The 143,430-nt window shown below is 46.9% G+C and overlaps 1 protein-coding gene across 5 annotated transcripts; it reads left to right on the top strand.

The window, feature by feature from the left end:
- The first annotated feature begins 47,139 nt into the window (after nt 1–47,139).
- COL6A3 (collagen type VI alpha 3 chain) lies at nt 47,140–125,105 on the top strand. Of its 5 annotated transcripts, XM_044241910.1 has the most exons (44): nt 47,140–47,348; nt 60,208–60,328; nt 61,847–62,464; nt 67,701–68,303; nt 71,445–72,032; nt 73,763–74,362; nt 75,850–76,422; nt 77,784–78,392; nt 80,072–80,677; nt 82,043–82,657; nt 83,552–84,151; nt 84,797–85,134; nt 86,271–86,349; nt 87,801–87,946; nt 89,352–89,444; nt 89,913–89,966; nt 90,721–90,792; nt 91,507–91,533; nt 91,642–91,686; nt 91,799–91,852; nt 92,354–92,416; nt 93,010–93,075; nt 93,448–93,501; nt 95,635–95,670; nt 96,262–96,324; nt 97,293–97,355; nt 98,596–98,658; nt 99,536–99,598; nt 101,070–101,120; nt 101,315–101,350; nt 101,896–101,958; nt 102,657–102,719; nt 103,907–103,939; nt 104,023–104,059; nt 104,163–104,174; nt 104,271–104,764; nt 106,315–106,411; nt 107,333–108,031; nt 109,646–109,751; nt 111,802–112,220; nt 113,251–113,514; nt 114,558–114,653; nt 123,505–123,669; nt 124,313–125,105. In XM_044241910.1, exons 2-44 carry the CDS (start codon nt 60,238–60,240, stop codon nt 124,351–124,353), a joined length of 9,558 nt encoding a protein of 3,185 aa, XP_044097845.1. In that variant the 5' UTR covers nt 47,140–47,348; nt 60,208–60,237; the 3' UTR covers nt 124,354–125,105. The 5 variants fall into 5 exon arrangements, with proteins under 5 accessions (XP_044097845.1, XP_044097848.1, XP_044097847.1 ...); XM_044241913.1 differs by lacking the exon at nt 61,847–62,464; XM_044241912.1 differs by lacking the exon at nt 73,763–74,362.
- The last annotated feature ends 18,325 nt before the right edge of the window (nt 125,106–143,430 follow it).

Below are 143,430 nucleotides of genomic sequence, written 5' to 3'. Positions count from 1 at the left end.
CATCAACAGCAAGAACACCACCCACATTTACTGAGAGCTCACCATGAGCCCAGCTCACACATGGTTTAATTTAATGGTCACAAGAACACTGTGAGGGAGCTACTATGACTTTGGCTACTTTACAGATGAGGAACGTGACATTCAGAGAGGTTAAGTAACATGACTAATGCCCCACAGCTGGTAAACGATGGAGCCAGTGATCCAAGCCAGGTCCATTCGACACCCATGTCCACACTCTTGCCTTGCTGCTCACAGGCATTTGATGCTGAGTCATTTCCTGTTCATTTGGTGAGTTAATCCCAGTCCCTTCTACTTTCACTTATAGGTCAAGTGGACTTGTTGTTCTTGGATTTCTCTCTGGTTTCCCCACCTTTGTGTTAATATGGCACCATGAATTGGACACAGTATGTGAAAAGGCTGTACAAATCAACTTGCCCTACATGGCCAATTCTGCCTCCCACAATGATACTGTGTGTTCTCCTTAACTAGGTGGGAACCAACAGGGTCACACTAGTGGCCTCCACCCTCAAGAGGAATGAGTTCCTCTCTATTCTGGCCAACACCACAAAATACTCTGGAAAGAGGACAGGAGGTTGGTGTCCTGATGTTCCTCAGCCCTCGTCTTCTGTGGCTTAGTCATGTCCACTGAGTCCTAGAGCCCAGAGCAAGCAGGAAGCTGGGCAGGTCGCACTGCCCTTCAGCAGAGGCTGTCCTGGTTTACATACCCACCCGCAGTGAATGGGAATCTGCTTGTGCTCACCAACATAGGGGCCATCCTTAGAGGAGGTAGATGATGGGGCAGAGGCCACTGGGGCTGGTTAAATTGTCCCCCACTCCTCTCCATTCCTGAACTTTCCTTGCAGTCATGTTGGGGTTGTAGGGCTAGCTCTGGCCAATGAACAGAAGCATTCAGAAGTCTCTGTACTTTCTCTAGCTCTCTCTCTTTCTCTCGCTTCCTCTGCCATGCTGACTTTGGAGACCACAAATTGCAAATGATGTTAGCTAGACCTGCTAAGGACTGTGGTCTGAATGAATGTGGTTGCTAATCTTTGAAGATGGCTCCAGGGAGCAACATTGCCTAGTGTCCACAGCTGCTTTAGTCTGTTTGAGCTGCCATAACAAAATACCCCAGTCTGGGTGGCTTATAAATGACAAACATTTATTTCTTACAGTCCTGGAGGCTGGAAAGTCCAATATCAAGGTGTTGACAGATTGAGTGTTTGATGAGAGCTTCCTGCTTTCTAGACAGCTGTCTTGTCTACATGTGTCTCCACCCTGCTCCCTCCGATAGAAGGGGTGAGGAAGCTCTATGAATCCCTGAGAGGAGGTCCCTGGACTCAAACCAGAGGCAATGGTGAGGAAAAGAAAGAATGGTTTTGATCTTCATACATTCATTAATTGGTCCATCCCTCTGTCTGTCATCTGTCCAGCTATCCACACATCTACTCATCCATCCACCTACCTATCCACTTATCCACCTACCTATTCATCCATCCATCAGTCCATCCATCCACCATTCTATCATTCCATCCATCTATCCATCCACCCATCCATATGTCCATTTGTCCATTCATCCATCGGTCCATCCATCCATCCATCCATCCATCCATCCATCCAAACTTTGTTTGATCTTGCCATGGGCCAGGCCTGGGGATTATTTTAGGGTAAAACAGATATAGTCCTGCCCTTTGTTGGAAACACTTAGTGAATTCCCTCAAACCCTGAAATGCTCAGATTTCATAATCAAGTTCTCTTTTGCACATGAAGGTAACAGTGCAACTTCTCCCCCAGGCTCTTGTTTAGGGCCAAATCCTGTAACTTGTGCTCTGCCTCCTTGGGGCTACCTCAGTGTCCGAGCAGCAACAATGTAAGGTGGGAACTGTTCAGAGGTAAGGTGATGGGGACTGGGGCTGAACGAGGGGTGCTAGTATTCGCACCAGAACCAAAGGCCACCAGATCTCCCTGCCCCTGCCTACACCCCACTGGTCCTTCCCCAGTATGGTCCTACCTGACCTGTTCTGGACATCAGAGTTTATCTTCTCATGGAGGCAAGGCAGAGATGATGCTGCAGAGAAGTGGAGATGAGAGGGCGGTAATGTACTTCCATCACTTTCAGAGGAAGGGATGGCTGTGGGCTAGATTTATGACCAATGGACATAGTTTCTATGGGAAAGCACATGTCAAACCCCAAATGACTGACTTAGAAACACAGTCCTGGAACTTGGCCTGTATTTAAACCAGGGACTGTCTGTAATGGTAAAGATTGTTTATTTTGAACACAGACCTAACTGGACTTTCCCTTCCTCATTCTCCTTTGTTTTGTTATGTTGTGCAAAGACCCTGTTCTAGCTAATTGGTGAAAAACACACTGTCCCTTAGCAGAGAGTATACATTCTTGTAAATATCCCCTAGAGATTTATTTCTTCATTATGGAAAATGTAATTCTGTTTTTCTAAGTGACGGGCTATGTTTACACAGGGACTCCGAGTGGGCTCCAGGCTTGGCCAGATGGTTCTGGCTGTGCTCTGTGTAACATGAACCCTAAGGCCTTCCTCGAGCCATGTGACTCTTGGGGGAGTGGGGTCTGGGTCACTATGAGGCTGCATGACCTGTACACACAGAGCCGTACCTCCAGGATGTACGGTTCTGCTCCCTGGACTCCTTTGGTGGCATTTAGGGTGGGGAAGGGCTTGCTGGAACTGTGGCTTGGCACTCCCGGCCAAGGGTGAGTCATGCCTATTTTCAGCCGAACCACTCACCCAGGTGGGTGCTAACTGCTTTCTGCACTCAGCATCTCTGTTTCCTTTGTCGAATAGCAAGACAGGCTGAGCCCTAGGCTTTTTCCAGCAGATACTTACGCACATAGGACTGTTAGCAAGGCTGACAATGTTAGGGGAGGGAGGAGGAAAATCAGCCATTTTGGAAACTGGCGACAAGATGACAGTGACATTTATTGAGTGGCTTTATGGGCTCTGTGAGCCAATTGGCTGGAGCAGGGATGGCAAACAGCAAGGTACCTGCTGTGTCCCTACTTACCCTACCAGTGCCAGACATGACTAAGAGATCATGATGCTCTCTCTTACTGAGCTTGGACAGCCTTCTAAAGGGGCCTCCCTCGATTAGCAATGTCTCCCTTCTGGGTTGAAGGGCATTGTTATATAATTTAGTTATTTTATAGAATTTTCTTGTATCTGCTTTATCGACAATAGCTTATCAATATGTACAGAGCGTCTTATTGGAGTTTCCATCAGACAGAACTTGAGTTGACAATTTGGCTGCAAGTCATTTATTTGCGGGGGTGGCCTGGGAGGCAGGGCAGCGGGGCTGGGGGAGATAGGTATGTGATCGCTCTTGTTCTCCCTGTAGGCCACTGGGCCTCCTAGGGACCATGCAGAATTATCCCTCTCCAGAGGTGAGGAGGTGAGGACTTCTTTCTGCTGCTTTGGCAGGTCATGGATTGAGGGCTGCTCAGGGACCCCTGGCACTGGCTGGGGGCTGTGCATGCTCTTGTGTCCAGAGAGGGAGCCCTGAGGTTGGGAGCGGGGGCCCTGGTGGGAAGTCAGTGTGTGGGTGGGCACAGTGTCTGCTGGGGAGCAGTCTGATGGTGTTGTGGAACAGAGCCACGGTGCGGCCTCCATTGGGCCTGCCTGTACCCCGGGGGGGCAGGGGGAACAGGGAATTGGATGAGGTAATGTCTGTGGGAATGCTTGTCAATGTCAGAGATCACTGTGATCCTCTGTGCGGAGATGGATTTTGATGGCTGCCTCCTTTCCATGGGGTCCTATCCTCCATGGAACTCTGGGAACTTCCCTTTCTGATGCCCCACTTTCCATCCAGCTGGACCAGTGGACTGTCCCTTCCTCCTGGCTGTAGTGCATGACCTGAAGAGGGCCAATCCAAGTCTTCCTTGGGCTTGATATGCAACCCTGGGAGACAGAGGACCTCTGTTCCTAATGCAGGTGGTTACTCTCCCTGGCGGGTGGGTGGCTGGGAGGAGCTGGGAAGGGCCCTGATGACCTTTTTTGAGTCCTGGACCCAGTTGTTGCCAAGACCAGTGTTATTCTTGAACTTTTCCGCTTAGGGGGTAAGGAGGGTATCTTTGCTTGAGTTCATTGGAATGGAGGTTTCTGTGATTGGGAAGTGATGTTGAGTTGGCCGCAGTGTATTTGCTGCCACTGAAGACCTCAGAGCAGTCCAGCCCAACCAGCATCTGGTGTCAGGATGGGGAAGGGTCTCGTGTTAGTTAGACTCACCCCAGGTACAGTGGGGGAGACTTTACAAGGTGTCTGCAGGAACAACTCCTCCCCACCGCCCCCTGCGCCTGGTGACTTTGCACGTGGCTTCTCTGAGGAGCACTTTCACAGCTTCTTAGTAAAATCCAGAATTCTCATCCATTCCCTCTTCAAATGCCTAGGTTGGGGAGGACAGAGAATGAGCAGTCCAGATGTCAGAGGTCTGGGCTTGGGGGGCTGGCTGAATGTCCTCTGATGCCTGGTCCTTCCGCCTGAGCGTGCAGGTCAAATCTGCTGTCTGTTCTGTGACCTGTTGCTGTCCTGTTTATCACAAGATTTTCTCGGCGACCTTAGTCTGCTTGGCGGCATCTTTTTTTTTTTTCAAATTTATTTATTTTCAGAAAAACAGTATTCATTATTTTTTCACCACACCCAGTGCTCCATGCAAGCCGTGCCCTCTATAATACCCACCACCTGGTACCCCAACCTCCCACCCCCCTGCCACTTCAAACCCCTCAGATTGTTTTTCAGAGTCCATAGTCTCTCATGGTTCACCTCCCCTTCCAATTTACCCAAATTCCCTTCTCCTCTCTAACGCCCCTTGTCCTCCATGCTATTTGTTATGCTCCATAAATAAGTGAAACCATATGATAATTGACTCTCTCTGCTTGACTTATTTCAATCAGCATAATCTCTTCCAGTCCCCTCCATGTTGCTACAAAAGTTGGGTATTCATCCTTTCTGATGGAGGCATAATACTCCATAGTGTATATGGACCACATCTTCCTTATCCATTCATCCGTTGAAGGGCATCTTGGTTCTTTCCATAGTTTGGCGACTGTGGCCATTGCTGCTATAAACATTGGGGTACAGATGGCCCTTCTTTTCACGACATCTGTGTCTTTGGGGTAAATACCCAGGAGTGCAATTGCAGGGTCATAGGGAAGCTCTATTTTTAATTTCTTGAGGAATCTCCACACTGTTCTCCAAAGAGGCTGCACCAACTTGCATTCCCACCAACAGTGTAAGAGGGTTCCCCTTTCTCCACATCCTCTCCAACACATGTTGTTTCCTGTTCTGTTAATTTTGGCCATTCTAACTGGTGTAAGGTGATATCTCAATGTGGTTTTAATTTGAATCTCCCTGAGGGCTAATGATGATAAACATTTTTTCATGTGTCTGATAGCCATTTGTATGTCTTGATTGGAGAAGTGTCTGTTCATATCTTCTGCCCATTTTTTGATGTGTTTGCCTGTTTCGTGTGGGTTGAGTTCATTATAGATCATTATAGATCCTGGATATCAACCTTTTGTCTGTACTGTCATTTGCAAATATCTTCTCCCTCTTTGTTTTGTTGACTGTTTCCTTTGCTGTGCAGAAGCTTTTGATTTTGATGAAGTCCCAAAAGTTTATTTTTGCTTTTGTTTCCTTTGCCTTTAGAGACATATCTTGAAAGAAGTTGCTGTGGCTGATATCAAAGAGATTACTGCCTATGTTCTCCTTTAGGATTCTGATGGATTCCTGTCTCATGTTGAGGTCTTTTATCCATTTTGAGTTTATCTTTGTGTACGGTGTAAGAGAATGGTCGAGTTTCATTCTTCTACATATAGCTGTCCAGTTTTCCCAGCACCATTTATTGAAGAGACTGTCTTTTTTCCACTGTATATTTTTTCCTGTTTTGTCGAAGATTAATTGACCATAGAGTTGAGGGTCCATATCTGGGCTCTCTACTCTGTTCCACTGGTCTATGTGTCTGTTTTTATGCCAGTACCATGCTGTCTTGGTGATCACAGCTTTGTAATAAAGCTTGAAATCAGGTAAAGTGATGCCGCCAGCTTTATTTTTGTTTTTCAACATTTCCTTAGTGATTCGGGGTCTCTTCTGATTCCATACAAATTTTAGGATTATTTGCTCCAGCTCTTTCAAGAATGCCGGTGGAATTTTGATCAGAATGGCATTAAAAGTATAGATTGCTCTAGGCAGTATAGACATTTTAACAATGTTTATTCTTCCGATCCAGGAGCATGGAACGGTCTTCCATCTATTTGTGTCTTCTTCAATTTCTTTCATGAGTGTTCTGTAGTTCCTCGAGTACAGATCCTTTACCTCTTTGGTTAGGTTTATTCCCAGGTATTTTATGGTTCTTGGTGCTATAGTAAATGGAATCGATTCTCTAATTTCCCTTTCTGTATTTTCATTGTTAGTATATAAGAAAGCCACTGATTTCTGCACATTGACTTTGTATCCTGCCACGTTGCTGAATTGCTGTATGAGTTCTAGTAGTTTGGGGGTGGAGTCTTTTGAGTTTTCCATATAAAGAATCATGTCATCTGCGAAGAGAGAGAGTTTGGCTTCTTCATTACCAATTTGGATACCTTTTATTTCTCTCTGTTGTCTGATTGCTGTTGCTAGGACTTCTAATACTATGTTGAACAAGAGTGGTGAAAGTGGGCATCCTTGTCTTGTTCCTGATCTCAATGGGAAGGCTGCAAGCTTTTTCCCATTGAGGATGATATTTGCTGTGGGTCTTTCATAGATAGATTTGATGAGGTTCAGGAATGTTCCCTCTATCCCTATACTTTGAAGCATTTTAATCAGGAACGGATGCTGGATTTTGTCAAATGCTTTTTCTGCATCAATTGAGAGGACCATGTGGTTCTTCTCTCTTCTCATATTAATTTGTTGTATCACATTGATTGACTTGCGAATGTTGAACCATCCTTGTAGCCCAGGGATGAATCCCACCTGATCATGGTGGATAATCTTTTTGATGTGCTGTTGGATCCTGTTGGCTAGGATCTTGTTGAGAATCTTAGCATCCATATTCATCAGTGATATTGGTCTAAAATTCTCCTTTTTGGTAGGGTCCTTGCCTGGTTTGGGGATCAGGGTAATGCTGGCTTCATAGAAAGAGTCTGGAAGTTTTCCTTCTGTTTCAATTTTTTGAAACAGCTTCAGGAGAATAGGTGTTATTTCTTCTTTGAAGGTTTGGTAGAATTCCCCAGGGAATCCATCAGGTCCTGGGCTCTTGTTTTTTGGGAGGTTTTTGATCACTGCTTCAATCTCGTTATTAGATATCGGTCTATTCAGGTTGTCGATTTCTTCCTGGTTCAATGTTGGTAGTTTATATTTTTCCAGGAATGCATCCATTTCATCTAGGTTGCTAAGCTTATTGGCATATAACTGTTGATAATAACTTCTGATGATTGTTTCTACTTCCTTGGTGTTAGTTGTGATCTCTCCCTTTTCATTCATAATTTTATGAATTTGGGCTTTCTCTCTTTTCTTTTGGATTAGTGTGGCCAGTGGCTTATCGATCTTATTGATTCTTTCAAAAAACCAGCTTCTAGTTTCATTGATACGTTCTACTGTATCTCTGGTTTCTACCTCATTGATCTCAGCTCTAATCTTGATGATTTCCCTTCTTATGTGTGGAGTTGGTTTGATTTGTTGTTGATCCTCCAGTTTTTTAAGGTGTAGAGACAGCTGGTGTGTTCTAGATTTTTCAATTTTTTTGCGGGAGGCTTGGATGGCTATGTATTATCCCCTTAGGACCGCCTTTGCTGTATCCCATAGGTTTTGGACCGAAGTGTCTTCATTCTCATTGGTTTCCATGAATTGTTTCAGTTCTTCTTTGATCTCCTGGTTGATCCAAGCATTCTTAAGCAAGGTGGTCTTTAGCTTCCAGGTGTTTGAGTTCCTTCTGAACTTTTCCTTGTGATTGAGCTCCAGTTTCAAAGCATTATGATCTGAGAAAATGCAGGGAATAATCTCAGTCTTTTGGTATCGGTTGAGTCCTTATTTGTGACCCAGTATGTGGTCTATTCTGGAGAAGGTTCCGTGTGCACTTGAGAAGAATGAGTATTCTGTTGTTTTAGGGTGGAATGTTCTGTATATATCTATGAGGTCCATCTGGTCCAGTGTGTCATTCAATGCTCTTGTTTCTTTATTGATTTTCTGCTTCAATGATCTGTCTAATTCTGAAAGAGGCGTGTTAAGATCTCCTACAATTAGTGTATTCATATCAATATGACTCTTTATCTTGATTAACAGTTTTCTTAAGTAATTGGCTGCTCCCATATTGGGAGCATAGATATTTACAATTGTTAGATCATCTTGGTGGATAGTCCCTTTAAGGATTATGTAGTGTCCTTCTGTATCTCTGACTACAGTCTTTAGTTTGAAGTCCAATTTATCTGATATGAGAATCGCTACCCCGGCCTTCTTTTGAGGCCCATTGGCATGAAAGATGCTTCCCCATCCCTTCACTTTCAGTCTGTGTGTATCTTTAGGTTCAAAATAGGTCTCTTGTAGACAATATATGGATGGGTCCTGTCGTTTTATCCAATCTGCAACCCTGTTGCTTGGCGGCATCTTTGAGGGCAACTGCGCTTCAGGGCACTGGGACAGATTTAGCCTGGGGAGTCTCACCCTCATGCCACAAGCAGGGTCCCCAACAGAAGGTTGAAAATTTGGGCTGGCTCCTGAAACCCCACAAATGAGTCCCTGCCTGGTGGATGTGCCCACCTGTGCTGCTCCCCAGCTCCCTGCCCCACCCTTTCTCTTCTCCCAGTCTGCGTGCCTCCCTCCTTCGATCAGCGGAGAACACAATCCCCCCACAGTCTCAGGCTTTATTAGCCCCTCCCTAGGACCTCCTTGGCCTTCCAGTCAACATGAACTTCCCTCCTCTCTTCTTGTCCCCATGGCACATGGGTTCCGACCTCTCCAAGTCCTTACCTAAGCTCCCATGGGCTGCCATCAGAGGCTTTGCACGGTGGCCTGGCCGCTGTTGGGGCTAAATTTCCTTGCCGGTGGAAGGGTGCATGAGGTTGCCGACCTCTCTGTTGCAGGGCACAGCGAAATCGCCAACACGTTGTGGGCACTCTCTAGGTAGGGACCGAGCTGACTCTCCTGCAGGGCCACCTCCCTCTCTGTGCAAAGCTGGTTTTCCTTTGTGGCCACAAGATGAGGTGGTTTGAAAAGGCTCAGTGGAGCAGCAAGGAAGCCAGGGCTGCTGGGGTTGTGGGAGGCGGGGGAGAGAACTTGCCCCCCATTCAGCCAGCCATCAATGAGCCCGGAAGGGGTGGGTGTGGTCAGCCTTAGCAGAGATGTTTCCCAGCTGTTGTTCATTTGCGTGGGGTGCTGAACAGGAAATGGGTCTCAGCTGTAGTGGGAGGGGTCCTGAGTTAGAGTAAGGGAGATGTGGCTGCTCCAGGGACAGATGCTGGGAGGTAGTCTTTGGCGACCCAGTGATGCAGGCTCCTATGAGAGGGGTCAGGATCCCTAGAGCCTGACAGCTGAGTGGGGTCCCTGAACCTGGTCCCCCAATACAAGGAAGTCAGGGATAGCCCCTCCTTACCCTCCCCATGGGCCTTCATCCTCAGACTAGCAGTGGGTCCCATGCGGTGAAGGGGTGAGGCTGTCCGGACAAGCTTATTGGGCCAGATTTTTGGCTGAGCCCCTGTGGTGGCGTTATGGGGTGTGTGTGTCCCTGCAGAGTTGCCATGGGTCCCAGCGGTGGTGTGGCGGGACCAGAAGAAGAAATAGCTCTCAGGCTTCTAAGGGCTAAGATGAGGGCCTAGGAGGGATGTGGTCTTTGTTCCGTGATCATGCTAATCAGCAGGTCGTTCCAGTCACCGTCTGAGCCTCCACATGCTCTGCAGGTGATCCCCAGCAGCTCTGCGAGCTATGCAGGGGTGTGAACACAGACAGCCCGGCTGGTTTCTGATGACAGTGCAGAACCAAGCTGATGGAGGAGGGCTGTCTTTCCAACAAATGGCACTGGAGCAATCAGGTGTCTGTGGACAGAAAATGATCCTTGACCCATCTGCATACCGTATACAGAATTTAACTCCAAGTGGCTCCCGCACTGAAATGTGACACATGAAACCACGAGACTCGTAGAGAAAACAGGAGACAATTTTTGGGACCTACAGCTGGGACAAGTGTTCTGAGATTTAGCATCAGACAGCTTGTCCTGTAAAAGGAAAAAAAATGGACGAATTAGACGTCATCAGAATGAAAATGGATGCTCCGTGAAAGGCCCCGTTAAGAAGACGGAAGGACAGGCTGCCGAGAGGGAGAGAATGTTCATGAAGGACAGGCTGGATGGAGGGTGCTCTGAGAATACAGCAGGCGCTCCCGTGGAGTGTCAGTGACGGCTCAGGACCCTCGTGCTGAGCACTGCCCTGCCCAGGAGGACTTTCTGCAGCCATGGAATCATCTGTTGGCACTGTCTGGTGTGGTAGCGACAACCACATCCTCCCCTCCCTGGCCACCAAGGGTGCACACCTGGTCTAGGGTCTTGGCCTGATTGACTCACCCTACGCACCCAGGGACGTCTCAGGAACCCCAGCACAGTGAGGGCCGGATGCTGAGGGGATCCAGGCTATCGCTGTGGACAGCAGGTTCCCTAGAGAGCTGGAGGCCCCCACCCAGGGACAGATGGGAGTCAGTTCTGCTGGCCCCGGAGCAGTGTGAATGTGGCAGACGGGGGCTGCCTGCCTGGCGGCTTGTGCTCCGGGATCTCAGTCTCCAACCGCCCTAACCGTGCATGGTGGAGTGGACACAGCCTGGCCTAGGATGTGTCTGGAGGATGGGGAGGGGCCCAGGCCCTCTGCAGGGCAGTTCCCTCTTCCTCTGACATCAGCCTTGTCCCCCTCCTTGGAGGGGAGGAACCAGGCTCTGCTGCTGGCTGGCCAGGCCCTTGCCCGTGACGATGGAGGAGCCCACAGCTCCTCGGGCCGGCTCGGTGGCCAGGGGTGTGTTCTTCCCCGACACCACGACGCCTGCTGGAAGACATGTTTTTAGCAGAAAGGTACTGACCCTGAGTGTGGTATGAAAGTGCCCTGAGCATGTTCACTCTGGGATTTGAAAAGATAGACTTTATCCATCAGGGACCAGGGCTCGTATGGTCACTGTCCCTTCGTAGCATTAGGACGGGGTGTAGCGTGACCCCTCATGGGCCTGGTCCGGGCCTGTGTCGCCTCCCTGACTGTGTCCTCACCCTGGCTGGTTTCCATCCCCCTCCCCCACAGACACAGTGACACCCCCGCCCCCGCCCCCTGGCGGCTTCTCTCACTCAGAGTAATGGGCAGGCCTTCAAGGGCCCCTGACACCCAGCTCCCCGTCTTGACCCCAGCTTCTGGAACTTTCCACATCATGACTCCAGTCAGCTCCCTGAGTCCTTTCTGCCCTCACAGGAGCCGGCTTCCCTGTGCCCTGACTAATTTCATATTGATCTGGCTCCCTCTCTAGAGAGGAGGTGCCTGAGGGTTGGGGTCTTGGCCCATCCTCTCGAGGGCATTGCGGAGCTTGATCTGACGTGGACAAGGTCCTCCACACAGGTGAGGAACGAGCCATCAACCCAGGCCATGCGTGGGACAGGACACGGCCCCTCCAGAGTGAGGCAGGGCTGTGTGCCCAGCTGGAGGGCCCTGAGGAGGACTCCTCCAGGCCAGGGACATTCGGGGTCATTCATGGAAGAAGGGTCAGCGGTGGAGGAATTGATGGAAGCCTTGGGCTCAGCCTTGTCTCGACACTGGGAGCTCGGGACGCCCTTCCTTCCGGGCTGTCTTCTCAAACATAAGCATCTCCAGGCTGACACCCAGGTCCCGATGGGATGTTTTAGCACGGCTGGGGCCAAACAGGAAACACACGGGTTTCCTGAAAATGGTTTTTAAATCTTTGACTGACGTGCCAGCCTCTGAGAGCTGGATGTGGATGTTGGGAAACTGGAGTGAGACACACGCGGGGTCCTTGTCCCCGATCATGTGTGTCAGGGCAGGACACGAGGCTTGGCTGAGGTCGAAATAGGACGACGGGACCAAACATAAGCACTCTCTTGGAGGAGGGGGGGACGGCAGTGGGGAGAGGGAGAGAGAGACAGGCTTGGCTGGGGGAGCACTCCCAGGGAAGGTCAAGACATTGACCGTGTCCAGCCCTCCCACCCAGAACTCTGAGAGTCCATGAGATCAGACCCGCCCTCACCCTGTCATGGTGGGAAGGGAGATAACAAGGAACAGTTGGATAAATACAATTTCCCCCTCAAAGACAGGCCTCAGACATATCATGTTATTCCAAAAAAAATTTTTTTTTGAACACTAAGATAAATTTCCCCATCTTGGCATTCTGAAGCGGAGTTTTATTTTCCTTGTCTTCTGGGTGTTCTCTTCTAGCTGGTGGAAATCTGCTCAGATCAGGGACAAGAAGGATCACAGGAGCGTGGCAACTTCTAGAAGCAGGGTTAGGGCAGGGCCACCTCTTCCTCCTCCTCGCCCTATCTGGGGCTGGACCTGGCCTGGCCTCCCTGTCGCTGTCCCTCCCTATCAGCTTCATCACCTGCCTGGGCACATGGCCAGGGCACAGAGAGGCTCAGATACCCAGTTAGACAGCTGGACCTCTGGGGGAGGAAAGAGTTGCCCCCTGAGAAATGGGATGTAGGAGGGGACGGACACCCTCCTGGGACTGTGCCAGCCAGAGCTCCATGGGACTGGGGTCTTTGTGTCTGCTTACTGTCTGTCTTCCCACTGGGATGCTGGTGGGGGCTGGGGTCATCTGCGATGTGTTCACCTCTGTGTCCTTCCGGCCCAGAACAACTCAAGGCTCATCGACGGACGTGTAAACGATGAATGTCCCAGCACCACCACTTTCAAAGCAACTCCAGACTAAAGCGAGATGTGTGGATTGAAGTCAAGTCCCATGGAACCTCCAGGCGTGGGCTCAAATTCAGCACTGCCTAGAAGTTGCTGATTCCAGGCTTCTCTCTTGACCGTCCAGACTTCCATTTCCCAGTTGGGACGCAATGGGGACAACAGGCCATTGTGGCTAAAATGTTGTTGGAGGCAGTCATCAGGGCAGATAAATGGTGCACAGCCCCACTGGCCTGGGAAAATGTGGATATTTCTCACCAGAGAAGAAGCTCAGGTGTGTTAGCAGGTGCATCTCCGAGCAGCCCCTTTGTCGCTTGTCACTGTCCATCACCCAGAGTCGCTGCCAAGGGTCCTGGGACACGCTCACTGTGGAACATCTGGGAGGCATCTCCAGGGTTGACTGAAGCCAGAGAGAAAAGGACAGAGTGACAGAGATGCCTGTTGAGGACAGCTCAGGTCCAGGCATGTCAGGCCAGGTCTGCTCTGCCTCCCACTTTGAAATCAAAAGCCATACAAGTAGGGGTCTCCTGCGGCTGGCTTAGTCAGTAGACCCCATGACTCTTGATCTAAGCCCCACAGTGGGTATAAAGATTACCTAAAATATTAAGAAAAAAAAAGTACCATATAAGTGATCAAAGTAATTCCTTCCCAAGCCTAACGTTGCTCTCCTTGCTGGGTGATCTAGATGTCTCTCCCCTCCCCATGCCCTTTGCACGTCAAGGACTCCGCTTCCCTCTGGAATAATTAGTACACTGAAGTGTCCTGAAAAAGCCTTTGGACTTCGTTAGAGCTAGTAGTGCACGCCTTTGGATTGTTTCCCCCCAAGTTAAGAAATAAGACTTCTTTGCAAAACCCGTAACATAACCCTCTCGTAAAATTAAGAGCTTTTCGAGGCTGTTTCTGATTATGGTAGTTTCAAGTTTTTCTAATTATTCTGTTCCAGATGCTTATCTTTTGCCCTAGTGTGCAGAGGGCTCTGTTTACATGACATTACAAGGTAAAACAGCTGTATGCTCGGGTTCTAGCCTGCTTGATACCAGAGGAAATGAATGTGTGGATATCGATCAGTTTCCAGCTACGGGACTTCTGTGTTGTTAGCCAGAAATCAGGCTGCAGGGCTGGATGTCAAGTCTCTCCCTCTGCACCCCCCGGATTAAGGAATGCTTTCCTTTGGGAAGCCTGATAGAGGTGTGAAAATAATACCACATGTAGTCTTGCCTATGACAAACCGTCTGCTGAAAAGAACACCAGGAAGCATCCCCAGCACCATGGGTCACGATGGCTACACTCCTCTGGCATACGTAGGGCAATTTTACCTTTTAATACAAACAAGTGATTCTTGGGTGGTGGTGATCAAGGAAAAAAAATCTGAATATTTATTATTCCAATTTGGGGAGTGGAACTTCCATGTTTTCAAAAATCTCTGTTACAATCCAATAATTTGTCAAGCCAAGATCTCCCTCCACGCATCCTTCTCCCCCACAGATACTTGAGTACCTACTAGATGTCTGGCCTTGGGTCAGGGGACAAGGGTTGATGGAACAGGTGAAGTCCCTGGACCTGGGGAGCTGGTGCTCTGGTGGAGGGGAACTCGGAGGGACAAGGAAGCATCAAGAAGATCACTTTCAGTTGGTGATGCTCTCAGGTGGTGTGAACAGTGAGTAGAAGTCTCTCCCCCATGGAGGTTCTCTCTCAGTAAGATCCCACTTCCAATGGCTGCTTCCCTCCGGGCACTGACTGAGGCAGACCAGTTTCCTTCAGTTGTGGGAGCCCCTCCAGTGGGACACTTTGTCACAAGTACTTGCTGCCAACCTGGCTGAAAATTTCTTGGTGCTGTGCTGGAGTCTGAAGCCCTTTCTTCCTTCCTTCCTCCCTTCCTCCCTTCTCCCTCCCTTCCTTCCTTCCTCCTCCCTTCCTCCATCCTCCATCCTCCCTCCCTCCCTCCCCTCCTCCCTCCCTCCCTCCCTTCCTTCTTCCTTCTTTCCTCCCTCTCTCCCTCCCTCCCCTCCTCCCTCCCTTTCCCCTCCCTCCCTCTCTTCCTCCCTTCTTCCCTTCCTTTTTCCCTCCCTCCCTCTCTCCTTCCTTCTGTCTTCTTCTCTCTTTCTTCCTCTCCCCCTGCTCTCCCACAGCAGAGAACACTGTCCTGGCCAAGCTCATCTCCCAGCCAGGTGTTTCCTCTGTGGAGCCATCAGGCTCCCTGCCCGTGCCCCCGAATACTTTTGCTCCACTTCAGCTGCCTTTGGAACACTGTACTAACCAAAGGAACATCTGTGGAAATCTTAGTTGGAGAATCAGGACTGGGTGTTGCTCAATATGTGGAAAAAATGCATTTTTCCCAAAGAACTGTAATCCACATGGTGGTCAGTCCATCATCATTGCTGAGGCCCTGGCGAGGGCAGGTGCTGGGGAGCCCCGTTTAGGATCCACCCATCCTGCCCCTGAGCTCTTCCCAGCTGTTGGTTACCCCACAGAGACATCAGGTTTCCCCGGCCTCCAAGCCCTTGGCTGTGGGAGGCCCCCTCCCCCCCGCCATTTTGCAATGCCAGGGTAGGGGTGGCGACAGTCCAGGTGCGAGGCAGGGTCAGAATCAGCAAGAGGCCTGGAGTGCAGGGAGCTGCTGGGCTACCAGGGGGGCTCAGGGGTCACCTGGTCTAGTTCTCACCATGCCGAGGGCCCAGCCAGGTCATGGGACTTTCACCCCGCTGTCTCTTCCGTAGATCTCTCCTTCATCCAGCCGGCAAGTCCCAGGAGAGAGTCCCCGATGGGGCACCCACAGCTCTCCTTTCTGCAGTCCAGCTGCAGCCGTTCATGTCACTGACTCCCCTCCCCTGGGGGCCCCTGGGCAGACGCACGTCATCTTGGGGGCACCCAGCTGCCTCTTGCAGGGGTCTGTGTCTCTTGGGGCTAAGAATTCCTCGCCTCTCTGGGGCTCCAGGAATTGCTGGTCCTGACACAAGCCAGAAGGGTTCTGTGAATCACTTTCATCTTGAATGTGTTCATTATGGAACGGATGGTGCTGATCAAATGTTCACTTAAGCCACATTTTGTGTGACGGAAAGAATTGTATGCTATATAACTGTGCATATAATTACATGCAAATCTGGGGATTTAGATGCATATCAGGATGCAGCCTCTTTCACTGCTGCCATAAAAGGCCTAATGCATTTAACTTTATAGGTGTGACTCTTACCTCTGCCTGGAGTTTGGGGCCCAAGGTGGAGGGATGTGTGTGACAGAGATGGCAGCAATTGTCCCCAGCCCTTTGGTCGGTTCTCCCAGGCCCTGCCTTGGGATGGATATTGAGCCCTTTACTGGACATTGCCCCCTTTTCTGCTGGGACACCCCTCCCTTGGGGACACCGGTCATTTTGGGCCTCACTGGCCATCTCTGGCTGGAGCCCTGCAGGGATCAAAGTGATGCCAGGTATGGCATCCCTGGGGCACCCTGGCCAAGCTGTGTCCCTAGGACAAGAGGGAAAAGGCTGGCTTTAGTCTACACTTTGTTAGTGAATGATATGGTGAGTAGTGGGGAGTGTGGCGGGGGCCCGGGCAGAGGAGGGGTTGCATGGGGAGGCTGTGGGACAGGAACCCCCCAGCATGGACCTGCAGGGGAGCCAGGCTGAAGACAGTTTAGGGGCATTTTTGGGAGTCATGACCGCTCTCTCCCGAGCAATCCTGAGACACCCAGCGGTGGACATCTCTGCTACTTCTGCTAATGTCCCCCAATCCCGTTTCAGAGTCAGAAGGAGGACGACCAGCTGTGGGGCAAGTGCTCCGGGTAAAAACAAGAGCAGGGTTGGGGTGGTGGGGGAAGCAGCCAGAGAGAAAGAGCTTTAAGCTTCACTGTTGCTCTTCGAGAAACATGAATTTTATGGCTTGTTCATTTCCAAAATAGGATTTGAGATGATCTTATAAACTCACAAAAAGTAAGAGAATGGGAGGGGATTCTTCTCAGGAGGTGAGATTTCAAGACCTTTGGAGAAGTGATGGAGGAGCCTAATGGGGACCCTCGCCGATGGGCAGCCCTGAAGAGGGTGTGCTGGCCCCTCGGAGCCTGGACATGCCCAGGACTCAGGATGCCCCCCATGGGGAGGGTGTGGACCTGAAACAGGAGCTAAGTAGAGATGCACCCCCCCATCCCCTCATCCCCAGAATATCTGCCATTTAAGCATTACTCCTTTCCCAGACTCCTCTGCCTCCCTACAAATAGCCAAGTGACCCACCTTCCCATGCACCTGCACCCATGGACCAAGAATTCTGCGCTCAAGGATTTAATGAGTTATTTTGGGAGGACTGACGTTGGTGTTGGTGTGGCCTCTGCTGGGTACCCCAGAGGCAATCCCTACCAGTTTGACTTTTATTGCTGCCTCCCTTGGACCCTGTTCCTGAGGTCCCAGGTTATTGTTGGCCCCACATCCCCTAGTGAGAGGCCCATGGGCGGCCAGCTCCTTCCCCAGGCAGCATCATGGCCCTGTGCCCATGAATGAACACACAGCTGGGGATAGCCAGACACTGAAGGCGAGAGCCTGCAGCCAGAAAGATGAGAGCAAAGCAGAGCAGTCACATACAAAAAATGCAGAAGAAAAGAGCATTCAGAGAGACTCGACAGCCCCTCTGTCGATCAGAGGGTGCCCCTCTGATCTCCTTCCAGAAACGCCCCAGCTGAAGTCAGTGCTGCCCAGCCTACAAGCAGAGGCCATGACGGGCAACAACAGGGGGATGAGGGTCACCCTTTCCAGCCTGTGTTGGACTCTCAGGATGACCCTCGCACCAGCGATCCTGATGGCCTGGCCCAACCATATTGGGACTGCATGGCCCTTTTGGGCTTCCCCTCCTGGGACCCCTTTCCCTCTCCTTCCACAAGGACCAGTTGTGATCACCGTCTGAAGGCTCTTCTCCCTTCCCATCCCCTTCCCCTTTTATTTTTCACTGGTGTGATGCCCAATACATCTCTTACATATCTGTCTTAACTTCTGCTTTGCAGGGGACTTGAGAATTAGATGTAGGGGCTGGTTGGCGAGGGAGATCCCATCCCAAGGGGTATGTGGGCAAGGGTAGTGCCTAGCTCAAGACGATAGCCTTCATGTCCACTCTTTCAAGTGTCCCAGGGAAGGGGACGCCCTGACAAGTGGGGTCAGCCTATTGAAAGTGAGGAGGCAACAAGACATATGAGGACAGCAGAGATGGCCGGTTATCGCTGTGTCACATTCAATACGGCCTTGGTTGATACATTTGTCAGTGGTATCGATCCTGAGCTGGGCCCTTGGAACACAGAGTAAGAGCAGCCATGATGGAAAGACCAAGCGGAAACCCTGGAACTTTACCCCTCTTCGGCCAAGAGAGTGAATGGAAAACAATGTCACTTTCTGGAAGCTGGGTGGGTTGGCACTGGTCTTTGAAGGTGGTCAGAATGTGACCTTGAAGAGAGTTGGTCTTCCATCTTCCTTCACGGTTTATCGCCCACTGTCTCACAAAGCTGGGTGTGCCTGGGGGAAGTCAATTCCACTACAGAAACGGTACTTCTGGGATGGAGCCTGGGCAGGACCTGGGGATGGAAGTGAGCTGCGAGCAGGTGACCCAGACCCTCATGTCACCTGCCACCGCTGGGCGGGTGCCCCCTGTCCAGCTGGCCTCTCCGGCCCTGTGTGGGGTATGATAGGACCTGCTGAGGGAGAGGAAGATGCCAGAGTTTTACAGGCTCAGACTGGAATCTGGAAGCCAGCTGGAAATGCTTGCCTGCTGGGATTTTAATGGTCACAGTCTTTGTGGCCAACCTTTGTGGCATTCACTAACTCTGCTCTTCACGTCTGCTTTGCAGATGATCCGATCGACACAAAAAAAGAAAAAAAAAACCCAGCAAGATCCAAAGAAAAAGGAAAAAGATATAAAAAACTCAAACCCATCCCTAGCTTTGTTAGCCTCTCCAGTGAATTAAGGAAGACATGATGCATCCATGACACATGAACACAAGGTTAGGAGAACAGAACAGTCATAGCAAGGGTGTACTGTGGGGTCAAGAGTAGAGGAGGGAGCTCAGTACAAGGCTTACAAGTAGAGGAATCCTCTGGAAAATGGCTCAGAAGACAAATAAAGAGAGGCAATGAGAGACGTGCCCCAGGATCCATGCAGGAGCTCCCCTGTGTGAGTAGCAGTGGCTATGGAGACCGCTACTGGGGACAGACTCATCCGGGCAGGTTTCCCAGTGGGTGCCTTCCAGAAGGGTCCCGCGGAGAGGGTGGGGGAGCTGACTGCTGGGCATACAGGTCCTGTATGGTCCGGTGTCAGGCCTTAGGGAGCTTACCTGCGTACCTCTCTCCTGGAAGCCCTTGGAGGACACACTCCTGAAGGAGGATAGGTTGGAGAAGGAAGCTGGCCTGCCTCCTTGGGGAGAACCGGGCACCCCATTGGCCCCCGATGGTGGCGACCAGTGGTCCTCAGGCACCCGTGGGAGGCCTTGGGGAGGAAGGCCAGGGCAGAGGAGGGAATGGGTGGGATATGAGGGGTCTTAGAGACATGGGGGAGTAATGGGTGGTGTATGGAATGGACCCGCATCTGAAGAGTGAGTGTCCTTTCACTGGGACTGCAGGCCTTCTGGGGAGGAAGTGTGGATGGAAGCCGTTTACTGAGTGCAGGCACACACGCTTAACTTTTAGATTCAATTTCAGGATAATCAACTCAGCGGGAAAGCATGTAAATGTTATGATTCAGTGTCATCGTGAAATATGAGTGTTGATGCCTCACGCACAGCGGGAGTGGGGTGCAGGAAGGGGCAGACAGAAGATGGACAGGCAGTATCCATTTGCAAAACGGGGTTCGGGAGTCACCCCAGGGGTCAGTGGCTGCGGCAGACCCCTCAGTCTGTTGACTTGAGTCTTTCAATTCTGATGTCCCCCTTTGCTACTTCTTCATCATTTCCCTTCTCCGTTTCATGACTTCTGGGTTTGCTTGACACGTTTGTGGTCTCAGCTTTGTGTCTTTGTTGAAAATTCCTTTTATTGTTGTTCAGCCTTCTTGGCAATTTCCTCAATTTTGTTTCTTTTTTCTTTTTTTTAAGATTTTACTTATTTATCTGAGAGAGAGAGAATGTGACTGCCCTAGCAGGGAGGAGGGGCAGATGGAGAAGGAGAAGCAGGCTCCCCGTTCACAGGGAGCCGGGATGCGGGGCTCGATCCCAGGACCCCTGGGATCTTGACCCGATTGGAAGGCAGACGCTTCACCGACTGAGCCACCCAGGCGCCCCCTCCGTTTTGTTTCTATCACTCTTGAGTTTTGGTTGTCATCCTCATATTTTTAACTATTGAGGGATGATTATTACCCTGTTTTTAAAAAAAATGTTCTTGAGTGTAGGCTTGTTTCAAGAATCCATTATTTTATCTTGTTTTCTGAGATTTCATGTAGACTCTCGGGGCTTATTTTGCTCTCTTTCTTGTTTCCCCTTTTCCCTACGTGTGTTGATTTTCCGTGGTCTTTTAACCTCTGTGTCAGGCATGTGTGTCCAGTTGGGTCCCCCGGATGCCGATGGAAGGTCCCATGTCAGGTGACCTGGAAGCCAGCCGCTTGTTTGTTAGGGACTCCTGCTGTCAGTCACAGCTGACTGTCTAAACCCCAAGTGACCTCACATCCTCACTGGGCAAGGAGCCTGTGAACCCCCTTCTAAGGGAAGCTCCTTCTCCCCCTTTCCTGGGGCTTCTCTAAAATATCTCCACAAGCTTGGTGGTCTAAAACAACAGAAATTTACTTTTTCATATTTCTGGAGGCCAGAAGTCTGAAATGAAGGTGTCAGCAGAGCTGTGTCCTTCCTTCGCTCTTGTAGATTCTGGGGATCTAGTTCCGGGTGTCCCGCAGTTTGTGGCCACATCGGTCTCTCCTCTACATCTGCGTTCTCTTCTACCTGTGTCTTCTCTCTTTGGTCCTTTATAAGGGCATGTTCATTGTCTTGGGCCCCCCAGGTAAGCCAAGATGCTCTCATCTCACAATCCTTAATTATGTCTACAAAGACCTTTTTCTAAATAAAGTGATGTTCTGAGTTTCGGGGGTTTAGGATAGGGACTGTGTCTCAGAAGCCATGATAGGATAGGATAGGGTAGGACATATCACTCGGGGAACACAATTCTGCCCACGACACTCCCTAGAGTCCCCATAAGTCCCCCTTTCCAACCTGAATCCCTGTAGAGTGAGTTCTCTGTGGAGACTTGCAGGAAAAGACAAGGAGATGGGCTGCCCCTTGGCTCTCCAGGGAGCCATTCTGCTCTGGGGCACTGAGCAGAGGGGTAATAAATGGGATGAATGAGGGTCTCTCTCAATTTTTATTCATTTAGCAGATATTTGTATTCTGTGTGGCACAGAAGGGGTCCAATGGCAGACTTGTTCTCCTGGGTGGACGACGACTCCCTGTGGCTGATGCTGCTGCCAGGGTCCTTCTTCAGCCTCGAAGACCCTTGGCTGGACCTTGACATTGGCCTGCTCCCCCTTGAACTGGCCTTCCTCTGGGTTGACTAGTTGTCTGGCCATGGAGCAATGCCTTGACACCCTCTTGTAGCACTCCTTAAAACACAGACTCCCTCGATGAACCACAAGTTCATTGCCCTCCCCAGGTGGGCCTTTCAACAGAGTAGAGCCTTATACCAGAGAAGGGGGCGAGTATGGTAATTTTGGGCAATGTATGGTGAGTCAGAAAGGGTCATTTTAGGGAGGTAAGTATTCCTTATAGTAATAAAAACACACATGAACCCTTAAAAGGAATGGTAAAAGTAAAAGAACAGAAACTGGATAAAGAAAAGAAGTGGGAAACACTGCGTTATTCCTCAGAAGTGCTGACATTTTCTGTTTGGGGCCTGTTGCCTAGAGAAATTCCACAACCGGGGCGTCATTCCCGCTGGATCCAGGGTTGTCCAGAAACCTCATGAGACCAACGGCTTCTACTATTTTAATATGTGGGTCAATGGAAAACAGTTGGAAATCTGGTAGTTGGTTAAAATTTCACCGGCCAGGCCTCTGTTTGAATAGACACATTTATAATTCAGCTAATGCTCTAATAAATTATACCAAGAAGTGGTTAGAACTTTTAAGTTAGGCTTTTGGGGGGTGGGAGGGGTGTGGCTGGAAGGGAGCTGAAAGCTGGGGGCCCGCCCCTCCCCTGCTGGGGAGGAGCCAGCAACACCGTTATGTGCTATTGTGTAGGCTGGGTCGTCTGCAAAGCAGACGGGAAGGCCGGAGGCCTGCAGGACGTGCTCTGTTCCAAGGAATGTTTGCTCCCACGTTTGAAAATGCGCCGTCCCACAAAAAGTGTGGTTTGCAGTTCCTCTTGAAATGCCCGGAGTTCTGGCCGCTGTGGGCTGACATCTCTGTGGGGTAGCAGAGGGGTTCTCTTTAACTACACTGAACAGGAGAACCTGGGGGTTGGGGAGGGCTTCCAAGAGGGGTGGAGTCTGAGAGAGGGAAGCCAGCCTCTAGAAACCCCAAACTTGTCTCTGGGAGGCATATCCATGCATACCTCCAAAGACACTCAGACAGGTGTGTCTCTGAGTGTGTCTCTGGGTCTGTCTGTCTGACAGGTGTAACTGGTATGGTCTAATCTGGGAGCCTGGACTCCAATGTATAGACCCCTTTAAGGGTGAGAAGAGCAGAAGCTGACCTCCTTGTACAATGCCAAACTGGACCCATGGGGAGAGAAGGACATGGCCAGCCCCGAGAAGCTGGGCCTTGGCCTGAAATCCTTCAGGGTTCCAGAAAGCTACGATACCTTGATCAGAACTTCTGGAGAGGAACCGTCCCAGGGAAGATTGTAACTCGTTTTGAGAACCTACATACTGTATTTATTTATTTATTATTTTTTAAAAAAAGATTTCGTTTGTTTATTTGCTAGAGAGAGTGAGCACGCAAGCAGGGGGGGGTGGCAGGCAGAGGCAGAGGGAGAGGGAGAAGCAGGCTCCCTGCTGAGCAAGGAACCCTATTCCGGACTCAATCCCAAGACACTAGGATCATGATCTGAGCTGAAGACAGACGCTTAACTGACTGAGCCACCCAGGTGTCCCCCTATATACTATATTTAATTGAATGATAAATTGGTTAATTTAATAATAACGTAGGGGCACCTGGGTGGCTCAGTCAGTTGAGAGTCTGCCTTCGGCTCTCGTCATGATCCTAAGGTCCTGGGATCCAGCTCTATGTCAGGCTCCCTGCTTGTCCCTCTCCCTCTGCTGCTCCTCCTGCTTGTGCCCTCTTTCACTCTCTTGAGTAAATAAATGAAATCTTTAAAAAATACATATAATATAACCTAATATAATAAATATATATAATAATGTTATATATTTATACATTTATTTGTATTTATTTATAATATAATATGTTATACTTCTATGTTATTATATATGATACATATAATATTTTAGAATTTATATACTGAGTTTTCTGAAAAGGATTGAGAATCCTTACCACACATACACATAACCCTTTATTTTGTTTTTTCTTTAGTTTAATTTTAATTTTAATTTTCTTTTTTTAGAGAGCAAGAGGAGGAAGGACAGGGGGATTGGGGAGAGGGTAGGGGGAGAGAATCTCAAGCAGACTCCCTGCTGAGCCTAGAGCTCAATGTGGGGATCGATCTCTCGACCCTGAGACCATGACCTGAGCTGAAACCAAGAGCCAGATGCTTAACTGACTGAGCCACCCAGGCTCCCTACATAAACCTTTACAAAAGGTAATTGGAATAAGAGAAAAGGAGAGATCCACTGGGAGAGTGGGTTACAAGATCGAGATCAAGAGAAGTAAACATTTTTTTGAAAATTAATCGTAGAAAAAATTGACCCATGTGGCTTCTGAGACATGGTTCTCTATGTATCTGTCTGTAGAACATGGTCTTCATAATACCTTTTTGTAGCTGCTTCCAAAGATGCTAGAAGCAGGGTGAAGAAGGCTCTTCACAGGCCAGAGGGCTGGGGTCCGAGGAGGCGCTCTCTGCCCAGCAGTGATGACAGCCACAGGTGGCTTAACCCCCAGGGAGCCTTTACCTTCCTGTGCTCTTGGAGGCCTGAAGAACCAGGGGAGGGGATCACTCATCATGGCATTGTAAATTCCTCTTATCCAGCTGGGAGATGAAAGTGATTTTTAAAACCTATACATGTTAAGGTACCTGGGGGGGCTCAGTCAGTTAAGAATCTGCCTTCAGCTCAGGTCATGATCCCAAGATCCTGGGATCAAACCCCACATCGGGGCATCCCTGCTCAGCAGGGAGCCTGCTTCTCTCTCTGTCTCTGCTTGTGCGCTCTCGCTCTCGCTCTCTCTCTCTCTCTCAAATAAACAATATCTTAAAAAAAAAAAACCACAGAGCCCACATGTGTCATTGCACCTTGCCATAACTCACGTTGTCATAACATGATGCTAAGACTCTGTCATGGACCTTGTTCTGTGCCCATTCCACACATCTGTCTCCCCTAAGGCTGCTGCAGTGCTTCTATTTCAACAATACCACTACATGCTGGAGTCTTGATGTTACACAGATCAATTCCAACGATCTTAGACATTACCAACTTAAAAAGCAGCTGTATCACAAAAAACCAAAAAATCCCAATTATAGATTCATTTTTTTGGTCTTTTCCTATGTTTTATTGTATTCTAAGTTCTGCCAGGGCTGGGGCTATGTCTGTTTGCTGGGTTGTGACATCAGCTCCTAGCTGATGCTGACAAATAGCCAATGCCTACTAAACACTGAATTAATGCTGAATTAATATTAGCAGAATGAATGCTGTATCCTTCTGATGGACCTGCATGTACCTGCTTCCTCAAGGTTCCCTGGTGTAAATGATCTCAGCAACTGTAAGGTCTGGAGGAGGAGGCCAGATCCCATCACGCCTTCTGCGGGTCTTGGAGGAAGGACACGGGCACCGTGCACTGTGCCCATGGGACACAACGCACCTGGGGACGGGAGTCCGGGGATCCTGGGGGGAGGTAGCCCCCACTTTTGTCCAGCTTCTTCTCACCCAGCAAAGACAGCCGCTGAGGGTCATGATGGGATGAAGAATGGCAGGGAAGGAAGCTTCCAGGAGACAGGCTGAGGTCTTGGGGGTCATTGTTAAGTTCTAGTGACCTGTTGGAGATGCCTCCTGAGGCCTGGTCCCATTGTGGGGGTTCATGATTAGCTCATGGCATGATGTTTGGGGACAGGAGGGAGGGAGAGCTGGCAGGTCTGTGAGAGCACCACCTCCCCTCACGTTCCGGCCGCACAGGAATGCTTACAGCTCTCTGCACCCCCTGAGCCATCAAGGGCCCACCCCTATGCTCTCCTTCTGGTGGAGGCAGGAGCAGAGAAAGGGAGAAGGAGAATCTCAAGCAGACTCCCCACTGAACATGGGGCACGACTCAGGGCTTGATCCCAGGCCCCTGAGATCATGACCTGAACCGAAATCTAGAGTTGGATATCTAACTGACTGAGCCACCTAGGCACCCCTACCATGCATATTTATATACTTAGAATCAGTTCTTCATGCTTTATCCCTGGAAATTAACTTCTAGCCTCAGTGCTGTCAAAGTAAATACCTAATGAATATGCCTGATGTGGAAACTCAGTCCATGGCCGGTTTGAGCATGATGGTCTGGAGGGAATGGAATGGAGGGTAGCGGGTGTCTGACACACAGCCCCGAAAAGGCCACCAGCATGTCTCAGAGGGAGCAATGGACAGCCAGGTGCTTTCTGCAGAGCCTGGCTCCAACCTCCCTGTGGACACACACACTTCATCTGTGCAATAAGTGTCCGGACAAGTACTTCCATTATCCCTACTTTACAAAGGAGGAAGCTGAGGCCATAGAGGATAAGGACCCAGCCCAGGTGAGTCAGTACAACAGGGATTGGACACAGACATCCTGGCTCCCAGCTCTTCAAGTCTGACTCCAGTGACTTTCTCTGGAGCACGGGAGGATCTGCCCTTGGGGTTTCTGCACCTCTGCCTCCATCAGTCTCTGGGTCTCCCCCTGGAGGGGGACATCACTTCCCAGCATTTGTGAGGGGGTGGCCCCATGAACCAAGGACAAGCTTGCAGAGAATGCTGAGGGGGACAGCCTTTATCTGATGCAGCTGCAACTTGTAGGTAATGGGCCCCCCTAGGATCCTAAGGGCTGGGTGGGGAGCCCAGGGCTGTAGCTGTTAGAGCCCTTATCCCTAAGCACCATGCGGAAATGTACCCCTCCCTATAGGTCTGAGGAGATTTGTGAGGTGGGAATGTTTCTGGAATTTTTTCTGGGGTCTGACACCTTGACTGTGGTAGCCACAAATAGCTTCTCTCTGTAGCTCCCTGGACGGGATCCTTCCCTTGGGAATTAGAAGGGGAGAAGGGTGTCCTGAGGATATGTAAGCCTTCCTGTGTGCTGAGAACCACATACATGTGTCTGTGTTTTGGTTCTCTGGCTCCTGGCATGTCCTGTCATAAAAGCCCTCAGGGATGGCTGGCTTGTACAATGAATGAATGAATGAAACAACAATGCCCACATTCTGTTGCCACCGGTTTCCTGGCCATGCTGCTGCTGAAACCCTGCTGGGACACCAAACCCTCCATTTCTGCCCCTTTTTCATTTGTCCAGGACACAGACTTGCAGCCCACCTGCCCCCCCCCCCCCGCATCTTCAGTGTTCGTCCGAGCATCGTCCTGTGCTTCCACAACATGAAGCAGCTGCAGTGTGGCCGGGATTCTGCTCAGGGCTGGGGAGGTCAGACGAGGGGAGGGTGCGGTGGGGACCCACTGGCATGGTCACAGTTACTGTTTACAGCACCTAGGCTGTTGCAACCAGTGGAAAAAGGACTTCACCGTTGCTTGTAAACTGTGAATCAGGGGCCGCCCTTGCTAACGGCTTCCTCTGTGAGTGTCCCATTACTGAGCCCTGGAGGGAGGAGGGGGGGCTGAGGTGGCAGCGAAGCGGGCGTGCCTGTGCCAGTTGCTATGAATGGCTGCCTGGCAGTCTGTCTGCTCCTCCCAGGATGGCTCAGCCACCCCAGCTCAGTGCTCAGCCCCTCCTGGTCTGTGGCTGCGGTGGGTGGGTGGCTTTCCTGCTTGCTTCCACCCTTACTTACTGCCATGTCATCTTCCGGGAGCGTTCCCACCCACCTGCCCATGTGTCCCGAGTCCTGGGGCTGCTCACCTTCTTCCCTGCTATATCACACCTCCATCCATGCCCACTGTAAAAGGTGCCTGGCACTGCCTTCTCCAGGTGCTCATCTTCCCGTCCCAGTCCTGTCTGTCAGCAGTGTGCTGGGTCCCACGTCCAGTACTCAGAGGCGACAACGTGGAATGTCGAGCACAAACCCACGGGGGGGCAGGGGCGCTGTACAGAAGAGGCTATAGTTAAAGGTGATGTGGGCAGAGAAGAAGGGAGAGGTAAAGAACACGTCTAAGCAGAGGAACAGGAAGAGGGGATACGAGGCACCGAGGCTCTTCACCTGTCACCCCTGCTAGACCATCCTATAGCCTTTGGAACGCTGTCACTACCTCCTCTCAACTATACCCCGTGACAACCTTGGGTGACCTGAAAGATGGGTGAATTATTCTCATTTTATTCTAGAGAATGGAGCTCAGATGGAGTAACTGGCCCAGAGCCCCATGGCCAGTGAGTGGAGAGCTGTGTCTACTGCAATCCACGTCTTCTCGTCCCGTCCTCTTGTTCTTGCTGTGCCCCTTGACTGTTGGGTTGATACAGGATCTGTAATATTCCGATCCACCCCACTCTATCCTGTCCCGTCCCATCCCGTTCATTCTGTTCCCCTCCTTCTCCCCACACCGTCCTGCCGCCCCACCGCAGCTCTAAGCAACCACTAATCTTTGTTTCTATAGATTCGCCTCTTCAGACGATACGTATTAATGGAATCATACAATCGTACAATACCTGGTCTTTTGTGATTGGCTTCTGTCCCTTAGTGTCTTGTGTCCAAGGTTCGTCCACGTGGTAGCAAGTATCAAGCCTTCTTTCATTTTTAATGTTGAATAATATTCCATTGAAAGGATAGACTGCATTTCATGACCGACTCATCGGTTGGATTGTTTTTACTCTGCGGATATGATGAATAATGTTACTATGAACATTTTGTGCAGATTTTTGTGTGGATGTGTGTTTTCATTTCTCTTGGATATAAAACTAGGAGTGGAATTGCTGGCTCATAGGGTGACTCGAGGTTTAACCTCTGGAGGCGCTGCCAGACTGTCTTCCCAAGCGCTCAGCAAAGTGGTGTTTCCACATTCCTGCCAGCAGTGAGTGTGTGAGCTTCTCACCTTCTCCACGTTCTCACTGGGGATTGTCTAACCATCCTGACAGTTGTAAAGTGGCCTTTCGCTGTGGCTTTAATTTGCATTTTCCTGATGGCGGGTGATGCTGGTTCTTTTCATGCACTCACTTACCATCTGTGTATGGTCTTTGGAAAAATGTTTATTCAGATGCTTTGCCCATTTAAAAAAAATTGGGTTTTCTTGGTATTATTGAATCATAGGAAGTCATTGTATGTTCTAGAGGCAAATCCCTAATCAGATATATGATTTGCAAATATTTTCTCCCATTCTGCGGAATGTTTTCCCACTTGAAGGTGTCTTTCAAAGCACAGTAATTTTTTTTTTAGACTTTATTTTGACGTCATCTCTGTCCAGCATAGGGCTTGAACTCATGACCCCAAGATCAAGAACCATGTGCTTCCCCTGACTGAGCCAGTCAAGGTGACCCTCAAAGCACAACAACTTTTAAATTTTATGAAGTTCAATTTATTTTGTCATTGCTGTTTTTATTTTAGAGTCATATCTGAGAAACAATTGTCTAATCCAGGTTGTGAAGATTTACCCTGTTTTTTCCCCCAAGAGTTTTACTCTTACATTTAGGTTTTTGATTCATTTTGAGTTAATTTTTGTATGTGATATGTTACAATGTGAGGTAGGGGCCAAATTTAATTCTTTTGGGTATGAATATCCAGTATCCTAACACTGGATGCGTTAGGAAAGATCGAAAAGACGACACTTTCCCCTTGGAATAGTTTTGGTATCTTTGTTGAAAATCAATTGGATGTAAATGTATGGCTCTATTTCTGTACCCCATTCTATTCTATTGATCTATATGCCTCTCTTAGGCAAGGTCCATATCATTTGATTACTACTGCTCTTGATCTTGGGGTCATGAGTTCAAGCCCCATGCTAAACATAGAGACGACTTAAAAATAAACTCTAGAAAAATTCTATATGTGGTATGATCTCTAATATTTTAAATGTGCTAAGGTATGTTTATGACCCAAAGTGTGGTCTATCTTTGTGAATATTCCATGTGAGTTTGAGAAAATGTTTATTCTGTTGTTTGATGGAGGTTTTTTTTTTAAGGTTTTATTTATTTATTTGACAGAGAGAGAGAGATCACAAGTAGGTGGAGAGGCAGGCAGAGAGAGAGGAGGAAGTAGGCTCCCGACTGAGCAGAGAGCCTGATGTGGGGCTCAATCCCAGGACCCTGGGATCATGACCTGAGCCAAAGGTGGAGGCTTTAACCCACTGAGCCACCCAGGCGCCCCTGATGGAGTATTTTTAAAATATCAATAAGATTGAGGTAATTGATAGCAATGTTCATCTATATCTTTACTGATTATCTGGTTATGTACATCTTTTTTTAAAATTTATTTTCAGCATAACAGTATTCATTATTTTTGCACCACACCCAGTGCTCCATGCAGTCTGTGCCCTCTATAATACCCACCACATGGTTCCCCCAACCTCCCACCCACCCTCCCGCCACTTCAAACACCTCAGATTGTTTTTCAGAGTGCATAGTCTCTCATGGTTCACCTCCCCTTCCAATTTCCCCCAACTCCCTTCTCCTCTCTAACTCCCCATGTCCTCCATGCTATTTGTTATGCTCCACAAATAAGTGAAGCCATATGATAATTGACTCTCTCTGCTTGACTTGTTTCACTCAGCATAATCTCTTCCAGTTCCGTCCATGTTGCTGCAAAAGTTGGGTATTCATCCTTTCTGATGGAGGCATAATACTCCATGGTGTATATGGACCACATCTTTTTTTTTTTTCAAAGATTTTATTTATTTATTTGATAGAGAGCGAGAGCAAGAGCAGGAACACAAGCAGGGAGAGTGGGAAAGGAAGCAGCAGGCTTCGCACTGATGAGGGAGCCCGATGTGGTGCTTGATACCAGGACACTGGGATCATGACCTGAGCTGAAGTCAGACACTGTTATCTTTATTATTTGTTTAATTGATTTATCAATACTGAGAAAGGAACTTTAGTCTTTTAGTCTTATAATAGACTTTTAGTCTATTATAATAGGGGATTTGGTTTTTCTCCTTGCATTTCTATTAGTTTTTGCCTAATGTATTTTGATGCACTCTTGTTAGGTGCATGTTAAGAATTGTTATCTCTTTTTGGAGAACTGACTCCTTCCTTATGTAATGCTTCTCTTTATCTCTGACAACTTTCTTTGTACCAGAGTCTGCTTTGTCTGAAATTAAGATAGTTACTCCAACTTTCTTTAGATAAATGTTAGCACAGTATTTCTTCCTCTATTCTTCTACTGTCAATTATCTGAGTCTTAATATTTAAATTGGGGTTCTTACAGAAAACATGGAGGTTTTTTTTTTTTAGATTTTGTTTATTTTAGAGGGAAAGAGAGAGAGACACACACATGCACATGAGAGGAGGGAGGGGCAGAGAGGGAGAGAGAAGGATAAGCAGTCTCTGCACTCAGTGCTGAGCCTGACGTAGGGCTGGATCCCATGACCTGAAATATGACCTGAGCCCAAACCAGGAGTCTGAAGCTTAACCAACTGTGCCACCCAGGTGCCCCAGTTGGGTTATTTTTTAATTCACTCTGGCAATTTCTGTCTTTACTTGGCACATATAGACCACTCTTATTTTAAGTAATTATTGATATAGATGTATTTTAATATCTATGATGTTTGTCAATGTTTTCTATTTATTGCACTTGTTCTTTGTTCTCTTCCATCCACTTTTATGCCTTCTCTGGTTTTAACTGAGCATTTTAACTCAATTTTCCCTTTCCCCAAGAAATCAACTTTAAATCGTCAAAAATCCTTGGTGGCTGTTCTGGGGGTTGTCCTACAATATTGCAAGTAATCTGGGCCCAATTTCAAATAATATTGTACTGTTTCATAGACTCTTAATTCCTTCCTACAGCACCTTACAACTTTGCTGCCATTTATTTCATATCCACATGCTATACCCATCTGATACCTTGTTGCTATTATTATTTTGAACAGCTATCTACTACATTCATTAAGAGTAAGAACAATAGCAGATTTTATTTTCCCTTAATGAATTCCCTCTCTGATGCTTTTTCTTTCTTTATGAAGATTGAGGTTTCTGGTATCCTGGCTTTTTTATGCCCAAGAGATAAGCCCAGGATGGTGCTGGGAATGTGTTAAGAAACCTCTGTCTCTATGGAGACAGAGGAATGGGCAGTAAGGGCAGGAGGTGATGGACTCCAATGGTGCCATAGGGCCAAACTTGCTTTGGTTGGGTAGATTAAAGACACTGACAACCCCCAGAGTCCAATGGCGCAGTTCAGCAGTCTTTCTTAAAAGATCTTACCAAGTTTGGGACAAAATCATGCTTATTTTGGGGCTAAGAGGAGAGAGAATTTTGCCACTAACTCTGCACTTATTCTGACTTTAATTATTGTATATTAAACTTGGATAGCATATATATTCATTATCTTGGAGACTTGTGACACCAAGCAAGTTTCTTAAAGTCTGTGTTGAAATTTCAAATGTTCTAATCTTGGATATGAAACGAAGGCTGGCAAGTTAGCAAGGAAGGGCAAAGGAGACTTCTTTCTTTCCCCATGGAGCTTGCAGACATGTGACTCAGAGCCACTTTGGGGTGTGGGTGACATGAGGGAAAAACCAAGGTTGATTTGGTATGTGGAAGAAAAATCTCATTACAGTGTATCTTCCAACAAAGACTGAAATAGTGAGAAGCTGCCTACATTTTGAGACTGAAAATAGACAGAGTAGAGAAAAACTTGATGTTCTTTTCAGGAAGACTGTGGTGAAGGGTGAGAGAATGGAGCAGCCCCCAGGGAGAACCACAGAAAAATGAGAAGGTTGTCAGGACATACCCTGTGAGTCGCAGGGTTGGGGAACCAGGAGGCTGAGTTCCAGAGCTGGCTCTGCTGCTAGATTTCCCTGTGCCTGATGAGTCATGGTCTTTTCCTGCCTTGGTTTCCTCATCTGTAACTGTGAAGAGTTTGTATTAGATGCTCTCTCAGGGGGCCTTCAATCCTTCAGTTCTCAAATTCTCTAATTCTATGGATTGACACATTCTGACATGATGTGAGTTTTTCTTCTTCCATTGCACCAGGAGTTGGAACAAACTCATGGTAGACGAGAGGCATTTATTGGACTGAAGGGCAAGCTGAGAGTTAATTTTTGTTTCCTTTGCCAACTGACAACATCCAATTAAACTCTGAAGAGAAATGGTTTTAGTTGGCAAGGTGTTTGTTCATGTGCTAGGAGCTGAGAAATTGGATTTTCTTCCAGGTCTCTTACAGAAGCAATCTGGGAAGACATGATGGTATTTCAAGAGGAGGGAGAAGTGAGGAATGTTGAGAAATTATGACTGGAGGAGGAAAGCCAAACGAGGGGCTGTGGTGGTTGCCCCATTATCCCATCTCCATTCCAGGCACCTACAGGGCTGAACTCTGGACCCAGCTGTCTTCCTTCATCTCTCCGCCTTGGGAGGATGTTCAGGGCTCAACTCTCTGGATTCAAATCTCTACCCTGCCGTTTATTAGATGGCTGAACTTGGGCAAATGTCTTCACTGCTCCACACCTTGATTTCCTCATCCATAGATGCCAGTGGTGCCAGGGAGACCTCATGGAGTTGTTCTGAAGTTAGATGAGGCAAGCATGTGATGCCCTTGGCATTAGGCCTCCTTTTGATGGTGGTCATTGTCACTTGGTAGGGGGTGGCAGATGTCCCTGTAGAGTATCAGGGCTTAAGGCAGATGAGGCCTCCTGACCTTGGACTCCACATTCCAGAGACCAGGCCTCCCCACAGAGACTCAGGGAGTTGAGAACAGGATGAAAGCTCAGGGAGGCCCCTGATGGCAGATGAAGAATTGGCACCATTGGGTAAACTAACCATCAAACCAGGACTAATACCTGAAATGCAGCCTTCCTCATCTCCCCCATTAACAGAGCAGAGCAGAAAAGGCAAGCTGTCTTTACAGGAGAATCCCAGCCATGCTGAGGGCCCAGGAGAAGCTTCTGGCACTGAGAGGGACAGTTGCCTTAGGAAGAGCTGAGGAAGGGGCTCAAGTCAAAGGGACACACCAAACCAACCCCCTAGAATGGCCAGGAAGGACCACAGTGCCTTCAAGTGGCAGAAGCTTTAATAGCCAAAGTGCAGATGTCTCTAGAACCAAGTGGTAGTGCATGTGGGGAGGTCTGGTTGGCACAACCTCTCTAGGGTCTGGAAGCTCAAGTGTGGGGACTGGCACTGAAAATTGATGAGCTATGGGTTGGTTTGCAACCACAATGTTCTAACTGCCTTGGAGATGTGCAGCGTCCATGTTTGAGGAGTGGTAAGGTGTGACAGAAGGGTCCCTCGACCTGCCCACCCTTGAGAGCTCTTAAAACTCATCCCAAATATTCATGGGTTGTGTTGGGGGGAGTGTGGGCCAGAGAGATGTGACCCTGGCCTCTTGCCTCTGAAGGTTTCATGTCTCTGCTCTCCTCCCCTTCCACAGGGATGCTTATGCTTTTTATTTACTTCATTCTATTTCTACTTTAAACTTATTCAAATTTCTTAGCAACTCCAGAAAATTCGTTCATTATAACTTTTCTTGGTCACCATATGTATTTTGTTAAATCAAGAGGAGCTGAGCTGTATTGGGCTATTTGGATTTTGTGGAAAGTTACTATGACATGGAGTGGCTGATTATATCATCTGAGATACCAAAGAGAATCACTTTTCAGTAAATGAGTTTTTTCAAATGGAAACTTTCAAAGAGCTCATCCAGAACCTGGGGTACAGATAAAATGTGAAGGGTAGCATTTGATCTGGAGGAAGACAAAGCTGGACATGTTTAAGGAGAAGAGAGGGCATGGGCAGGTTATCTTGGGGAATGATTTTCCACCATCTTTGAAGTAGGTAGCAGGTGCAATCCTCGCTAATCGAGTCTATTAGTCAGCTGTGTTATGGTAACAAACCATTCCAAATCTCGGTGGCTTTCAACATTGAATGCTTATTTCTTCGCCATGTTGCATAAAGGCAGCTGTGGGTTGGCTGTAGGGGCTCTATGCTACACATCCTGCTGTCTGGAGAAGCCTAACCTGGTGAAGAGATCCTATTTTGGACATACCGGTTTTACCATAGAAGAGAATGTTAATGTTGTGGAAATCTGTGATACATTTCTGGTCTACCCTAACTAGTCATGCCTAGTTTGTCATGTCCTGTCTTTACAGGAGAATCCCAGCCATGCTGAGGGCCCAGAAGAAGCTTCTGGCACTGAGAGGGAAAGATGCTTTGGGAAGAGTTGACAGTGGGGTGGGAGTTATAACCTGCATAGAAGTAGATGCTACAAATTAAAGGCAATGGGAGGGAATGTATATTCTCCTGGGGAACAGAATGAATATTGGGCATGGAGCGGAGGGGAGACAACAATACATTCTACCACACCCAGCATGCTTTCCTCTTTTCCTTGTAAACAAAGCAAAAGCAGAGAATACTGGAAATTTCAGATCACCTTTGCATGGTGGAATGGGTGGGTCATTAGCTGGAATCCCTACACAAATGCAGTGTGTCCTTCTTACTAAGAGTTTGTTGAAAGAGTTAAATAATGACAACTATAGACACAGTTGAGATGATCACATGTCACGTCCTATAGTCGCTGTTCTACATGTCTCAAATAATTTGAAACACAAAAACTGCATTAAATTTCACTGACAAAACAAGTTACATTTGGGGTTCAGCTCTCAACATGGTCTTTTGACCTTCTTTTCCAAGTGGGAAAAATTTCTTGGAACACAGAAATGGCAGTTCATTTGGCATTAATGAAGACCAGATATTTTTAGCAATGTTTAGAAGTAGAACTCTTCTCTAAATAAGTCCTTTGTCTTTGAAGAGTGGTTAAAACACTTCTGGAAGGCATAATGACACAGCACAGCTGAGCCGTCTCAGTCCATGCCCATGTGGGGCAGGGTTTGAAAACACCATCGCTGTCTGGCACACAGTGTGCTCCACCATGGTGTCCTTGAAGCTCAGACACTGGGGCACAGTAAAGCATCCCTTGGTTATGTTCAGGTTGTTACCCACTGTTATGGGCTTCTGCCATCTTTCAGGGCATTGTGGATTTCAGGAAAGGGTTTCAATGGCTCTCCTCCTCCTCCTCCTTTTCCTTCTTCTTCTATTGATGAAAATGAAACAACCATGTTTACATGCCTGGAAGTTTTTAAGGCAAATGATCCATTTCTCCAAATCGAAAAATCGTGCTTTGGGACATGTCAACTCGATGTTGCTGTTAGGGACTCTCTCACACTTTTTTAGCCTTTCATTATGGTCAGAAAATTTGGAAAACAATTTTCACTCTTTTTGTTCTTTCTTCTTCTATGTTCATCCATGTATCTATGTGAAATATCTGTTTTGTTCTCAACATTTTCAGTACAAAGATCTGACCTCTTTCTGTGGACAAGAGTGCTTAGTTCTCTTACCTGCACCATTCCCCTTTCCCTGTTGATAATTGTATCACATGTTTTGGCTCAACAGTTCCACTGACATAATTATGAGAGTTACTACTGGTGTCTTCTTGGTTTGTTTATCTAGGGGCTGACCCAGGTTTCCTCCCCAAGCTTCTTTCAGTTATCAACAAATACCACACTAATCTGTTTTCTTTTAGAATCTCCACCCTATTGTTCTGCTCCCAGACCACCGTTAGTCCTTCATTATCTACCTATAAATGCCCTTTTCCTGCATCTTCTGTTAGATCCCGCCTCCCAGAGCTCATGCTTTCCTCTTTTTTGTTTTCTGTCTCCACATGATGGAGCACACCCTTTAGCAGACTCCTGAGAAAAGGTACCAGGAAATAATTATTTGAGATCTGGCCTAATGGTGTCTTTATTCTACCTTTATGTTCAATTAGTAGTTGTTCAGGTATAGGATTCTAGGGTGGAAATATTTACTTCTCGCAGATGTTTGTAGGCATTGTCTCATCATTGCCTTGTTTCCAGCAGTTCTCTCGAGGATGTCTGACAGGTCTTTTGATCCCTAATGCTTTGTATAAAAGTCCCATTTTTCATTTTGCACTTTACCTCTTGGTAAGGTTTTACAATCTTTTTTCTTTATTGTCTGTGTTTGTGAAATGTCATGGTGATGTGTCTTGGCCAGAGTCCTTCTTCATTTACCATTTCAATGTTCGAGCTGGAAACTTCCACCCTCCAATTATAGAATTTTTAAAAATATCATTTATCTGATAATTTCTCCCTATGGTTTTCTGTTCTTTCATTCTGTGATTCTGTTTCTCAGATATTGGACCTCCTGGATGGACCTATAATTTTCTTGTCTTTCCTTTATTTCTTATTTTCTCTCTCTTGGAGTTTTGATCATACTCTCTAAGGGATTTCCTTTAGTTAATCTGCCAAAATATTGATTTTTTTTTTTTAGTTTTGCTATGACATTTTCCCCCAAATATTTTTGTAAATAAAAATTGTACGTATTCATGGAGTATAAAATAATGTTTTGATATACATATACATTTGAAATGATCACAATTGGGCTAATTAGCATATCCATCACCATACATACTTATCAGTGTGTGTGTGTGTTTGTGTGTGTGTGGTGACAATACTTAAGACCAACTTTCTTGCTAATTTCAAGTATACTATACAGGGTTATTAACTCATGCAGCACATCAGGTCCTGGAACTTATCTTAAAACTGTGTCTGTGCCCTTTGACCATCTTCTCTTGAGGTCCCCCATCCCTTCAGGCTCTGGTTGCCACCATTCTCTGCTTTGGTGAGTTCAGCTTTTTTCGGATTCCACATGCAAGTGAGATTTCTTATGGTGTTTTTAACTTCTAAAAGATTTCTTACTCAATAAATATTCTCATTGAAGAAATAACATCCTTTTCTTGTTTCCTGAATGCAATATATATATATATATATATATATATATATATATATATCACACACATACACACACACATATATATATATATATCTATATATATGTATTTTTTTTTTTACTTTCTACAAATGTTCATTATTACTCCCTGGAAAATTCTCTTTGCTTCCTGCATTGTCTCTGTTGCCTCTAAGTTCCTTAATCAATGAACTAACTAATTAATTAATTTCTGTTGGTTGTTTAAGTGTCTGTTTCTTATTCATGAGTTTCCCTAGAGGGCTTGATTGGTGATGAATATTTAAGAATGGGCCATGAAAATCCAGTTGGAAGCTCTGTGTTCACAACTGGAGCTTGTTGGAATAGGAGCTTCACAGTGGCGTGAAAACCTGCCTATTTTCCTGTGGGACTCTAGATTAGCCTCTGAATATGTTTTCTTTTGGTTCAGTGAGTTTCTTTATGGAGTAACATTCTGCTTTCTGCCAGGACAGTGTTAGGGGTTGAAGTGTATCTCCCAAAAAGGACATGCTCAATTCCTAGCCCCTAGTACCTCAGAATGTGATCTTTGGAAGTTGGGGTGTTGCAGAAGTGATTGGTTAGGGGTAGGGCACACTGAAGTAGGGTGGACCCCTGATCCAATATGATAGGTGCCCTTAGGAGGCAGACCTCTCCAGGGAGAGATCGCATGGCAACAGAGACAGAGCCTGTGGTCATGTCATCACAAGCCAAGGAGAAGCTGCTGTTTCTGGAGCTGGAAGAAGAAAGGCAGAATCCTTTCCTGGAGGCTTGAGAGGGCATGTGGCCATGCTGACATGTCTGTTTTGGACTCCCAGCCTCTATCACTGAGAGACACCAAACCTCTGGTGTGGCTCTTTGTGACAGGAGTTGCAGGACATAGTTCCAGAGGGTACAGGTCACTGACTGTTGCTGCTGGGGAGGCGGAGGGGCAAGGGGCTAGGAAGGGACATGTTTTCCTCAGGACTATAAGATGGTCCTCTGTGACCCTCACCCTTTCCCTGGTCAATGTAGCATCTCCCCTTGCCCTACTCTGCACCCCGTGTCCCCAGGGTCTGGACCTTTTTTGGTTTCCTCCTTCTTGAAAGGAGCGTCCTGGTTCCTCTGAGGGGAAGAAGGGGTGATCTGTATGGGGCAAGGATCTTGCGCCCGAGTCCTTCCCACCCAGACTCCCAACTAACACTTGGGTTTTCAGCCTCAGCTCACTCTTGAAAAATAACTGGAACCTCCTGTTCCTGATCCACCTGCTGCCCATATCAAAGGTCCAGTGATCAAGTCCCTCCATTTTCCTGTGGGAGTGAGGACCCCTTCTTGTGGTCCCCAAGCATCTGCTCCGTGAATTCCCCCGACCTCCTCCTTTGGCCTTGGTCTCACCTGGGGTATAAAAATGTTCTGTCTCCAAGAACTTCCCTATGACCCAGCAATTGCACTACTGGGTATTTACCCTAAAGATACAAACGTAGTGATCCAAAGGGGCACGTGCACCCGAATGTTTATAGCAGCAATGTCCACAATAGCCAAACTATGGAAAGAACCTAGATGTCCATCAACAGATGAATGGATCAAGAAGATGTGGTATATATACACAATGGAATACTATGCAGCCATCAAAAGAAACGAAATCTTGTCATTTGCAACAACATGGATGGAACTAGAGCGTATCATGCTTAGCGAAATAAGTCAAGTGGAGAAAGACAACTATCATATGATCTCCCTGATATGAGGAAGTGGTGATGCAACATGGGGGCTTAAGTGGGTAGGAGAAGAATCCATGAAACAAGATGGGATAGGGAGGGAGACAAACCATAAGTGACTATTAATCTCACGGAACAAACTGTGGGTTGCTGGGGGGATAGGGGTTGGGAGAAGGAGGGTAGGGTTATGGACATTGGGGAGGGTATGTGCTTTTGGGTAAATTGGAAGGGGAGGTGAACCATGAGAGACTATGGACTCTGAAAAACAATCTGAGGGGTTTGAAGTGGTGGGGGATGGGAGGTTGGGGTACCAGGTGGTGGGTATTATAGAGGGCACAGCTTGCATGGAGCACTGGGTGTGGTGAAAAAATAATGAATACTGTTTTTCTGAAAATAAATAAATTGGAAGAAAAAAATGTTCTGTCTCCATGTCTGATGCATCTGGGCATCACCCCCACTTCCTGGCACAATGTTTTCACACAAGAGCCCTTCAGCACATATGTGTGGAATAAATGAAGGAACTCAGAAGACACTGAAGCTGAAATGAGTAGACAGTTGACTTAATGCCCAAGAGAAAAATCAATCCATCACTTAAGATTGCTAAAAAAAAAAAAAAAAGAACAGAAAAGAACCAGTCCACCCATCCTTTATAAATGGAAATTTATATTTCAAAGTTTAAAAAAATGAGTCGAAAATGGAACCTTGATGTAGTCTGATAATTATAAAACCAAACATCTCTTTGCTAAGATTTTTGAATTCCAATCAACTGCGAAAGTTTCTTGGCTTGTCTCACATTTGGGTTTGACATCCTTAAAATTAATCGGCTGAGCATGGTTTATAGCTCACAAAATTCTGGGAAGAATGCTATATTTTTAACTGGGCAATTTTACACAAATTTTCCTAGAACCAGCTCAATGCTGGCGTGTTACCTCTGCTCAATGTGATCTTCTTATTCCCTCAGACAGAGGGGGCTAACTTGTTCCCCCAAAGTTACTTGTTCAGGATAAAACTCCTCCTGTAAGGCATTCCTTCGAAAGAACATATATTGTTACAAGGTATTTCCCCAGCACTGAAGGTCAAAGGCTTACTTTAGGATTCAAAGCCCTCCCTCATACCTTCAGGGTGAATGCTTTTGTGAATATCTAATTTCTATTTTAAGCTTTTGGGTCCATGTGCCACTCAGTGACAAAGACTTCCCTTCCTGATTAGAAAAATGATTTTAAGAAAAATCACGGAAAATCAGGATGGGGTCCATTTTGACTGTAGCAGAAGAAATCACAAAATTCCTGTGGTTATTATGCTATGGCCTGATTGACCTGCTAGCCCAGGACCCACATTAGGAAGTTGCCCCGTGAACAGCTTTTATTCATGCATCAGGCAAGTCTCCCTTGGTTACATGGGTTGGAAACCTGACTCAAATTAGTGAAAAAATGAATAATTTTTTGGCTCTCATAATCAAAGGGAAAGTTGAGATGGATAGGGTGGGACAAAGTCTGGGGCAGACTTGGGTTTAGACATCTGGAGCTGGGAGGCTGTGGTCCTCTCTCTCTCTTTCTCTCCTCTCTGTTTTTTTCTCTCTGGTTGGCTTTCTACAAATGGCTGCAAATATGGCAGTTTCTGGCATCATATCAGAGACAGCCTGAGACTGGCTGGCTCTAGCACAGCAGGAAACCCTGGAGAAGAGCTTAGTTTGGATCCCTTGGGTCATAGGCTCTTCCCTGGATTAACCCATGGAGATGGTGCTGGAAGGTTCTGCAGAAAAATGACAGCTCTCTTGAAGCACATGGTGAGAGGATATCAAGCACATGGTAATGAACACAGTATTTTCCTTCATAGTGTCCTAGCCTGGAATATGTTAGTGATTGGAGGTGAACTGTCATTTAGCTTTAGATTTACTCTCTCTCTCTCTTTTTTAAATTTTTTTTTCAGTGTTCCAGAATTCATTGTTTATGCACCATACCCAGTGCTCCATGCAATACATGCCCTCCATAATACCCACCACCAGGCTCACCCCACTGCCAACCCCACTTCCCTCCAAAACCCTCAGTTAGTTCCTCAGAGTGTACAGTTTCTCATGGTTCATCTCCCATTCCAATTTCCCCCAACTCCCTTCTCCTCTCCATCTCCCCATGTCCTCCATGTTATTCCTTATGCTCCACAAATAAGCGAAATCATATCATAATTGACTCTCTCTGCTTGACTTATTTCACTCAGCATAATCCCCTCCAGTCCCATCCATGTTGATGCAAAAGTTGGGTATTCATCCTTTCCGATGGAGGCATGATACGCCATTGTATATATGGACGATATCTTCTTTATCCATTCGTCTGTTGAGGACATCTTGGTTCCTTCCACAGTTTGGCGACTGTGGCGATTGCTGCTATGAACATTTGGGGGTACAGATGGCCCTTCTTTTCACTACATCTGTATCTTTGGGGTAAATATCCAATAGTGCAATTGCAGGGTCATAGGGTAGCTCTATTTTTAATTTCTTAAGGAATCTCCACATTGTTTTCCAAAGTGGATGCACCAACAGTGTAAGAGGGTTCCCCTTCCCCCACATCCTCTCCAACATTTGTTGTTTACTGTCTTGTTAATTTTGGTCATTCTAATTGGTATAAGGTGGTTTCTCAATGTGGTTTTGATTTGAATCTCCCTGATGGCTAGGGATGATGAACATTTTTTCATGTGCCTGTTAGCCATTTGTATGTCTTCATTGGAGAAGTGTCTGTTCATGTCTTCTGCCCATATTTTGATGTGGTTATCTGTTTTGTGTGTGTTGAGTTTGAGGAGTTCCTTATAAATCTTGGATATAGCTTTAGACTTTTAAGACTTGCTACAATTGGCATTATTGCACCAGGAGACCGAGCAGGGGATGGAGCGGGGGAGGGGTTGCATCAATATGTGAGTGCCAGGTGCCTGGGAAGAGTGGGAGGGGGTACTTAACCCACTGCATATGCTTATTTCCCATCCTTGTCCCTGAGCTTGGGGTTGAGAGGAGCTGAATCTGGAGAATCAGGTGTTTATAGCCTGGGGCAGGGAAAGAAGCCAAGGCTGGAAATCAGGCGGAGGCAAATCTGGTTGTAGGGGCTCAGTGCTGGACCTGTCTCGACATTATCAGGCACAGCTGTCACTCACTTGTTCTGCAGACAGGGAAACTGAGCCACAGAAGCCACTGCAGACAGGGAAACTGAGCTGAATTGCTGGAGACCTGCGGTTCATTAGTGGCAGAGAAGGCTCTGGGGCCTCCTTCCCTCTTTCCACGATGCTACTCGAGGAGGCTTGAAACTGGCACTGGGGTGGAAGGAGGAATGCCAGCCGTCCTCTGGCTGTGGGGTCAGTGGAAACCTCAAATCCTCCTCTTTGGTTGGGCTTACAATCCTTCTTCTCTTGAAATAGTAGAGTTGTGTCTCTGGAGGATTTTACATTAGGTTGCCTCTGGAATCTCACGTGGTCCCTGTCCAAGGAGGTGCTCTCCAGCCTCTCAGGCAAATCTGTGCATGTAACCGCTTATGCTGGCGACGGGCTCTGCAGGGGGCAGACTCCCAAGCAGGCAGAAAGCCTCGAGACTCTCCCCTCCATCCACGCTCCATTTCTTCTAGGAATTTGATTTTTATCTCACGGACAGAAATGCCTGTTAACTTGCCTTGTCTTTCCTTTCTCCGTGCCTTCCAAGTATCGGCAAGCATGGGATTAGATAAGCAGGACTCTGTGCAAATTCAGGAATGTTTACCGCCCTGGCTGGGAAATGAGCTTCAGCTCATGTGCCGTGACCTTAGACTCCACACCTCTCCACTCTCACCCAAGGAAGGTGTCACTATTTGCCTCCCTAGTTTATGTCTTTGCAGAGATTAATGTGCAGCTGATGACAGTGCGTTGTTTTTTTATCTGGGGAATATCAGGATTTTAAGATTGGGGCCAATTATGCGGAAGTGGGATTTTTCTTTTCCTATAATGCTATAGTCTTCACATCTGCATGTTATTTGCCGAATCTACTGATGCTTGTTGGGAAGATCATTCCTCAGTCTCGAACAATATCCTTGGGTCTGTGGAGTGGGAGGTGTAAGCTGTGACCCAAAAAAGGCCTTTTCAAGTGTGGAAGGCTGTGAGGCACCTTTGGACTTGCCAGGGAATCGTGGGCTCATCTCAACTGGGGATAAAGGTCACAATGATGGGCTTCTGGGTTCCTTTAGCTCTTTTAGTGCTATCCTGTGGTTACTATGGCGATGGGGTTGGGGGCGGTGGTAGGGAGCCTCTCTGGGGAGGATTATATAAAATGGAAATAGGTTAGCTCTGGTCTTCTCCAGCTGGCTGTGAATCATTCCATGTCCAAAGTGTCCACCCATAACCTCCCTTAAGATTCTCACAAACTAAATGGGTCTCCGTCTCAACTGAGATTCCGTGAACGACGTCAGGTGTAGGTCAGTTGTGTTATTTACATTATCTTTTCCATCATCACGGACTTATGTTGAATGAGAATGGTATTTGAGGAGAAGCCATTCTGCATTTAAAAAATGAATTAAAATTCTACGTAAGTATATTCTTCCACATTATATCATAGCCTGGATAGATGGCTAATTCATTATGAGTCTATCTGTGTGGGTTGATTGTATGTGTTTGCTGGTTTGGTGAAGACTGAAAATGGCAGATGGAATTTATCAGAAGAAATGCCAAGGGAGAGGTACAAAAGAAAAATCAACAGAGACCGTCTTTTGAGAAGATCCTCGAAGCCTGAGAGGCAGCCAGGTAGAGGAGTCTCGTGTGTGACTGAGTGGGACATAAATGAAGAGCAACAGGCCTCTACAATCCCCTTGGGGCCTCGCATTACTCCTTGCAGTCTGTCATCTGATATATATAAACACAGCTGCTAGACCGGAAAGAAAGTTCAGAACTGATGTAATAGGTCTGTGCTGGTCAGGGTTGGTACGGGAAAAAGAAACAGCTCTAGTTCTTGTGAGCACAAAGGGATCCATGCTGGGGTTTTAGGAGATGGGGACAGTGGGTTGGGCTTGGAGCTGGGCCTCTGGGAACCGCTCCTAGGACTGCCTAGCCTCTCCTCTGGCCCATTCTGGAAGGTGGGGAGCCAGGGGCTGCACTGGAGAGCCCGCGCCCTCATACCCGGGGGTAGGGAATGTAGAGGGGGTGAGGAGGGACAAGGACGCATTCCTTAGCTAAAGCCTGGGTGCTGGGATGTGGACTCAGGCTGCTGTCACTCTCTTCACGACTTCCCCTCAACTTCTAGGCCTGCGCTGGGTCACCGGGATGCCCAGTCCCACTGCCCCTGCCCCCATGACCCCTTGGCACGCCGGAAGCTGGAGTTTCCCTTACAATTATGCCTGCTACACATATTGCAACCTCTCTCCAGAAGAGACAGCAGCTAGCAGCCCAGGATAAGCCTCCAACACGGGTCCAGGTGTGAGCTGTTAGCTGCTGACACCCACACTGGCTGGCTGGGGCAGGCCCCCCCCCCCCCCAGCGCATGAAGGAGTCTGGGAGAAGGTGCCTAGCACCTGATAATCAGCTAGCCAGCAGAAGAAAGACCAGCAGAGAAACCTTCAGAGGCTGCCTCTTCTTTTCTGATGTTACAGCAGCACATTGAAGAGGGGAACCCACCCAGAGCCCTAAACACTAGCCAGCCTGGGAAATGGGATTTGTGCCTCTCTAACTTGGGCAGGAAGATCTGGGATGAGGGGCCAGGACTAGTTCAATGCAATGTTTCTGGGGAAGCTGAACTGAGAGACTCTGTGGCTTCTGAGATCCCTCAGGACTCAGGATCCTGGGGTTTTTAGGTCAGTGCTGGTATCTGAGGTGGTTTCCTCCTGGGACTAGGTGTCAGAGAGGAACTTGGACATTTCAGGGAGAATCTCAAAGCCCGGGGAGTAAGTGAGGAAATCACAGGAGACAAAATGCTCTCTCTAGTGATTTCGGGGGAGGATGCTGGAGCTTTCTGCCACCAGCTTCTAGAAGTTTCTTCAGTCCTAAGCAGTGTTGGAGATAACCTAGTTACAATGCTAGGTACAGACAAATATTACAGAGTATGGTTCCTGATTGAACAGGGATTTTTTACGTCGTTAAATCTTGTTCTAGGTGATGAATCACCTTTGCCTTTTAAATAACGGTAATTACGGGCTGAGTAAGTGACAGGAATAATAGATACACCAAAGGGAATATAGTTAATGGTACTGTAATAGGGTTGTATGTGAAGGATGGTAGCCCCCCATATGGTGAGCACAGGTGATGTACACGCTTGTCCAGTCACCAGGTTGCACATCTGAAATGAATGGAACATGTGCTTCAACCACACTTCAGGTAAAAAAAGACACTCATTCCTAAGGCCAAGGAAGGTGTATTCTTAGGTATTTTGAAAGGAACTAATCATATTCTTGATTGTAAAAAGGATCCACTGCAAGGGACACCCAGCACATGCTTGTCCAGTAGCCTCTGTGGGCTGGACCGCTTGGAACAGGAAGTTGTCACCAGAGTTGCCTGTTGGCAGCAGGAGACGAGCCCTGGACACACGGCTTTCCCCGGTGCTGAACTTGCAGCCGCCAACCAGCCAAGTCCAGCAGGCGTCCCAGCGGCACAGGGCTCAAGTCTGCACCTGCCCTGGGCAGCGGGGACCCTATATGTGTTGTGGTCTTCCCAGACGCTGCCTGGACAATGGGGTTTCTGCTCAGAGCCTCTGCTCATTGTTTCTTCATCTACAGGGAAACAGCACAGTCCAGGCCTCCCTCCCTGTCCCTCAGCCTCTGAGACATTCCTGGGGCTGACCCCCAGGGCACGGAGAAGGGGTGAGGCCCTGCGCTGCGGGAGGGGAGCGTTAGCGGTGGGAGAGTGTGCGATGTGTGTGAGTGGAGGTGTCCTCCTCTGATTCCCCTGCGTGGACTGCGCTGGGATAAAAATAGCTGGAAGGAGGGTGGCAAGCACAAAGCAGTTTGTTAAGGATACTACACTCTCAAGGTGGGAGAGGGCAGGCCCCGAGGTGGCAACTGTCCTGAGGTCACAAGGGTCTTTTCTTTTTATGGAAGTGGGGGTCTTGGGTCATGGACCGGACAGCACAGGACAGGCTCCTCCCCGTCATCAGGAGGGCTCCACACACGGGTCGAGAGGGGATCTTTTGACCCGACAATGTTTGTACTGAGGGTCCTGACAGCCTGGTCCCACGGGGGGGGGGTGACAAACACTGTGTTATGCCACCTAGGGGGTGACCCTAGGCAGGAGTTGAAGAGGAGAGCTGTATTCACACCTGTGGCTCTCGGTGGGTCAGCCCCAGGTATTGGAAGCCACAGAGCCGGGATCAGGCTTCTGGGTGTACCTATTTGTTGCTGCCCTTGCCTGTGGCTCCTGTCTAACCAGCTGCCTACTCTGTCTAGGAGCAGGTGTGGTCTCCTCCTGCTGTCTCCCCACCTTCCCTAAACTTGAAGGGGATAATCTGTGGAAAGGAGCACATGTCTTTACTCTCCATACTTGGCTGTGAAAAGATCTCAAAGTCAGAAGTATCTGCTAGAAGGTCTCTTCATACTTCCCTGAATCTCACCGAGAGTCACAGAACAGAGAGCAGGGGTCTGGGGTGTCTGAGGCCAGGCTTTCGACCGAGCCCTGCTATGAACCCTGGTTTTTCTCACCTGCAAAATGAGGCCGTAATCTCACCTAACCGAGAGAGAGAGAGAGAGAGAGAGAGAAATGTATTTAAAGCCGTGGGGGGTGGTGATATTTGGGAGAAAAAGATAATGGATAACATATATTAAAGGGTTGTAAAATGTGCAAAGCCTGGCAATTTGTTTCTCAGGAATTTTCTTGAAACTCTGAGCAAGGAAATCGTCCTCGTTGCCCTTGTCCCTGTCCTGGAATGGGACCATGAGTCTCCCAGGCAGAATCATTATGTACAGAGCTTTTAAAAATAAGTAGCTTCACATTCTTGTCCTTTCACTGGTGAACAGAGCTCTGCTCAGCACAAGGCCAAGAAGATGTTAATTGTTTTTATCCTTGAAAGGGAGGTTATTAAGAGAAGTCTCGATTCAGAAACTTCAAGGAGAAATGGGAGGGCGTGGTGGGGGGGGCAGATTGCATTTCCTGTTTTCCCTGCAGATGGTGTTGGAAAACACGGCAGGAAAACCATGGATACCCGCGTAAAAAATTTCCAAAATTCATTCTCTTTGCCACCAGGGGCCCAGCCCAAAAGGTGACGAGTGGAAGAGGTGGATTTCTTTTCAAGGGTTGGGGTTTGCAGGAGTCCAGCAAAAGGCTTGGAGGGTGAAGACAGCCTTCGGAGGGTGACATCAGCCTGCAGCGGGGGCCAGAAGCAACAGAGCACAGAAAGTCTGGTTTTCATTTACAGTTGGGTCAGGCCCACAGTGGGGAGAGGGAGAGGAGGGGTCGGGAGGAGGAGTGGGGAGGAGGAGGAGGAGAAGGAGGAGGAGGAGCTGGAGGAAGCCCTGACTGTATCCTTGGATCAGGTCCAGGGTTTGGAGCTCAGTCTTCCACCAAAGGCCGCTCAGTTCTCCTGCGCTCCAGCCTCCTGCGAGGACCGCAAGGGGTTTCCTCCTCTGCCCGGAGCCCCGCTCTTGCAGAAAGGAAAGCAGACGCCGTCAGTGGGAAAACCATGCGAACCTAAGTGAATAGAGAAACCCAGGGACATACATTTCTTCAGATTTGCTCAGGGTAAGTGTGTGGTCCCCTCTGCCCGGGTTCATGGGCGAGAAGGAATGGTTTCAGACCTGGCTGAGCGTTACTAGGGGGTTCTCGTGGTCACTCTGTTGGAGTTGGTATTCTGGACATGATTCTGGTCCCTGGAAGATTCAACTGAGCTTTCTTTCCCACTTTGGGGCCCCGGGGTTTCTGCAGCTTGGTGAAGGCCACGGCCCGCCCGTGGGCTGCAGTCGCGTGGTGCTGTGGGTTTCCTCCGCCCATCCTGCAGTGTTTCTGGGCTGCAGTCTGTTTGACAGTCTCTCTTTCTGGAACTTGGGGGAGGGGAAGAATTTGCTTTGTTAGCAGAAGTATCTTCGCGAGGATTCGCAACTACCCATTGAGCGGCTTTTTGGGGAAGATTCTGTCTGAATCTTCCCCGGTGGGCACATCAGGTGGGCCTTCTGCCCCAGGCTCCACGTGGACAGGGGCTGGTGGAACACATCTGTTACCCTTGGGGATTGGGGGAGACTCTGGTGCCCTGGATGGGGGCCAAGTCAAGAGTTCCTCGGCTCGTACGAAGGGTTTCCTCTTTTTAGGAACCTGAGGTCACTGTTGGAGTCTCTGTCTTGGGGCTGGGGGTGGGGGGTTTGCATAAAACTGCTGCCGAGGCCAGAGAAGGAGAAGGCATTTGGTGTTCGGGCCACATGCCCAGTGGATAAGGCAGGGCTCCTGGGGCCGTGGGGCCCGCCCGGGTTGCCCAGATGTTGTGCGGGTGCCAAGTCGGATGGCCCCAGGCCTGTTCCTAAGCTGGGACACCCAGGATGGATGGTGTTCCCTGACAGTGGCCAGCTGGCCTTGGGGACCTGTTTCAAGTGTTAGAAAGTGGACCAGGATTGAAGCAGGGGTAGGGTCGCTGGGAGGCTCCAAGGGAATCCGGGGGTGAGGGGGTGAAAATAAAACCCACATCAGCATTTCACAGCCTGGCCCAGGAGCACACTAAGAGGCCGGTCTGGGCTCCACGAACAAGCTGCTCCGAGCACAGGGGTGTGTCCTGCGCCCAGAGGGAGTGCAGTGGTGTTGGCCCATGCCAGCCAGCTCCTTGCCTGGTGCACAGCTATCCCTGTAGGATCTGAGGTCTGCAAAGGCACTCAGAGCCCATGTGGACTGATACTGCTCCTCGACATGGGATTCCCCCCACCTCCCAGGGCACCCATTCCCAGTAGTTCAGGACACTGAGCAGAAACGACTTTAATTGACATCTAGGCCGCCTCTGGGGCTGGGGACCAGAAGGGTGGGACCTGTACTTTACTTTGTTCTTAATGTGGACTTGTTGCTGAGTGTGAAGGCACAGGGATGGGGAGGTGAGGGACTTTTGTAGAAGCTCAACGCAATGGTCATGTGGTCTTAACCATCTTTGTTGAGGCAGGGAGTTGTCATTACTGTGAGACTTACTTTTCTCTTTCCCTAGTCTGGCAGGGAGAAAACCAAGAAGAAGACATTGGGTGGAGAACAGGGTCTGGGAGAGGATGCCACAGCAAGGTGGAAAAGTGTGGCCATCCTGCATTTTTCCTACGGGGGAATTGGAGGGTGTGGCCACCCCACCTTCCTGGGAGGTGGCCAGGGAAGCCTCTAGAAGGTTAGCTCTTGAATCCAGCTCTGCCAGCTCCATCCCACCATGCTCGTGGCTCTTCTGATGGGATATATGGCCGAAGTCCAATCGAGGGGTCTTTAGGGCATTTTTGATATAAGATCTTTCTGAAGAGAAATGTCTTTGTTTCCGCACTTCCCTTTATTCTAGCCACATGAGTGCCTTTTCTCATTTTCATAGCTTAGAACCTAACACATCGCCGATGATGAAGTAGGAAGAAACCCTCAATTGGTAATCAATGATGGATTTGTAGTTTGGGGGCAGAGGGCTGCAGGGCCCACTGCTGTAAACCAGCTTGAAATCAGTCGTCTCTCCCTTCTGGAAGTTGGTAGAGAGTTCCTGCCTCAGGAGCTTCCTGCCCGGGGAGCTTGCTCAACCAGATAAAGCACAGTTCCGACCAGCAGCCCGCGTTGCCACCCACTTTTATGTGAAATTCCACATTTAGGGTTTAAAAGTTGCCAGCAAGCCACAAAGCCTGTGCCACGAGACTGTCCTGCAGGCATGCTAATAGCCTCAGCCAGTTTTCTTTGACAATTCGTTTTTGTCACTATAGTTTGGAGGAACCCGAGAGGATCTGTTATCTCTTGGAGGAGGAATCACAGGCAGCTTCCCCTTCTCAGTGGGACAAATTGTACCAGGCGGCCTTTCCATGCCACCCCTGGGCCCTCGTGGTATCTTCGCCGTGGAAAGCAGGCAGGGAGAACCACTCCATTGTGGCACCAACAGCTGATGGTGTCAGGAGGGACCTGACATTTAGAGAAAACTCGTTAGCTGCTCTAGCTGAGGAAATGGAAGTCCAAAGTAATTCAAATTTTAACGCAGGGAAGCTTTAAAAAGTTCCGCTAATTCAGACAGCCTTGAACTAGACGAGGACGCTTCTCTTCACCCTCACATTTCCAGATACGGTGTCTGTCTTTCCAACATAAAAATTCTGGAAGGTTATTCTCTGTTTTAAGGAAAAGATGCTGCCTTCTCCCTCTAAATCAAGGGGATTCCTGCCCCCTGCTTATGACACACAGCGTCCTGATTCACAAAGGGCGGCTGTCCACATTATCTTGATTTTTGAAAGCATAATTTCGAACACCTCTGGTCTCATAAATCTATTCTGGAAGAGAGATGAAATTTTGAGTTAGCACATTGAGCCCCTGTAGCTTACTCTGAAAATGCAGGCTGGTTTTCTGTCCTCTAGAGGGCGGTGTGTGCACCCTTCCGAGCTCTGGAAAAGTCTCCAAGTGGTGGGAGTGCTTCAGGGTGTGGTTTCTGGGTTTGCAGGGAGTAGGTTGATAGCCTTCTCAGCAGGGCTCAGGGGTAACTTTAGACTGTTTAAACACACATCTTTTAAAATGTGACTGTAATACCTGAAGTGGATATACATTTAGAATTTTATTTTATTTTTTTCTGTGCTCAGGTACTGAAGTAAAATTGTTCCTTGAAGCGAGGCATTCTGCACGCTCAAGTAATTTCATTACAAGGGCGTCAGTCAAGTAAGAACTTATAAAAGAAACATTTTGCTCCCATCCCCTAAGAAAAGTGTAAATTAACAGTAGGTTGTTTCAGAATCAAAGCAAATTTTCATATTGAGGCCATGCTGTCTCCATGTAGGACTTTTGAACTTTAAAACTGGCAGGAATAATGTGAAGGGGAACTGATCCAGTAATTCCCAAACTTTTCATTACCAGCCCTCTGCTACTTGCTCCTGCGAGGCAACTTACTTGAACATGTTTTAAAAAATTAATGGGGTGCCTGGGTGGCTCAGTGGGTTGAGCCTCTGCCTTTGGCTAAGGTTGTGATCTCCAGGTCCTGGGATCGAGCCCCGTATTGGGCTCCGTGCTCTGCGGGAAGCCTGCTTCTCCCTCTCTCTCTGCCTGCCTCTCTGTCTACTTGTGATCTTTGTCAAATAAATATCATTACAAACGTCCCGTTTTAAATTAGATGTATCTTTAGCTCAGATTGTTAGCCCGAGCTCCCCACTGTTGGGGTCCTGAAGGACGGGATGCCAGCTCAGAGAGAATGTACCTAACCTTCTACTTGGTTCATGTGTTCTCATTCATTCAAGCTCAATGAGCCGTGCTCTGCTCCATGGGCTGGGGAGCTTAGAGATTGAGGGAGGGTACAGGAATGACTGAGACATAAACCTCACCCTCTGTTTGGCAAATATGTGATTTTCATTCGGCTATTTTAAATATCAAAAAATTACTACCTGGGTGGATGCTTTCTCCACACCCTTGACATTTCAGATGAAAGAATGGAGCACAGAGAAGTGAATGACTAGTCTGAGATCACAGTGTTAGTAGCAAAGCAAAGTCAGCATTTCTGGGTGCTCTTGCCCATATTAAATTGAGCTCGTAAGCAGATCCCCAAGACTGGGAATATCAAGGGAACAGAAGTCGTTAGAGAATATTTTAGGATATCATATGAACAAAGGCACTCCTTCCTATTGACCAGTCTTCTATGGAGTAGGATATTATAAGTTTACTTAGCAGAGAGGTAATTGTTTAAAAAAAATCTGGAAAGAGGAGAAAAAATAAGACAAACAGGAAAAGTTCTGCCAAACCCTTTCCCAAAGGCAAATTGCTAGTCTTTTGTAGGAGTCTGGCTGCATCTAGCAGAACATGATCCTGCTGTCCTCCTTCCTGGATTCTAAGTCTCATGAGATACAGAGAAATATTCATGAGTTAGGAACGGTCAGTGGAAATCATGGTGGGAACTAGTTCTGTAAGATTTCCCTGGTGTGCACTATATACATTTACTTTTCATGGACCCAGGGCATTGAGCATTGGCCACTGGAAGGAAGAACTCATGGGTCAGTTTAATTGGAAAATTAAAAATTGAACAGCAGCTGTAGATGACTCAGGCTTCAAGGGAAGCCATTCCAGGAAACTGGTTTTTCTCTTCTGGAATCTTCATCAGTTGATTCAGCACTCCCGAGCCAGCACCCAGAGCTAGGGCCAGCTCGGCCGAGGCTCACACATTGCCCGATATGCCGCTGGTGGGGGGCTCTCTGTTTCTTGTGGGGGCAGCAGGAGACCCATCCCTGGTCAGACCCAGGGAAACAGAGGGAAGGAAATCATAGCAGAACCCTACACGTAAGAGCGTAGGAAGATTAACTGATCATTACTGATAGAAGGGTAAGGAAGCAGAATTTTTCCAGGCTATTACACTAAATCTGGTGTTGGTAATATTATATTAGAGGTTTTGACTTAAGTTTTTTTAAAAAAATCTATTTTAAATAATTTTCTCTTTCAGATTTGATCATGAATCAGAGCAGAGAACAAAGATGTTTAATTTTTCCTTGCAGTGTGAGAACGTTTTAACCACTTTGGGTAATTTCTCAGTGGAACAGCATGGTTTTGGAGAAGCCAGGAGCCCCCAAAGTTTGTGGCCAGGAAAGGCAGAGAGGTGGCCAGAGGCCAGTGCCGGCCCAAGCAGCAGTCTCTCGGGACACGGCGCTGGCATGGGCTGGACGTGTGTGCAGTTTTTTCTGAAGTGTTTTCGAAGGCGCTCTCTCTCTGCTTTAACGTCAAATCCCATCTAGTCTCTGCTAAATGTTTATCATTAACAGGAGAAATGGGGAAAATGCCGTGTCTGGCTGCCTGGTCTTTAAGAGGGCAGAATGTTTTCTACACATGAGTGGTGGTGTCGAGCTTTTCCAGCTACCACTGATGTGGAACTTTCTGCTTCGTGGTTATTATCTTGGACCTTAGAAACATGTTTTTTAAATAAGTTTCCACGTATCTGGCAGCTCACCTAGAGGCTCTTCAAGTGGCCTTTACAGGGGGAAAGAAGCTAACACTGATGGTGCTTAGCATACGCTTGCCGGTGGCCTCATTCAGTGGGGAGGCTGCGTATGGGGGGGGACATCCCATCCCTCCCTTTCTCTATTGCCCTGTTTAAATACAGGAGCTGCTGAATGGGTATCGTTTTACTTGACTTTACCAGGAGGAGCCAACAATGAAAGATCTAGACTTGGCTACTGAATGTTTACAAGGACACTGTGGGTGGCAGGGAGGCTAAGCCAACATACATCATCAGAAGAGCTAAAATTTCGCTATCGCAGGAAACACGTTCAGAGCCTGGGTCAAACAGATAATGTCTCAGACATATGTATGTGTGGCTGATATCCTCTTCCTTTGTGCATTTTCATAGAATGGAAAGATGAGCTTCAAGTTGTAAAATAAACAGTTGAAAGACTACCTTTAGATTTAGAGGGGTTTTCTCTGAGATGTTCCAAAGCATTTGCTTTTGAGGATTCCCCCAAAACTCTTTCAAATGGCAGGGATATATTAAATTCCACCCTCTTCCTTCTATAATAGAGGACCTAATAAATTCTCTATTCTCTTCCTTCCTGGTGGGCAAGAACGAGGACCCCTTTCCCAGGATTCCTGCCAGAAGGCAAGGGGAGAGAGAGAAGGAGGCCTGAGAAGGCAACTCGGGTTGCCAGCTTGAGCCCCTGGGGTTTCCTGAAGTGTGACTTCTGGTCTCGCAGCAGAATAGCTCCCACTTTAAATGGGACATCAGGAGTTAACAGAAATCCTAGAACTTGTAGGAGGGCCAGACTGATTTTAAAAAGCAGTGCTCACAGAAGAATGAATAAATGCCCTCAGAATGGGGCCTCTGGATATATTTAAGCTTTTGTTTCAAAATTATTTCCTTGTGTGCCTATGTGTGTGTCTTTCTTAAAAAAGATTTCCAGACACGGAAAACGAAAAAGCTTTTGAGTAGATGTTATGAAAACTAATTTCATGGAATTGCAGAATAGCTTGGGGGAAGTCTTTGGAAAATGACCCAGGAGGATGGCAAGTTGGAGGTCTATGGAAAGCCATCTTTGAAATGAGAGATGTCTGTAAATTTCAACTGGACAGATACAAAAAGGAAAAATGCAGCTCAGAACCTTCTCAGAACAAGGCAGAGTGATGAAAGGAATTGCTAATGCTAAATGGAAAGATAAGAATGCAACTTTAATGAAGTTCTATGATCGAATCCGCTGACTTCTGGACCCAGAACCTATGACACAAAGAAGAACCTCACCGCACCCAACCCAAGGGTCTCAGGCGGCCAATTCTGACTTTTCTTTCATGTTTAAAACAAGAGCAGCAGGCAAATGGATCCTCCTGACACAGAATCTGTCCCCAGAGAAGTCTATTTTTTCCCCAGAAGAGGTAGGGAGTTTCCTTGGGATCTGGGCCAGACCTGGCACCATCTCTCAGGGTTTTCAGGGGATTTTCCCAGGGGCTTTGCAAACACAGACTTTGGTTAGGATTCTGGTTCTATCTTGTTTTATCCATGTGGTCTTGCCTCCCCTGCTTTCAGTTTCCAGCTATAAAGTGAGGGGGAGGGGATGGAAGCAGTCATTGGGTTGTTGGGTGGAGGGCATGAAATCCCATGGGTGAGACAGAAGTGCCATAAATACTACTCGGGCTCTCTTGTCTCTATTTTCTGGGGTGGGAGGAGGGTGATGAGGGAGGGGCTGCGTCTTTCTCCCTTGCTAAAATGAGCAAGCCCACTGATCATTTGGGAAGATGATGTTTGACATCTTTTAAAAACTTCAGTTTTAAAAATTGGGACTCCATGACATGATAAATAGAATAGACTTAATTGCAAACAGACACATTAACAAATATCCAGCAGCTGGGCTAGGAACACTAAAGCCACATGACTGGCTCCCAAGCATGATGGCAAGAAAATGTGCGGGACCGAAAGCAGTTTTCCCACCTGGGGATTCAACTTGGCCAAACCACGTGAGCTCATCAGTCATGAGTGTGGCTTGGATAACACAAGCAACGTCTCCAAAACAGGAGGAGTTTTCCGCATCTGTCCTCCCTCCCCTCCCCTCCACTCTGCTCCCCTCTGTTCTCTTCCAGTCTTCTCCTCCCCTCCCTTCCTTTTTTTCTTAATATCTGGGTAGATTTTAGAAAACATAATTCCTGTGCACTGTATACTCACTTCATTATTTTGTGTCTCAATGGGAAGCACTTCATTTATGGGGTTACTCTTCTAAAGATGAGTATCTTGGAAATCAAAGTTTTTATATGTCATTTTCAACCAATTTCACGTTCATTTTCCTTAGAGAAGAGTTGGAGTAAGTAATGTCTCAGGAAGATGTTAGAGATTTCATCTCATTACAGTTTAGATTTTTTTTTGCGCTTTATCAAAGATGAGAAAATTATTTCGGAATTTCTCAGTAGAGAGCCTACTCAGTGTTCCACGTATGAGAGGACCCGAGGACTGTAAGAAGTCAGATGTGACACTGTGTGAGTTTCAGGGATGGTTACAAAGCCATGAGTAAACTGTTGAACACAGTGTACCCATTTGTGAAGGCTGCTTGCAGGGGCCTGGGGTCCTCCTGTCCCACACCCAGCAGGGAGTGAGCAGATCTTATCTCCCATCCTGCTTTTTTCCATATGGATTACACGGTCCACTGATTTCTGCTGAGGTTCTGTGATAGTCTCTCGCTCTCATTCTTAAACAAAAGCACTACTTAGAACCTTGAATCTTGTGCGTAGATCAAATGTTTAAAAAGGTTAAGCTAGACTCCCTGAAAGATTCACATTAAAATTTTTCACTGAAGCGGTGGTACTATGGTGCTTAAACTTTAGTGGGGAGGTAGAATAGATGCTTCTAAAATCACAAGCAGACATGGATCTTATCCCCAGAAAACTCCAGATACAGTTGTATACACGTTTGTGGGAAGTTGACAGGTCCTTTGAAATTTATGGATCCATATTAAAAAAATGTTTTGACCAATTACAGTATTAAAGGGCTGCCTGGAGTTTTGGGAAGAATCCAGTAGCATTTAAATAATATGGACATACAATTTTCCTATAAAACTATTTTCTAGTAGGATGACTATTGATGATAGAAAACTCCCATGTTTAATTTTAATAGAAAGAATCAACAATAGTACACGTACAATGTACTTTTACATTGTTCTAATGTGTATATCCCCAGGCGCCTGGGTGACAGTTAAGAGACTCTTGATATTGACTCAGCCCATGATCTCCAATTGTGAGATTGAGTCCTGTGTTGGGTTCCATGCTGGGCGTGGAGCCTGCTTGAAGTTCTTTCTCTCCCTCTTCCCTTTCCCCCCTCTAAAAAATGTGTATATCCTCAACTGAGAACACAAACATATAAATTAAAACCTTGCATTTACTTTTTTCCCCCCTTAAGAAAAATTCAGAAATAGGTCTAGCAGAATGTGGGGAAAGGGAGTTATGGCTGGATGAAAAAATCTGGAAAATTTCCAGGGTAGAACATCAACTTGAGGGATTCCTAGGTGGTGGAGGAGGCAATCCTGGGGCTGGGTTGGAAGGTCATCCTCAGTGGAGAAAGTAGACCAATCAGGCAAGTGGTGCCTGTGGGAAGTGCCATGAACACTAGCCAGGACTCAGTTAGGACTTGGGGACACCATGGCACCAAGAGCCAAGCACTGGGGGCTGCCCTTCTCCACTGTATTGATCCGTGTCTAATGCGTGTCCACAATTTCAAGCCAAGATGTTTGGGTTGTGCCTTTGAAATGCTGCCATTGTGACCACTCACTATCACCTTACTGTAAGAAAGAAAGGATGTCCTCTTAAAGACTGGCCTCCTGATCATCATGAGAACAAATTTTTCTTCACAGTGTGGATATGTTTCCAAGAGAAAATTGTATCAACAGGTGGTTCTTTTTTTAAGCTCTCAGAAGTGGAGTCACAGGGTTGATTTATCTCTTTGTTGGCTTTCCTTGGAAATCTAAAGGTGCAGTGGATCTTGGAGTCCACTCTCTTTTTTATAGTTTTGCCTTTCTCCATCTAGTCCACCAACTTTTGGCCAGCTGGCTGAGAGCCCACACTCTGCGTCTTGCTGTTCCTCAGAGCTGGGCCAGAGATTTGAACTCCAGCTTCTCCCTCTTGGCCTGACATGTGGTGGGCAAAACTGTGGGCCTCAGCTTAGGTTTTCTTTGTGCTCACTGCACCTGTGTCCTTAGGTGGAAGCCTTCTGAGGGCTGCCTCTTGGTTCTCCTTGGCCCTCAATGCTGTCTTGTTGAGTATTCCAACTGGACATTGGTCTCCTGCCAAGGCCACCTCACTACATAGACAGACTTTCCTCTGCTATCATGACTTGTGTTTCTCTATATAACACTGACAATAGCAGATCATCCTTAATACTGGCTTCATTTGCAATGTGGGGAAGATGGAGTTCCTGCATTGTATGGTGGACAACTGTGAACAGAATCATTGGGCCATCTCCTAGGGCAAGAGGAAGGTCAAGCTGGAGAGGTCAACAGGTGCAAAAGCTTAGGCATTTCCTGGAGCTGATTTAAGAGCTCAGACCGTACTGAGGGCAGAAATAATTTTTGCACCAGGTCTCACTATTATATCAGATTCTTTTTTACTTTCAAACGACTGAAGTCTTGTTCCCCAAACATTAAATTTTGCTTCCTGATACATATTTTCTTCTTCCTTTCCAAGTATTATTTATGGGAGAAAACAAACATTATACTGATTCATTATAGAGGCAAGGAAGCATGCTTTAAGAAAATGTTTACTTGGATTTTGTTGCCATTTTAGCTCTTAGCCATGATCATACCTCAAAAAAAGTTTATATTATACCTGTTAAATCAATGGCTACATTCAAGGGACACATTCTTACCCTTACTTTTGAAAACAGGTGATTTTTCCTGTCCTTTCTTAAAAATTGTGGTAAAACACACATAGCGTAAATTTACCATCTTAGCCATGTTTCTGTAAGGATTTTTAAAATTTATTTTTGAGAGAGAGAGAGAGAGAGAGAGAGAGAGGTGGGGGAGGTGAGGGAGAGAGAATCCCAGACTCTCCTGTGGATCCCGAAGTGGGACCCAATCTCTTGACCCCAAGATCACGATTCAAGCCAAAATCAATCAAGAGTCAGATGCTTAACCCACTGAGCCACCCAGGTGCCCTCCATCCTAACCATTTTTTTTTTTTTTTTTTTTTGTTAAAGAGTTCATTTGTGTCATTTTATTTATTTATTTTTTTTTCTTTTTCAATGTTCTTTTTTTTTTCCCCAATTTATTTATTTTCAGAAAAACAGTATTCATTATCCTAACCATTTTTAAGTGAACAGTCCAGTAATGTTAACTATATGTTCCTTGTTGTGCAATGAATCTCTAGAATTTTCTCATCTTGCAAAACTGGAACTCTTTACTCATTGAGCATCTCCCCACTTCCCCACCCTTTGGTGACCACCATTCTATTTTCTGTTTCTAATGGTTGGACGACTTGAGATACCTCCTCTAAGTGGAATCTTGCAGTATGTGTCTTTTTGTAACTGGATCATTTCACTTATGGTTTCCACAAGCTTCGTCTCACAATGACTCATATGATAGGATTCCCTTATTTTTTTAAGGCTGAGTAAAACTTCACCATACACATGTCTCACATTTATCTTTATCTGTTCATCCAACGGTGGACATTTATGTTGTGTCTACTTCTTGGCTGTTGTGGCAAATGCTGCAACAAATTTCCATGTGCAGCTATTTCTTTGCAATCCTATTTCAGTTATTTTGGATGTATGCCCAGAAGTGGCATTGCTGGGTTATATGGTAATTCTATTTTTAATTTTTTGAGGACCCTCCATATCATTTTCTATAGTGGCTGGATTGTTTCATATTCTCACCAGTAGGACATCAAGTTTCCAATTTTCCAGCATCCTCATGGATTATTATTGTTTTGATATTCATTCTAATGGGTGTGACGTGATATCTTATTGTTTTGATTTGCTTTTCTCTGATGATGAGTGATATTGAGTATCTTTTCATGTGCTTAATGGTCATTGGTGTATCTTCTTTGGAGAAATGTCAATTCAAGCACTTTTCCCATTTTCAAGTCGGATTATTTGCTGTTGCTGCTGTTGTTGAGTTGTGGGAGTTCTTTATATATCCCGGATTGAAACCTTTGTCAGATATGGGGTTTGTGAATATTTTCTCTTTTTCTGTAGGTTGATTTCACTTTGTTGATAGTTTCTTTTGCTGCGCAGAGTTTTTGTTTCATCAACTCCCACTTGCTTTTGGTGTCATATCCAGGAAAACATTGCCAAATCTAATGTTATGAAGACTTCAATATTTTCTTCTAGGAATTTTAGAGTTTCAAGTCTTATGTTTAGATCTCTAATCTGTTTCGAGCTAGTTTTTGTAAATATTATAAGATAAGCATCTAATTTTGTTCTTTTGCATGTGGATATTCAGTTTTCCCTGCACTATTTGTTGAAAACTGTCCTTTTCTTATTGTTTAGACTTGGCGCTCTTCTGAAAAATTGTTTGACAATATACATGAGGTGAGGGTTATTTCCAGGATCTCTGTCTCTTTCCATTGGTCTATACATCTGTCTTTATTCTAGCACCATTCTGTTTTAAAGACTGTAGCTTTGTAATATGTTTTGGAATCAGGAAATGTGACACCTCAAGTTCTGTTTTTCTTTCTCAAGATCGTTGTAGCTCTTTTGGGTCTTTTGAACACCTTATGACTTTAGGATTTTTTCCCCCTATTTCTAAAAAAAAAAAGTCATTGGAATTTTGATAGGGCAGGGGTGCTTTCTGATTTGGGGTGAAGAGAGGGTGTTGTTTGTAGGACAAAAGTTTGGTGACCCAGGCTACCGAGCCCATCTGAACACGAGCTTGGCTGGTTGAAAGTCATGTGTGCAGCCACTAAGTGGTGTGTGCCTATGGGACACCATGTAGCAATGTGGTCAGTTCTCAGGTTTGGCTTCATAGGCTTGTTGATTCAATGTTCCTGGATACATTCCATTCGGAGATTGCTGGTTGGCACACAGCAGGTTTTTGTTGGGAAGAGAGTGTTAAATAGAGAATAAGGGCAAGATTTGAAGTGGGTCCAGAGGCCATGGTTGTGTTGGCACATACTCCAATGTGGGCAAAGTCCATTTTCTCCATGAACTAAAGATTTCCTGGGGGATTCTTTCAAACCTAATCTACACAATTAAGCTGGGTGTCACAGACCTACCATTCTTTGTGCCCACAAATACCTTTACTCTTGATTCCTTCTGCCATTTGTTTGGTGACTTGATAACCAACTCAGTCTGAGAGGAAACAAAGTTTAATTGCCCCCCTCCCGACCTTTTTTTTAAAGCTATGGCCAAAGGGATATAATCATTAGATTCAAAGATTCTCATGTATTGTTTAGTCAAAGCTACATTTCATAAAACGGATAAATCCTAGTTTGTAATCTGAGTGTCGAAACTGATCACTTTGCTTTGCCCTATTTTCTCGTTTAGGTTCTCACTTGGTGCTTAGACACATTCAAAATGAGGAAACATCGACATTTGCCCTTGGTGGCCATGTTTTGTCTCTTTCTCTCAGGCTTTTCTCTTACCCGTGCCCAACAGCAGCAAGCAGGTAAGATCCAGAAACATTTCTTACTTTTATTCAAAGGAATATGTTCTCTGATTGTAGATCTGAGACCTCACGAGCTTGAGATAGAACCTAGACATGGTTTGAAGGGATGGTGAAACCCTTTGTTTTCAGGTGTTCATTCAGGCTACAGACCTTTCCAGATGCTCTGTATCAGGGAGAGATGGCTTATTTTTATGAAAACTTAGGTTGGATAACCTGGAGTTGGTTCACAGGTGGTTTGTCTTTACACTGGTTGTGAGCAGAAAGTTTGTTTCACAAATATTTTACCAAATACAGAGGTTTTCCACCTTTCTGGCTCTGGTTTGGTCTCACAGCACATAAAACCAGGGCAAGACAATGATTGAAAATAAACATTTTTCTTAAAACCAAAACACACAGATCACCCCCTCTCTATCACTCTGGGCACATAAAGACATTTTTCATCTACAATCACCCTATCTTGAAAAAGTCAGTTTCTCAAAACCATTTTAAAAAATAGATCCGAGTTAACTCTCTTAAGAAGTTGCTTGCAGAGTTTTAGAAAATTGAGAAATGCTTCATGCAGCATTAGCTTGTAGGGATGGGGGGATGGGCTTGGGTCTTCCTCTTCTTTGCCTGGAAAGTTGGGAGTTGGGCAGTGATCCTCCAATAAGGTTCCATGATCCTTAGAGGGCAGAGAGCTGAGTACCGCCTCAAGGAAATGGGGACATTCCTTGGGGCATCAGGGCAGCCTGAGGTAAGTAGAGTCCAGGAGCTGGCTGTCTGCAGCCAGCCTGGCCCACAGTGCAGAAGGGCACTCTTTGGCTCCCCACAGCCTGACACCCTGAGCCTCCTGCTTCTATCTTTCAGAGAGGACTGGATTCATCTTTGAAAAAGATAGATAACGTCTCACATCTCAAAGGCTTTTCTGGCCCTGAGAAATATATAGTCACTGGTTAGAGTACCTTTCTTCATGTTAAAAAGACAGAAAAACGAGATGCTGCTTTTTCTACAGTGACACAAGTCTTCACTGAAGGAAGACCTCTTTATTACATTTCTTCTTCTCACAAATTACTCAAAGCATTGGAGACTAGTTGATGTAAAGTGGTGGGAGTTTTCACGGTTCCTTCTTCTTGAGGCCCAGTCTCAGAGCCCAAACTGAAGGATGAACTCATCAATCTTTTCCGATCTCTGATGAGATCGGATGAGATCAATTCCGATCTCTGATGAGATAGCCTTCTGGTCTCATCAGGTGGGTTTTGGGGCTCAAGCTGTCACAAAGAATCATGCCTGAGTTAAAAGACACTCCAGGGAATGCTCCCGCCTCCCCCCCCCATTTTCTGGAGCCTGCCACTGGTTCCCATGGGGTTCATTGCATATGGAACATGGACTAGTGAGGGGCCACCAGCTGCAGTCAAGTCCCCGCACCCAGGTAAGTCAGTGAGCTCCCTCAGAGAGCACCCAGTTCAAGGGCAGACAGAGTAGGAAGGAAGGCTTTGCGCTGAACAGGAGAAAAATCTAAACCAATGTCTTTTTTTAAAGATGTCAAAAATGGTGCTGCTGCCGATATAATATTTCTAGTGGATTCCTCTTGGAGCACTGGAAAGGAACATTTCCGACTTGTTCGAGAGTTTCTGTATGATGTTATAGAATCTTTAGCTGTGGGAGACAGTGATTTCCGTTTTGCTCTGGTCCAGTTCAACGGCAACCCACATACTGAGTTCCTGTTAAATACGTACCGTACTAAGCAAGAAGTCCTCTCCCACATTTCCAACATGTCCTATATTGGGGGAAGCAATGAGACTGGAAAAGGATTAGAATACGTAATGCAGAATCACCTTACTGAGGCTGCTGGAAGCCGGGCCCGTGATGGAGTCCCTCAGGTTATCGTAGTGTTAACTGATGGACACTCGGACGACGGCCTTGCTCTGCCCTCAGTGGAACTTAAGTCTGCTGATGTTAACGTGTTTGCGATTGGAGTTGAGGAAGCAGATGAAGGAGCGTTAAAAGAAATAGCAAGCGAACCGCTCAATCTGCATGTTTTCAACCTAGAGAATTTTACCTCACTTCATGATATAGTAGGAAACTTAGTGTCCTGTGTGCAGTCATCCGTGGCTCCAGAAGGGGCTGGAGGCACAGAGACCCTTAAAGACATCACAGGTAATGGCAACATGGCCAAGCTGCTGCCTGCCTTGCTGTTCTTTGGAGATAAGCTTGGCAACCGCTGGCATTCGAGCAACACTGTGGCTAGTGGCGGGTGGGTGGGACTGGGAAGAGATAGCTCTTCACGGGTCTAAAAACAAAGGTTTGACCATGCTCTATAGTGTCCTTCTGAAATAGAGCTCTCACCTACCTCAAACAGTTTAATATGAACTCAATAAAACCCCCATCTGCCATTACGATCCCACAGGAGGTCCTTCAACCATTCCTAGCAAAGGCAGCTTCCATGCGGTGTGTCAGGCATTTAACAAAGATCCCTTGCACCTGTTACCTGAACAGAGAGCCCATTTCCTGGAAAGAGGGCTCCCTGCTGGATGGCCATGGCAGAGCTTGCAGAAAGAGAGTGAAAGAGAGGCAAGGGGACCTTTTTGTGAGTTAGCTCCTGCAATGGCCCACACAGGGGTCCTGCTTTGGGGAAGATGTGGACAGTGGTGTGGACCAGGATGGGGAGGAGCCCTAGAGAGGCAGCCGGGTGTGTAACCTGGGGAACGCTACCACTGCGGATGGAAGGAGACTGAGGGCTAATTGTGGGGGTAGGTAGTGTCCAGTGAAGCTCACAGGCCCATGTGGCCCTCATGTGTGTATGCAGTGGGCAGAGGGCTTTGGGGGACCTGCGAGGCTTCCATTCAGGAGGGTTAGCCACAGAGAACGTTATAGTCTCTGGAGGTGAGCCCAGGGTGTGTGGTGTGGACATAGGCTGAGCATGATGGGAGGGAATCTCTGAGGAAGGTTGGAGAGATCACTTGGGTGCCCTGAGGAGGAGGAGGAGGAGGAAGTGGATGACTCTGTGAAAGAGGCGTGAGTGGGGAGCGGCCTGGGCAGGCTCCACACCACACCCGGGAAGCCACCATGGGTGCAAGATCCATGGCCATGGCTTCTCCTAATTTTCCAAGGTGGTTGCCGCCCAGGGGTTCAGAGATAAGAGGCAGGAGTCTGGGTGACTGGCGGAGAGTCCGTCTCTTGTTAATTCCACACATGGGGTAGAGCAGGGAGAAGAAAGAGTTGAGATTCCGAGGCATAAATTCGGCAATCTAAAAGGCCACATGGGAGGGGCTGGTGGAAAGGGGCATTAGGGGCATGAAGAGTCTGGAGAAAGGTAGAGCTTTCTGGATTGTGGTGAGGATAATGGAGGAATACAGATTCAGAAAGCAAAGGCTGGGGAAGAAGTTGACTAGATGTCGGGAGAAGGAACCGGCCATCTCAGGCAGAGCTTGGAGGAGAAAGGGTTCCATAACTAACCAACCCCAATTTGTTTCAGAGAGTGGTCTTCCCTAGGGGTCCCATGATCTCAGTTGTGACAGGGGTGGGAAGGCTGACACCCCTGCCAGCAGGACTACCTCTGACAGAGGAGTGAGTGATGGCTTCCATCATTTATGTTTAACCCTGGAAGGTGTCCTCTCCTACGTGTGACATGCCTGTCATGACAGATGTGTTGATCCTGCCAGATTATAGGAGATGGATCTGGGACCCCCCAGAGCATCCCAAACCAAACACTCTGGGCCACAGGGATATGACACGTGGGTATTTGGGATGACCTATCCCAGTCTCTACAATGTTCTCAGTGTCAGTAATTCACCAACAATCACATTTCTGAATGGTGCAATAAGAACTAATCTGTGTCCAAACAGTGAAGTGATCAGTAGAGAAATGGGACATCTTTTCTTGAGTGCTGGCTTGGCTGACTCAGGAAAAAGAGGGGATGAGTTTGCCTTACCTTTAACCATTCTATCAGTGAACAAGGAAGAGCCTGTCCCTAGAGTCTGTTTCCACACAGATGATAAAACCTTTGTTTTTATGCCTAGAAAGCATCTCTGTCTTCTAGTGTCCAAGCCACTAGCAGCTCCAGGGTGGAATATTAATCCGTTTATGTTGTCTTTTCTGATTAACTGCACTCTGCAATTCCTCCAGTATCACAGCCCACTGCATGTTCCACAGCCAAAAGTAAAATAATAATCATTCTCTGCTTATGGTTTTTAAGAAAGGTTGCCAGAGGGCAGTATAGAGACGGCTAGTAAATTAGGGCCATTTCTTCCCATCACCTGTACATGTACGAAATGTTAATGGTCCCCACTGTTCTAAATGAACTCTGCTCAAGTCATAGGTCTCTGAAGGTTGCGTTTTAAAAAATCTCTTTGTCATTCTTTTGTAAAGGCATTTCACTAAGATACAAAAGGTCTGCACTGAAGCGAAACCGATAAGTGGTCTGTATTCAGCGAGGATTTCAGTGTCAGCCTGCTTTTCTTTGCCAGATATCGTTTTAAAGCACTCACAAAGTCCATCTACAATTTTTCAGATTTACATAGGAAATATGTATGTGATCTTTTTTACTTTTCTTAAAAAGAGGAGCATCCCACGAGCTCAGAAAGGCACTGAGCCCACACAAATGTGCTTAAGGAAAGAGTTTCCAACAGTGTTATAGGAGCCTAATGTTTCCATGGACATTGTGAAATGTCTCTGTAGAAAATGCCAGAGAGGGTGTGATACACAAGCTGTTAAAGCAGAGAACCAGGCAACCTCCTGTTTTTAAGCTTATTACACTGGGTTATCCTTAAGAGCTGGTATTGGTCATTGGTATGGCTTGTTGTACACAAGAACCCATAGCTCTGGTGCTCGTCTGAGGCTTTGGTTCTCCTGGATAACACAGCATGCCCTTGTTCGTTCCATCATTGTGTGCATCAGAGGACAATGTTGTTTTTTCAGTGATGACAAATTATCCAACATGTTTCTATGACCTGCTGCCATTCAGCCTTTAAGAAGAGAAAAGTTTAAGGATTCTTGCACAGGGCTTCTCTTCTTTATGTACTCCTGAAATTGCAACCACAAAATAATAATGCGACAAATTAATTAAAAAGGAGTAAACAAATAAAGAATGTGCCATTTTGTGTTTTAGGTGTTGTTTTTCTCTTCTTGACCCCAGGCTCACAGCTAATCCTTCTTTTAAATGTCCTGGCATGTGGAGTCAGTGGCCAATCTTCCATCATCTTTCTGGGGTGTTGATTCAGGCCTGGGAAATGTTGTGGAATATGGTGGTGTGATTGACAGAGCGTCTGGCTCTAGTGATGCTGTGGGCCATTTCTGAGGCCCCGCATCCTCCCAGAGATCCCTGAGGAATCTTAAGTTTTGGCTAAAGAGTGGCAAATGCTTTGGCGTTCTTAGCAAAGCCCCACTCTCACTTAATACTTGGGTGTGATGTTTATTAAAAGTATGAGAAGCAAATTAAAATTACTGTGTCAAAGATACTGTAGTAAATTATTCCTCTCATTAGAGCTCATAGTTACAAGTTAATATTCCCCTATGCAAGGAATTCATTTGCAAAAATGTCAAGGATTTTGTGGAAGGGAGGGAAGAACAAGCTGTTTTGATTCTAGCAATCCCTGGCTTGGCATACACTGTGAGGGAATTTGGGGAAGAACATAATTGTTCTATAGCAAAATTCTTCCATTTTATGAGATTGGATTTGTATCCTATTTCTATAGTGAAAATGAAAGCAATTTTGCTGGCCTAAGGAAATTTTCATTTTAAACATAAAATATTCACTGTTGTTAAAAAAGCCAGAATGACTAGTCATAGTGTTGTGATTATATCCTAAATATAGCCTCCTAAATCTCAGAATATAAATATCACATATGCTCCCAAAGAATCCTTTCCTGTTCCTGACATGCACTTATTTTTTTTTTAGTTAAATTTTTTTCCCAATTTATTTATTTTCAGAAAAACAGTATTCATTATTTTTTCACCACACCCAGTGCTCCATGCAAGCTGTGCCCTCTATAATACCCACCACCTGGTACCCCAACCTCCCACCCCCCCGCCACTTCAAACCCCTCAGACTGTTTTTCAGAGTCCATAGTCTCTCATGGTTCACCTCCCCTTCCAATTGACATGCACTTATTAAAAAACATTCACCAGACTAATTTAGCTTTTCCACTAATTTTGAATCAGTCTGATATAAATGTTCTAGCCAAATGTTTGAAATATTCTGCTCAGGTCTCCAAATTATTGATTGGCCTTGTAAAATCCCCATTCTCCCTAATGGGATAAGAGTGTGTAACTTGCCATTATGGGGAGAAAAGAAGCCTAGGTCTCCATTTTTATGTCCATCTGTATAACCCCATAGCTAATTCTGATTCAGGGTTTATTAGAGGCTCATGGTCTCACCAGGCAGTGAGTGTAGGATGTCATAAAAATAAGGTTGGATAATTATGTCATGACTGGTTTCATATCACTCTGCTTAACATTGTTCTGCATTATGTGATTGAATATAGAGGCAATAGCAAAAACACACGAGCAAGACATCTAGCCTAATCCCAGGCCCACATGTGAGTTCCATGCAACTAAATGTCATAGGAAAAAGGAAAATACCTTGATACAAAGAGCACTAGGTGTTACATACAACTGACAATTTACTGGACTCTACATCTGAAACTAACGATATACTAGATGTTAACTAATTGAATTTAAATAGAATAGGTTATTAAAAAAGGAAAAGATCAAACCAAACATCTGTAAGAGTGTTTTTAAGATGAGAACTCTAAGAGTAGCTTGAGTTCTTCCTTTCAAATTTATAGAGTCACGTACCTGCGCCATTTTGGTTTTTATAGAAAAGAGAAGAAACTATTGCTCAAAGAACTGTCTAACATGCTGGGACACTAAGTCACCAAACCCTGAATCTGAGATTCTGTTTCCTAGCTGTGGAATTGGACAAAGAAAATTCCTAAGATCGCTTAGGGATTATAAAAGAAATGTCCAAAACTTAGAAATCATGTTTGGACTTCTGTTAACAGCATGCGCTCCCTTATCTTCTCCTGTGGGTATGGTAATGCACAATTCCATGCAACAACATCTCCCTCCAAATTCTGTAGAAGTTTCTAGAATACATACCCATGATTTCTCAGACAAACGAATATGATGTTTTGAAGTGTAACTGCAGAGTTGGTGCAAAGGCAAATTTGGTATAAATGTCCCATTTTTACACCATAGTTCTTAAGAAGTTGCCTCTTATCCATTCAGAATGCAGAACTGAAACAGAATTTCACATTCCTTAATCAACATGTGTTTTGTGTGTCCATATTTCGTGTTTCTTATTGGTTTCCAAAGAAACATGTCAGAACACTGAACGATGCATGTGGTCACTTGTTCTAACGCTTTCACATTTTTGCATTTCTCTCTTTTAAAGCACAAGACTCTGCTGACATTATTTTCCTTATTGACGGATCAAACAACACCGGAAGTGTCCATTTTGCAGTCATTCGCAACTTCCTTGTAAATCTCCTTGAGAGACTCTCAGTCGGAGCTCAGCAGATCCGAGTGGGGGTGGTCCAGTATAGCGATGAGCCCAGAACCGTGTTCTCCTTGGACACCTACTCCACCAAGGCCCAGGTTCTGGACGCAGTGAAAGCTCTTGCATTCACTGGCGGGGAGCTGGCCAATGTCGGCCTTGCCCTTGATTTCGTGGTGGAGAACCACTTCACCCGGACAGGGGGCAGCCGAGTGGAGGAAGGGGTTCCCCAGGTGCTGGTCCTCATAAGTTCTGGGCCTTCTAGTGACGAGATCCGCGACGGGGTGGTAGCACTGAAGCAGGCTAGCGTGTTCTCGTTTGGCCTCGGAGCCCAGGCCGCCTCCAGGGCCGAGCTTCAGCACATAGCTACCAATGACAACTTGGTGTTTACTGTCCCGGAATTCCGTAGCTTTGGGGACCTCCAGGAGCAATTACTGCCGTACATTGTTGGCGTGGCCCAAAGGCACATTGTCTTACAACCGCCAACCATTGTCACAGAAGGTACGTATGCTCTTCTCGCCATCCGTGGGGGAATGGGGGGTTTTGTGTGTTGGTTTTCGTAGAAGCAAGGCAGGCTCCTACGGAATGATTCACCTCAGGAGAACCTGTAAGTACCCATAGCAGAGTCCTTCTGCCATGTGCTGGCTCTTGGATGTGATGTCTGTGATTGCTGCAGTGTGGGAAAAAAACCACGAGATCTGGGGGTGAGCGGGAAGCTCGTGTTGACATATGCATTGTCAAGGAAGTGTGCTTTGAAGGTGAATTCTAGAGAGCTGTTACTCTGAGGCTGTCGAGCATCATTGTACTGTTTACTTACAATCCAGTCATCTGAAAAATGGATCTCAGGGGCTCATGACAATTCTGAGAAAACTGGTCTCGGACAATGGCATTGCCTCGAAGCCGGCATGTTAAGAGGTGTGCTTGTAGGTAGGTGTGGGATGACCCAAAGGGTCTTCTCTGTGGTGGGTATCAAGGACCTCTCTTCTGAAGGTAAGCAACAACACAGATCCCTTGGTGGGATATTCAGGAGACGCTGTTTGCCTGGGCTTGTCCAATTTCTGATTGGTTCTTTGGAGTGGCAAAATCATGACATACCTTCAAATGGGGGGTCTTTGGCATAAGACCCCAGCCAGAAACATTTCTGAACATGAAACCAATCCCATTACCTAACACATACACATGTAACAAATGTGGGAGGTGAGAATGTGTTTTCAAATGTAAAGGGTACAGCTGTGCGAGGCTGTGGCAGAGAAGTTTCAGGCAGACCCTCTAGTACCAAGTCCCCCTTAGCTGGTGATCTCATCTATCTACCAGAGATCACCCGTGGTATTCTGCAAAACTGCTGGGTAGGGAAAACCAGAGTTGAAGCCCAATTTCATCCTGAAAATCCCCTTAATGTTTCTAGACATCCCTCTGATTGGAGGTTTCTCTAGATTTGCACACTTTTGGAAACAAACAGATGGTTTCCATAGGTCTTGTCCACATTGAGGAAACACCACAGCTGTAGCTGGGAGAACTGGCCTTTGGTCCCGGGTCTTATGGTAACCAGCTGTGTGATCCTGGACAGGCTGCAGAACCTCCCTGGGAGGTTTACTGAGTTTTATATTTGTTTATTGAATTTATGGCCAGGGAGCTATGGATGAAGACATTTATGTTCCAGGAGAAGCTTCATGTTTTTCTTCTTCACAAGCAGCACACTGCTCTCATTTCAGTTCTCCTAAGCTAGGGGGTTAGCTCCTCACTCACAAACAGCATCTTTGTGACTACTTTGTGAATATTCAACAAAGATCCTTGGCTCTCTGGTGTGAGCTGGGCACCAGAAACACAGTGGTGGTGGACAAGAGAGACGTGGCCACTGACCCGTTACAGGATAGTATTCCAAGTGTGAGAAGGTAGATGAGGGCAGCCTGGGGCTGTGAGGGGGAAGAAAAGGGGAGAGAGCTTCAGATGGGATGGCCAGGGATTGCGGGCTAGAGAAGCTGCAGGATAGAAAGGGGACAGTGGAGGGACAATGCTCCGGGTGCATGTCCCTGCAACACCAAGAAGCATGCCCTCTTTCCAGAACTGTTGGAAGGTAGTGGGGCTGAAGCTCACTTAATCCACGGAAGGTTGGAGCTTAGGGACCCCCCTCCAGTGGCTCTGTTTTCTCAGGGATCTGTGCGGTGAGATGGGGCATGGGTGTGGGCCAGATTAGAGCCTAGAGCAGAGAATGAAAGTGGTCCTTCCAGAGGTTGGGAGAGGAAGGCTTCCAGGAGAGCACTGGTCATCGTGAGCTGGTGTAGTTTACCTCGCAGCTGGGCTGTGGAGCAGGGTGAGCAGATCTGGGGCCTGGCATGGCGGAGGCAGGTGGAACATGCATGAGCAACAGGCAGAGGCCAGGCCGAGGTGGGGTGGGTGGTCTTAGGGTCAACTTCTACGTCAGAGGTGAGAGAGGAGTGTGTGTGTGTGAGTGCATGCATCTGAGCAGGCTCACTTCCCGTGTGTTCATGGAACGCACACGTGTGGTTAACACTCTGTACACGGTACTTATATCTATCTTCTGTGTGTGTGCAGCAGGGAGGAAGAGGCAGGGCTATGCCACACTCATGGTCTTTCACACACACACACACTTAATGAGAATTCCACATTTAAGGAATTAAATCTCTGTGAAGCATTTAAGGACTTGGAACTCATCGTCTACCCCACAAGCCACGGCCAACGCAATGGTCCCTGCATGCTTGTCCCTGGGTGTTTTGTGTCCATGTGTGCATTTACGTGTTCTCCCTGAAAGAGGAGAGTTTGGACGGATAATAATAGAGTCAAATGTCAAGACATATAACCCACATCCTTCTAAGTCTTGGAAGCCCCAGCAGGTGTCTGGATTGGGTATAGTGCCTGACCTGATTCTTTGTGCCTATGGCTCAGCCTGGCTGCTGTGTGTCCCTGCGGCAGGCAGACCCAAGTTTATAGTTGCGAGGCAGTGACCTCACCCAAATGCTTTTGCTCTGCAGTTTTTCACAGTCCTAACACGAAACTCAGCCCCTCACCAACACAGGTCTCTCACTTGGACACCCTTCTGTGCCACTTGCTGACTTTGACATCGATTTCTTTTCCATAAGTTTTATGATGTCAAGTGCTTGGTTTTCCTTTGCCTGAAAAACTCAGGCATGGAGAATAGAGTGGAAGGGAATGGGATGTTTACGCTCTGTCACCTTGATGGTAGATGATCGTGATGTCACGGTGGTGAAACAAAGGACCCCCTCAGTAGGCACTGATGCTCCTTTACTCTATTAAGCTGCGGCTTCATTCTGGGCTCTCAAATCTAACCTACAGACTTTTGGCAGAAAAGAGCTTCCTGGCTTTTTTTACTGATGATGTGCTAAGCAGGTGTGACTAAAACTTAATTTGTTTTTGTGCAACGATTTTGTAAAAAGTTCTAGGAGTGGGTGGGGATGGGGGATTAGGCCAACCTGCCACCCCAGAGGGAGGATGCAGCTGACAGTAATGTGTGTGTTCTGACAGATTCTCCTGGGGCTCCCACTGACTTCACACTGGCCAGAGCAAACGGGAGTACCCTCCGAGTCGAGTTAGCTGTCTAGAGAGTCATAGTTGCATGTGATAGGTAAGGCCATTCTACTCACCTTATAATGTTGCTACCTACAGTCATTGAAGTCAACAAGAGAGACATAGTTTTCCTGGTGGATGGCTCATCCGCACTGGGACTGGCCAACTTCAATGCAATCCGCGACTTCATTGCCAAAGTCATCCAGAGGCTGGAAATCGGACAGGATCTTATCCAAGTGGCAGTGGCTCAGTATGCCGACACTGTGAGGCCCGAGTTTTATTTCAATAGCTACCCCAATAAAAGGGAAGTCATTACCGCCGTGCGGAGAATGAAACCCATGGAAGGCTCGGTCCTGTACACGGGCTCCGCTCTGGACTTTGTTCGCAACAACCTGTTCACTAGTTCGGCTGGCTACCGGGCCGCCGAGGGGGTCCCTAAGCTTCTGGTGCTGATTACAGGCGGTAAGTCCCTAGATGAAATCAGCCAGCCTGCCCAGGAGCTGAAGAAAAGCAGCATCATGTCCTTTGCCATTGGGAACAAGGCGGCGGATCAGGCTGAGCTGGAAGAGATTGCTTTTGATTCCTCCCTGGTGTTCATCCCTGCTGAGTTCCGAGCTGCCCCTTTGCAGGGTGTGCTGCCTGGCTTGCTGGCGCCTCTCAGGACCCTCTCCGGAACCTCTGAAGAAGGTATGGTGGGGAGGAAGTCAGACTCACGGCAGGGTGGGTCTGCAGGCAGAGCCTTTGAGAAACCAACCAACCAACCAACGAACCAAATTTGATTTGTGCTCAGCATTTAAGACAGGTCTTAAATGATGGAAACAAGAGCCATAACCAAGATTTATTTCAGGCTTCTTTTACCCTGAGTTGGGGATTGTTTGACTTGAATGCCATAGGATACAATTGTAGGTCCTAAAATGTCATCATAAAAGAATTGTATGACTTGATGTGTCATCAAACAGAAATCATATGACGGAAACTGTAGGGCCGGGGGCCAACTGTCCTTCTAGCTTCTGGCTTAGGAGGTCACTTCTAGTTGTTATCTCTTGTCAGAGACCAGGATCTGTCTCAACTGGTGACTCCTGTTCAGCCTGCTTATGCCACCACCAAGATGTGGTTTGGCTCTTGCTTTCCTGAGTTCACAGTCCCCACTCAATGGCCCAGCCCCCAACAGGGCCCAAGGTTAACCCTCTCTCCTTTCTCTGAGGGATTTCCCTTCAGTCCATGAATGGGCATGGAGATAAAAGCCTAGTGGTTTCTAAAATCTTTCATTTAATAGGATTATCAGTGAAAAGTTATTTTCAAAGACACAGTAATAGTCTGTGAGCTCACACACTGGTTGGGTGCAGTTCGCCGTCCTTAACGAAGATGAATATCACAGGAGCAAGCTTTTTTGCCTCACAACTTCACCACTGGAAGACTGTCAGATGCATGACCCATATATTGCATGATGCTTGCTTTCTCCTCAGGCTCTTTGCTCTTCTGAAAGTCTCTCTCTCTCTTCCTTCCTTCAGGCTTCCAGTCCACACTCTCAGAGCCAAAGCCAATTGATACACACAGGAAAAAAATTAGTTTTCAGGTTGAAATTTTAGTGAGACACCAGGGAAGAGATGGAAGAGATTTTTTTTTTTAAAGGCATGTATTCCTAAGCGTGCTGCTACAAATTCTGTAATTTGGGAACTGTTCTTTTGAATCTTCATTTGCCTATCTTCAGCCAAGCATGCCAAATAGTCTTTTTGCATCCTAACATGTTTCCATGATCCTATTCTCTCCCTCTGGAGGAATTCCCAAGGGCACCCCATGTGATTATTGCAAGGCAATGCCGTGACTCCCAACAGAAGGGAACCAAGAAAGAATGACAAAGGGGTCATCCTAAGAATACTTCAGGAGGAGAACAGCACAGTTTTATTATTTTTTTCCCTAGCCTTCAGGAACTCGTCTTCTCAGGTGACTTGGGCTAATACTTCTAACCTATCTGTAAGTGGAGCTCTCTCTGCAAATGTGTAGAGGGGAACCCTGGGGGACCGGGTGTTCCCCATGTAAGCCTGGCTGCGACCACAGTCCTAAACCCGAGTGAGGTGGAAATGCAGGGCATGCTGGTCACTTCCCTTCCAGGGAAGAAAGGTTCTGCTTCAAGGATTCTGATCATTTTTGTTGGTTGCAAACTCTCCCTTTGGCGCTCTGTCTCTCCACAAGCCAATTTGGTGTCGTCAACTTGGCTACTGATACACCTCACACACCCCAGCCACCATGAAAGGAAAATATGCCACCTTCTGCCATATTTGACGAGCCGGACACGCTTTGCCTCACCGACTGTCTGTGTGTTCTAAATGTTGGCATGTGTGCCCATGGTGTGGGCACACATGGAGTGCCCCTGGCGGTTGTGTATGTCTCACTCTGTTTTCTGTGCTTCACTGCAGTTCACGTAAACAAAAGGGATATCATCTTTCTTTTGGATGGATCGCTCAACGTCGGAAAGGCCAATTTCCCTTATGTGCGGGACTTTGTCACGAACGTAGTTAACAGCCTTGATGTCGGAGACGACAATATTCGTGTCGGTTTAGTGCAATTTAGTGACACTCCAGTAACGGAGTTCTCCCTAAACACATACCAGGCCAAGTCAGATTTGCTGGCCCATGTGAGGCAGCTGCAGCTCAAGGGGGGGTCGGGCCTGAACACGGGCTCGGCCCTGAGCTACGTGCACGCCCACCACTTCACCGAAGCTGGCGGCAGCAGGATCCGGGAACACGTGCCGCAGCTCTTGCTCCTGCTTACAGCCGGGCAGTCTGAGGACACCTACTTGCCCGCTGCCAATGCTTTAGCACGTGCGGGGGTCCTCACCTTCTGTGTGGGGGCTGGCCGGGCGAATAAGGCAGAACTTGAGCAGATGGCTTTTAACCCGAGCCTGGTGTATCTCATGGATGATTTCAGTTCCCTGCCGGCTTTGCCTCAGCAGCTGATTCAGCCCCTGACCACTTATGTTAGTGGAGGGGTGGAGGAGGTGCCACTCGCCCAGCCAGGTAAAGCTCCCCGACTGCGCGGGGCTCCCTTCCCCCAACACCTCCCCCCAGGGGAGGACAGGTGGCCCAGCCTGAGCTCAGATCTGCAGAGCTATAGAACGAAGACTGGGCATCTGTGGTCCAAGTGTTTTGGATGGGGGCTTGAGACACCATGCCAGCAAGTTTAGATCCTCTGTCTAAAGGGTGCTTGTTCACAAAAGAAAGTCTAGGACATCCAGCTGTCATTCCTCCCATCTTATCACCACCCCCCTTTTTTTGGCCCTAGTGCCTGAGAATTTTCTGGAGCACAGATCAGGATAGAAGTGAGAGGGAGAGGGATGGCATCCCTTTCATATGGGAGAATGCATAAAAATGGCAATTATTTTATTTATATGATTTTTAAAAAATATTCAAAATCTGCCGAAGGTAGAAAATTATTTACTTTTTTTGAGAAGCCCAACAAGGGCTGCATCTTGATGTGATGACAGAATGATTTCCAAAGGAAGTCTGGACTATTGCTGTCACTGCAAATTATTATGGTGGTGAGATTCCAACACATTAGCTCTACCAGCTTGCTGAGATCACACAGATGGGGAGCAAGACTGAGACAACTGAAACCTAATCAAAATACCACTGAGAATTCTTTGAGCTGAAAATAATGCTCACGTGACATGTTGTAGACCCCTATGGGCTATCCTCCCTGTTTTCTGTTGGCTAAGTACTGCAGATTGGAATGCACTGATGGACAGGGTGACCCAGAGTAATGATGGGCACTCTTTGGGGTCCTAGCCCATAACCTCAAAGTTAGGAAAAGATAATCCAGTTAGAGCAGATACGTGTCAACTCAGTTCTCCTTGGGTGGTTAACCCATGTCAGCCTTTGTTGCTAGAGATGGGTCGATTTTTAAGTAAAAGGATGACCAGGACCACATTTTAAGTGGTCTAATTTATAACAGTTGGAAAACACTCTTCTGCTAGAGTGATGACCCTCTGGGGCTCCCGTTGTCTTGCTTTGTTGAAGAAGCATGATACTGGGTTGAGTAGACCCATCCAGTTCAAGTCCTTTGCAAACAGGCACTGCTTTGAAATGGGACATTTTAACTACAGCTGTGCTTCAGGTTTTTTTTTTTAAAGATTTTTAATTATTTATGTATTTGACAGAGAAATAGAGATAGAGAGAGAGAGAGAGAGATCACAAGTAGGCAGAGCAGAAGGCAGAGAGAGAGAGGGAAGCAGGCTCCTTGCTGAGCTGAGAGCCCAACATGGGGCTCCATCCCAGGACTCTGAGATCATGACCTGAGCCAAAGGCAGAGGCTTAACATATTGAGCCACCCAGGCATCCCATGCTTCAGGTTTTGACAGTGGGTTTTCTCCTTCCTTGCTGGTATAGTGATCATCAGATGATTGTGTGACCTCCCATGACCAAATGTTAGAGGTGCTGGGCTGAAGTCATGTCGGTGCGGGTTATGTTCTCCTCCCTCACTCTGTCCCAACCTACTTCTGTTGTAGAAAGCAAGCGAGACATTCTATTCCTCTTCGATGGCTCAGCCAATCTCGCGGGCCAGTTCCCTGCCGTCCGCGACTTTCTCTACAAGGTTATTGATGAGCTTGATGTGAAACCGGAGGGGACCCGGATTGCAGTGGCTCAGTACAGTGATGATGTCAGGGTGGAGTCCCGTTTTGATGAGCACCAGAATAAACCCGAAATCCTGAGTCTTGTCAAGAGAATGAAGATCAAGACCGGCAAAGCCCTCAATCTGGGCTACGCACTGGACTACGCACAGAGGTACATTTTTGTGAAGTCTGCGGGAAGCCGGATAGAGGATGGAGTGCTTCAGTTCCTGGTGCTGCTGGTTGCGGGAAGGTCATCAGATCGTCTGGACACCTCTGCACTCAACCTGAAGCAGAGCGGGGTGGTGACTTTCGTACTGCAGGCCAAGAACGCAGATCCTGCTGAGCTGGAGCTGATGGTGCCTTCCCCCGTCTTCATTCTGGCCGCTGAATCGCTTCCCAAGATTGGAGAGCTTCAATCTCAGATCGTCAGCCTCTTAAAATCGGTGCACAATGGGGCACCGGCACCAGGTATGGCACAGACATTCCGCTTGCTTCCACAACCCAGTTCTGCAATGCATGAGGACAGTAGGCTGCTGGCTCTTTCTTCTCCCACTTTATTGTCTAAACACTCTCAGAGCAAATCAGGAGAATCAGGGTAACAGAATATTTCATAATTAGATAGCTATTTCATAATTAGATGATAAAGATTTAGACATATTAAGAGTTAAGAACTCTTTTACAAACACTATTTTTACACTATGCCTAATAGAAGCCACATACCATGGATGCGTTATAGCTAAAACAGTCTACAGCTTCGTAGTCCTCCAATGTCTTACTTTAAGTGGGTCTCACTCTGCTGTAATTCATCCACAACTCATTCATCAAGAATATAAGGTGTGATGAGTGGTGGGTAAATTTCCACTGTAAACGCAGCACTGGAATTTCCAACTGCTGATCTGTGTTTCCATGACTTTGTGGTTAACTGCTTTCCATTTGTTGATAAAAATGCAGTGAAAAGAGTAATTAGTTTCAAGTATAAATCTTTTTATTGAAAACTGATAATTTAGTACTTTTGCATTGAACTCTTCAGACATACACTGCTGGTTTTGAACTATAAGCCTGACATCTGGTTTCCATTTTTTCCCATTGATCTACTGTGACTTGCAGCAAATCATTTGAGAGCTCCCATCTATGTAATGTGCTTATGGTTACGTGGGTTTTGCCATCCTGTCTCTCCACCAACACTGTTTCCTGAGTATACCTTTGAAAACTGACAACGCTGCTCAAGCATCAGGAAGTTCTAAAATAAAGGGCTATGATCTACCTACCTACCTATCATCTCTCTATATTGCGGTATTCATTTTTGATTTCTGCAGTAGCAAATTACCAGTGGCTTAAAAGAAAATGGATTCATTGCCTTCCAGTTTTAGAGGTGAACAATCCAAAATCAGTTTCACTGGGCTAAAAGCAAGGTGTCAACCAGATTGCATTCCTTGTGGAGGTTCTTCTCATGGCTTGTGCGTTCCCTGGCCTTATGCGACCTACACTTCTTGGCTTGGGGCCCCTACCTGCATCTGCAAAGCAGAAGCAGAGCCTCTTCTGTCTTCTCTGGCTTCTGCTTCCTCCCTTAGAGCTTCTCCTTAAACGCTCATCACCTTATCTCCCTCTTAGAAGGTTACCTGATTGATTATACTGAGTCTACTTGGACAATCCAGGATGATTTCCTCATCCCCCAAACACTTCATGTTATTGTACCTGCAAAGTCCCCTCTGTAAGGTCCAAGGATTCTGAATTGGATAGCTGTGTGGGGCCATTATTCAACCCAATCATGACCCATAGCAGATGGTCCCTTTGGGTCCCTTGTGTCATTGAGGCTGTCTCCCTCCCAGTTTCAGGTGAAAAGGATGTGGTATTTCTGATTGATGGCTCTGAGGGCGTCAGGAGCGGCTTCCCTCTGTTGAAAGAATTTGTCCAGAAAGTGGTGGAGAGCCTGGATGTGGGCCCTGACCGGGTTCGTGTGGCCGTGGTGCAGTACAGTGACCGGACCAGACCCGAGTTCTACCTGAATTCCTACATGGATCAGCAGAGTGTGGTCAGTGCTGTACGCAGGCTGAACCTACTGGGAGGGCCGACTCCCAACACTGGGGCTGCCCTGGACTTCGTCCTGAGGAATATCCTGATTAGCTCGGCCGGAAGCAGGATAGCAGAAGGTGTCCCTCAGCTCCTGATTGTCCTCACAGCAGACAGGTCTGGGGATGACGTGAGGGGTCCCTCGGTTGTCCTGAAGAGGGGAGGGGCAGTGCCTATCGGCATCGGCATCGGGAATGCTGACATCACGGAGATGCAGACCATCTCATTCATCCCTGACTTTGCCGTGGCCATTCCTACCTTCCGGCAGCTGGGGACCATCCAGCCCGTGATCTCCAACAGAGTCATTCAGCTCAACAGAGAAGAACTAAGGAGGTTGCAGCCAGTTTTGCTCCCCCCAACGAGCCCGGGTAAGGAAGGCATTCCTTGGGTCATTATTCCTAGAAACCGCTGGGGCTACTTGTTTGGACTATGGGCTTTGAGGTGTCCTCTGTTGTTTTTTTTCTGCCATATTGGGTGAAAACTGGCCTTTCATGAAGAATTAGGGGCCAATGTCTTTGCTCTCAGTGGCCAGAAGTGGGAGGGGGTTTGGGGACATGCTACAATTCACGTTTTGGGTCAAATCAAAGTTTCGAAGAGTGCCGACCCCTAAGTCTACGTAGAGGCTTCTGCGTAATATTGGGAGGGATGGGGCCATCTCATTGATGACACCAGCTCAATATCAGTTCTGAGCTGTCCCTGACAGCCTTCTGTGATCAGGGAGGGGACATGACCACAGGGTCCCTTAAGCTGGGGCACAGTCTCTGAAATATTGGCATTCCCAGAACCGAAGTGTGAGGGCTGTTCTTAAAAGTGGCTGATGTTGAGAAGTAAATGTCTTAATTGGCAGGAGTGCACCTTGCTCTTATAGCTGCAGTCCATTCTATTTCATCTTTCCTATTCTGACTTTGTAGGGCTGGTTATAATAAGCTAGAAATCAGTGTGAGCCTGGCCACTGAGAATGAAGAGGGCTGAGATATATTCCCCCTCACAGCCCCCACCGAGGACCTGCCTGCACTGGGCACTTGGTAGAGAGGGTCTCGATACTGAGGAGGCAGCAGTGACTTACCTTCTGCAGAGTGTCCTCTGAGTGGGGGGGGGGAGGAAAGGCAGAGGGGAACAAAAGGAAGGGAAAAGTAGAAACAAGGGAGACAACAGTCAGATGCTGGATATGGTGCCCTTCGGGTGACTGAAGGAGGTGAGGACGACCGATATGGTGCAGTTGAGAAGGGCTTTTCTTTGCTGGTGTCCAGAACAGAGTACAGTATGCCTCACAGGCTTCTGTGGAATGTTCTAAAGGGTTTGTGGTGAAATAAATCTGGGAAACAGTGTCCCACTCGCCCCAGTTGATGTATATTGCATTTCTCCAATTCAGTAAGAGAATGCCACATTTCCAAAATGTATGTGACTGCATGGTCCTTCTATATGGTTCACCCTGGGTACCAGGGTTCTCAAGAATGCACTTTGGAAATCTTGTCATAGTGTACATGTGACTTCTTTACTTTAAATACAAGCATATATTTCTACAGCATATTTGCTCTCCCACTCTTCAAAATGACTATTTTCTACCTTTGCCTTCTTCCTATCCTCCTACCTCTACTACACTTTCCCTTCTTTCCAGCACTGCTGTCTATATGTCAGCCCCACCTGTTCCCAGGTGAGCTGTCTCTGCCTCCTGGGCATCTGCCTCTCTCATCTACTCAAGGGCACCATCCGCCATTCTCTCTCCTGCCTCATTGCTTCTCCACCAAGGATGGGAAGGATGATTCCCTTCTGGATAAAAACACTTCACTTTTTCTTCTTTCTTAAAGACTGTTTCTTGATGCCTAATTCCTCCTCCAGCAGTGCCTCAATCTCCTTTTAAAAGAGTTATCTAAATCTTTACAAATCCCCCCTGAAATCACCCTGATCTTTATTTTAACTAGAATAGTCAGAACGAAGATACCTTGCCTGTTGGGTGGTGATTCCATGACAAACCGGGAGGTGTTTCATTAACACTAAGAATTTGGTGCCTGCAAAGGTGAAGCCCCTGATAACATGTGATTCACAGGTGTTGGAAGCAAGAAGGATGTGGTCTTTCTCATTGATGGGTCCCAAAGTGCTGGTCCTGAATTTCAGTACATCCGCACCCTCATTGAGAGGCTGGTTGACTACCTGGATGTGGGCTTTGACACAACTCGGGTGGCAGTCATCCAGTTCAGCGAGGACCCCAGGGTGGAATTCCTGCTGAATGCCCATTCCAGTAAGGATGAAGTACAGAATGCAGTGAGGCGACTGAGGCCCAAAGGTGGGAGGCAAATCAACATTGGGAGTGCCCTGGAGTACGTGTCAAGGAATATCTTCAAGAGGCCCCTGGGAAGCCGGATTGAAGAGGGTGTCCCTCAGTACCTGGTCCTCATTTCATCTGGGAAGTCTGATGACGAGGTAGACGATTCTGCAGCCGAGCTCAAGCAGTTTGGTGTGGCACCATTTACCATTGCAAGGAATGCAGACCAGGAAGAGTTGGTGAAGATCTCCCTGAGCCCTGAATATGTGTTCTCAGTGAGCACATTCCGGGAACTGCCCAGCCTAGAGCAGAAACTGCTGACCCCCATCACAACCCTAACTTCAGAACAGATACAGAGAATTCTGGCCAGCACTCGCTATCCTTCTCCAGGTAAGATGGGCTATCTGTTGTTGTTCTCTGAGTATTTTTTTTTCGATATAAAAATATAACAAATTCAGAGGTCCATGGAACCCATGATAAGTTAAAATAAAATAAAGGGACACCTGACATTGAGCTAGTTATGTCTATCGCTTGTTGAAAGGAGGGAAGATGCACATGGTGGGGAACCACGGAGCATCTCAGTAAGAGGGCATTAGAATGGACTTAGGATAGGATTTGAGTTTGTGGTAGGCAGTTTTGTGGAAGGCTGAAGGAAATGGCAATTTGGCCTGGATCAGCTATTGTCAAGCAGTGAAAGTAATTCTGTGATTAGGTATCTTTCTACATCCTATGGCTAAAGCTGTAATTGGTAAAGAAGCAGCAGTCATTCCTATTAGCCAGGATGGCAGGTGTTTGGTTATTTTTGTCTTCTTTTTGTCACTGTGTATGCATGTATGATTCTGGTGTTGATGTCCTGTGAAATCTTTTGTATTCTACAGGAGAACCCAAGACCTGGATGTGTGTACTGGTCCAGCTTTTCTCTTTCTTAATATTAATGGCTCAATTCCATGACTTGCTCAGCTTTTGCTGTGCTGTGTTTCCATTATAAGTAGCTGAGGGATTTATGAGGCAAAGAGGCTGAATTTGTTAAGTGGCAATGTATGAGCAGCTCAATAAAATGACAACCAAGAAGGACCTAGAATTCTAACTAAGAGGAAAACATGGTTCATTTTTCCCAGGACTTGTTGATTAGTTTTGTAGTTAAAAATGGATTGATTCATATAAAGAAAATAGGAACAATAACAATGAAGTCAAAAAATTGTGTAATTGCTAGGCAGGAGGAAATCCCCTGAGTCAATCCCATGGGGAGCTGTTGTGGCACACTGGGAGAGAGTTGGCATTCTCCAGGTGTCCCTATGTGAGTGGTGGCCTTGGACAGAGAGGCCCTTTGATCTCAGTTGTCTCTCTCTCCTTGTACACCAAAGATGTTGCTCGGGGTGATCTTGATCCCTTCTGTAGTTAACAGCTCATAATTCTGTAGAATCTGATAATCCTGTTTCTAAATGCTGTTTACACTTTTTAAAAACGAGTTGTAACCCAGACTGCAAAGCCAAAATCAAAATAAAGTAAATGTAGAAAGTTTTGGAGAACCTTGAATAATTCAAAAACCAGAAACTGTTTTGGTGGAAAAGGCCCAAATTTTAGTGATTAATTTTAAAAAGCTCAAGAGATAAGCACATGTACCTCAGCTTATAATTATAAAGTTAATTAATAATGTGCAATGGAAGGCAAAGTTCAGAAACTCAAGCAGAAACAAAACCAGAGAAACAACCAGTCGTGTACTGAGTTTTCCTCTTCTTTTCTTTCTGCCCACAGAGACTGAGAGCGATGCTGCGGACATTGTCTTCCTAATTGATAGTTCTGACAACATCAAGCCTGATGACGTTGCACATATTCGGGACTTTGTTATCAAGATCATTCGCAGACTCAACATTGGCCCGAATAAAGTGAGGATCGGGGTTGTACAATTTAGCAATGAAGTCTTCCCAGAATTCTTCCTGAAGACCCATAAATCCCAGGCCGCTGTGCTCGATGCTGTACGTCGCCTGAGGTTCAAAGGGGGGTCCCCACTGAACACTGGCAAAGCTCTGGAATTTGTGGCAAGAAACCTCTTTGTTAAGTCTGCTGGGAGCCGGATAGAAGACGGGGTGCCCCAACACCTGGTTCTCTTTTTGGGTGGAAAATCCCAGGATGATATTTCCAGATTTTCACAGGTGATTAGCTCCTCAGGGATTGTGAGTTTAGGAGTAGGAGACCGAAATATTGACAGAACAGAGCTACAGACCATCACCAACGACCCTAGGCTGATCTTCACGGTGCGAGAGTTCAAAGAGCTCCCCAGCATAGAAGACAGGGTGATGCATGCCTTTGGACCCTCTGGGGTCACGCCTGCACCTCCAGGAGTGGACGTACCTTCTCCCTCACGGCCAGGTATGACCTGTGGGACCTGTAGCTACAGAGCACGTCATCAGTTATCTTTTAATTGAAAAATATCATCAGCATTTATTTTAATAATTTTCATCTGTTAAGGTTGTTGTTGCACATAAAATTAGAAACCAAATACTGGACAAATGATTCAGTTGAAACTGTAGAAGGAAACATAGCCTAAGAAGCATGGTTAAGGCTTCCTCCATGAGGCTTCTCTGAGGTTACTCCCAGTGCCATGGAAAGGTTCTGCGAAGGAGCATTGAGGATTAGCCATAGATTCATTGGCTCTCAGAATAGGATGAAACCTTGGAGGTTAGCTAATCCATGCCCCTCTTTTGCTCCAGTCTTGATAGCTTGATTTTAATTAGGAAATTACCCCCAGATGCCATTGGGTTTCGGCAGGCTTCCATGAAGCTCTTAGCATGTGGGTAAGCAATTCTCCAAAGGTGAATGGGGTCTGCTTCCCATTTTCCAACCTGCTTCTCCCAGCCCTTTTTGGATCTGCCTCTAGCTCATCTCCCTCGACTCCTGTCAGGCACCATTGTTTATTTTTGGCCAGAAGGAAAGAAGTTAGTGGCATTTACTAAATCATCTGAGTTTATGGACCGCTGAATCTGTGACGTGATACCATTTTGCATGGGATAATCAGGATCAGTTCTCAGTTTCCCTGAGTCCTTCTGTCTCCTATCTTTTCATTCAGATGATTTATCATTTATCTTCTTGTTTTTAGCATCATGGTGGGTGTGAATTTAGGAACTATAGAGTCAAGGAATAAAGCAAAGTTGTTCACTGTGAATATGTTACGGGAATGTCTGATTCCAATTTCTTTACACATTGCGTATTTGGTGTGGATATGGAAACTGGATTTCTCCTCATTTCCATTTTAATCCTTTTTAGAGAAAAAGAAAGCAGACATTGTGTTCCTGTTGGATGGATCCATCAATTTCAGGAGGGACAGTTTCCAGGAAGTGCTCCGTTTTGTGTCTGAAATTGTGGACACTTTGTATGAGGGGGGTGACTCCATTCAAGTTGGGCTGGTCCAGTACAACTCTGACCCCACTGATGAGTTCTTCCTGAAGGACTTTTCCACCAAGGAGCAGATTATTGATGCCATCAACAAAGTGGTCTACAAAGGGGGGAGACACGCAAACACCAAGGTGGGCATTGAGCACCTGCGGGTGAATCACTTCGTGCCGGAAGCGGGCAGCCGCCTGGATCAGAGGGTCCCTCAGATCGCCTTTGTGATCACGGGTGGAAAGTCCGTGGAGGATGCCCAGGAGGCCAGCCTGGCACTCACCCAGAAAGGTGTCAAAGTGTTTGCTGTGGGGGTGAAGAACATCGACTCAGAGGAGGTTGGGAAAATAGCGTCAAACAGTGCTACCGGGTTCCGAGTGGGGAACGTCCAGGAGCTGTCTGAATTGAGCGAGCAAGTTCTGGAAACTCTGCATGACGCAATGCATGAAACCTTATGTCCGGGTGTGACTGATATTTCCAAAGGTAACGATCTGCTTTACGTGCACATTTTTATCCTGTCATGTGGATGTTTAGGACTTGTTATTTAGGTGCGTGGTGCTAGCCCATGGCTTCCTTGAGCCTTTGGCTGCTTCAGGCATATTTCCTATATCTGGGTGGGTTGGGTCCTGGAAACCACCTGTCCTTGTTATTGAGAAGATATGTTATCTTTCAGGTAAGGGTGGAAGTCTGTATTTTGTTGTTCTCCCAAGATTTACTTTTACCCTCTGTTCCTGGATCCCCCAAATAATTCAGACTGATTGATCCTTGTTTCTATTTATAGGTTTTATCAGATCAGCTATTTGAGATCAGAGTATTTGAGTTCTCAAGTGCATTTAACTTAAAGCACAATCTAGGGATGCACGTAAACACTGACTAGAGAGCAGGCCAAAATGGATTAACTTCCCAGAAAAGCAAACCTATTAAAATGCCTACACTCTCAGTTCCCAAGAGTCAGCACCAGTGTTCCCCAAGAGAGAGGCAGACTGGATTGCTCCTCCAAGCTCATATGTAGAGGATCTGGTTTTGCCCTTGAGCGTGACACCTGGTGCTGATCCTGGAGCTGTACCTGTATGTCCGACTCATCTCGGCCACCTGACTTAGATCTCCTTGTGTATTTCCCTTTTGCAGCCTGTAACCTGGATGTGATTCTGGGGTTTGACGGATCAAGGGATCAGAATGTATTTGTGACCCAGAAGGGCCTTGAGTCCAAGGTGGATGCCATCTTGAATAGAATCAGCCAGATGCAAAGAATCAGTTGCAGCGGCGGCCAGATGCCCAATGTGCGCGTGTCAGTGGTGGCCAACACGCCCTCAGGTCCCGTGGAGGCCTTTGACTTTGCCGAGTACCAGCCGGAGCTGTTTGAGAAGTTCCGGAACATGCGTGGGCAGCACCCCTATGTCCTCACTGCGGACACGTTGAAGGTCTATCAGAACAAGTTCAGACAGTCCTCACCAGACAATGTAAAGGTGAGCACGGACTCCCCTTCTTTCAGCTTCCTGCACAGTTTCTGGACTTCTAGTGGTCAGGGGGAGCACCTCAATGTACAGATGCCCCTTTCCCCAAAGTGTTCTTCATCTATAAACATTCTTCGTGTTTGATGTGGTTGACAGCACTGAACATATTTTATCGCCAACTGATCATAATAGTCTAAAATGTTGTATCTTCCTCATTTCAGTAGTTTTACTTGTGCTCTAAAAAATAATTCCTGGAAATCAGTAATTAAGTGGGACTGAGTTGAAGTTATGAATAATTCATGTTTAATTGTAGTCCTGCCCATCAAGGACACCATGCTCTGTTTCTCTCTCCTTCTCTCCATGGGATGTGTAGATACATGCATATATATACCTATACAGGTATAGTGTGAAAACACACACATGCATGCGCGCACACACACACACACACACACACACTACTAGTCTGCTCAGATGCCATAGCAGATTACCACAGACTGGGTTGCTGAAACAACAGAAATTTATTCTCACAGTCCCAGAGATGCTGCAAGTCTGAGATCAGAGTGTCTGCTGGGTTGGTCCTCAGAGGCTTCTGTCCTTGGTCTCCAGAAGGCCACCTTCTCCTTCTGTCTCTGTATGGTCTTCCTTCTGTGTGTCTGTGTCCCAATCTCCTCTTCTTAGAAGGAGACAAGCCCATGGATGAAAGCCCACCCCAATGACCTCACTGAATTTAATAACCCCTTAACAGCCTAATCACCAAATACAGTCATATTCTGGAGTACCGAAGGTTAAGTCTTCAACATATGATATTTGGAGGAGCCTAGATCAACCCATAACAAACATAAATACACACACACACACACACTTCCTAGAAACTATATCACATAAATAGGAAAATGAGATAAACTCTTTACTTTTATTGTGTGTGTGTGTGTTTTAGTAAATCAAACATCACAATCGTCTTATTTATTTTATCCCTCATTTAGTGAAGAGTATTAAAGAGCTATGCATGAGAGATGATGGCTTCCAAACGTTGGCTCCAGTGTCCTCAACTGTAAGGTGGAGGCTTTGAATGGTCCAATCTCCCCTCTGAGAATCTGTACTCTTTCCTTCTAATTGTGGCTGGGGTTTGACCTGTTCTTTATTTGTAGGTGGTCATTCATTTTACGGATGGAGTGGATGGAAGTCTGGCTGATTTACAAAAGGCATCTGAGGAACTCCGACAAGAAGGTGTGTTGTGAGCTTTCTAACCATGAGAAGTTGGCCGGGGTGAGAGGCAGGAGTCCTCTGTGGCACCCCTGGGGCTCCTCCCCACAGCCTGAACCTCTATCAGTTGCCTGGGGCTGTCAGAGATCCCCCCTCCCCTTAGCACAGAAGGCTAGAATGTATGAACATGTTCTGTGATGTCACCTCTGGCATTTCTCCTGATCAGCTCAGTTATAGAGCTGAAACAATTGCCTGAGAGGTGTCCGAAGTTTCTGGATGTGAATTCTTCAGAGTAGCTAACTAGTTTGATGCCATACAGTTCAGGTAAAGGCCACATTTTACACTGAATTTTCTTTAAAAATAGAAAGTCAGAAAACAAAGAGGCAACCCATGGAATGAGAGAAGATATTTGCAAATGACAGTATAGACAAAAGGTTGATATCCAGGATCTATAATGAACTCCTCAAACTCAAAACACACAAAACAGATAATCATATCAAAAAATGGGCAGAAGATATGAACAGACACTTCTCCAATGAAGACATACAAATGGCTATCAGACACATGAAAGAATGTTCATCATCACTAGCCATCAGGGAGATTCAAATTAAAACCACAATGAGATATCACCTTACACCAGTTAGAATGGCCAAAATTAGAAAGACAGGAAACAGCATGTGTTGGTGGGAATGTGGAGAAAGGGGAACCTTCTTACACTGTTGGTGGGAATGCAAGTTGGTGCAGCCTCTTTGGAGAACAGTGTGGAGATTCCTCAAGAAATTAAAAATAGAGCTTCCCTATGACCCTCTAAGAAATCTCTAAGAATCTCTAAATCTCTAAGAAGCCAGGCAATTGCACTCCTGGGTATTTACCCCAAAGATACAGATGTAATGAAAAGAAGGGCCATCTGTACAATGTTTATAGCAGCAATGGCCATGGTTGCCAAACTATGGAAAGAACCAAGCTGCCCTTCAACAGACGAACGGATAAGGAAAATGTGGTCCATATACACTATGGAGTATTATGCCTCCATCAGAAAGGATGAATACCCAACTTTTTTAGCAACATGGACAGGACTGGAAGAGATTATGCTCAGTGAAATAAGTCAAGCAGAGAAAGTCAATTATCATATGGTTTCACTTATTTGTGGAGCATAGCAAATAGCATGGAGGACATGGGGAGATAGAGAGGAGAAGGGAATTGGGGGAAATTGGAAGGGGAGGTGAACCATGAGAGACTATGGACTCTGAAAAACAATCTGAGGTGTTTGAAGTGGCGGGGGGTGGGAGGTTGGGGGAACCAGGTGGTGGGTATTATAGAGGGCACAGATTGCATGGAGTACTGGGTGTGGTGCAAAAATAATGAATACTGTTATGCTGAAAATAAATAAAAGAAAAAAAAATAGAAAGTCAGGAGGGCGGAGAGGTTGTGGCTCGGAATGCTGGCTGAGCTGCCCTGAATGTCTCTCCTTGCAGGGGTCCATGCTCTGATCCTGGTGGGCCTTGAACGTGTAGCTAACTTGGAGCAGCTGATGCAGCTGGAGTTTGGGCGAGGCTTTCTGTACAGCCGGCCACTGAGGCTCAACTTGCTGGACCTTGATTATGAGTTGGCAGAGCAGCTTGTGAGTTTCTATGCCTCTCCCCACAAACCGGTCTAGATACCAAATTCTTTGTCATCTTCAGATAACGAAGGCATTTTTTTTTCCTTTTGCCCAATGAATGGCAGAGGAGCCATTTGGGTAGGTAATTCAATAATTCAATTCATTTAATTCATTTGGGAGGGACCTGCCTTGTTGCCACCTTCAGCGCAATTCCTGAAACTGAGGTATCCAAGAGCTGGGAGGACAGCCCATGGGATGGTGGGTCTCTAGGCATGCTGCTGCTGGTGTCACCTGGACATTTCCTCTGCTCCTCCTCATGAGCATCTTGCTCTTCATAAGCTTTCCATGAAGGTGAAACATCAGAGTGATTGTCCCCAAATAAGGAAGAGTGAAAGCTTGCATGTGAAAACAAGGCTATGCAGGAAAAGAAAGACCATTTCTGGGCAGAGGTGCCTCTCCGTTGCTTTCTCTCCTAGTTTCTTCTGGAGGAGATGAAGGTGCCCCCCATGAGGCTTCCCAGTGAGTGGGTTCAGCCTCTCTCAGCTGGAAGAGGTAGCTCCCGGGTTGGGAGTGGGGCAGACCTTTGGGGGATGTGGTGCTGAGTGGTTAATTTAGGGATTGTTTGCTGCTGGCAAGAGTGGGTCGTGGGACAAACTGACTGTCCCTTCTTCCCAGAGCTGCCTTTAGGATTTTATTTTGTTATTGGATGGAAGGAGTTGTGTTAGCTGGTATATCTGGGACATGGAAGAACGTGAAATCTCTAAGAAGCCCAGGGCAGGAAAAGTGTTTGACCACCATGAGTTGAAAAGTCGGAAATGTTTCTTGGGCCTGCGCTATCCCGCAAGGTCAGGGGCTAGGATAGGAAGGGAACGTGGAGGGTGTCTGCTGAGGGTGGCCCCACTGGTGACCCAGAGTGGTGGTCCTGGTGGTTAAGAGGCAGGTCACTGGGGTCTGCCCTCACATGGGGGCTGTTCCCAAGGCTTCCTCTGGGTGGACAGCATAATCCGTGCTCTAACCATGGTTGTGAGGAAGTGGGTATGAATCTCTGTCCTGGAGATACTTCTGTCTGTGCCATATGCAATTTGTGTCTTACGTCTTGCTCTTTGCATTTGAGAATATGTGAGTTAGGTTTAACATTTGAAATTGGAAGCTGCATGTTGGAAACTTCTAGAAATAAGACCCAGCCTGAGGTGACACCGTGAATAAGATCACTTTGACCTTGGTTGCTCTTCATTCTCCCATTTGTGACTTCCCACTGCCCTCCTGATGCTAAGCAGTCTCAGAGGGAAGGCGTCACACGGGCAGAACTTCATCTCTCACTAAGAAAGCCACTCACGAAGATTTTGACCTTCACAGCATATTTATGCTCTTTGTTCTTTTTTTCCTAGGCATTGTTGAGACTTGAACTTTCTTTTCCTTTTGGTAGGACAACATTGCCGAGAAAGTGTGCTGCGGAGTTCCCTGCAAATGCTCCGGACAAAGGGGAGACCGCGGGCCCATTGGCAGCATCGGGCCAAAGGTAAAGCGACTTTGCCCTCCCGTACACCTGGGGCTAGATCTCAGTGGAGTCCCAAGGGTGCAGCAGGAGGGCCGAGGGGCACTGGATGCCCACAGCCTTCTCTCTTTCCTCGGGGTGAGGGCATCTGCTCTTTTCTACATTGTTCTTCATTTTACAAAATACTGTTAAAATTGGTGGGCATCCCTAACTGGTGGGCGTCCCGGACAGCCTCCCTGTGGATGATCATCAGGATCCTGAGCAAATGTGTCTAAGGTATAAGAAACAACCAGAATTTCTTGGTAGATCAGCCTGAAAGATCCTGATTAATTACGCTGGAATAATGAGCGGAAGCCCAAGTTCAAGGCGACAGCCAAAGCCATGCTAATTAGTGCCATTGCTCTATTGAAGGACGGGGGTCATGGAGACATTTGAAGGTGGAACAAAGAGAACTATGGGCTTTAACTGAGGAATGGATTTTCTCTGTTCTAGGGTATTCCCGGGGAAGATGGCTATCGAGGTTATCCTGGTGATGAGGGCGGCCCCGTAAGTACAAAATAATTTGTTCTTGAAGTTTTTATTCCCTCCTTGCTTCCCACATGGTGGGGTTGGGTTCTGGGTTTCGTAAGCTCTATTTCCAGTGACTTTCCTACTGGGAAAACAGTTTCTGACGTCCTCAAGAGCTGTCCTCCGATCTCTACACCGTGGAGCACAGTGTGATGACCTGGACATGCACGGTGTGGGCACGAGTTATGGGTGTCCTGGTCCTGTTTCAGAGGGACACTCTTGACGGCCTCTGAGACTGGAGACCACCGAACCCCCACTGGGGTTTCCGGAAGCAGTGCTTGGGACTGAGGAGGTCTGAGAGGCTTTGAGACCCTAGAAGGAAAGTTGACCCTGGGATGGGGATAAAGGGTCCGGTGGGGAGCATGTGAAATCACAGGGTGCCAGCTGGAAGTGCTAGGTGCAGGCTTGATCCCAGCACCCTTTGGAATGCTTGGAATAAGGGATGGTACAGAGGAGTCCTCAGGCCAAGGATTCTTCCAGCACCTAGTACCCAGAGCCCTGCCCACCCTTGGTCCTCCTGGAAGGTACCCTCTGAGCTGAAGACCCTCCCAGGTCCCGCTCCCTCCAGGGGCAGGAATCACCCAAGGGGGTGTTGGAGGCTTCACTGGGGTCGAGCAGCATCCCTGCCCAGTGAAATCTATCTTCTAGGACACGCCTTTTCTGGCAGAGCGAACTCAGTGGAGGTTTGTGACAAGGTGCTCCAACCTATAATTGCCTTTGTCTGTCCTGGCAGGGTGAGCGTGGTCCTCCTGGTGTGAACGGCACACAAGGTTTCCAGGGCTGCCCCGGGCAGAGAGGAGTAAAGGTACAGTGTGCTGATCCTTGAGTATGTGTGTGTGTGGGGGGTGACCACAGCCCCAGGGCCCCGACAGGCAGAGGGCACTCAGCAGCATGTGTGGAAGTGAGACAGTTTCCCCAAATGCCTCCTTGGGGAGGAAGACCCCCAGGGGTTTCAGTGGCCTCTCATTGGAGGGCAGGTCCAAAGTCTGGTGGGCTCAGCAGTCCTGGCTGCTGTGGGAAGGGGGCCTGAGGATGGTGGAATAATTTCCCACAGGCACGTCAAGAGGCAGTCACAAGGACAGAGAACGCATGAGCCAGTGTGGAGGGAGGGCTAGTGGCCAGTGTCTCTAGCCCCAGACCCAGAGAGAAGCCAGGGAAGTGTTGGGGCAGGGTGGACGGCACATGCTGGAAGGTTCCTTATGTGAAATGCTTGGATGCTCTTTCTCCTCCGTTGGCTGAAGTTTGAAAGCATCTGCTGGAGGGAAGGGGCCACAGGGCCGCAAAGTCACCAAAAGGTCTTGGAGCCTAGTCCCCTCCTGCCCAGGGACCCAAGTTCCCAGCAAATTAGCCTTAGGATCCTCCACATGATGGAGAGTCGTGGTGGGGGAGACAGATGAGTCCGCAGCACTGAATTTTGAGTTTGGGGTGTTCAGGTGGGGTGGGGCCCCCATTCTGTTCTAGCCTCTTCTCTTTGGCCTCCAGCAAGGAGCTAATGTTTCCCCTTTCCCCTACCTTCCAGGGCTCTCGTGGATTCCCAGGAGAGAAGGTACCTACGCTTGTTTTTGTTTTTTAAATTTAAAGCTGTCCTAGTATTTGTCATTTTTCCTTTGCCAGATGGCTTTCTATACTCACTCTGTGTCTTGCCCCTTCGTAGGGTGAATTAGGAGAAATCGGGCTAGATGGTCTCGACGGTGAAGACGTAAGCGATTTCACACTCCGTCCACACTGCGTCCGGTCCTAAACATCCCGGCCACTCATACCTCGGTCCTGGAAATTGTGCTGGGAGTGACATTTCTCATTATCTTTGACAGGGAGACAAAGGATTGCCTGGTTCTTCTGGAGAGAAAGGGAATCCCGGTAGAAGGGTCAGTATGTTTCCATAGTGTTGCCATTAAAGAAAAACTAAAACATTTTACCTAAGGAATCTATCTATCTATCTATCTATCTATCTATCATCTATCTATCATCTTTGGCAGGGAGAGAGAGAAGGAGAGAGACTGCTTCCTCCAGGAAGCCTTTCCTGATGTCCTTGAGGGGGTCATCCTTGGTATCTCCTCTGTCCTCTGTCAGCTATGACAGATACATCAGATTTTTTTGTTTGTTTGTTTGAAGATTATGTCTCATAGTGCAGGGATCGAGTAAGTTCTGTTTAAAAAACTCCCTAGTGTCTGGTACAGAATAGGTCCCATTAATATTTGGATTACCTGAACAGATCGGAAATACCTGGAAGTCATTTTACCTTCATGTAAATGAGCAAATGGGAAATGTTGTTCTGTTGAAGATTTATGAACTGAAGAACATGAGTTTAAGGGTGAGATACAAATTAGAAACTCTGATTTTTGTCTCTACTTGTGCTTTTTATTTAGGGTGACAAAGGACCTAAAGGGGACAAAGGAGAGAGAGGGGACATTGGAATTCGAGGTGACCCGGTAAGGGAACTGTCTCATCCACAGGTTGAGACCCATGTCTGGAGAAGAGGGTCATGGGGAAGGGGTTGAAAGGAAGAATTTAAAACCGGAATTTTGAAATTGTCTTCAGATATGTTGACAACATATGTGGTTTGTCCTTTTCCTACAATTTTGGAGATATGTTTGCAAGGCATAACATAACAAAGGAAGACCTCAGAAGTTTCTCAAAAGCTGGTCTCAGGCAGTTTAATCTAGCAGGATTGGGTGGTTAGAAAGGTATTAAGGGTGATAAAAATGTCAGACCCTGAGCCACCACCCCTTGGCCATGTCCCACAGAGCCCACCCATCCCACCAGGACAGCCTGACAACAGGGTCACCAACCACTCTTGGCTTCGGACAGTGGGCAGTCCTTCCTCACTGGGGAGGGCAGGGGCCCGGAGTCACTATTGCCTCATTCTGGCCCGAAGGATGGGAGGCTGGCCTGGCATGGGTCTCATAGAGCCACAGAACCAGAAAAACTGCAAACCCTTTTATTCCTTCTCTTTCCCTAAACTGAAATCAAGCATCCTTTTCTTGCCTATGCGGCTCATGTCCCTGACCCGTGTTGTTGACAGGGTGACTCAGGACGGGACAGTCAGCAGAGAGGACCCAAAGGAGAAACTGGAGACATTGGTCCCATGGTACGGCACTCTGCATTCCCAGACCCCTTTTGCTGAGGGCTTCCCCCAGCTACAGCGGCTATGAAAGTGGTCTCCAAGGCTGTGGGGCGTATGAGGTTGGGAGCAGACCTGGGTGCGGGTGAAGGGCGTCTCCCCAATAGGGAGCAGAAGCAACTGCCACCAAGAGGGGTTTCCTTTCTGCAGAATATGTGCCCCTTAGATATTCATGGAAGGGGTTTGTCAAGCCAGAGGCTTGTGGAGATGGTCATGACCCCTGTCTAAGCGGTTCCACCAGGCATCATCCCCTGGGTGTGTGCCCCTTTTCCTGTGGTGTCTTGTGCCATACGCCAGAGCTGGATGAGAATCTTACGCCAATTTTTTTCCCCACTTCAGGGTCTCCTAGGGAGAGACGGGGTATCTGGAAGGCCTGGAGAAACCGGGAAGGACGTGAGTGCCTCTTGGGCCTTGGGGGACTCTGTAGGGGGATTTAGCAAGTGCCCCCAGAGTTGCCAGGATGATCTGGGGCAGAGCTACTCAGCAACTTTATATTTAGGGACTTTAAGAAGATTTCTGGAACTACTGTCACCCAAAGCTTGCTGCTTATAGAAATTTTTCATTCTTACAATTTGCTCTGTGATCTGTCTCTTCCCCCACCTCCTGATTCTGCCTCCTTCCCATGAGAAAAACCACATCCAACAGATGCTTTTAGAAGAAGTAGCTTTGCTGCTTTCAAATATTTGGCTACGTTTTACCCTGTTAAATATTTTTAAAATCCAAACAGAAGCCCGAGTGAGAGAGGAAGGGGCAGCAAGGCTGACGGGTTGTATACAGGCTGGTTGAATGATAGTTTGTTTGCTTGTGAGGATGGAATTCAAGAGATACACCCAGGTTCTGTTTGCTCGTGAATGGTGTCTTACAGCTGCCTTTTCAAGACATTTCACAGACGTCTGTTGTAAGGCCACTGGGGGCGTGCCGGCTCTTTGAGTCTTGTTGAAGAGTTGACCAAGCGGGAGCTGGGTAGACAATCTTCAGTCGGCTTCCTGGGAACCCAGAGCTTGGGGTTCTGGAAGGGGGAGAGAGTCCCTGCACGGGGAGGGTGGTCTGGAAGTTAGTAAGTCTTCAGGTGCTCACTGGCTGGTGCAGACAGCCATGGGGGGCTCAGCAAGAGCGTCACCTCCACCAGCCACGCCCTGGGGGGATGATGGCGGGGGGACCCTCAGAGACGTGACCTGCGCTGAGGGTTTTTGAAAGGAATGACTTTCACCTGTGATCAGATGATAGGCTTTGGGCATTCTGAGGAGCTGAGTCATGACATAGCAGTTGAGGACACACTCGGTCATGACAGGCTCTCAGCTCCATCGGTGAGCAGAGCCAAGGCCTGTTTTCATGAAGGACTTAAGATAGAGGCATGCATAGGATTTGTCTGATTTCTAGGTGCAAGGTAGAAACTTGGATTTGAATTTGATGTGGTTGAGGGCTCTTGTCGCCTCCGTTCTTCCCTTGAGGCTGGGTGAGGCCTGGCTGCTGGCCTCCTCCTTCTATTCTGTTATGACCTCACTGTGCCAGGTTCATGCCGAGGTGAAATGGTCCCTCTCTCTGGGCCACCTTACCCCTCACACCACCACTCAGGCGTCTGGAGGCTGCCTCTGGCATGGGCTGTGCGTCATTAAGCACTGGTGGCCTCTGGCCTTGCTCCAGGATGTCCCTTTTTGGGAGAGGCCAGCCAGATTGTTACTTTGAAGGAGTGGCCTGGCCTCTTTCCTCTTCTACTGCTCCATGTGTCGCCCGTGGAAGAAGGCCAAAGTCTTCCATTAAAGGAGCTGCCACCACAGTGACTAATGGCAGAACAATCACCCCAGAAAATCTCTGGGCTGGTCCACTGGGAGCGGAGAATGTGAGCTGGTGTGTTACAGAATCCCGAATACCAGCCCTTAACCTCACAGAGATATGCCCAGGACCTTCATGCATTCCCATCCTAAACCTTTGCATGAGAGAGGAAGCATCACAAAGTCGGGATTAAAGGATTACTTAGCACAGCAGGCCCACATGTATTTGAACTAAGGGTCACTCCTGGAACATCGAGAACGATGTTGCCAAGTCATGAGCCCAGACTCAATACAGTTGGGCTTTTAGGTTCCACATACATGCACTCCCGATGCTTTCCTTAACGGAGTGTGTGTTATACTTGGCCAGGAGCATTTGGAGAGTTTGGGACTCCCTGACATTAGAATGAACATATTTCATTACGTCTCCCCACTGTTAGGAAAATGATCGTAAAGCGGACAGGTTGACATTACCATTTCACATCCTTGTTTGAAGCTGGCTGGGATCGTGCAGCCAGAACGAGTCATTATTTTGCTTGGCAGGTCTGAAGTTAACTGTGAAAACTTGCATCTGGTTGGTTAACAGGGCTGCATGGAAGCAAGGGTGGAGAGTGGAGATGAGGGCAGGAGGGAGGGCGTCTCTTGTGCTTTTCCCTGGGCTGGCTAGTTTTGGCATTTGGTGCTTGGGGGCTCCCATCACAGAGAGCCCCGGGCTCCATCCCCAGGCTCCCTTTCAGTTTCTGTGACTTCTCCACAGGGTGGCTTTGGCCGAAGGGGACCCGCGGGAGCTAAGGTAGGTCTCTCACTTGCCGCCTCTTTTCTGCCGTCATGTTGGGACTCACCGTGTGCTTTCAAAGGGCCAGGGAGGCACTCCAGCCAGGGGGCCAAAAACATTGTCCCTTGGCCACCAAGGCATAGAGCTCAGATAGCTGCCCCCACTTTCTCCGCCAACTCCTTAACTTGAGTCTCTTCTAAACGGCCCGTGAAACTGAGTGGCCGTGCGGACGAGGGACAGAGATAGAGGCGAGAGACAGAGGACACTGTGTTCGGGAATCCCTCAGCCTTAACGTGCCTGCTTGTCTGGGCCTTGGCCAGTTTTAGCATCTTACTGTGTCTGTCTGTTCACCTGTGCCAGGCAGGACTCCCCATTTCACAAAGCCGTCCTGAGTAGACGTTGAAAATAGTGGGAAACCATCATAAGAGTGCAGAGTGACACGGGCTGCAAGGTGTCGTGTCTCATCCTGGAGGCACGGTGCCAGTGGCCCCTGCCCCCTGCGTGGGGGCTGTTCGCCTGCCCCCCTGTCCAGATGTGACGGTGGAGCACACAGCTGACATTGGCATAAACCACCCTGACCTCTCCCCTCCATCTTCTTTTGTTTCCAAGGGCAACAAGGGCGGCCCCGGCCAGCCAGGCTCGGTGGGAGAGCAGGGGACCCGAGGCGCACAGGTCAGTACCCCCATCGAGGCCATGTGCCTGTGATGCTTTCCCAGATGTCTGGTATTTGTTTTTATATTTAAATGAGGTGACAGTCAGTTTAACAAAATTGAATGCAAATTAATCTTTGTAAAGTGAACAATCGGTGGTGGGTAGTCCATTCACAGTGTTGTACAAGCATCAGCTCTATATAGTTTGCAAACATGTTCACTGTCCCCAGAGGAGTCCCCTCCCTGTCAAGCAGTCACTCCCATCTCCTCTCCCCCAGCTGCTGGAAACCTCTCATTTCCCTTCTGTCTCTGTGGATTTCTCTCTCCTGGAAATTTCGTGGGAATGGAATCACATTCTCTGTGGCCTGTCTGGCTTCCTTCCCTGGGCATCATATTTTTGATGTCCGTCCATGTAGTAGCAGGTGTCTCTGCTCCCTTCCTCCTCATGGCTGAGTCATATTCTGCGGTGTGGACAGACCACAACTGGTTTATGCAGGTGTCAGCTGGTGGACACCTGGGCTCTTTCTACCTTTTGGAAATTGTGAATAGTCCTGCTATGCACATCTGCGTATAAGCTTTTGTTTGAACTCCTGTTCCTTGGCATTTTTAAAAAGATGTAATTTACTTATTTTAAAGGGAAGGGGGAGGGCGGGGAGAATTGGGGGAAGAGGGAGAAGGAGAGAAGCTCAAGAAGACTCTGCAGTGAGTGTGGAGCCTGACACGGGGCTTGATCTCACAACCCTGAGATCATGACCCAAGCTGAAATCAAGAGTCCGATGCTTGACTGAGCCACCTGGGCACCCCTTGCATTTGTATTTTAAACTCACTTCCCCATTTGTGTCCCGGGTTGGGCTTGCTGTTTGCCGAGACGGAAGAGTGGTTACTAGCAGGGCTGGGGCCGGCAGAAGCAAGGCTCTGGCCTCTGGGTCCTGAGCTTCCTCACAGAACACCGCCTCCATGCAGCACTTACGTTGGCCTTTTACTTTTCAGGGTCCACCTGGTCCCACAGGTCCTCCAGGCCTGATCGGTGAACAGGGCATTTCTGGGCCTCGGGTAAGTCGGCTGGATCCCAGCCCCGTCTTTAGCTAAGCAGAGCACAGGGATGCACAGACTGAGGTCCCCGGGACCTTCCTTTGCCTCCTCGCCCACCACCCAGACCCTGGGTCACCCTCAGTCTTCACAGGGACTGGCCAGTTTCCCTGAGGGAAGAAGAGATCCTTTTCCTTGTTGCTCCAGGGTCTTCTAAATCCCAGTACTGCTGTTTCCAAACCTGAACCAGCTGGGTGGTAAGAGGAGGGAGGCTGTCCCGCATCTCCCAAGTCTGAGGATAGTACATAAGATCTAACTAAATCTGTCCAAATTCTCAGCACATGTGTCATAGGTGGCCCCTAGAGATTGCCTTGTGGTTCGGTATTTTGTGTAAGGCATCTCCCAGCCTCAGGTTCAACACAGAAGCTGTTCCTTAAATTTGCACGGCCATAGGCATGAGCCTCCGTCTCGGCGGTTGGTGACGGTGTGCAGCATGTGTCAGAGCTGAGTGGGGACCGGGCGCCCCGCACACACACTCCGGCATCCCTCCTGCCTGATGGGTACCCTGGCATTTGTTATGGAAAGTCAGAGCTACCAAAAACTGGCAGAGACCTGACCTGTCATAACATGAGTGAACAAAGGTTGGGACAGCGAAGCAGGAACTTTGTGCGAGCCATTGTTTGCGGAGAGTCCCTCCCCCATCTGCGATCTGAGATTTATCTATTTTCTAAGCTTCTGTGGTTTCGGTCCCATTATCTAAGCTCTGATTAGTCACGAGTTTAAGGTGGAATGCGGGCATGGTGAAGCTCTTCAGGGGGTCACCAGTGACCAGTAGCTGCTCCCCTCTGTTGTTGGCGTGTCTGTTCTGGTCATTTCTGGGCTCTGGAGGCCACACTTCATTTTTAGAGCTATGTTTCCTCATTATTTTTGCTCCCTCAATGGATACACGTCCACAGGACCCCACACATGTATACACAGGTGTTGGCATGGAGGTGTGCAAAGGGAAAAAAAGGCAGGTGAAATCTGGGTGCTGCCCCTCTAGTCAGGGACTTGGGGTATGTGGTTACAGCAGCATGGGTCCTTTTGAGGACACTTGTGTCACATGGTCACCCTGATGGTTTAGATTTGCACAAGTCCTGTCCATGCGGGCTTGCATTCATCTCTAGCACCTTGGTTGGCACTCAGCTCAGGCCCTTTGGCTTGGTGGGGGTGTGTGTACATTTCATAAATATTTCATTGATGGACTTCTCTCCCTGTGCTCCAGGGAAGCGGAGGGATCGCGGGTGTTCCTGGAGAACGTGGCAGGACCGGTCCCCTGGGAAGGAAGGTTTGTCTTGACAAACGTAGAGCTCATTTCCTGAGGTCAAGCCCCAGTCATACAGCCCCCTCCCTGCAGCCTCTGTCTCATCTGTCCTTGTGTTCCCAACCTCCACCCCCTGCCTCACGTGCACCCAGCTTTCCCCGTCGCCAACTGGCTTGGTCATTGGGGAGCCCTGTCCTATCCCCGCTCAAGGAAACACGAAGGCTGTACTCAGCGGACTGGCTGTCTTGGGGCCAGGACCTGCCAGCAGCTGGGTTTTCTCTGATCTCTTCATGCGGCAGCACATGGCTCCTCGCCATAGGCAGACTGGAGGCACTTAGTACTGCATCAGAGCTGCGTTGAACACACATTCTTTAAACACTGGCTGTGCACACACGGAGAGCAGTGGCCATATTTAGCTAATCCAGGAGCCTCAAATCCCCGACTGTTTTGGATAATGGCTGCTTGTTCTCTGCAGGCTGTCTGAGAACAGACTTTCCATAAGCCTGAAGAGAAACCACAGTTTATCAGAATCAGTCTGAAAAGGCAGCATTTTCTCAGTCAAGAAAATGTGTTCATGGGAATGCACAGTCATCTCTGGGTCTCTTGCTGGTGTTGGCTGGGTGTCCCCCGGAATTCAGCACCCACTGACTTTCTTCCCCGTTTCTCCTTCTCGTTTCCCCGCCAGCATGTCCCTGTGCTGGGTTAATGCAAGGAGCAAACACAGACTCTCCTGGATTCTTTTCTGCGAATCTGCACACTAACACTGCAATTTAAAAAATAATTTTTATCAGAATCTACAAATTAGCAGCTTGTGGCATTGTGTAGAGCGCAAAGGGCTTGGAATCACATTTTAAGTTAGCCTTGGACCCACAGCTGTCTCAGCTTTGTTTCTTGTGTGTAGGGTGAGCCTGGAGAGCCAGGACCAAAGGGAGGCGTCGGGAGCCGGGGCCCCCGAGGGGAGACGGTAAGGTCATGATATGCCGTGGCTCACCCTTCGCTGAAAGGTGGGAGGCGAGTCGATGGGGACCTTGCTCTGGGCTAGGCTTCATCCTTGCAAATCGGGTTGGTTCTGAATAGAGGAAACTTGATCATTGCTTCTTGTATCCTTGGGGATCTGATTGAACACAGTGAAACCTTCTTATAAACAGCAAATCAATTTCCAAGTAAGTTACATTTCCTCAGGAGGAGTGGGTGAAGACACTTTTCTCCCCTAAGAATGTGGGGACACAATGGAGCTTGATCCACCTTCATTTCCAGTTCTGCAAATGGTTTGTGACCATGACTGGGTAGAGCTTTCCTGCAAAGAAATAAATGTCCTTTGGCTAAAATGGAGTTGGAGCTGGTCAGGTCTTGATCCAGGGAGAAACCATTTCCTTTGAATGAGACATCTAGGAATAGAGGTTATTACTTTGATAACTCATTTAGAAGTATCATTTAAAAATAATCTATAACGATAATCTATCTGCTCAGTAACGATAATTTTGTAGTATACATTTCCTTTACAGGGAAAAGATGTCTACAGAACATGGAGAATTTTTAAAAAATGAGGTGGTATACCTAAACATTGTAAATGGACCAGATTTATCTGATTTATAATCCCAAACTTTAAAATATTTTTTGCATGTATGCAATTTCTCTACAAGAAACTGAAGTTTAAAAGATCCATTTCTGTTATTATTAGTTTCAGGAGTGGGGGTGGGGTGGGGAATCAAACTTTAAAGTCTATTCAGACTGTTGAAGGAAATCTCTTCTTGATTCTGTGTCTATACATTTTTGGACCATGGTTCTTCAGCTGTTGATGTTTGCTTAAAGCTGTAAATGATCTAGGGAGCCATGATCGACATATGTTTTAGGGGCATGAATGTATAGTTTACATGCAATCTTCGGATTCTTTTGAAATAGTTGATGGAGCCCAGTTCTGAAAGTCTTCCATGGGGGTGTTGACAGGGCAGATCTGAGAGCATAGGAGGGGGTGTTTGGAAGGAAAGCAGTCTAGTGGCATGACTGGAAGGAGGAGGGGGTTGCAGAGGAGGGGACAGGTTTGAGCACAGGAGACTTGGGAAGGCATGAAAGACTGAGTCCCATGTTTTTGCTTTGAAGGAGAATCAAAGATTCCTAGATGCAGAGAGTCAGGATGGCTTATGAGTCTCAGTTCAGTGGGTCTTTGATTCTTCACCCAAGGGCTGTCTTTCCCAGTGGCTGTCCATTATTCTTTACAGTGGTGCCACACTAGCACCATTTTGCCCAAGGAGTCCATTAAGCTTACGTACAGACTCCGTCTTGTTGCACCTGGAGGATGGAGTGGGAGCAGGAACACTTCCCTGATCTGGAAACACTTCAGGGAACCAAGGACACTGTGCTCAGGGCTCTAGACAGAGGTGGTTGTGCCTTGCCTAGCGTGGTGGCCCACAGTAATGCTCTCTTTCCACCCCCAGGGCGATGATGGCAGAGATGGGGTTGGCAATGAAGGACGCAGAGGCAAAAAAGTACGTACCTCCTAGATTTCTTGAACTTCTGACAGCTTGTATTTTTAAAGAATTATTTCCCAAAATTTTATTGTAATATCGTGAATTTTTTCTCTTGATGACTCCAGGGATATATTTTTCTTGCTCAAGAATAATTTATTTTAGATGCCTTTAAATTGGGACCAAATTTTGAGTTATTTATTTATCTCTTACAGGGAGAAAGAGGATTCCCTGGATACCCAGGGTCAAAGGTAATACTTGCAAAATAAATACTTGCCTAGTGGTGGGACATCACTGTTGTTTGGAGCTGAGTCTGGTATGATCATGGGTTGAAAATCAGAGTATCGTGGTATCAGTGCTGGGTAATAAATACTTGCCTAGTGGTGGGACATCACCATTGTTTGGAGCTGAGTCTGGTATGATCATGGGTTGAAAATCAGAATATCGTGGTATCAGTGCTGGGTCAGCCGCTTTTTAACCGGTGACCCATGGAAGGCCCCACCTCTGAGGTACTCCCTCCCCTGTTACATGGAGGTGACAGTGAGGGTTAAATGAAATGACATGGCAGTAACATACTTTGCAAACTTAAAATGCTGGGATCTGTATGATATTGTCATTACGGTTCAATAAGCTAAGGCCAACTCTGCGAAGGACACAGGTGTACTAGGAACCCAGCAGAATGTAAATCAGAGTGAGCCACTTGACTTCCCTGGGAAGTGTGGTCTAGATGCCCAAGACCCTCATTTACACTCTCTGTTTCAGATATTAATGTATCTCTTTCTGGATCTCTTCCCAGGGTGCCCCTGGTGAGCCAGGGACAGGCGGAGCGGTGGGACCCAAAGGCATTAGAGGCCGAAGGGTGAGTCTGTCTGCACCTGGATGCAGGTGGGGAATGAGAACATGTGAGGTGAAGATTATCACTCTTCTCCTGCAGTGGGGCTAGTGGTAGTAGAGGGTAGAAGAAAAGGAATCCTAAGCCCTAGACCAGTGTCTTCTGGACCCTCCATGATTGTCTGCACTGTCCTCCTTCAGCAATGCTGTCCTTATGGGGAGGTCCCAAGAACTCCTTCTTCTAACACATCTCAGGGATCACTAGACTGCACACTCCCCCTCTCCCCAACATGGGAGTCCTCTTCCTTAAGCTACTTTTAGCTCTGAATGACTCTCTTCAATGGATGTTTACTCATCCTCTTAAGATTGCACTGTGTCCTGACTTAACAAACTGCGGTCTCGATGTGGGAAACTGTTATTTTTAGTGAAAACCATCGTATTATCCTGTTCATTTGCTCAATGAAGAGTCAAACTACACCCTTTAAGATTGAAGGTAGGGTTTCAAAACTTTGGATTGGTTGTCTCCACTGAACAGTGACCTGATTAATTGTCATTTTTTGGTTTCTTGTACATCCTCATTAATGGTTCTGGGGGAGGCATCTTACAGTGAGAGAGTTCTAGTGGTGAAAGGGAATGTAGGGTTAGATCACCTTCACCGCCTCTGCCAACCGCAGGAGTTGGGAATCTTCTGCCACAGCTGAGCAGTGTTTGTTCTGCCCTTTCTAGGGAAATTCAGGACCTCCAGGGGCAGTTGGGCAGAAGGGAGACCCTGGCTATCCAGGACCATCTGTGAGTATCCACCCAATTCTGATCAAGCCACTGGAATGGGATGCTCTCCACATGCCTCTTTATAAACTTACCACTGTCTCGTCTCCTCACAGAGAGTGTTGCTGCATTTTTGTCATTATTGCCTTTTTTTTTTCAAATAAACCACGTTTCTTTTGATACCACAATAGAGAAAAGAGCTTTTGAATTTTAGAGTTACAAGAAACTTTAAAAAGAAGTTTCTTGTGGAACCTTGTGCTCTAGGGTATATTGTAATTTGCCTTCATAATTTCCTGGTGTGGGTTTGTTTGAGGTTTGTGTACAGGACCAAAAAAAAAAAAAGTACAAGTTTTATACCTCTTGGGTTACATCTTGCAGAATTAGTATAATTTATGTCAGATGTTGGTTTGCAGACTTCTTCCTTTGGTTTATAAAATCCCAGGGAGAGCTTCAGATTCGTGGTTTAAAAACCTCGAGTGCCCAGCTACCTGGGGACTGGAGGGTGACCTGCAGCCTTTCCACTATGTCTCTTCACTATGAATGTCTTTGTTTCCTTATTTGAAGCTCTCCCTGTGTTGTCTCCCGACATGAAATTTGATGAGGTTCAAGGAATGATGGATAATCACTCCTACAAGGAAATGTTGAGGGACTAAGACAGGTTGAACTTGGCTGAAGGCCAATTCAGGTGATTACTGCCTTTTAAACGTGAACCATTTAATGGGAAAAAGTAAGGCAGTCACTTGTCTTGTGGGAAGACACCTGACTGGCTCACAAGAGGACTGCTTGACATCAGGACAGCCACATATTGGGACGAGAGGCTGAGCATCGCTGTGGGTCTATCCTCGGAGCTCCTTTGACTGGGGTGGAATCTGCCTGGAGCTGAGGGTTAGCTAAGTGACTCCTCACTGTCCATTCTGTGTTGAGACTTAAGCCTAAGTGTGCGATCCCTTTGATTTGTCATCAGCTTCCAGGTTTCCAAAATGTAGAACTACTTATCTTGCAAGAGAAACACTTTTGCCCTCAAAGTTGTCTCTCTTTTACTCCTTGGGCAGTAAAATCAAATTTATAGGGAGAGCCTGGAAAGGTTCAAGGTCTGCCAAGGTCTACTTTTGCTTCCTTTGTTCTATTTCTGGGATTGGAGGGTGGTTCCTTTGCACTGGTGGTCCCGCCCATCTGCCTGGCTTCTCATCCTTTCCTTCCTTGTTTCACAGGGTCCCAAAGGCAACAGAGGGGACTCCATGGATGTAAGTTGCATGCATACAGCTCTAGTCATTGCATTGTAAGTTTTTTGTCCACCCCCTCACACTTCTTTCCTTTCCTTTTAAAGCAATGTGCCCTTGTCCAGAGCATCAAAGATAAATGCCGTAAGTACATGATTCTCTGTTGTCCATGACACGCTTCTGTATTTTACATTTGAAATTCTGACACAGTAAACATGTTTCACTCCTCTCTTCCTCTCTTTTATAGCTTGCTGCTATGGTAAGTTGATTTCAGCCATTTGACTTCCTCCTGCAGAAAGAAGAGCCCCTTTTCCAGTAAGTCAGATTTGTCTTTGAAAATCCCCACTCCCTGCAGGGCCCCTGGAATGTCCCGTCTTCCCGACGGAGCTGGCCTTTGCTTTAGACACCTCAGAGGGTGTCACCCAAGACACATTTAGCCGGATGAGGGATGTGCTCCTGAAGATTGTGGGTGACCTGACCATTGCTGAGAGCAACTGCCCGCGGGGGGCACGTGTGGCTGTGGTCACCTACAACAATGAGGTGACCACGGAGATCCGGTTTGCTGACTCCAAGAAGAAGTCGGTCCTCCTGGACAAGATCAAGAACCTTCAGGTGGCTCTGACATCCAAGCAACAGAGTCTGGAAACAGCCATGTCCTTTGTGGCCAGGAACACATTTAAGCGCGTGAGGAATGGATTCCTGATGAGGAAGGTGGCTGTTTTCTTCAGCAATAAGCCCACAAGGGCATCCCAACAGCTCAGGGAGGCCGTGCTGAAGCTTTCAGATGCAGGGATCACACCCTTGTTCCTCACGAGCCAGGAGGACCGGCAGCTCATCAATGCGTTACAGGTCTGTGCCCTGTGTGTGTCCTTGGCACCTCCCTCTGTTCTTCTTGGGCCCCGAGAAGGTTCTCAGACCCATCTGTGCCTCCTTGAGGAGTTCATGTGGAATTTCCCAAAGCTCCTGGATGAGGTTGTTGTGATTGGCAACTACTTGAGTGAGATTTCCAGGACAGCCAATGGGGCTGGCGGTAGGGCAACATCCAGATGCCTGTGATTTATTCCCACTGTGTCCCTCCTCACATGCTGGAGGAGCATCTCCCAGGGCTGACCCTGAGGCCTACAGTTTTCTAGTGTGATCTCCCTTCAACATCAATGACTCTAGCACCCCATCTATGCTTCTCTTCAAACCTTTCCTCAGCCTGGATGGCGGCCAAGGCTTAGCCTTCACTGTGAAGCTACAAAGTGCTCCCTTGTCATTAACTTGTTTAATTATTATAACAATAGAAATAATTGCTATAGTAATTGGCAAATGAGTCAATTAATATTTATTCAGTGCCAGCATTGCTGGCAGCATTGCTCAAGATAAGTGGGGGGTGGGCATGATGGGAAAGAGACCTAGATCCGTTAACCGCCTTCTCCCGGCCTCACACACACTTTCTAGCTTCAAGTCACCACAAATAATATGGTCATGTCACTTAACCTGCCTGGGTCTTAGATTTCTTGTCAGTGAAAGGTGGGGTGTGGTGGGATGGTCTCTAGCATCTTTCCTCCCAGACTGGGGTTTCTATGGTCCTACCGCTGCCTATGTCAGTGAAAGACAGTCTGGACGTTGGTGCCATCTCTTGGGGCTTCTTCTGCCAAACCACAGGCTGTCTTGAGCCCAGAGCACTGAGCTTGGGAAGCCAGCTGTGGTTGCCAGCTGTCTTCCCTTGTAAGAGGGCTCATTTATGTAAACTTTCCCTCACAGGGGCTGAGGGACCCAGAACCACATGGCTCTTGACCACACTGTTTCAGCAAGTTAGAAAAGTCAATTAATCATTCATTAATTAAATTTAGTTATTTACTAAATGACTAGTTAGTGATGTTGTGCTAGGCACCACGATGATGAGCAGGGCTTCTTGAATCTTCTAGAAGTGACTTTATTACTTGCTTTGCCGTTATATCCTTTTCTGGACCTGGGAGAGCCGGAGAGGATGGAGCTACCCTTTGTCCGTGGCTGGAACTGCTGCTGAAAATAGACATATTACCCATGTTCCCATTATCCCTTAGAAGGAATTTACCATCATCCCCATTTTGCAGCTGAGGAAACTGGACCCCAGGCAGGTTAAATGATTTTCTTCCAGGCCTGACAGAAAGGGCAGCAGTGGGATTTGAACTGTAGCTCATCTGTACAGAAGAAAACCTGTGTTTTCCTATTAAGCTCAGTAGCTCCTCCCTAAGAAAACCCCCGAGAGGATACTGATAAAGTATCAAGGGTACCAAGAAAACCCCTGAAAGGATACTGAATCTGTTGGGTTGTTTTTTTTTTTTTCTGAGGTGACTCTCTTCCTGAGCTCCATTTCAAGTAGTTCCTTACCATGGACACTCCTACCAGCCATTTCCTTTTTTTCCAACCAGATCAATAACACAGCAGTGGGACATGCACTCGTCCTCCCCGCTAGGAGAGATCTCACGGACTTCCTGAAGAATGTCCTCACGTGTCATGTCTGCCTGGGTAAGGGGCTTCTCTAACAGGAAATCTGTTACAAAGCGTGCTATCCATAGAGCGACACTTGAATGGATAGTTGCCATTTATGGAAAGGGGTTGTGTTAAATGAAGATTCACAGAGTTGCATGTTTACCAGTGTAATTCCTATATAGGTAACTTCCATATTTAGAGTGGATCCCCTCAAACAGAGCTTCTCTCTGTTAGGGAGTGATTAATTTTATAGGAAATAAAGGAAAAAGCAGCTTTGTTTACAGTTTCACCTTAGAGTTTAGATTTCAATTGTTGGTCTTTGTGACTTTCTGGAACACATTTCTTCAGAGAGCGGCAAAGAAATAGTTTCCTTTCCTTCCCTTTCACTCTCCTTTCCTGTCCTCTCTTCCCCTTCCTCTCCTCTCTCCTTTCCTCTCCTCTCCTCTTCTTTTCTTTTCTTTTTTCCCTTCTTCTTCCTCCTCTGTCCTTCCCCTCCCCCTCCTTTCTCTGTGTCTTCCCCCTCCTCCCACTCCTCCTCCTCCTCTTCCTCTTCCTCCTCCTTCCCCTGCCTCCTCCTCCTCCTTCTGCTTCTCCTTTTTCTCCTTTCTCTTCCTCCTCCTCTTCTTCTACTTCTCCTCCTTCTCTTCCTCCTCATCCTTCTTCCTCTCCTCTCCCTTCTTCCTCTTCTCCTCCTCCACCCCTTCCTCCTCCTCCTCTTCCTCTTCCTCTTCTTCTAATGTCAATCCCATAGTGTACTAACAAGGACTTTAGCTTCCTGATTTGTTTCTTTTAGGGTTAGATGATGAGAACCGAAATCTGCCCACAAAATGGCATCAAGCTATAAATGGACTTCTATATTATGTGTCGATTTTAATTACCCCTGACTCTCAGCACACTGACGTACAATATCTTGCTGTGGGAGTCACAGAATAAATGGGTTTCCATGCTTCTTTCTAGACATCTGCAACATTGACCCATCCTGTGGATTTGGCAGTTGGAGGCCTTCCTTCAGGGACAGGCGAGCGGCCGGCAGCGATGCAGACATTGACATGGCTTTCATCCTAGATAGCTCTGAGTCCACCACTCTGTTCCAGTTCAATGAAATGAGGAAGTACATAGGGTACCTGGTCAGACAGCTGGACCTCAGCCCAGACCCCAAGTCCTCCCAGCACTTCACCAGGGTAGCCGTTGTGCAGCATGCACCCTATGAGTCTGTGGGGAACGCCAGCGTGCCGCCCGTGAAGGTGGAATTCTCCCTGACTGACTACAGCTCCAAGGAGAAACTGGTGGACTTTCTCCACAGAAGAATGACACAGCTGCAGGGGACCAGGGACCTGGGCAGTGCCATTGAATACACCATAGAGAACGTCTTTGAAAGTGCCCCCAACCCACGGGACCTGAAGATCATGGTTCTGATGCTGACGGGTGAGGTGGAGAAGGAGCAGCTGGAAGAGGCCCAGAGGGTCATCTTGCAGGCCAAATGCAAAGGTTACTTCTTCGTGATTCTCAGCATTGGCAGGAAGGTGAACATCAAGGAGGTATACGGCTTTGCCAGCGAGCCAAATGACGTCTTCTTCAAACTACTGGATAAGTCGACTGAACTCAATGAAGAGCCTCTGATGCGCTTTGGGAGGTTGTTACCATCCTTTGTCAGCAGTAAGTCCTACACCAGACAGTGTGGGCTGGTCCAGGGCTTTCTGCCGGCTCATAGCCTTGGGCTCTCTGGGACATGAGGCTATGGAGAAGGTGTCTGGTGTACTGACGTTGACTTGTTCATTCATTCAACACATACGTATTGACACCTACCATGTCACAGACAGCCTTTAGAAGCCAGGTTGGCCGTGAACACATGGAAATCCTGTCCTTGTTCACTCATTTTTTCAACCAAATTGGACTGGCATCTCTCAGTCATAGACCCTGTGTTCCTGGGTCAAGTGCACATTGTGCATGATGTCATTTAAGTGGGGAAGCTCCTCAAAGGTCTTGTGTTGATCTGGGCTTAGCCACAACCCCCACACTTGGAAACCCTGGACCTATGCCGATGTGACTCTCCTCCCTGCTTTAGTGACAAACCCACATTCATCTTCAAAGCTAATCCCAGCTGCCCCTACTCACCATGAATTCTCCCCACTCCCAAGGCTTTGTCATCCTTAACCCGGGCACTAACTACTTATCTATTCCGTGGCCTGCTGGTTATTCCTTCGTGGCCTGTGTTCCAGGTAGACTGGATGGTTCTTGAGGAGATGCATTGATTTTCCTGTGCTCCAGGGCCCGACATAGCCAGCCCCAAGGCAGCATGGGAATGTATCTAACTTCTGAGTGAGCTCTAGAAGTTAGGGACGAACATGTATGTACAGAGAGTTTATTACTCACGGTAAAGGTGAGCCCCATGAAAACTGTGTTCACATTTGTGAAGGCCTGTCCCTCAAAAGCATTAGAGAAAAAACATGAAGTGAAAGTGAGGCAGCAAGTTCACCCCGGGGCCACCGTCACTACCTTTTGAAGATTAAAAACAATTATATTAAACACAACATTGAGAAAACATAAGAAGTAATTTGGTTACCATTTAATGTTCAAGGGCTTGGAACTTGTTCAACTCAGTGTTTGATTTTTCTTCTATTCTTGTCTCCTCCTTACATTGGGTAAATATTTTCTTCAATCCAATCACCCAAATATTGCCAAACAGGAGATTTTGGCTTGAGATGTTTTATGGGTCAAGGACCATGGTGCTTAATGTTCAAATTTACTAAATGTAGCTTGTCTGGAGGAATGAATTAATTTAACAAATATTTATGGACTACCTGCTGTGTGATCCATTTAACTCATTAGCAGATTAATTTTAATTTGCATGGGACTCATATGCACTTAATTTGTTTTTCCCCTGGGACTCCTGGGTGGCTCAGTTCATTAAGCATCTGCCTTTGGCTCAGGTCATGATCCCTGCCCAGGGTCCTGGGATTGAACCCCATGTCAGGCTCTCGGTCAGATAAATAAAAAATAGCATGGAGGACATGGGGAGATAGAGAGGAGAAGGGAGTTGGGGGAAATTGGAAGGGGAGGTGAACCATGAGAGACTATGGACTTTGAAAAATGATCTGAGGGTTTTGAAGGGGTGGGGGTGGGAGGTCGGGGTACCAGGTGGTGGGTATTATAGAGGGCACAGATTGCATGGAGCACTGGGTGTGGTGCAAAAATAATGAATACTGTTATGCTGAAAATAAAAAATAAATTAAAAGAAATCTTAAAAAAATTTTTTTTGTTTCTTTCCAGGTGAAAATGCTTTTTACTTGTCCCCAGATATCAGGAAAGAGTGTGATTGGTTCCAAGGGGACCAAATGTCAATTAAGAACCCTGTGAAATTTGGTCACAAACAATTGTAAGTATCATAATAATTGTCTTGAAAAGTACAGTGTAGAGAGAATGCAGAAGTTCCCCAGACAATGCCTAACCTTATGGGTAAAGACAATGAAATCCAGAAAATGTGACTTCCTAAAGGTCATGTGGAACATTCTTTCCAACCTGTTGTATCCATTTGTTTGGTTGCAGACCAAACTCCCCAAAACTTAATGGCTGAAAGCAACTATTTATTTAATCCGTAGTTCTGTGGGTTAGCAGTTTTTCTTGGGCTCAGCTGGACAGTCTTCTGGCCTTGGCTGGGCTCACTTCTGTGTCTGTGGTCAGCAGCCTGTCTGCTGTGGATGGGGGTCCTGATGGTCTCAGCTGGTTGGCTTCCCTCTGCTCTATTGGCCTCTCCTTCTCCAGGAGGCTAGGTTGGGGCTGTGCTTCCAGGTGGATGGGCGAGGTTCCATAAGAGAAGTCAGATGGCACGAGGCCTCTTGAGGCGTGGGCTGGAGCCAGCACACTGGTACTTCTGCCATATTCCACTGGTCAATGCACATCCAACAGCCAGCCAGGCTAGATTCAAGAGTTGGGGGCTTGACTCAGTGGGAGGCCTTGTCATAGCCCATTGTGAAAGGCATGGGGGCAGAAGGGGTGGGAAATTGGGGCCATGTGGTGAAATAGCCCACTACACCTGGTAGCGATCCTACAGAAGGATTGAACTACATTAACCAAAAAATGGGCTCCAAATCTTAAAATGATTAGTGTTACAATAACACAGGTGATGGTGGTAACACTGGGAGGCAATGCACGTGTTCTCCTGAGAAAGCCAACGAGAGGGTGGGGGCTGGGGAACTTGTACCCACAGGGATGCTAGCTCAGCTCCATCTGTGGTACCAACTCCAGCACGGAGAGGTGGGCTGTGTGGCCATGTGACATAGGGCGAGGTGACAGGGACATGGTGGCTGGAACTGAGCCCAGGCAATGTGCTAGCAGTTTGTCCGCCTCAAGGGAGTGCCACAGATTGTCATGCTTGCTAGGGAGGAGATCTTTCCGACCGTAGCACCCGGAGGATGTGGACTTGACATCCTTGACAAACTAGTGTGGGGCTTACTCCTGGCTTGACCTCCAGAGTGGGGACAGAGAACTCACCTCCATCTCTCATCCCTGAAATCTTCCAGCTCCTGCCCTTGTCCTTGAAGGCAGGCTCCGTGCTCAGCTGAGCAGACTGACTATCGCCACTGAGGGTTCTGTGAGCTGGGTCCTGCTTGTCCCTGTGAGCTGGGTCCTGCTTGTCCAGGTCCAGAAGCTCTCTTCCTGGTCTTCGTTATCTTTGTGATTTTCTCTCAAACACTCTCTGAACCGTCTTCCACCTTATCTTCAGGAAAACAGGATGAACACTATAACCTAGTGTTTGAAGTTGTAGGACATCACCTTGGACATAGGCTGCAACGAATCAGTGGGAGTCTGTCTCCCGACAATGAGTGAAGGACACCTGGGTCTGGGCTGTTGCATCTGATTATGTGGCTGTGCTTTTCAGGGATTTGTAATAGATCAAAAAATTGTGAAAAATACCACAACACCTGCAAAATAATGTAACAAATAAACACAGTAAGCTCTGGGAAGGGAAGCACATGCTGACTTAATCACTTGGAGCTCAACGCGGCATTTTGTTGTATGGATACTTTCTTAGAATGAGAGTAGCTATTAACTGGTTTCATTTAATTTTTGGTATATATGCTTCAGTTGGTTAATTTTAAAAATTATTATTGTTAATGATAATAACATAATATTTATTATGTCTCATAAATTAAAAGCAAGATGTCAGGTATGTTTATAGTACAATACAGCCTTCATTTTTAATGATTCTATTACTTTATATGCATTTCAATATTGTTTCCATGTCACAGATTCTAAAAGGAAGGAATTTAATGTACATGATATTATCTGTAAAACATAAAAACTACTGCATGCGTTTTGATAAAGCAGCAAAGTTCATGTAACTCATGGGAATTATGTTTTTGTAAATTTTAGAGAGCAGGCAAAACTATGTATGGATTGAAATGATATTTAATTTGTTTTAACAGAAATATCCCGAATAATGTAACTTCAAGTCCTACATCCAAACTAGTGACCACCACAAAGCCAGTGACCACCACAGAACCAGTGACCACCACGACCAAGCCGGTGACCACCACGACCAAGCCAGTGACCGTGGTAAACCTGCCGGCCTCAAAGCCGGCTGCTGCAAAGCCAGCCCCGCCCAAACCAGCTGCTGTGAGACCCGTGGCCTCGAGGCCCGTGGCCACCAAACCCGAGACCACCAAGACAGCCACAGTCAAACCTGCAGTGGCCTCAAAGCTGGCAGCCGCGAAGTCAGGGGCCCCAAAGCCAGCTGCTGTAAGGCCCCCCACTGTAGCCAGACCAGTGGCCACCAAGCCCGAGACCCCCAAGCCCCAGGCAGCCAAACCGGCAGCCACCAAACCAGTCCCTGCTAAGCCTGCAGGTAAGAAAGCATGCTCAGGGCTGCCAGCGAGGGGCATCCTCATTTCCTGTGTTCATGGCATGCCCCCTGAAGCCTGTTTATCAATCAAGTGAAATGCAGTCATTGATCCAGGATTTGTACCTCTAGATGATGTACTTGAGAAGGCACTGGTCAGAGCACACAATTACCAAAACATTTTTTTTTTCCTGTTAGAAAGCAGTTTTTCTCTTCCTCTCTGAGACTCATGAGCTCCACACAAAGAGCAGGGGGTATGAGTCTCCCACCTTCTGCTGCCTCTTTCCCCCCTGCCCAGGCCAAGCCCCAAACCCTGCCTCCGAGTGGGGCAGAAGCACATTCCTACAGGAAAAGTTCCATGCAGCACACTGTGGGAATTGTGGGGTGCTCCATTGAGCTGACCGGCAGCTCAGAGCCTTCCCCCCCGAGACTGAATATGTGCTAATGCTGTCCATGGGGGAAACCCCTTCTAGATGGAGTTAGATATGAGGATGGGTGGGCTTCCAGAGACCCAGAGTTAGTTATTTTGTTCTTTCCTCCAGATGCGGGAATATACTAGAGAGCTACAAACCATACGGAAAGGTGAAGGCAGAATGTATATGTTTGTGAAAAGGTGGAAATTGTCTTCCTTCGATGATCAGACAGGAAGCAGGGATTCCTTAAAAAGAATTTCCGTTCATGTCCCAAAGTTTCGTGACTTTGTGCATTTTAAATGATGGGACTCATTCTGTCTTGAATGCTTGCCCGTGTCTTTTCAAAGTCTTTCCTGAACAGGAGCGATTCTCAATAGAAAAGGAATAGATCTGTACCTTGCTGAGAAATAACGAGAGGATGCATTCCATTTTTCATGGATGTTGTTAGCTTCTAACACTAATGTTCCTGGGGAGCTCGAACAAGAAATTGGTGCCCTGCTCACCTAAATTTCTGTTCTGTTGCTTGCCGATTCATCTCTTTCCATTGCTGTCTGTTGCCTGTGTGTCACAGTCATGTGGGGCTTTAAGCTTTATCTCTGTACTGTGCTTCACCTGTCTTTCAGTGAAGGCATCCCGGGAGGTCCAGGTGTCCGACATCACCGAGAACAGCGCCAGGCTCCGCTGGGAGAGGCCCGAGCCCCCCAGCCCTTACTTTTATGACCTCACCGTCACGTCGGCCCATGACCAGTCCCTGGTGCTGCGGCAGAACCTGTCGGTGACAGAGCGTGCCATCGGGGGCCTGCTTGCCGGCCACACGTATCACGTAGCCGTGGTCTGCTACTTGAAGTCACAGGTCAGAGCCACCTACCAAGGAAGCTTCAGCACAAGTGAGTACACGGTCAGCCCCGAACAGTCGGTCCCTGATTTCCATGGGCAACATCAAACAGGACATAAAGGGGACAATTCTGATTCACTGAATCTGAAATAACCAGGTTAGAGCAAATCCTGGGTGTCTTTGGAGTATGCCCAGGTTCAGAAATTAACACAACGGAAGGTGGGGTTCCTTGGGAACTGTTGCACTGCCCTTGGGGTCCCGGGATACTTCATGGAGGAAGCCAGATCCATCTGGCCCAAGGGCAGCCCCTACTCCGAGAGAAAGAAGTAGGTTCATGGGTCCTGGCTGGGGTCTCGACCCCCCTCCATGACCGTGTTTCTGAAGTATTTCTCCACGTTCAGTGAGCAGAGTACCACCGAGACACTGGCTCCTCAGAGTCACCGAGTCCGTGCAATCTTACCACCCCAAGGCCAAGGGATGTCTATGGCCACTGTGCAATGGGGCTCAGCGTGCCCCTCCCTAGTTCACCATGCTGGTGTCTGCCCTCTGTGGCTCTGCCCTCTGTGTCCTATTGTCCCCCTGGCTCCTTTGTGGCACCGAGACCTGAGACCTACTCTTGCATGCATTCTAGTCTCTGTTATTATTCACACCCCTGACCTTTCAGGGTTCTCCCAGATTCCCCCAACCCCCTTCTTCTTGACCCATGCTTCTCCTGGGATGCAGAGGGGTCCACATTACTTTCCCTGGGGTCAGTGCACTAAGATCAAGGAACTCTGCCTAAGGAAAGGGAATTCCCAGCAGTCACCATGTAATCCATGAAGATAGGAGTGCAAAGACCCTTCAACCCCAGGGCTCTTTTTTCATAAATGGAAGCAGAAGTGGTTATGTGGGAAATTTTCAGGGATTTCCTCCATTTGCTTGTTGAGATGAGTGGAACTTGCTGACGACAGACGTCCTTAGTGTCTATAGAGACTTGGCAGGTCTTGCCCTCATGTGAGCTGTTCACCTGGAAAGGCTGCTTGCCTCAGTCCCTGAGAATTCCTAAGCCCTTTAGCTTCTGGGTTTCCTACTGGTTGCACTTGTTTTCTTTTCTAGAGAAAGTTCAGCTTCCCTCTCTACAAGCAAGATCGGCTTCTAGTTCAACCATCAATCTCATGGTGAGCACGGAACCGGTGGCTGGTGGTGAGACAGGTGAGTTATGAGAGTAATAAGTCCATTAACAGCACTAAGAGCCTCCTTCCAGACCTTCTCAAACCTTTGAAACTTGGATTCTAGGTTGTCTGCTGGGGTTCTAATACTCAGGCAAGCCTGACTTCTATGGGAAAGTTCCCAATGGGCTCTCTGTGGCCCAATGTGGTCTTATTCTGCATAGTCCAAGTTGTAAATGGTCACTTTCCTTTCCTGTCACCAGACTCTTCAAGAAAACTAGATGGGAATTGCTTTGGGGCTGGAGCCAAGAATTCATGTGTGTCTTGATCAGATTCCCTGTTACTCCTATTGGGGTTGGAGCTGATTTATGGCTTGTGATGCTGGAAGCATAGGAACTTGCCCCCTCAGTGACTTAATCTAATAACAACTGCTTAAAAGAACACAAAACAGATTAGGACACATGAAATAAGTGGGTTTGGAAGTGACCCCTGGGGTGGACATTCTGATCCTAATTCCCTAAGCACACAACCTGCCTTAGTCTATCATCCCCGTGTCTGCATGCCTGAGCCTGAGTGTGTGCACATTTCAATCAGTGGTGGGTTGTACCTGTTTCTGGAACAGAGAGCTGTTTACATATTTTTGTTCATGGGCAGTGGGACCTTGCGACTCTGTGTGACCTCAGTCCTCATTCAGTGGAATGTGAGCTTGGAGTGTTCACCCATGAGAGACTGGTTATTGACACAGTTAATACGCTCTGTTTATGGGTGTCCTGCAAAAGATGTCGGCAGTAATATCCAAAGTCAAAATTTCATGGTCATTTGCATACTTTATTGTTTTATGGGCCCCAAAGCCAAAGACTTCCACTCACTGGGGACAAGTCCTTGTTCTTTAATGTACTGTCCACTGTCCCGAGGAGGAAGGCATTCCTCTTTACAGTGTTTCCTTCTGTAATTGACTCTGACCAAAGGCATTTACTGAGGCTTGCTGCTTTGGGGCTGGATTTAAATGCCCTTTTTCTTCTCTGTACGCACTGCCTTGCCAGAAGCCCCGGCACACTGCTTTCTAGGCCTTTCTTCAGGATTCCTCATGTTTCTCTTTCCTCTGTAAGTTTTTAAAATGATGTCTGTTTCTTCATCTTACCCTTTCTGTGTAGACTGTGTCCTGTCTCATCTGTGTTTACACAAAACTGGATGATTTCTGACTCCACACATCAATCTCTTTGGGGCACTTGGGGAGAGAGACCTCTTGATTCTTTTAGTTGTTTCTGAAGAGAATCTTCTCTGTTGCTAGAATATTCTATTCCATCAAGAGGCTTCCCTTATAGCCATGTCTGTGTGTACAGCTGTATTTATTATCTGTATCTGTATGTGTATCTATATTCTGTCTCTACATCTGTCCATCTGTCTGTCCATCATCCTTAGTTCAGCTGCATCCAGACTGACATGTGGCATCAAGAGTTACTAGAGAGAAACCAAATCATAAAAGGAATTGCAGAACTATTATACACATAGATGTGTAATTACTCTAAGCCAATAAATAATTTATATAACTGAAAAGTATTTAAAATAACTCGCTTTTGGACACAAGTTTAGGAATCAGTCTGTGGTAGAGATAGCTGTGTGTTTTTCAAACTCCTGCACCCTTCCTGTTGGAAGGATTGACAGAAGAGCAAGACATTCTCTTCTCTCGATTTAAATTTATGGGAATGATTCAGGAATTCAAGGTAGACTGGGTAATTTAAACTTGAACTTGTTAGGGGCTGTTGAAAAAGATTTTGTATAAACTTTTAATGTTCTAATTTTCAACTCAAACTAACACAATGGGAAGTAGGGTTAAGGATGGAGAAGATACCCAAGTCTCTACAGAAGCAGTCTTCTGAGTCCTGCATCAGGAGACTGTGAATGAGCCTTTGTCCCCTGCACTGGGACACCTGCAGCATCTAACCCACTCCCGCTCCCTGCCTGAGTCCCCTGCATGGTGACTGGGTTCCCACCATGGTGCTTGAACTCAGACAGAAGCTGCAAAGAACTCACTAGGATTTCCCCCCAAATATGGTCAGGACAGAAATTGTAACTTCAGTGCTCGCTTCGGCAGCACATATACTAGAAATTGTAACTTCAAAGTCACTGTGCTCTTGTTTCCCCCCCTCACTGGGAATGTTACCCCTCCCAGAGTGTAGGAAATACAAAATTCCAGCGAATCCAGTGCTTCATTGAGGGAAAATGACTGCGAGTAAGTTCCATGGTGAGCTTTGGGCATGTTTCTGGTTTTCTTATGTGTGGTCCAGAAGGGACACAAATATATAAACAGTATTTAGTTAATATAAAAAACGTAATCTTTAAACAAGAATCTGGCTGGGCTGTTATGTTTGTTGTTTAAGACTGAGTCATAGGTTCAGACTTAAGAAAGTTCTTTTAATCCAGACCTTTTTACCACTTAGGTCTCTTCTCACCATGTGGCAGGGAAAAGGTTTTTTTTTTTTTTTTTTTGGTCGGGGGGTGGGGGGGTGGGGGGGTTGTGTGAGTCTTTCATGGTTACAAGTAGTTAGATACAACCTTTCTCTTTCATAGTGGTTACTATGTAACCTCAAGCCCAGGACTTAGAGGTTTTTAACCCTTCCCTGTGTGGGCACATGCATAGCTGTGTGTTTCCCAGCTAGGGATTCAAGTGAGTGTGAAGATGTAACTTGCTTTTTGAAAATTTAAATTCAGTTAGCCAACATATAGCAAGTACATCATGAGTTTCAGTGTTTCATCAGTTGCCTACTGCATGCCATGCTCAAGAACAAGGCCCTTAGTCACCACCCCTTGCCCCACAGTAAGAAAATAGCACTTTGCTGGAGAAGGCCCTTCATACACATTTGCTCAATGAATATATGTAGGTGGGACGTGCACGGCATTTTTGGGAGCTCTTTTCGAAGGAAATGTTTAAATCTCACAATGGAATTGGGAGTCAGAATCAGGAGATGAAAGCTTCCCCTCTCTCCCAGCCTCCTCTCCCTCCCCCACTTCCCTGCTACAATGAAGTCCTCTTGGGAATTTTCCCCAGGGAGAAAAACATTTCTATGACATTCACATTTTTTTGCAGGTAGAAAAAGAGTGATAATGAATCACTTTATAAAGTTAACATTTTATAAAATACACTAGCTGGGGGTGGGAGGTTAGGATAGGGTGGCTGGGTTATGAACATTGGGGAGGGTGTGTGCTATGGTGAGGGCTGTGAAATATGTAAGCCTGATGATTCACAGACCTGTATCCCTGGGGCAGATAATACATTATATATATATATATATATATATATATATATATATAGTCTATATATATAGTATTCATGCCCAGTACTGGCTTGTGTATTTTGCATCCAAAGATCAATTACCATACTATGCAGTATTTCTCCAAAGATGTATTTTCTTGATAATGCAGGCAAAATTAAATTTAAAAGTTAATTTTTATCTGTTGACATGAGTGCAGTTTATTTGAACTGGTTAATCAGAAGCATGGCTTGTAGTTACAGAGATGTGTCCATGTCCCAGGATTAAATGTTAGATACTTTTCCTTGTCTTTTTTTTTTTAAAACCTCTATGAATAAAAATTCTCTGGGGTTTGGTTCTACCTTAAGGAACTGTAGTTTGTTATAGCCTAGCACTTTGGATTTAGAACACGTGGTGACCAGTGTTTGAATCTGTGTAGGGATTTGTGGGTGAATCCCTATGAAATATAAAATCCTCTGTCCATGTCACCCGATGGAGAGGAAGAAGAGTGAGCAGTTTTACATCTTGATTTTTTGTTGGTATAGGTAAATGTTGGACAATTTAGAAATTATGCTTAACAGATATTCCTTTATTAGGCACTCTTTGTTTGATGTAGACACATACTGGGAGGGGCTAGTGAGGGCATCCTTTGTCCCACAGATGAGGTCTGGTCCTCTTCAGCATTGAGTATTTGTGTACCAGGAAGGCCTAGACTTTGAGGGGAAGGTTGATGACAGTGACAGACTGATGGCATCATTACTCACCACTCAGGATTCTAGGCTTTGCAATATTACACAATTCCATTTTAAATGGTTAGTACTTGCATTTTCTTCAGCCAAGCAAAACAAATCCCCACATTCCAAAAAATCCCATCCTATGTTATGCTTTTCTCAGGATCTAAAAGAATCACATCCACTTTTCTGTGATGCATTTGCTGCCTGTAAGGGCAGTTAGCAACAACTAAACCAACCTTTCAGCAATTCTCACAGCCTTTAAAACCAGTAGGCGTGCCTGTGCCCCTTTTGTTGTGGCTAGCTTTGGGACTGCTACAGAGTTGCTAATTTTGGCTTTAGGTTTTTGAGCACATTTCCTTCATCCTTGTTTTTGGCTAAAGAGGACTTGGATAGATATTTTCTATGGATATCACTGCTAACAGAAAGACTCCGATGTTTCTAAACAACACACAGTTCTTCTTTCTCAGAAAATTAACTTTTTCCAATATTACATAGAGAATTCTGAGTTATCAGCTTGCCCCATATGTATTGGAGAAGTTTCAATGCAGAAGAGAGCCCAGATAACTCCCCGAATGTATAACATTCTTTTTTACTTATTCTAGAAATTAACAATCTGTAGAAATAACCACTTTGGTCAGGTGTTAGTGAGTCAATCACATAGCTCTGAAGGAAGTTCTTCAATGTTTTACTTATTTTATTGATTCTAAGATTCAATATTTTCCCCTAGTAAGACTTCTGAAATTGAAGTGTGACTCACAGTTGATGACATGGCATGCTTTTGACAGTGTTTTGTCCTACTTAGGGGGATATAAAATAAGAGTGCACATTGAAATTAAGATAGCTTAGATTGGAGGAAATACAGCATTTGGCTGACTGTGTTCCAGTCTGTCATATTGGCTGGCACAAAATGGCGTACTGAGGAAAATAGATGACTTTATGTTAATGCTCATTTATAGAATGAACTCAACCTCACAGACTGAGGTCGACTAAACAGCTATAAATATTTTCCCTGCTTGATAGGAGAGAAATAGCCTTTCTAAGGCTGTTGGTTTGCTGTTGTGTGAAGATGTGTCTGTATCAATGGCGATATTTGGGTTATGAGGAGGATCACAGGGTATTTGCCATTTTTTATTGTGAAATATAAAAATGCTAGAAAATAAAAATTCATTGGTCAAGATGTAAAAAAGCAAAGGACCCCCCCCCCCAAACCTTAACCACAGTCACGTTCAAAATAAGGTTAAAATACAAAGTTTCCTCTGTACCCTTTGACCCAGTTTATGCTCAGATGTAGACTCAGGCATTCACTCATTCAGGCAAATCATACCTGCTTCTGTGGCTGGAAGCACCTGATTCCACCTCAACTATGCTGGGTCTATTAAACCTCCTTATGTCTGAAACAAATCAATGAGGAGCATATTTACACATTTACAATTGTAGTATAAACACTCACCCCTCCATTCCACACACCAATTTTGCTCAAGGAAGCACTTAAATACCAGTCACTTGTTGGTTTGGAAGATGTCCAAGCAGATAACTTTTAAAATGCTGCTCTTAGACACTATAGAAATCTCAAAACTATATAAAAAAAGGGGGGCAAAATTTTTCAATGGAATACATTTTCTTTTTCAAAGTGTAATATCATAGGTAGTCATTGTTGAGAATCCACAACATATGGGAAAACACAAGAAAACATTCATTGCAATGCTAATGACCACTGTTAATGACCGGATCAATATCTTTCCTGATTTCCACGAATACGATGCTTGGGCATGCTCACACACGCCTGAACGCGCACATGTCTTTGTGACAAAAATAGACTGTGTTTCTGAGGGTGCCTTGTGCCCCATGGTTCTGTTCTAGGATTCCTAGGATGGCTCCTGAAGCTTTTGTGAACAGCTGGGATTCCCTGGCAGGGTTTTCTAGACATTGTGCTGGTCTCTGTTTCTCCTTGTGTTTGGATGCTCACGGATGCCCAGTGACCAGTCACCATTTCACCAGGAAGTTTCACCAGATGGTGATTGGCATCGCAGCTCCTCAAGTCTGTCATATATATATATATATATATATATATATATATATATATATATATATTTGATTTTCCGCATAACAGTATTTTTAAGATGAAGTGTATTTACATTATTCTGGGCAAAAGTGAATCAGGAATGGTTAATGACCATTGTCACTCCCTCTTGACCTTTCGGCTCCTCTTGAGTTCTCAATATAAGGAAGAGAAAATTAGCACATGGGCAGCCAGACCACATTCTCACATTGGAGAGGACCCCAGGCTGTGCTCATTTTGGAGAACGCTTGTGAGCAATTGTTGTGTCCAAAGACTTGTTCTGGGGAGAAGCTCGATGAAGTCCTTCAAACCACATGTCTTTGGACACAAGGCATTTTTATTTTTGTGTTTTTTAAATGGTTGTTTTAGCATAGACACAGCATTGGTGAGTGCAGTCTGCATGGCATGTCCCGGAAACCAAGATGATGGGAATTTAAAAGTACAAGGCTTCTTCTTCTTCTTCTTTTTTTTTTTTTTAAAGATTTTATTTATTTATTTGACAGAAATCACAAGTAGACGGAGAGGCAGGCAGAGAGAGAGGGAAGCAGGCTCCCTGCTGAGCAGAGAGCCCGATGCAGGACTCGATCCCAGGACCCAGAGATCATGACCTGAGTCAAAGGCAGCGGCTCAACCCACTGAGCCACCCAGGTGCCCCAAAAGTACAAGGCTTCTTAAGGATCAAACACCCCATTTTCGTGCTTAAAAATGAAGAATCCTATGTTTCAGTCTTTTTACAGTGTGGGGTCCTCATGAATATATTTCTCTTGCTCTACCAGATTTCTGCATGTCCACAGTGCCAGCACCCTGTGCCATGCTGGTGAACCCTATGGGGTCTTAGCAGTGACCATCACTGGCACCAAAGGTGTGGGATACAAGGGCAAGAGTTTGGGGCTGGACATAAAGGGCAAAAATCCCAGGAAGCCAGAAAGCAACCGGTCAGGGAGCAGAGTGTCCTTTCATTGGGTGGCCTCAAGCTGTGTGTCCTTGGGTCTGGGAAAACTCGTATCCGTTTCAGGAGTATGCAGGAGAATGGAACAGAAGAGCTGAACATAGGTGGGCCAGGACTGAGAGCATTTGGAACAAAGATGGAATGAACATGAACCATGCAGGGGATGCTGGGGGGAGAGAGGAGAGGGGACCGGTTACCATTTGGTCTGAGCTTCCCACGAATAGGGGAATCCACTGGCAAACAAGGGGTAAGCTTTGGTGGTACAATAATTTTGCCTTGTTCTGTCCCCTGCATGACATTTCTGGAAAGCAAGGCATTTTCCTTCAGTTGGCTGAAAACTTTTTTCAAGTGGAAAAAAGTTGTTTTCCTAAATTGTCATCATTTCATTCTGGACTCATTGGTTCTTCCAAGTACCTTCTGGTTTTCTGGGCCTCTGAGAGGGTGTACAATTAGGAGCTACTGTGGAACCCCCAGTCTTTGTGTTTGCATCATGGCCTCCCCAGGTGATCAGGGGTGTTTTAGGCCAATGCTGAGCCTCAGTCCTGGGTACTTCTGAGTCTGGTCCATGATGGTCGACCCAAGCTTTGATTCTCTAGTCCAAGACCTTGGTTTATCTTTTACTTCTTGGTGCAATCAGATCTGCAGGCGCTCACAACCTCTGCAGCTGAGGGCAACCCACAGGGGTGGGAACAGAGGCCCATGGAGATGTCAGCCCTGTGGGGCGGGGTGGGGGGTGGCGGTGACTCTGGCACGTTGGCTACTCCCGTAAACATGCAGCATCATCCACTCCAGGGACTTCTGTTGAAGGAAGGTTTACGGTTTTCAAACTTTTGGATCTGGAGTTTGCCAGAAAACTCTGTAAACAGACGTTTTACTGTGGAAGGGCTGTAAACTTTTCTTTCCAGGCATCGTGGAGAGAGTGTAGCTTCTACTTTGCAGCTGGATGTTTCAGAAGTATGCATTTAAAACATAAACTTCCTTAACTGGAAAAAGAATGCTTCTGTGTCTTCAAAATAGCTTTGCTCTGTGACATTTTGCCATCATGGATTTTAGATCAGTGGTAACACTTCTTTTACTTGTTTAATTTGGCTACTCTCAAAGGCCCTCAGCTACACACACACACGCGTGCACACACACACACACGCACACACACAAACGCACAGATACAAAAAGGATTTTTCTTTTCCACTTTAACTTTTATTCCCCATCTGCTTGTCTTGTCATGAAATGTATGGCTTTATTTTTGAACTATATTCTGACAGAGTGTAGTTGCTACTTTGCCGAGGAGTAGAAAACGACATAGTTTTATTAAGATGTAGTTCCTTCTAACTGGTGTAAGGTGATATCTCAATGTGGTTTTAATTTGAATCTCCCTGATGGGTTTGAAGTGGCGGGGTGGGGGTGGGAGGTTGGGGGAATCAGGTGGTGGGTATTGGAGAGGGCACAGATTGCATGGTGCACTGGGTGTGGTACAAAAATAATGAATACTGTTATGCTGAAAATAAATAAAAAATTAAAAATTAAAAAAAAGAAAGATGTAGTTCCTTCCATGGGGCTTTAATAGAGAAGGAACTGGAAAACAAATGGCCCCATGACTGGAAAGAGAAAACAGAGTTCATTTCATCTGAAATTATCCGATAATGATGGCTTGCATTTGGGATTGGAGGGAAGTTAGCGAGGTCCTTCCATCAGGGTCATTGTATTATTGCCTTTATTGAGAATCACATGCAATCCCACAGCCAGGGTGGAGGCAAGGCCTGGCCAGGCTAAGAGGGTCTCCCTCCTCAAAACTCTCCTCCTTGCTCTGAACAGCCTTGTGTCGAGACCTTCAGCCACATGCACTGAAGGCATAGTCCCTTGTGTGTCCTAATGAATACTCTTTTCTCATCCTGTTATTAAAGACATATGTAAGTTGCCCAAAGAAGAAGGAACTTGCAGGAAATTCATGTTAAAATGGTACTATGATGTGGAGACCAAAAGCTGCATGAGATTCTGGTACGGAGGCTGCAGTGGCAATGAAAACAGATTTAATTCACAGAAAGAATGTGAAACGGTTTGCGCTCCTGGTAAGTGACCGGTGATTCTTTTGTATCTGTGGCTTTTGTAAGTCAGAGAAGAGATCCAGGCCAATTTTTCACCTTGTGAAGATATTTGAATGACAATGATTATGAGAGCTGTGACAGAGGAGGTGGATGGTATCTTTAGATAAAGAAGATAATTCAAATAAAACACAGGAAATTCATTTTCTGAATAATCGTTATTTCCTAAAAACACATTTGTATACTTGGATTCTTGCCAATGAGGGAAGACACACCCGACTATTCCTCCCTCTTCATCTTTAAATAATTAGGCTTCCTCTAAACACTGCTGTTTACACTGGGGCCACCCACTGTCACCATGGTGTTGGCCAACTTGACTGCTGATACGAGAGCCTGGCCAGAGCCTGAATGGGAAGAGTAAAGGGTGTGCAAAGGCCATGGGGCCGGGCAAGGCAGCAAACTCGCTCACACTGCACACAAGGCCCTGAACCTGGGCCAGGGAGGGCCAGGTGAGCTGTGAAAGACACTCAGCAAAAAAGCGAGATGAGGGAGGAAAACCAGAGGCCGTAGGAAAATTTTCGTGAGAAACACCATGTCCTTTTTGGTCAGTAACTTCGCTTTTCCCTTGCACTTCTTTCTCACCCTCCCCCATCTGTCCATCAACGCTCAGCGCTCGTCAACCCTGGAGTCATCGCTGCCATGGGGACCTAAACGTGCCCGACTAGTAGCACATACCTCTTGAAGAAGAAGGAGTCAGCCATTGCAACTCGTCTCTGTAGAGGCTCTGGGTATAGACATCCTCGCACTGTTCCATTTCCTGCTTTGATTTACACTCGAACTTGGGAGGAGCCATTCTGCCGCATGACCCATCAATATGGTGCTAAATGTGTCTGTGGACCCAACCCTCTCTGTCTCCGGGCAGTTATATCGTATACTTTGAACGTCGTGTAATAGTTACCCATGGCCGGTGTTCATGTGAACATTTCTATAAACTCCGACTCCCCCTGGAGTTTCACACTCTGCCTGTTTCGGGCACATGTAAGGTCTAGGATGGAACTCCACATTTCACCGCTATCTGTATACTTCTGCTTGGTTTATTTCTTCCCTCTCCAGTAAGCACGACTTTAGATGGAAAGCCTTGTATGGTGAAGAAGAAGAGTCCATAACTTCCCTAATTTCCTAGATTAGATTTCAAGCTAATTTTCCTTTTCTAAATCCTCTAACAAATGACCTAGTTTTAGAGGGAAGCAAAATCCCTAAATCTTTGTGCACTGTTGTGGGACCAATGCCTTCATTAAAGAATGAAAAGAAGTCATAATAGAGAATATTTTTGGCATTCCTCTAATGTTGTGATTTTTTTTTTTTTTTTTGGTGCAGGGTGGGAGAGGGTGTTTAATTTTAATTTTAAAAATTTTAGGAATTTATACAAAGAAACTTTTTAATAAAGTATATTGAAAGTGTCATGGGTTTGGTGTTACTGGCTGTCGTATTTCCATAGCACCTGCTGTCATGAGGACCCCAGGCTGGAGGAGTGCGGCCCAGCCCACCACCACCCTTTTGTTTCTAGGGGAGGGACAAGGCTGCTCTATCATGGGGTGCAGGGTGACCGGGGCTCAGCCCACCAGCATGGCAGCTCTTTGTGGCCCTGTGGTGCCTTCCCTGCTTAGGACCCTTTCTGGAATCTTCATGATCTTCAGATCCAGGAGGCTTTTATCCTGTGCTCTACCTTCTGGTTGGACCCACAGTCTTGACCTCCTTACCTGCATCCTCTTTAAAGTGACTGTTTCCAAGGATTGGGTTGGTTCCCACCCCACAGGGGCTGAGAGATGGGGCACAGTTGGCCAGGACACCCTAACCTTCTTCTGGAGTCTCAAAGACAAAGCATAAAGTCTTTTTGTTTTTGTTTTTGTTTTTCCTTAAAGACCCTTTTCTCCTGTCTTCAGAAGTAACACAAGAAACAAATAAATACGTATTTAGGTAGCACCTGAAGCCCACTTAGGAAAGAAACTGAATTAATTTGATTAATCACATGTACTCTGACCAATGCTCCAGTCAAAGCTGTAGGGAACTTGGATGTGGGTGGAACTGCTTTATGTCAGATGGGGGAAGAATCTGTCTATTAATCTACAGAGAGGAAGAAGAGGAGGTCAGAGGGTGTGCAGAGCTCCCTGTGATCCACTCCCTGTGACTTCCATCCAGATCTTTAGTTGAACTTCCTAAATCCTCAAAATGTACTCAGTGTGGCCCCATCTGCCTAAAAACTGGTAGAAGCACTGAGCTCTGTGCCCCTATCAAATTGGGGAAGAGACAGAGAAGTAGAAGGATGGGGTGGACAGAGGAAAGCCCTGCTGGGAATTTGCAGAAATTCGAGGGAGGACTCAGGACTTCAGAGGACATTGGGGATGTGAGTTTCCTTGCCTTCTGTGGGACTGAGAGAGACTGGCTGGACATCAGGGCAGCTTCAGGGGAACTAAAAATCTTTGGAAACTCCTAAGACACTCTCACCAGCAGGGCACCTTTGCTTACATCCTGCACAGAAGCTCCATAGGGTTTCTTTCTCTACCCCTGTTCTGGGTGAGTGACATGCCAAGAATCATGAAAGACTATGGACTCTGAAAAAACAATCTGAGGGGTTTGAAGTGGTGGGGGGGTGGGAGGTTGGGGTACCAGGTGGTGGGTATTATAGAGGGCACAGCTTGCATGGAGCACTGGGTGTGGTGAAAAAATAATGAATACTGTTTTTCTGAAAATAAATAATTTGAAAAAAAAATCATGCTGACCCCTTCTCATCTTAAAGGATCCCTTTTTCGGATTAAGGCTAACCTAGGGGACTTACAAAGGGCTCAGAGACAGCCATGAATTCTCTTTAAATGGATGGATAGTCAACCTGGGTGGGAAATGTGCATTCTGGGACTTTCTCAGGGACGGCTGCTCCAAAGTTCCCTAGCTCCAGAGGAAAGACTCCCTTTCCAGAATTTTACCTTCTCATAGTTCTGGAGGCTGGACATCCAAAATTGAGGAGTTGGCCAGGCCATGCTAACCCTGAAATATGTAGGAAATCCCTTCTTGCTTCTTTGCTTTCCAGTGACCACTTGGTTTGTACCTGCATCCCCCTGATTCTGACCCTGTCTACACACAGCTCTCTCCTCATAATGACATCAGTCATATGGGATTAGGGGCCTGCCTACTGCAGTGTGACCTCACCTTATCTATCTGTGATGAACTTATTTCCATATATCCTGATGTACTGGGGGATTAGGACTTCTGACTTATCCTTTTTTTGCGGGGGGGGGGGAGGAGGTACACCACCATTGAGCTCATAAGACCATGTTATAATTTCTGATAACCTGCTCCCCACTTGGTCACTATGCAGCTAGTGCCTGCAAGGGCTTTCAGCTGAATCTTATCACTTTCTAGTCACTTTTGGTCATATAAACCATCTCTAATGGGTCTTAGATGGGGTTCCCTTCATTTTAAATCTTAAATACCAGATAGTCTTTTGCTGTGAACCCCAGTGCCGGCTAGACTCATGGTGCTGAGTGGAGTTGGAGTGGAGATGTCCATGGCTTTTTCTCTTCCCCATTCCTCCTCATCCTCCAGGCCTGTGGAGTTCTGTGTGCAGCACCCTCTGGGCTTCCAGGGCCAGACTGGCTCTCTGCTGCTGCCTTGCCTTGCCTTGGGATACCTCTGCAGCAGGGTCCCCAGCCTGGCTCTCTGGAGACACATATTAGTTCTCAGGGGGAAACTGGAGGTCCTAGTTTCCTGCCCCTTCCTGCCACACTTCCTGCCCCTTCTGCCACCCTGGGAAGTGAGTCCCTTTCTTTCCCCATGGGAGGCAAAAGAAGCAAGCACTGCTTTGCCCTCTAAAGACTGCCATAACAGGTGCCATGGTCCTCTTCTGCCTCAGTAGTGACTGTAGAGTCCTCAGGGCATTGTGTTCTGAGCTTGGCCCTTGAAGATCCACTCTGAGAAGGTAGGTATCTGCCAGGCAGGCAACACCAGCCTCTAGTAGGAATGCAATAAGAGTGCACTGGGCCCTTTTGTGATGGGCTAAGCATTGCACTTCCCCTCTTCTCCTCAGGGGGTATCTAGAAGGAAGACTCATACCCAAGGCACACCAGTAGCCTGTGAAGTTACTTAGCGACAAATGGACATTTCACTGAAGACCCTTTGAGGGGTCTGGAGAGAAGTTTCTCGCATATTCTGCGGTTTACTTCAAATGCTCTTGGACAAGCTGCCTCTGCTCCAGAGGTCTTCACCCCCAGCAGTTGTCTCAAGTATCCCCCTCCTCTGACCTCACCCAGTTTCTTGTAATCCTCCATGTCCACAGCAGTTTCGGTCCTCTCCTTGGCGTGGGCACTTTGGATGGGAAAACAAAAGCCCCAAAGCTGGGGAATGGTGGGTGTCATGCTTCTGGCCTTGTTTACAGGGTACCTATTCACCCCATCACATTTTAAAAAACCTCAGGTTTGCATGCACAAAAAATGCATCCATTCATGTGTGTTGTTTGATGAATGCCCCCATATTGCCCTCCCCCATTCATGATGGGCAGCATTTCTGTGATCCCATCTGGCCATGCATGCAAGTTTCCATGACTTCACCAACTATACAGTCAGGGAGGCACAAAGATTCTTGTTCAAACGTATTCCGTGTGGCTTTATATGCGATGATAAAAATCAATTCAAGATCATAAAAATGGCCAACAAGAAGGTGATGCTTAAATTCAGCTTACCTTGCCCACAACAAAAAAAGATAAGTAGTCAGTAAATATGTCATAATATTGATAAATGACCCATGCCATTAATCGGTTGTGGTTTATCACAGAATATTAAAAAGGATACAAATCTGCATATTTAATATGATAATTGCATATATGTACAGACACACACACATTTTCTTCTTAAGAAAGAGAAAATATATTAAAAGCAAATACAACACTAATTTCTTGGCCAGCTGCAGTGCCTTCCCCTATACCTAGACCCTAATTTTTTTTTTAGACCCTAATGTTTAAGTTGCTTTTTATCCCCAGGTTAATTCAAAAAAGTTGAGAAGCCACAGTGGGCTTAGCTACCCCAGATTTCCAACTGTAACACAAAGATCCCATTTCCATGTAATTCTGTTTTGTTCAACAGAGACCCTTGGTTTTATGTTCATTCATTTGGTCAATACTGAGCACATTGTATGTGTCCCCGAAGACCTCACAGTCTCAAGGAGGGAGAGGGACAAGAGGGGGAGACATGACAGGAAGCCAGTGCCAGGCTGCTCTGGGAGCTGGCCAGGCTGGAGGCAGGGGCAGCCACCAAATCCCAGCAGGGTGACCATGGGGGTCTGACCGGGGACTCCACTGTGGAAAAAACACTTGGGGATGATGAGGGAGGCAGCCAGGTGGCTAACTGAAGAGGGTTCTGGGAAGAGGGGACCCTAGAGCGCAGAGTGCACCTCAAGGGTGGGAGAGAATGAGCGGAGAGCTGGGGGTGTACTGGGGGCCCCACAAGCCTGCTGGCTTTCATTTGGACACATGGGAGCCATTGCTCAGTGTGCTCAAGGGACCTGCCATGAATTTTAAAGGATCCCCTGGCTGCTGGGCATGGACATCAGAGCAGTGAGATGGGGGTTCCAGTGACAACACTGTAGTGTAAACCCAGGTGACAGTGAGAGGCGAATGACAGTGGCCAAGACCAAGAAATAGCAGAGGAGATGAAGTGTGGGCTCTGGGTACATTTTGATCTAAAATATGCAAGAATTGATTGAATTGTCATGTTTCGTTTTTTACATGTATACACACAGAGGAAATAAATCCCTGCTTTAGATCATCTGCCCCAACTTTGAGTTCAACAAAGTGTGGTCTGAGTAGCAGGAACCCGGATCCTGACAGCTGTGGACTTCCTTTCAAGACCCGTCCATTGCCAGACCATACCACAGACCCTGTGTTCTTCCCTGAACCCTGGTGTGCCCCTGGCCTGAATGTCTATGCCGTCCTTTCTGAGGTAACCTCAAAGAACTTCCAGCCTGGCCTTGTGGATGTGGCTTGCAACACTTGTTTTGGATTTTGTGAGCAAGACCCAGACCTCTCTCGGGGTGATGCCCCTGAGGGTGTGGCGTGTCCTCGCTGCTAGTGTGAACCCAAACCAAATTCACATCTATCTAGTAGCGGTTTTGTGTCAGATGAAGTATTAGGTGCTTCACACACCTACCCCAGGCAGCGCTGCTCAGTCACTGGCCTCACTGGCATCTACCCAGATGATGAAACAGTGGGTCAGAGTGGTTTAGTTCATCCTGGTAACAATCTAATGGAGGCTGTATCTGAGCAAGTCATCGTGACCCAGAAACGCTCCAGACTTCCCAAGGACGTGTGGGTTCTTGAGGGACCCTCACTGTCATTCCTTAGGAGCTTTGGACTGTTCCCCTGGGAGCTGGGTTCCATCTTCTCTGGCACAAAGCACATTCTACCCAACATCCTACCCAAGACCTAGTGTTTCTCTCCATGGACAGAGAGTCTCTCTCCATTCTTCCTTTTTTCTTTTATTACAATCATTATCATCTCTTTCTCAGTATCCAGAGCTGCTCTGCTCAGGGATGGAGTCAGAGAAGTTCAACGTTTGGCTCAAGTTCAGGGCCTGTGTAGAGGATGGCCTGCTTGAGCCTCTGTGGCCAGGTCACAGGGACATCTGGTTGGACCCAACTATTAGCAAATTTCAGTCCATTCATCGTCATCTTTGTTGGATTTGTGCCTTCCACTCCCTCCTCACCCAAACATTTTTTTCTTTTTTTTAAAATTAAATTTTATTTTTTTAGTGTTCCAAGATTCATTGTTTATGCACCACGCCCAGTGCTCCATGCAGTACATGCCTTCCTTAATACCCATCATTGGGATCACCTAACCTCCCACCCTCCTCTCCCAAACCCTCAGTTTGTTTCTTAGAGTCCACAGTCTCTCATGCTTCATCTCCCCCTCTGATTTCCCCCAATTCACTTTTCCTTTCCTTCTCCCAATGTCCTCCGTGTTATTCCTTATGCTCCACTAGTAAGTGAAACCATATGATAATTGTCTCCCTCTGCTTGACTTATTTCACTTAGCATAATCTCCTTCAGTCTTGTTTATGTTGATGTGAAAGTTGGGTATTCATCCTTTCTGATGGCTGAGTAATATCCCATTGTATATATGGACCATATCTTCTTTATCCATTTGTCTGTTGAAGGGCATCTCGGCTCTTTCCACAGTTTGGTGATTGTGGCCATTGCTGCTATGATCATTGGGGTACATATAAGCCTTCTTTTCACTGTATCTGTATCTTCACCCACAACTTTCTATAGAACTAAAAATCAATCAATCAGCCAACCAATCAATCACAATAAGCATGAAGACTTTTTGTAGGAAGCCAATATCATAAATCCTGAAGGTAAATTTTAAGTTTCTTCCCCCATGGTGATTCATTTTTAGGGAATGGATTGGATTTCCTGGCCAAATCTCCATGTTGTCAGATTTCCAGCTGGACCTGGTTGGTGCTCAGGAGCCAGTTTCTCCAGGGCCCACCTATCGGGGTGCGGCTTCCAGAGAAGCTAGGGACTGCTGCCCAGGGACCTGCTCCTTCTCCGACCTCAGTATGCTGGGCTGAGCTTTGATGTCACCTGTGCCTCTCACCTTCTTCTGGGCTGAAGTGCAAGTGGTGGGCACCATCAGATGATTCCCAGGAGGGTCTTCCTGTCTCTTTGGAATCATGACTCTAGAGTTGGACAGTCCTTCAGAGGCTTGGAGGCCCAGCATGGACCCAGTGCAGGGATGTCTTTCCACCTTGTTCCTGATTCTGGAACCTGCATGGTCAGCATAAAATTGCCACAGAGAGAAAAACCAAAGGAGATGCATTTTAAAGTCCAGCTGTTGGAGCCCAGAGACATTTGGTGGTGGGGACTGGGAAAGGGCCTCGGTGCATAATGGGGACATGTTCCAAGTAACACTTGAGCTGGAAAGTAGATATTATTTTCCTGCCTTAAGTCAGAGGTGTCTATGAAAACCCTCAGGCCACTGTTGCAAAATGTCATCTCGTGGAAGGGGCTTGGGCATCTGCAGAGGGATCTTGCCAAGCATGTTTGAATTCGAGAGGAATGCTGAGGTCCCAGGATTGGTGTTACTTTTCCAGGAGATGTTAGAAACAGACATGGTTAGCATGCTACCAAAAAAAAAAAAATGCTGGAGTCGGTCTACTCGAGAAAGGATACTTCAATTTTTGAAGACTCATATTAGAGCAGTTGTGTTTGATAGGTGCATCTGGCTCAGGGAGCTTCTGGTCACTTGTGAACCAGGCCTAGTTCGGGTGCATCTGAGAGTGGACCCTAACTGCTGAGTTGCAGGTAGCTGGTTTGGGAAAGTATGTAGAAAGCACAGGTGACAGAATTGAGAAGAAAGACCCAGAAGAGTCAAGAGAAGGTATGTTATTTTTGAGCAGACCACTCTTAGGGTGGCTGTGGACTACCAGGGTTCACCTCACTGGGGAGTATGTGATGAGGAAGAGGAGGATGGAGGCTTTTCTCGACTCTCATGTCTTTTTGTTGGGGCTGCCTTGGGGCTGTGAGGTGTCCGGCATTTTCGAGAAAGTCCTCAGGCCCAGAAATAGGGAGACGTGGCTCCTGAGGTGGAGAACCTTCAGCACACCTGGAATCGTCTACCGTGACTGCAGGGAATTCACAGGTGGGCTCAGGAGGATGGTGTAGATGGCCCTGGCCGCCAGCCCGTTTGGACATGAACCCACAGGAGCTTAAGCAGAGACATAAAATTGAGTTGATGAGAGAGGGCTGTCAGAAAGAACGGCAGGAGACACTCCACTCCTGATTACTCTTGTGGGAGCAACGATGGAGCGGATCCTCTGAGTTCTTCCCAGAAGTCCTTGTATGCCCAGCCCTCCACCAGGTGGGATGGCAAACTGTTTTGGTAAAGGACCACCCAGTGTCCAGAAGTCTGGGGGTTCTAGAGAGTTGTAGGGCTGGTGGTGTGAATTCTGGCTGTGACTCCCACTGCTCAGCAACCTGATTCCTGTCTGTTTCTGGAAATGATTGTCTAGTCCTCCCATTGTTGCTGTTAGCCACTTAATATCCCTCTAATAAAGCAATTTTCTCTCTGTGTTAAGCAGAGTGACTTTCTGGCCGTGGCAGCCAGAGCCTGGACTGGCTCACATGCCATCATCTGTCGCTTACTCAACAAGCATTTGCTGAGCACCTGACATGTGCTAGTGCTACAGGAGGCGTCCGGATACAGATGAGGAACACACACTCTCCCTCGCTGAGCTCACGTGGCGAGGGGGATGGACAGTGGATGTCAGGCCATGCAATACACAAGGAGGCTTCAGCAGGGGCAGAGAGGGTCAGTGGAGGTCTTTGGGGGGTGTGTGGTGAGGGCAAGCCTTTCTAGGAGTTGGTTTATGAGCTAAAACCCAAAGGGGAGGAGGGAGCCAACTTTGGGAGGACCTGGGAGAGGATTTCAGGTTGAGAGAAGAGGTGAGTCAAAGGCTCTTCTGAGTCTAGTACATGGAGTCTGGTGCTCTGGAGAAGCACGAGGGTGGCTGGTGAGGCCACAAACCACACGGGAGGCGGCAGCTGTAGGAACTGCAGCCCTGGTTAAAGAAAATGGAGACTTGAGTCAGGTTGGTCATGGACATGGAGAAGGGAGGACAGGTTTGGACTTACTTAGGGGGTAGGGTCCATAAGACATGGTGAAGACTTAGACATATGGTAAGAAGCCAGATAGTCTTTGATGCCTTTCACTGAGATGGTGTGCCACTGGCTTATTTTCAAAAGCGAGGTCATCAACAACTCTGCCAGGTGCATTTAATTTGGGATGCCCCTTGACCTTTCTGGAGGTGGTACCAGAGAGATAACTAAAGTCCAGGCAGGGGCTGGCTTGGGAACAGAATGTCTTTTGAGCCGTGAGTCCATAGAGATGGCCTGGTCTTCGAGTGTAGGTGAGGAAGGGAGTTGGGTTAGAAGAGGCCTCTTGGCGCATGGACAGCTGGGGCCGAACAGATGGAACAGGCCCAGCCCAGGAGGCTGATGAGGAGCATCTGGAACAAGAGGAAGGCACCCAGGAGGGAAAGGGGTCATGGGAAGCACGAAAGCAAACTATTTCAAGGACACGGAGCGCTCAACTGTGTTGAATCCTGCAGAGACCAGGCCATGGAGGTCTAGAGAAGACCTGTATGGATGCTGACGTGTGCTGTAGAGGTTCTCACTCGCTGGAAAATGAAACCCCGTCTCAAACTGGCTTGGATCTTAGCGACATTTTTTTTTTTTTTTTTTTTTTTTACCTCAGCTGCACTGGAAATCTGGATCCTGGGCTGTGGGAGCCGTCAGTCAGGTGGCTGGAGAATGCTGTTGTTTCATCATGGTCCACTATCTTCGGGTGGGGCTCTATGCTCCAGGCTGCTTCCAAGATGCTCTTATTGGGTCATGGCACCATTGAAGGGAAAAGCAGTTCCAGTCTTTCTGTGGCTTTCTCAGGAGTGAGGCAGTGTCTCCCCACAGCCCCCAGCAGACGCCCCCAGGGTACTCCCCTTTCCCAAGCCAGTCACTGGCAGGATGACTAGGGGACCAAGAAACCCCCTCCCTTCAGGCCTGGAACCCTGAGGGTCAGTGGGACTCTGGTCAGAAGGATGTGGGCCAATTGGATCCATGAGCATACCCATCACTGCGTGGGTTTGTGTGTGTCTCCATGGCACACGATGGTACATGCCATTTAAGACACTGTGTAGTTCATCCAGCGGCATAAGATTTCCTCTTTTCTCATGAATTCTTTCAAAAATTTCCAAAGAGAACACAGAACAGCAAAGACAAAGCTTTGTGGCTTTGGTTGAAGGGAAGCACTGGTGCTAACGGGACTTCCTAACATTTAGTTGATGGTGGTTCCCTCACCTGGATCCCGGAAAACCCATGACTGTTAACCCAGCCCCCTCAGCAAGGTGCCCTTTGGCAGTGTGCCTTGATTTGGATGTAGGTGGTCAGTGCCAGGGCCCCAGCTTGCACCTAATCTCTCCCGCCCACCCAACTTCCTGGCTGCCTTCGTGGACTTCTGGGCCAAATTTAATGCTTGGGACCTATGACAAGGTTTTGAAAAACAGTATAATGGGTGGGTATTAGTTTTGTGCAAAAGACTTCAGACATTTTTTGATCTTCATTTTTCGTAGTTAGTGGGATAATAGAGGGCTTGGCCTTATTTATATGCAATAAAGAGTTTGTTGAATTTCCTATTTCATCAAGGGAATAAAAACTACTCAGGATATAACACAACTTCAGGATATCAAAACCAAATATTAACCACTTCCAGAAATAAAAACTTAGGTATATTATACACTAGTCAGCCTTAAGGCCCCAAAGTTAGAAATATCCCAATGCTATTCTATTCTATTCTATTCTTCTTAGAATACATTCAGAAAACTGTTTTCTTCTGTGGATTGCCCTGGGAAAGGCGTGAGCTGAGGACCAGGTCTGTTTATCATCAAGCTCTAACCAACAGGCCAAACAGCTTTGATTCGTAAAGTAAACGTCTGAAGGGGATTTATGTGAGTGTCTCTGAAGTCTCTGCCACAGATGAATCACACAGGGATGGTCTTTCCACCGACCATCAGAATGTAACACATCTAAGGGCTCCAAACCTCGTCTGGGTTTGCGTTTCAAGATAAAACCTATTTTCCCTTAAAGGACACTCGTGTGCAGGTCCTCATTGGTTCGCTGATTGTCCCCCAAAGAGCTCCCTAGGATGGAAATGCGTCTTCCATGCAGGGTCTGGGCTCTTGTCCCCTTAGCCATCTGATGTGGCTTTCTCAGGCCTTTTAAGGAAACACAGTCAGCCTCTGGAAGCATTTCAGGCGCCGCATTCCCGATTGCACACATGGAACCCATTGCCTGCCATCAGCAGGAGAGCGTCTGCCAGCGTGGCAGGGAGGAGCTAAAAATAGCTTCACTGCCCGCCCCAGCCCCCATCCATCGGCATGAAAATACAGGACCCATGTCTCGGGTCTCCCTGGGACCCCAAGTCCCTCATTCATTCAGCAGAAGTCGCTTCTCAATCCGACCCCAAAATAATTTTTGATTTTCAGGGAGGAGCTGCACTAGCACGGAGCCCCTCAGACCTTGTAACTACCCTGACATTGTAGACAGTGACACCTTCTTGGCACCTGGGCCCTGCCCGAGGACCCCACCTTTCTCATGAGAGAGTTTCCCGGTGGACAGAGAAGAACAGGCTGAAGAAATGCATTTGCCGCCAGCAGCCACGGTGACCCATCTCAGAGACCACCCTTGGGCTCAGCCCCAGGGTCTGGAGCTCACTCGCTTGCTTTCAGTGTGGTCACAGATGGTCACAGCCCTCTGCCTCGGCAGGTTCGCAGACAAGTAAGGCCAGAGGAGAGACTGCCGGGACTTGAGGCCGATGTGGGGATATGTCTCTCTACAGGCATTCAGGTTTGATGACTTGAGCACACTGCTGCCAAAGAAATGTCCTCTAGGCAAGGCTGGGCCTTGGGCCACCAGTTTGCAATCTCTGGTTTGGAGATTAAAATTCAATATTTGCTGCATCTGGTCTGTTTTATATGGATTGTGCAAAACTTTGCAGCTTTGGCCTGGAAATGGAGTCCCCTTGACCTCCAGGTCCCCTCATGTGACCCCAGTGGAAGGATGGGACAGGGTAAGGCCGGGAGGTCTTTGCCCTGTGCCTGACTCAGGCAGTTGCTAAAGTTCTCTGAGGGTTCAGCCGTGCTGCCTTCATAAAGAATAAATAGAGTGTGTCCTAGATGTGTGGGCATTCAGGGCCATGAGGAAGGAGAAGGCCACGTGCAGCGTGAGCCAAATATTGAAGCCATTTTCATAAACCGAGGTCTCAGAGGAAGAAGTTTCTGGAAATGAAGCCACAGACCAGATCTCCATTCTTGACCTGGCCTTGGGGTTTGGCTTACTTCGGTCACCCTCACATCTGGTATTTATAAAATCTGAGCAGATCTAGGGACAGTCATGTGAGTGTGTGCTGGTGGGGTCCATGTGAGTTTTAACTCACTATTTCAGTGCGTGTCGGCTCTCAGGGGGTGTCCTCTGTGAGGGTCGCTTGCTGGACTCGGCATGCATCGACAGTGCTGGGTACAACAAGACTTTATCTGTCCCATCTAGTCAAGGAGGCAGAGGTGTCTCCTGCTGCATACAGGTCGGCTCTGCTCTGGGCGGAGCTGTGATAAAGGCATGCCCAAGACCCCGAGCCCCTGAGAGCCAGGCCCCGGGAAAGTCAGTGGGACGAGAAGATAGAAAATCTCCGACTTGCTTTTTTTTTTTTTCCAGCATAACAGTATTAATTATTTTTGCACCACACCCAGTGCTCCATGCAATCCATGCCCTCTATAATACCCACCACCTGGTACCCCAACCTCCCACCCCCCCGCCACTTCAAACCCCTCAGATGAGAGACTATGGACTCCAACTTGCTCTTAAATAGCATTTCAGAGGCAGCTGCACCAATGAGTGAACACAGGTGGTATTTATTCCAATGGAGGGGAGACTAGAGAAGAGAGAAGAGCCTCTGAGTCATCCCGGGGGGCACCAGGGAGACATGAGAGTGGGGCTGGCAGCTCCGTGTGGCCATGATGGACGAGGTGTCTCTGCTCCATGTGCACCTGGGCGCCAGGCACTGCTTGCCGGCTTCAGAAGGACATCAATTAAAAATTTGAGTGTGCAAATGGCATGATTACATTTCATTGTAGCAGGACAGTCTACTTCCCGTTTGCTGTCCTCACGAACTGCTTGGTTGCCATCAAGGGGAGCAGGGAGGCAGGAAAGGAGGCTGTTAGCGGTCTAGTTAGAGAGGACAAAGACCCTCATAGGGCTGTGCGCCAGGGAGGGTTGGAGGAGACGCAGGGTCAGAGCAAGAGGACTGGTGGCTGCAAGGACGGGGGTGAGCCCCTGGAGGCTTCCAGGCGTCGCAGAATGCGGTTCGAGGTGAAGCCATTACTTGAGACAGGGAACATGCGATGGGTTAGGGACCAGTCAGGAAAGTGAGCAATCCTGATTTTGAGGGTCTTCCGGTGTATATGCTAATAAGTAAGCAGTTAGCTGCACAAGTGTAGCCGACGAGGGCAGTCAATCCGATGAAAGATTGAGGAGAATCTCTGTACCGTTGAAGCCTGGAATCCCAATGCTTTTGTTCAGAGGGACATGCAGGGAGCAAAAGGAAGCCAGGCAGGAGCTAGGGAGCTGGGCAGGTAAGAATAGACCCCGGGGTGGAACCTTCGCTGGGGTTCACAGGGAACGGGAGATAGGAAGCAGGAGACAGGGGAGATGCTTTTGCAAGCAAAGGGTGAATGAGGACAGAATGTCAAGGGGAGAAAATATTAATTGCTGCATGCTGAACAGACCGCCATGGTGTTTCTTGTTACTGATCATGGTTCTGCAGTATAATTTTCACATACTCATGATCTTTCATGCCTGTGCACAACCCATGATTACAGCAGCTCGTTTTTCAAATACCCACATTGTTTCAACTTCTTCACTATTAAAAATAATGCAATGGTAAGTAACCTCATGCATAGATCTTTTTTTTAAATTTATTTATTTATTTATTTATTTTTCCAATTTATTTATTTTCAGAAAAACAGTATTCATTATTTTTTCACCACACCCAGTGCTCCATGCAAGCGTCATGCATAGATCTTAACACAGCTTTTTGTTCCTGCAGAATAAAGTGTAAGAAAGGGATTATATGGTTCCTTAACCCTACCCCCCTTCTTCCAACCCCCCTCCCCCCAGCAACCCACAGTTTGTTTCATGAGATTAAGAGTCACTTATGGTTTGTCTCCCTCCCTATCCCATCTTGTTTCATGGATTCTTCTCCTACCCACTTAAGCCCCCATGTTGCATCACCACTTCCTCATATCAGGGAGATCATATGATAGTTGTCTTTCTCCGCTTGACTTATTTCGCTAAGCATGATACGCTCTAGTTCCATCCATGTTGTCGCAAATGGCAAGATTTCGTTTCTTTTGATGGCTGCATAGTATTCCATTGTGTATATATACCACATCTTCTTTATCCATTCATCTGTTGATGGACATCTAGGTTCTTCCCATAGTTGGCTATTGTGGACACTGCTGCTATAAACATTCGGGTGCACATGCCTCTTTGGATCACTACGTTTGTATCTTTAGGGTAGGTGAACCATGAGAGACTATGGACTCTGAAAAACAATCTGAGGGGTTTGAAGTGGTGGGGGGGTGGGAGGTTGGGGTACCAGGTGGTGGGTATTATAGAGGGCACGGCTTGCATGGAGCACTGGGTGTGGTGAAAAAATAATGAATACTGTTTTTCTGAAAATAAATAAATTGGAAAAAAAAAAGAAAGGGATTATATGGTCAGGTCTGTTCTCATTCTTGTGTCCTGGTGCGCATCACCACACTGCCCATATGAAAAGTGACACCGATTTCTACTCCTACTAATGGGCTTTGAAATATTCCATCTGTCTGATGGGAAAGGTGTTGATTTTATTAAATCTTTGCCCTTTCAATATACGAGAATTTATGTGGCATTATTTTCATTTTTAAATCATCAGAGAGGTTAACAATTTAAACCAACAGAATTCATTCTAAACCGTTGTAAAAAGTCTAACAGTAGAGACGCAAAGGATTTTTCAGGCCAGAGACTGTGCTCTGTGCCCGGGATCCCACACATCACATTCTCCCCACAAAAGTTCAAGCTCTCCATTTTGTAGACAGGGTGACAAATCTCAAGAGAGGTTTTGTAATCACCCTGGCTCACACAGCTGCTAAGTGGACACAAACTGGCTTTTGGATTCAATGCAGTCTGAGAGGCCATCTTGCTTGCTGCGCCATTTTTCTTTGGGCTTATTTATTCTGTTTTAAATCTTCCTTCACTTATTGAATGACTTTCACTAATTGCACATTTCTAAAGTAGTCACCATTTTCCTTATATTTTGTGGCTTTGAATATTTATGAACTCACATCTATTGTATTTTTTTCCCCCTTACACACCTTATCTCTGCCGCCATGTGTGTAAATGTCATTCTCTCTCTGCCGGTTAGAACACCGTATATCACATGCCGTCCGGGCACCTGCCCAGGCCCCGGGGTCTTCTCTGGCAAGCGCCCCATGACCCCACCCCCTCATATCAGAAGTCACGTCTTACTCAAGGAACCACAGCAAGGTCCAGAGTCCCGGGGACCAGCTGTTGATCACAGAAGCAAGGTGAGTTTCTATTTTCATGTCAGACAGGCAAGTGTTTAAGAGGAGTTGGCTTGGAGTTGTCAGGCTGTGGCTCATATAACACGGGTACCACCAGCTGAAATGGAGAGGCAGCTCGCCAAGGTTCAGTGGCCAGAGAAACCCCAGGTGTTGTGAACAGAGATCTCAGGTTTTGTAACATCTCAGGTCATCCTTGGGCCCAAGAGCCACTGGGCCATCCTCAGTGCTCTGTGACCTACTAGTGGAGAAAAAGCAAGGTCTCTGAAAATGGGGGACTGGTAGCAGTAACACCATGGTACAAGGCCTTGCCTTGTTCCTGGAAGAATGCCCAGACCATGTGCCAGGGTATGGGCACATCTCTGGGGATGTGGGCGTTATGTGCCAAGATCCTGCTGAGGGTGAATTTGCCAAAGCTATGACGCTTCCAGCTCCCAGTCTTTGCTGTAGAAAGGCAGGAAGCCAAGTATCTGATTTGGTACCATCTTGAGAACAGGACTTGGTCTCCCCACCAAGCTAGAGGTTGGACAGGTTGTGTGGACCATTGTAAGACTCTTTGTATCTTCTTCTAGAAAAACATTGGAATTAGAGTTCCTATCTTTTTGCATTACCATCCTTCCATCATTTCCAGCTTTCTTCCATAATCATTAAATTATTTTTATTTTATTCCTCTTGAATCATTTTAAACCTCTATTTTTGTATCCTTTAATTCTTTTTAATGGCATCTTCATTGTTCATAACCTCAGGGGATGCTACTTCATTTTGCCTTTCTAAATTTAAAAGCATTTTCAGTTGTTTATTTTTTTCAGAGCTTTGAAAATTAATTCTGTAAACTTCAGGACTTGTATCTTTTAAATTTATTTTTACTGCTATTAGCTTATTTTCTTTAAAGACTTTTTAGTTTATCATAAGACACACACTTGAAACAGCCCATGGGGACCAGCTGTGAGGCCCCTATGCATCTCTTTGATCCAGCATGGACAGCCCTTCTGAAACTCCGTGAGGGGTCAGTGACAAGCCTCAACTGGACACTGTCACAGCAGAGTTCCTGTGGATTTTGGAACCTAGCCCCATCCCCTTGAGCACACAAGGACTCTTCTTCTGGAGGTAGCTTCTGTCATGCCAATGAGCATAAGCTGGTCATGCCATGTAGGTTGCCAGCCACGAGCCAGGTGGTTCCCCGCCAACCTGCCATGGAGGCAGGTGCACCCAGCATCACTCCCTCAGTCATTGGAAGATCCGGGCTGGTACGGGCAATGTCTGTAGACACAGGCAGCATGAGCTAGTAGCTGGCAATCCTACTTCCCTCACAATGCCACCCCTTCTTCAACTCATACTTGTGGCAGTTACAGAGGAGAAGAAAAAGGGAGCACCATATATATATATATATATATATATATATATATATATATATATTTACATTATATACCTCAACCAACTCAGTTCAATTATCACAAATACTATATACATATATGCGTATATTATATATCCACAAAGTGTGTCAATGCCATGTGACAGTGGACTGATGGTGTGTTAAGCTCTTACTCAGGGTAACCTAAAGGAAAGCAGAGAAGCAAAAACCTTCTAAAGGCAGATCTTTGACAGTCATCTTGTCTACTTGGTGTGAAGTAACCTTAACTGGGAGGAAAATAATAACCAAGAGCACAGGGGCTCACACTGACTGCTTTTGTGGCAACCAGGGGTGAAGAAATGGTGAGAGATGAGGAGCCGTACTGATGAATGGACCATGGTTGAAAGTCAAGAACCCCAAATGAGCATGCTGGGGGATTAGAGACAAAGAGATTTGGGGTAAAAGGCTGGTCCTTTTGAAATGAGCCCAGAAGCTGAGAACATTCAACTCCCTCGAAAGTCCTCCTAAAAAACCCACTGCAGGGGCTGCTCTCAGTCATCAGGCAGATGGGATGACTCACCCTGGGGATCTTTGTTAGCTTCTTTCTTCCAATGATAAATGTCTAAAAACATCCAAATGGCCCTGGAACTGATGATCAAGCCTATGTATGGGATCCATGATATGGACTCTGTTTTATCAAGGCGAGCCCGGCCATTGCCGTTGTGTGGTTTACTTCCTAGCAAATTTTTCAAACTTTATCTCCTGATATGTTATCTTGAGGGACCAACCAAAACTCCATGTGGTGGGTTGATAACATTGGACCCATTCCACCCACAAAGGAAAAGTGATCTGTCCTTCTTGAAACAGACACTTTGATTTTGGGTTTGGCTTTCCTATTGCTCTCTGCCAGCTCCACTATCCATGGGCTTACTGAATGCCTTATTCACTGTCACAGCATTGTCTCTGAAGGGAATCACTTCATAACAAATTAATTTCATTGGTTTTAGCATGTACCCCATGGCCCCCAAACAACTGACCTTATAGAAGGAATCGTGAATCAGTTAGAATAGGTTAAGTTATGGTGAAGTAATAAAAAAAAAAAAAACCAACACAACAATGGGTTATCTCCCATTCACATTTCAGGTCCAATCCAGCCTGAGGATGAAGCCTTCATCCTCGCTAATGTTTCCACAGTTACCGAGGTAGAAAAAAAAAAAAAAAGATAGGGTAACGCATACCCTGATGGGCATTATCACTTCCTCTCATGTATCATTGGTCATATCAGGGTACAAGGCAAACTTAAATTCCAGGGAAGGAGGAAAGACTTTCCTACTAGCTTTCTGGAAGGAGAGGAGAAGCAGAGTATAAGTAATCATCCTCATGATTAACATAAATGTTTTACTGAAAACACAGATCTGTGCCAGCCAGGGAATAACACCACGGGATGTTATGGTGTTCTCCTACAGGCTGTCCTTATCCTCTTAGCCAGAGACCAGTGTATGGTGCTGTCTCTTTCATAACTAATATATATGGATATAAGAACAATGAAAGAGCCTTCTCTGCTCTTCCATATGGCATGCCTCTCTCTTTGCTGTTGGAATGGCAGATCTGGTGTCTGTCTCCCTCCACAGTAGCCAAAGGGGCAAGAATGCTTTACTGTCCTGGTTTGGCCAGTGGATGGCTGCTTTCTGATCACAAGGCATCGCAGAGCTGCCCCCTCTCTTCCCTGTAGGTTAGGTGTGGCCAGGTCACTTGCTTTGACCAACGGTAATGTGGCTGGAATTGGCACACCATGCATGGAGGGAAAGGTTTGAAGATGACATCATGGCTCACACTCCCCTTTCCTGCTTCTATAATCCAGGAAGTGAATAACATGTGCGTCTCTATCACTTAGTTCCTGAGAATGAGGGCAAGCAAGGCTCCCTGGGGGGGACACACAGCACAAGTGAGAAACACAGTAGGGGTGGCAGTAAGCGAGCTGTGTTGGAAGCATCAGCTGCTACTTAACCCTGCCCAGGACAATACACACTTGAGAACATCTCTGAGTGATAAAGGATTGAAACATAACCCTGAAGGATCCAAGGGGAGAGCCATCATTCCCATCAGATGTGTGAAAAAAATATATATATTTAAAGGCAGGCAGGAAGAGATTACTGCCTATGTTCTCCTCTAAGATTCTGATAGATTCCTGTCTCACGTTGAGGTCTTTTATCCATTTTGAGT

This window comes from Neovison vison, chromosome 3 (assembly GCF_020171115.1).
Source record: "Neovison vison isolate M4711 chromosome 3, ASM_NN_V1, whole genome shotgun sequence".
NCBI classification, from domain to species: domain Eukaryota; kingdom Metazoa; phylum Chordata; class Mammalia; order Carnivora; family Mustelidae; genus Neogale; species Neogale vison.
This window is presented reverse-complemented; position numbering and strand designations above follow the sequence as displayed.

What these genes read in the sequence shown, in the direction of transcription:
- COL6A3 (XM_044241910.1), top strand. Translation starts at nt 60,238, where the DNA reads ATGAGGAAACATCGACATTTGCCCTTGGTGGCCATGTTTTGTCTCTTT. An exon ending in ATGGTCTCGACGGTGAAGAC is followed by an intron (nt 91,687 to 91,798) that starts GTAAGCGATTTC and finishes TATCTTTGACAG; the next exon opens with GGAGACAAAGGATTGCCTGG. An exon ending in TGAAACGGTTTGCGCTCCTG is followed by an intron (nt 123,670 to 124,312) that starts GTAAGTGACCGG and finishes ATCAACGCTCAG; the next exon opens with CGCTCGTCAACCCTGGAGTC.